Here is a 121,896-nt window from a genome sequence, read left to right as displayed (position 1 = left end):
ATTATTTTTGGCAGAGTCCCTTGATTAAACAAAGAAGCTTGAGGTACGTTCACTAAATGCCAAATATAAATAATAAATAAAAAGTACTCTCAGTTGAAGATACGCAATTTGCAGTTGAAATATTTAAATATCATTTACAGGCCTCATGCAAACAAATGTTGCTGACCTGGAATTGACTGAATTAAAAATATAATAAATTCTATGATTTCATTGATATTCATGATGATTGACATTCTGGCATCATTTACATATCATTAATGCGGCTTTATGGACATTTACAATGGAAACTGAAGATGGACGTGTGCTCATTAAGGAGGAAAATTACACTGACCCTCTAAAACACCTGCTCTTCTGTTGTCGCAAATAACCATAATCGCCTGATCTGCGACACTGATTCTGGCGACTGAACGAACTAAAACAATAAAGACAAAGACGAGCCTGCACAGTTAATCAGCAGCTCTGTGCCACAGAAAATCCACTGAACTAACTATAACATAATAAATACAAAATAAATACATTTACAAAAATATTTGTGTGCCCAAAGTCACGTCAGTTAGCTGTATATCATGTATAACGTCAAAATGAATAATAAATGTTTTTGATAATAAATTGAAAGTTCATGTGAACTACAATGTCCTTTATACCTGATCATGTTCAAGAAATGAGAGATTCCAGTTTCCATAAAGCATGAAATTAACCGTTAAGAGACACTGATTCTTGTCTTTTCAGAGAGTTCTTCACCTTGAGGTTAACACCCGGATAATTAGACTACACTATTTGATCTGAAATGCGTGACACACTGTCCATGTTGTTGACTTGAGTGGACAGAGATTTCCGGCTGTCTGTGCTCGTTCTGGTCCGTATCCTCTGTGTTGGATTTTGGTCTTGGCCATAACAGTGGCAAGAAAACGCTGCTTTGAACTCCCCACGGAACTTCCCTGAGGAAAAGAGAATAACCAAGAGTCAATTATCCATGTATATATGAAAACAGCATTTTAACTTTCATAGGCATTGATTAGAAAGTAAAGTTAAGATTGGATTCATTATAAATATGTAATATCTCATTGATGCTTTACTTTGCCACACGATAACAGTGATAATAGTGCATGCCTGCGGCTCAGGAGGTTGAGTGGGTCGTCAGGTCCACTCCAGGGTTTTTTATGGTCGTTTGATTCTCGGCTCTTTCAAAGTGTCCTTGTGCAGGACACTGAAGCCCAAATTGCCCTCAAGAGCTGTACTGGCAATGTGAGGAGGGCGTGTGAGTGATCGACAATGTGCTACGTGTGAAAAGAGCTGAATGAAGGTCTGAATGTGATCTGTGCTGTAAAACACTTTGAGGGACCATGACGATTATCCGTATTAAAGCCATAAAGATCTAATTGTATCTTTATTAAAATGTGAAATCCATCTACAAAAACATACAATCAGATGAGGAGTTTAAAGCAGTGTCTGTGCACTGGAAGACAGAATGAGCTCATACAACTGGTGTGAGTGATGAGGATGGTTATGAACTTACCGCTGAGGAAATTGTAGATGATGGGATTTGCTGCACTATTAGCATAGATGAGCCAGTGTGAGAGCGTGAACCACGCGTACACCGTCTCTCGGTCATTGGTGGTCTTGAAAGTCCCAAAGACTCTGCAGGTATAAAGATGGGCAGCTTAGTTTCTCCTTTAATATTACAATATGAATTAGTTTATATCAAATTCAGCCATGCAAAAATGAAGGATTCAGCACTTTCAATATACATGACTCTAAGGGGGGCTCTAATGAAAACAGAAGACATCTAGCGCTGGTCTCTCCAAACCCCCATCGCTTCTGATCCCTGAAGCAGCAGTGCCTGGGAGATTATTACCTTTTCATGACATTGAGCACGCTGATGGGCAGGTAGCACAGGGCGAAAACAAACAGCACCACCATCAGCATCCGAGCTGTCTTGCGTCGAGCTCTGACCTGTTTAATCTCCGCGCACACCGTGCTGGTTCTGACCCTGACAGGCTCTCCAGGGCCCGGCACCGGGGCCGAGCACTGGATGGACCGCCACTTCCTCTGCATCACTGATGTGCTCCCGGGAATCTGTTGGTAAAACATGCGCATACATTAAGCAACTGTAAACACCCCAGAGGAACTTCAGTTCAGGGTGAGGATTAGGTTTAAAACTATGGTTTAAACACGTCTGATGCATGACATAAATCGGTGGAAAAACACACCTGTTGACACCACAGCTTGTGACATATCTGGATATACGCCAGGACCATGAGACATAATGGTGCAAAGTAGGTGACAATGAAGAAACAGGTGTGATACACCTTCGGGTAGATCTCAGCTGTTGGGAAATAAGGAAATCAGTGTTATAATCAGTTTGAAAAGAAATCTGCACGATCTCTCATGAAGATACTGCTACGCCTGTTCCCCACACATATACATTTACATTTAGTGGCAGGGTGAATATTTTAGGCTTGTGGCACTGGGGTAAGAAAACAACTATGTCTTTGTTGTTGTAGTTTGGAATTTGAGGATGAGGAATAACCAAGGAGTCTGGTAAATATGATATTATCTGGCTAATGTAATGCTAGTTTCAATATGATGTCCAGCCCCCTGCCTGTATGGACCTCAGCATGAACCTAAACTGTTGCCACTGACAATTTGCATAAATTGAATAAATCATAAGAATTGATGCATGCCAATCAAAAGCATGTGAAAAGACTCTTCTTAACTGTTTGAGACCGGGCTATGAATAAGTTGTGAGACTCTGTGTTTATGGACTTTGAACCTTGACCTTTTGAATCCGCAACACTAATATTAGAGAAAAGCCAGGACATTTTTTGACTTGACTCAATGTCGGGATGATATTAATTGCATTAGGAAAAGCAACAAGTAAGCAGAGCCCTCTTTTAGTTTAGATGGTAAATTAATTGTCTAAATTGAAAAACAAACTTAAATTAAGGTTTTAAATGGGAAAACGATTCAAAGCGTTTTTAACCGTATTGTGCTGTAAAACCATTCAAACCATTAAAAATTGTACATTATTAGTAAGAAAACACTTATTACTTATAACAGAGACAATTTCATTATTTTGTTTGTATGGGTTTTCCTTTTCTCTAATCCACACTCCACTCCAGTAGGGGCCGTAATGCACCTGTAAACTAGTTTTTCTAACCACCATTAAACCCACAAGAAGAAGTCCACTAGCCTCAGATCTGTACTTGGAAACAAACACTAGTCGTCCCTCAGGTGTTCACTTCTCAGGTATGTCACTGCTACAGTTCTCATGTCGTCTGCAAACAGGCTCAGGGTGTTGGGAGAGTGTTTGTGCGTTGACTTTTGTTGAATGTGGTGGTGTTAGTCTACAGCACAAGTGTGTGTCGGCCATGTTGTTTATTCTTCACATTTATACACATGATATAGTTTGACATCTTTATTGGATATTTAGCGATAGCAGTGAGTCGTGTGATAATTTTCCGAGTCACAGGTACAATTCACTTTCTAGCAATGATATTGAATGATATCTGAAATGTAGCATATTTTAGCATCAGCTTTGTTGCTCTTTGAGTTTGGTAAAAAATTGCAGGAAAGCTCTTGATAAATAACATCTTCCATCACTGCCATGATTATCTCACCTCTATTGTCTGTGGAGAAACTCAGATATATTTTAAACTGGGCAGTTGCAATTTTATGGTATTTTGTTCACTGACCTTTGCCGCCATTGTGTTTCTAAACAAATCTATTTTTCAGAGGTATTCACTGGAAATCCTGCCTCGAATACTAAAACTAAAAGAAAGCAAGAGGTTGAAAAGCTTTTTCTCTTTGCAAGGTTCTCCTTCTCTGAGGTATTTTATCCCACTGGCACTCTCTCTCTTTCTTATCAGAATGTCATTTATTCTCCTCTATTAGGCCTTATCAGCCCAATGAAAAGGTCCCGCTGCCATCATTTTAATATCAGCCGCCAGCTAAATGGCATCAGATGTGTACAAGCATTTCAGCGCAAAGAATGACTAATGGTCTCCTGAGGGTTGTATCTCTGAAGGAGGCAGAGAAGTATGGTCTAAGTTTAATTTGTAGCAGGATTTGTGAATACTTACCTCTCCAATGTTCATCACACACCGTGAACAGGCTGGTCTTGTTTGTGAGTTCAGGCAGCAAGCTGCTGCACTCCATCACAATAGCCTGCGGGATCATGATGATGCATGACACAACCCAGATAATCACGATACTCTTGCGAGCCCTCTTGGCGGTGCTCTTGAACATCAGTGGGTGGCAGATAGCGTACCAACGGTCCTGTGCTATGCAACTCAGCGTTAGGACTGACACAGAAACAGAGATGGTCTGGAAAAAAGGAAATAATTGCCAATTATACAGTCCAACTATTTGGGGGGGCGGGGGGGGAATCACAATGAAGCCATGCACAGTTCCACAATGCATTATTCAAGGGAGCTTATCCTGTAGACTTATCTGCCCTTGACCATTGACATTTATTTTTAACTTACAAGGCCAATCAGAATGATTCATATTCACCAAAACACATTGGTTGCACTGGTTTTCACAGTATGTGACTAAACCGCTTAGGAGGTCAGGCACAGCGTTTGTCCAGTGCTACAGAATAATAATGACCAAATAGCAATCACTGAAATCCACCAGGCCCTGTAGAGTCCCAGATAAGTGTGAGTCTGAGTGCATTTGATCACGGTTCAGCTGGAATGACGGTGTGCGCTCAGCAACCAGCCTCTCTGCTCTCTTCCCTGTTACCTTGATGGACAGCCGGTCTGCTGTCACCTCTGTAATTGCCTTGCTCAAATGGAGACTTTGCAGAAGATTTCAATCGTGAATCTGTGAATGGAGCACCTTGATTCCTTAGACTCTTCCTGTGTCGAAGATGCTCTTATCCAGCTCCAGCATGTTGCACATGCTTATCTCCAGGAATTTCACTGCATTTTAGATTGTGTGTGTGTGTGTGGGGGGGGGAGATTCTTGTAGGGTCCCTTCCTTTGGGTAATAACATCTCAGCTATATCACTTTGAAATGCTTGGCTTAAGGATGCCTGTGGTGTACTAAATCACGTTTGCTGAGTATTCCCCTTTATTTAAAAGGCCTAAATGAGGGGGTGAAATTGCCCTGTAGGTGGAAAAAGGTCAAGTCCTCAGATGAATGTTCTCTGCCTGACAGAAAATCATTAGCCCATTGACAGATATTTTGAACGTGATGTGGTGGAGAAAAATCTGGTAAGACACTTAAAACCATGCAACCATAGAAGATTGACCTATTCTGCAGGTTCATACACACATCACCATTTAAGATATAACAAAAGAGACACTTCACTTCAGTTAGTCTGAAGTCATACTGTGATCTTTTATTATGGTGGCAGGAATAAAAGCACAATTCTTTTCACAGGCAACAAATGGCATGAAAAGACTAAAACTAACAATGAACCAATCCAAGTAGCTGTTTGATAAGCTGGATTCCCCTGTGCCACAAAAAAACCATCAGTGAGATTCCCTATTGCACTGTGTGTCATGTCACATTATCAATACGGGGGGCCCTGAGTTCATTTTAACACACAACCACACACACACAAACACACACACACAATCCTGCCGAGAACTGCAGCACATTGCTTTTTGACATAACTTATTCATTTGTTGACTTGTTTCATCCCTTCACTACATCAGCACCAATGCATGTGGGCTTAGTGACATAGAAAAGGTAATGAAGTTAGAAAATGCATTGTTTGTTTTGTGTCATTAAATGGAATGGAGAGACAGTTGGATAAAACCTGCAATTTCAAGAATTTGAGATCTAAAGAGGGGAACTTTTCCTTGGGAACAGAGGGCTCAATTTCTTTAGTGAATGCCAGTCTTTGCTCTATTATTCAGTTTGTGACTTTCTTTTTCTGCTCAGTTGCCACGCAAAGAGCTGTAGAGGAGGGTGCATAATAGTGAAGAGCGCCAAGCTGGCTCATGACAAAGACACCTGAAGATCCTAAATGTCAACCAACAGAAAAGGTTTATGCATGTTCTTAACCATATCTTCCCTAAACAACTATATTGGATTATAAAATATATAGATAAAAGGTAATGGACACATACATTAGCATACACATACTGAATTTAGTGTTGACTATGAAATATTTGTGCAATACTGCACCAATTACTAATCTTTTTCTGAAATAAAATTGGCAAATCAAGTTCATAAGAAAGTCACAAATAAAACAGATTAAAAATCTACTTAACTAGTTGAAAATGTCTTCACCTTAAGGCTCAGGTTTTAAAGTCAGACTACAGTCACAAAGGCTCCTGAATGGACTCTTTATGTTCAACTTTGAGAAGTCCTTAATATAAGTCGAACAGTTGTACAGTCAAACGTAGAAACTTCACCACTAGATGTCCCTAAGTCCTACCCACTGAACCTTTAACTAGAAACAGTACTAGAAAAAGCAGTTTTTTAAGATAATTGGAACCATCTGTTATGTGAATTTAAATGTTTAGCCACTGAATGTTTTGCTATTATGAGACAGTCCATCTTGTTTACTCACTCACTTTGGACCCTGGACTAAATTTGTGCTTTACTAACAAATCTCCTCTGATTATTTATTTTTTCTTTTAGGAATCCTATTGCCATTGGCTTTACAATCTAATACTGTACTGGAGATAACTGACGGCTAAGTTCTTGAGGTTGACGAGGCAATACAGCACTGGGGCATGGAAATACAACCAAAATGTCACATAAAATGTTGCTCGAACTGTCTCTGGCTTCATAAAGCAGCGAATATTGATTAGTTACAGAGCTGCAGCAAAGCACAGAGCAGATAATGGGGTGAACGTGACCATGAAGATAAAGTTCAAATTGATTTATAATCCTGTGCCCTAAGTTGTGATAAGAGAGGTGAGCCAGCAGCCGGCAGAGCATAAGAATTCAAACATTGATTTGTTTGGAATAAATTCAGTTCATGTAATCTAGTTGGATTTATAGCCCTTCAGAATAGCCTGTGTACATCAGATGTTTTCAGAACCAAGGTTGATGTCAAATTCACTTTGACATATATTGTGTCTGTGTATAGAATATAGTAGGAATTGTTGGTCTATAGGCTTTGTTTGGGATGGTGTAGGATTTCCATTCACTCAGTGAGGAGGTATAAACCAATGTGGTCAACAGTGTCATATGAATAGGTGGATTTTCTCTCAGCAGCTGTAGGAGGGGAGGTTGTAGGAAGAATATATATTTTAAAAAATTGTGGCGGTGAAAGTCTTGCCCAAGGTGTTAAATAATCGAGGGATACCATCAAAGGTTTTACTCTGTGCACAGCTCACGGGATATGAAAAAAGTGTTTCTTTCACCCTCTGAAAAATGTAAATTATAGAAAGGTTCACAAGTGCAGTGGTTTATATGTGCTGGAGATTTTCAAATATCCCTGGTGGAAAAGATGCCGGGGGTTGATATCTTACCTGCAGATAAGGCACAACTTTGCAGAGAGTGTTTCCAAAGAACCACGTCTCTGTGATGTCCACCACGAGACTGGCAGGCAGGCAGATGATGGTGACCAAGACATCGGCGAAGGAGAGATTCACAATGAAATAGTTGGTCACGGTGCGCATGTGCCGGTTCTTCCACACTGCAAAACAAACTGAAAATGGTGCACAATCAAAAACAGCAAGACTATATATACAGGGAAATATTTATCGTAAATATCAGTCTCCCAAAATATGCCTGAATTGTGTAATCAAAGCCATGAATTACTGAAACCAATGACATGTTGAAAAATGCCATATCTAACGATGATAAAGAAAGTATTAACCCAGACGACATCCTCCCACCAAAGTTAATCGTAATCCATCCAGTAGTAGTGTTGCGTAATCCTGCTATAAATACAAACTGCAGAGGAAACCGTAACCTCCTTTGTGGAAGTAATAAGTTTGTAATAATCTCTCATTGTGCGTGTGTGCACAACAAGTAAATTGGTCTAAATTGTATGAATGTGTTTATGTTGCTTCCTAGGTGCATACAACAATATCCAGCCGGCTTTTTCTTTGTTCAGTTTACGAAATGAAAATAGAGCTGGGTTGTGTCATTTCATGGAATCCATTACTTTTTTGTTCACTAACTGCACACACAAATGTGTGCATCATCTACAGTCACAGCATGTAACTGGGACACAGTTGTTGCAGTGTGTTACATGGTTTGAAATGCACCAGTAACCCCCACATGGTGTAACCTGGGCTGCAGTGTATGAAAGGACAGAATTAGTACAGTTGGTGAAACAAGTTGTTAATTCTGACACTGAAAAATGTATCTGTCTCCGAAAAAAGAGCTGATATGAATTTTTCCCTTTTAATGATTTATTCGCAGGAGACAATAAAATGCTGACTTCCCTGTGGAAAATAAAAGTTTTCATCCGGAATGATGATGTTCACACTTGCCTCACATTCTTTTAACTGTTTCAACTTCAAATTCAACCAAAAAGTCGTCTGCTGGCAGTAAAACTTTTTGCTTATTCCAATGTTTTGAACACTGGTGAAGATTTCTACGAAGGGGAAATGATGAGTCATTTCTTATGTACCCACCTGAATCCAGATTTATTCTGTAAAAGAGTGAAAGGATGAAATGAATCACCTGCAGGTGGCTGCAGGACTGAGATAGCCAGGGCGGGCATGAATGGAAATCACGTCTACATACTGTATAATGGTTTGAAACGAGGCAGAGTGCGCAGACTGGTTTGGATCCCAGGTGTTTAAGAGCTGGAGAGAAGAAGCCCTCTGCGCTTACTTCAGTTGCTAAGTATCTCTCGACAATTCCAGCACCCACAGGGACCATACACAACCTTTCCCATTTGTATTCAGCTACTTCACCAGTGTGTTCATTAGTCTGAAGTGTAAACAACTCTCTTAGTGGATGTAATTTTTTTCCTTAGAGACGACACCCAGCCAGCTCACATCGACATTAAGCCGGTCTCTGTTTGGAGCCCACTTTCTGGTTTCCATCAAACTTAATTAAGAAACAGACAACGCGTTTCCCATTCCTCCCACTTTTCCAAATTTCCTGGATACAAATGCTAGCATTGTGCACATTTGGAGGTAGAGTCTGTGCAGGAGTGGTGTGGGATGGTGGAGTGGTATCAAAGTCCCCTTGATAAACGTGCTCAACCAATCACAAGTAAGTATCAGCTGTCAATCATGACACTACACCCTGTTTATATAGCATCAAATATCTCATTTTAACCCAACTAGAAAAATCTGCACTTGAACAAAGATCAATGTGATCAGAACTACAAACAAGGACGGAGACCATCTTCAGGAAATGAAAGCATAAAAACAAGTCATTGACTTTTTTTCGAAGTCTGGTCCGTGTCTCGTCCCCTAACATGTGGTGGGGTTTATGATATTTACTTCTCCATCTTTATATATATATATATTAATAGGAAAGAAAAAATAATTGATGGTTAGCATTTGCAGTGTTTTTAATTTATATAAATATTTATCAAACACATTATTATTATTATTTTCGTTTTAACAATATTTTGGAGGTATTTTTGGCAATTATTGATAGATGTGTGGCAATAACCGGGTCGGAACTGAACCCAGGGCCACAGCAGCACCTATGTTACATTATTGTTTTATATTGCACCCACAGTTTCAAAGGAAAGAGCATGAACACTCCGTATGTCCCTAATGAAAGGTCAGTTGCACCACCTCCTCAAAAACTGGATGCAAATTGTTCTTTATCACATCTGACATTTAGACAATAACTGATCAAGCTAAATGGAATTTAACCGCTTATTTTATTTATTACATCAACACTTATCCTACCATGAATTCGCTAAATGCTGGAGAGGCTTGTAATTTGTACACATCACTTACAGTGAAATCTGTCTGAGGTCAAGAACTTGGGTCGATCTTGCAATGGAATCTAATTGGCTCGGCTCGCTCTGCTCGAGTAGGGAACTCATGACTTACGTCATTATTGCATCATCAAATACATACAAATATCAGTCCAGGTGAAAAAGCTGAGCGTCTGACTGCCTCAAAAGCTGGAACGGGAGAGTCGGAGATGTCAATCAGAAACCAACTGTAAATGCAGTCCTGAGATTATTTGTTACCATGCAACAAAAGTAAAAACATCCATTGAACTTGTGTCAGATTTGGGCTTTTTTTATTTTTTGCCGTTCTTTGTTTCAGCTCTTTTGTTTCAGACTTACGTAAATACAGAGTTTTCTTGTGTTTGCTTTTTTTAAGCCCTGAAGTCTTATGGTAACAATACAGAGACTGTGGACCTGCAGTGGGTTTAAGCTTCACGAACAAATTAGACTGGAACTTTAACTATGAGCCACATCTGATTGATCAGCTCTGTGAATATGAATAAGTTACAACAACGACATGTTTTATCAGTGCATCTGCAATTAATCGAATGAGAAACAATATGTAAAAAGGGCGAAGTAGGCAGGGCTGGATGTGTGAGTGCCAATGTCATGGCATTTTCAGGCCATAACAAGGCCGACACAGAATCCGTGGGGCTTTTCTCCTCCACAATCCAGTAGGAAGTAGTGCTGTGAACCATGGTGGTCCCGATCCCCATCAGCGGGGTAACACCTGAAGCCAGAACTTTCAGAGCTAAGGCAATGCAAGTGCAATAGAGGGTGTGGGCAGGGCCGGCCCTGGCAATGTTGGCGCCCTAGGCGGGATTTCATAATGGCGCCCCCCCAACATACACACGTAAATTGTCATGCATCCCCAATAACTTTTGGACTGTATACAGATGCACACACAGGCAGACCAAATTGTAAAATATAAAAAATAAAAAAAATATATAATAAAAATATAAAAAGTCTGAAATCAGCTGTACTGACAGCACATCATGTCATGTCGACAAAAATAAACATAAATGATGTCCACAATCGGGTGATTCTACCTCTATATTGTTCTTTCTTCTCCTCCTCTACTTTGCTGCGCTTTCTGAATCGTGCCCCTGATAATTTAATCCTTTTTTGACTCATCTTCGACTCTTACCACAGTCTAACACCCCCCCCCCCACACACACACACACACACACACACAACTGACAAATGTGTGGATTAAGTACATTATTGAAGATGGGGAAATTTCATGTTTGGCGGCAATAATCAGGGAAATGAAACTCCAGGAGAACAGCGGAGAAATCGACAGTATGGGATGTATATTTAATCATGTATATAATATATCACTTATATCGTTTAAAATATATAAATTTTCAGTGTGTTCCGGCCCGATTTGCTCGCGACGAGCGAAAAAAACATAGAACAGACCCCGAAACCCTCGCTGCAGATCGCGAGCCGGCCTCGGCACTGCCGGTGCAAACAGCCCAATTATTTAACATGGGCGCGGAAAGGAGGCGGACAGCTTTCGCGGCGCTTCTATCTCCGGTGCGTCCCCGGGTTTAGAAGATGATGTTGTGATGTGAATGTATTGGTTTATATTGCATGTGTCACGTCATGATAATTCAGTCTCTTGTGCCGCCCTATCGGCATTTTGGGCCCTAGGCAACCGCCTATTTCGCCTATGCCAGGAGCTAATGTTGGTGAATATTTGAATAAGTTTTAAAGCCATGCAATAACCATGAATAATAATGTCCATTATCCAGGTGTCTGTGTTGTGCTGCAGTCGCATGTCTCACTTAATCTCGATTTTGTCTGCAATAGAATTGGATTCGATCCACATTTATTCCCAGGTCAATTGACTCTGCAGTATACTTAGGTTTATATAGACTCTGATCGGTAGGGATGGAAGCATGACTTCCTCACGAACAAGCTAATTTGACAAGACGGCGAGGTGGGAGAGCTGTCGGTGTTGGGTGACGTTGATCTTCACCCACCAGGGAAAAAAGTACACAAGTGTAAAAGAGGTATAAGAGAGTGTGTGTTGTATGGAAGTGCCAAAGGTAACACTAGACTATTGACGATCTGTGTCCTGGTCTTATACCAGTAAACACCATTTCACAAGTCTGATAATGAACCTGTTGACATTTGGTTAGATGGCGTTATTTTTTATGTAAATTACATGACTTTAAGATGTCCCAAAGGTTTGACTCATCTGTAAGGAGTGGCTTTGCAGGGTCCAAGACGGTTTGAAGCACTGGCTGGTGGAATGAGACGTTTTTTATTTATATATTTATTTTTGTAAATTAATGTGATATTTAAAGCACCATTAATATATTTTATCACAGTACGGTCATACAATTCCATAAACAGCTCAAACATATTTAAGCGTATCACTTTAATGATTTTGCACACAGAAGAATGGGATATGCATGATGTTTTTTCTTCTATTGTTCATCTACAGTAACAGTAGTTTGCTTAAGTCAGACACACATTTACATATGCGACCTACTGTGTGTGTCATTGTCTCCATTATGCCCTGCCCCCCCCCCCCCCCCCCCACGATGCTACAGATACTGTAGGCATGAAAACACAGAAATACATATAGACCAATCCTTATCTCGTAGACGCAGAGCCACACATGAAAGAGTCGTAGATAAACCCTCTTTGGATGACAGGATCTGCATTAATGCAGGCAAAAGCATCACAGCCACCAAAATTCAACTTTCACTCAGACTTAAGAATGAGAAGGATGATGCTGTGGGTGCCACTGCCAGCTGGTGAACTAAAGTATTCACTCAGGAATGCTTTTTTTATATTTGTGTGTATATGTGACGCCTTACTTTGGTCTACAGGCTGGAAAAAAGAGTCACGTTTTCACATATAAATGACTTCTGCATTGACATCTAAATGTGCCTTTACTTAACAGCTCCATCTGCCTGTACTTAGTTGTGATACTTAAGATTAAATTATGTTCTACAAAACATCACTTGACGCTTTATCTCTTGGGTTTATCCTGCAGAAGATTGTATAAAGTCCCAGGTGAACTCGTGCTGAAAGTGTTTGTACAGACGACTACACAAATCCTAATTTTTCACATTCACTTAGGGCGTGACTTATCACTCAGGATACAAAAGAAAAGTATTTTTTGTCTTCCTCTAAAGTATTTTGGGAACAGAAAACAAACTTAGGCCAAATAGATAAATATTTATATATATATTGAAGGTAGTATTGTAGGACAAACTATTTTTGACAGTCATAGAAAATTGTAAATTGATCGGGAAAATATTCTCTGAGATTCTAAAGTCATATGTTTAGAGTCACAGTGTCTGCACAGCTTCTAGGTTTGCTATCCCAAGAGGTCTAACAAGGGGCTGAAATCATTGCTCCCGCAATGAATAATGTATAATGGGTCGTTGGATTGAATGTGCCATTAAAAACAACCTAAAATTCTTCACTTTGAATTCACAGCAGCTATGACTGGCTAGTCAGGAGGGGAATGAGCGGTTGAGCAAACCCGAGGCAGGGGAGTGAATGGAGGTGGAGACTGGTGGAGCTGAGCTGGTAATGAAGAGGTGACCTGTATGCAAGTGCGCCAGGCAGAGAGTTGAGCAGGTATACAGGTATATGCTGCCTCAGTTTTTATGATGGCAATTTGCATATACTCCAGAATGTTATGAAGAGTGATCAGATGAATTGCAATTATTTGCAAAGTCCTTCTTTGCCATGAAAATGAACTTAATCCCCCCAAAAACATTTCCACTGAATTTCAGCCCTGCCACAATAGGACCAGCTGACATCATGTCAGTGATTCTCTTGTTAACGCAGGGGAGAGTGTTGACAAGGACAAGGCTTGAGATCACTCTGTCATGCTGATCAGAAGAGCAGACAAAGCTTTAAAAGGAGGGTGGTGCTTGAAATCATTGTTCTTCCTCTGTTATCCATGGTTACCTGCAAGGAAACACGTGAGTGCACGCACAGTGAGGCAAAGACTTTTGGAGGATGGCCTGGTGTCAAGAAGGGCAGCAAAGAAGCCACTTCTCTCCAAGAAAAGCATCAGGGACAGACTGATATTCTGCAAAAGGTACAGGGATTGGACTGCTGAGGACTGGGGTAAAGTAATTTGCTCTGATGAATCCCCTTACTGATTGTTTAGGGCATCCAGAAAAAAGCTTGTCTGGAGAAGAAAAGGTGAGCGCTATCGTCAGTCCTGTGTCTTGCCAACAGTAAAGCAGTAAGTGGCTCAGGGAACAAAACATTGACATTTTGGGTAATATTGACTCTTTGCATAAACTTAATGTAATTGTCAATAAAAGCCTTTGACACTTAATTATTATTGTCATTATACTTCAGCATACCATAGTAACATCTGACAAGAAGATCTAAAAACACTGAAGCAGCAAACTTTATGAAAACCAATACTTGTGTCATTCTCAAAACTTTACAGGCAAGTATGAGGAGATCCTGAAGCTCAAGGAAATAAAAAGTCACACTAAGAAAAAATACCATTTCAACGACCCCTAGCTGTAAAACAACATCCTTGTATTTGACGCTTTGAAATGTTGTTCCTGATACACAAATCTCCTGTAGCATATTTTTGACTTAATTACTTAGCATCACTCTCACCCCCGGCTCTATAAATCAGTTTTTCTACCTACAATGTCCACAATTTGCTTACTGGACGGAGAGGCTAGGATTAAAAGAGATTTCTTCCTTTATTGCTTCCATATGAGCAGATGATTTAGCCCCGATTTGATCTTCAAAGCCTTGTCTCTGTCTTGCCTATTGTTGATCTCTCAATCTTGAGTCTTATTCAAATCTAATGCCAGCAGGACAAAGCCGAGCAAATTTGATCAGGCAGCCACAAACACAATCCAACCAGAAGTGCATGTTGTTTGTCTCCACTGGATGTTTCAGTTGTCATCTGTTTGTCAATTTATCAAATAGTAGGAGAGAGCTGTTCTCGCATGATTAGTGGGTTGATCTTCAAGCAGATCTCCATTGCTGTGTAAATAATGCTGCTGTCAGATGTATGAAAGAGCCAGCAGCAACTCTGAGGGAACAAAACGACCACCTTTCATACGACACCCTCTAATGGACAACAGTAACATGTATGTGACAAGTGCTTGAGAGCCCAGTGTACTGACATTAATTGCATGACCAGGTGATAGTGGCCAATTTGAATCAAATATATGCTGATGGTAGTCAGTCAAATTTACATTGTTTGTTCTGTCAATGTTCTGACATTTCTAATATGTCCCTACAGCTCTATCACATTCTTGTCACTGAGTCCTACTGAAAATTCTACTCGACTACTCCAATCAACCACCATATAAAATATCTATATATATGTCTCAAAACTGCTCATAATGCTCCTGTGCTCAGTTCCATTGATGCCGGTTTTCACAGTCATTCCAATGTGGGCGAGGCCTCAGTGACATTTAATCACATATATAACATTTTATGATTGCATATAAGGACACGTTGTGAGCAGTTAACTACAATAAGGTAAATGGAAAAAAGTATTCAGAGTTAAAGTTACATGTGCACTGTGGGCACCTATAATTTCCATCAGGAACAGAAGAGAGAGATGTGTTCCGTTAACTGATTGTGGCTGTGCTCTGCCTGTTAGATGGTTTCCTATATAAATGTATTCTCACAATGTTTTCCAACAGAGAAAACAGTAAAAAAGTTTTGGTTTACAGCTAAACTAATTCTTATCAAAATTTTTTTAGGAACATTTGTAATCCAACTTCCTGCGTAGCCTCTTTCTCTGAATATCTCTGTGTGAGTGCAGATCTTAAACTTCATTATACCAGCAAAAAAAGTTCCTTTTAGATTAGTAAGATGAAAGACATTACCATGTAAAACTTCAATTTTCATCAAAGTCGATCACGATCGGTTAAATTCAAAAGATCAAGAGAATTCATCTTAAAACTGTCGGTTTCATTGTAAATGTTGAAAGCTAATGAGTTCATGTTCACTATCAAACCAGAGGAGGGAAGGTTTTTCAATACACATCCACCAGAGGTTCACGTTAGAGAGAAAATGATTGACAGCAGAGTTAACTACACACTCATGTTAATAATGACCCTCAAATCAATTTGCATAATAAGGTGCCATAGTACTCCACACTGCTGTCCATTCGATCTGTTAGAAAAAGTCGATGTCTCATATAAAATACTTCATTACAAGCTTAATTAATTCCTTGTACACAGTCAACCCTGGGTGTCCTGTTGAAGTGGAAATCCTGTTGAGCAAAACCATTAACTGCATCAGTGCCTCATGTCGTGTGCTTGTATCAAATTATTGAAAATCGGAAGTAATCAATGTTATGTACAAGATCGAGACCATGTTCTCAGGCTCTATCAAATTGTTGCATCTCTCTTTTTAGTTGAAGCGGCTGCAAACAGCTGGAGTGCAAATAAAGAGGAGGTGAGATGCAAGCCCGAATGTTCCTTTTTGCACCCTTTCATGTGAGGTGACAACTTCAATGAGAAGCTGTCAGCTGTGTCTCTGAGTATTAGAGCCAAGCGTAAGAGAAGAAATGAGAAGAGACTTTGCATTTTGAGAACAAAAGAAAAGAGATATGTGGAAGTGTTAGGAATAAAGTTGAAGTGAGTCAGAGGGTGAAACATTCTTTTGTACCTTTGTATGTCGAGAAGAACATTGAACTGCGAGAATATACTTTAAATGCCCTTTCATCCTCATCTCTTTAAAAACCAGCTGTCTATAGGAGTGTGTGTGTGTCTGCTCATCTGTCTCTCAACTGATAACTACATGTATTTATTTATCAATCAATGTTGGATGTTGGATCAGGTCTCCAGATCGTTCCGGTCACTTTAAACCTGATGTCCTGACTGCGCTTCACGTTACGTCTCCTGTTGTGTAGCAGTTTCAAACGTGTGTCTCTCAAACTCGAGAGAATTAAACTAACACCAATTTTTCTTAACTTGTGCCAGGGTCTGAACCCCATGAGACATTTGCTAATTCAGTAATTGCAGCCCAGGCTTCATTCTTTTTAAACAGCTTCACTCCTGAGGACACACTACAGAAAAGTGTGTCTTTTGTGGCTTCCTCCTCCACCACAATTATTTCAGTTTCTGCTGGTGTGAAATTCATCTCTTTTTTGCCTTTTGGGGCTGTCTCTCAGTAACTTTTAACTCCTCTGTTCAGCACTCCGCTCAATTCATGATACACCTAAAGGATGTCCTTATATGGAGAAATGAAGGCGTGTCGGTATACTAATTGAAAAAGGCAGACAAATGCCTATCAACTTAGAATGATTCTGATTCACAAACATATGCAAGGAGGTGAGAACAAAATTAGTCCACACGTGTCCTGAATCCGCCGGCGAATTTGCGGACGCAGTTATGAGTACAAAATTTCTGTGCACATGTTAGTGAATGAGGCCAATTGTTCTGGAGACTGCATCTGCTCAGAGGAGAGCCTAAAACAGATGTTAATGGACTAATGCAGGGAAATTGATGGTTACATCGAACACTCTCACAGCTGTTAGTCTCGACTGGATTTGATGGACCAGACTAGGACCTGACCTATTCATTCTCAAAATGCTAAATCTCACATTAAAAACAACCTTTCTTTTTTCAATGCCTGACCTTAATACTTTAGCGAAGATAGACAAATGCCTGCGTGATGAAATAAAGTGCCAGCACTCAACCTCTATCCCCTGGCTTTGTCAGACAAATATATGCAAATTTCACTGGCAACAAAAGTCAATTCCGTCTGCTGCACATCTGTGCCAGGAATATTTATTGAACCTGCGCTTTGTACTATGTGAACATAGCAGAGCAACTAGATTAGTTGAATGCATTGTTAAGCATATATTGGCATTTGGACATATTCTGTCAATGAGAGAGTGAGAAGACTATTGCCCTGTCCCAAATCTCCCCCTACGTTTTGCTCGTGGCCGTGAAGGGATAGCGTTGTCTCATTTCTCTATAGCTGCTTTAAGACATGTACTGAACTCCACAGATCATCCATACTTTCTCCAGAGGCTCTCTGCAGTTTCTACAGACTTTATCTGCCTAGCCTCCTGGAATAATGTACATAGAAATCCAGGAGAAGTCGATGTGAGAACACAACAGGGAATCCCTGCTGGATTCACCTTGAGAAAGTGGGGGGGTTGATGACGCTTCTAACATGGGACAGATGTTAAAATGAAAAAAAATTTAAGAAATCAAATATATCCTGGTGCTCAGACATCGGGCCTAGACATCTGAGGAGCAGGAGAGAAAAGGGGACGTCTCTGAATGGTGGACAATGTGATGGTTTCAGGATTTTGTTTCAGCATAGATTTGAAAAAGCGTGCAGCTTTCCAGATTCCAAGCAGTGGCCAGTGGTGACCATCGTTGATTAGAGGGTGTTCAATTTTTCAAATATGAGACGTCTGACGGTGGGCGACTCTATGCAAGCCTTGGCCCTGCATGGTTTAAGACAGTTTGAACCATTAGGTGGTGGTATGAGCCATGTTCAACCCATAAAGGTAGATTTTTTTTTATAAAGAATCGTAATAAATGTGATTTTAAAAACAGGATTTATTAGCAGTCATATCATTTCATTTCGAAAAACACAATTAATTGAGAAGTATCCCTTTAATGTTACTGGGTCTACAGGGATGAAAAGCTGAAGCACTAACATCCACACATAAAGCCTTGAGAGCTGAGGTCCAGATGGATCCAATTGCAAATGGGAAATGAGCAGGGTGTTGAGGTGGTGCTTCCATTTCCAGGGTAGACATTTTACCCTGTTAAACATTTTCCTGAAAGTCTGCTGAAGTGATTTTCTTTAATATTGCTGATTCAGAAAACTATGAACATAAAATACAATTGAGGGGGGAAATGACATGGATGGAACTAAGGAAAAAGATCCTCAGTCCTTTCCGTCAATCTGTGAATGGACCCTCACCCCCACGAGCAGTCGCTGGTACATTGTGATACAGTTTCAGTCTGCGCTCTGGGACTTCTCCTCATGGAGCTCTCTGTATCAGCAGATGCACCGCTGCGATAAAACTCATCATCAAAGAAAAATCCAATGTTTTAGATAAATGTAGAATTTAATTGAATTTGACCCTGCAGCACTCCGCCCTTTCATGAGAAAATAAAAGTTAATCAAAGTGCGCTTCTGTCTTTTTACGCAGGAGCGATTGCGCACGGATGGAGAGAGAAACGCACCAAGGAGAGAACTTACCAAGCGAGTTTCCAATGAGCGAAACGAAGAACACGATAATGTAAGCCACGATGAGAACCCACTCGTACTGCTTGGGGTGCAGGTACTCGCTCCAGATGTATCTGAGAAGTTCGTCGTCCTCCTCCGCGGTGGACGGGCGCAGGTGCAGCTCCGTGCTGTTATCGGCCACATGTGCAGGAGATAAACAATCCTCGCAGTCCACGTTCCCAGCGAAGCCAGACATCTTCCCGAGGTGTTGGTGCGACTCCCGTGATGCACCCCCACACCCCCCGCTGTGATTCCGTGCAGGCTGCGGATAACGGGGACGTGCCACTGTGGATGATTACGCGCTCCACAGGCTCCACAGGCTCCACAGGCTCCACGGAGCTCGTCAGAGTGACGCAGATTCTCCCCCTGAGTCTCCACCACCGCCTGGCCAAACACCAACTGATTGTGGCGACTGGCAAGCAAGGAGCTGTGAGCTACACTTCAACAGCCCACCCTCCCTCAAAGGGGAAAATAAATGTGGGATAACAATGGCATGGAGGGAAAAGCCAGAGTGAGGCAGGGGAGTGCATGGAGACAATCTCAATTTCTTGGTTTTGTGTGCCTCAGTCTGCTCGAAGGTATCTTCTGATATGAACATTATAAGGATGGTTCACCCAAAACTGAAAATGCACTTATTATGTGCCCACCCCTATGTTGATGGAAAGGTGGGTAATGTGTTTGAGTCCACAAAAAAACTTCAGGGGTAAAAAGTGTGGCAGCCAAATCAATGGAAGTAAATGGGGACCACTTTCGTCAAATGTAAAAAAAAAAGGAATAAAACATAAGATGTCCCTATGCTGCTCCTGCGATGTCATCCAAGTGTCTGTAAGCCCCTGCATTCAAATTCAACCTGAAACAGCATAATTTAAACCATGTTTTTAGCCTAAATGTTCTGTGATCCACATCTCCAGAAAAGGGAATAACAGCGAACAGGTAGGATAAAAACCCAATATAAATGACGCTGTTTCGAGTCGAATTAGGCCGTCACATTTACTTCAATGCTTTGGATTTGCCTGCAACGCTGTTCACCCCTGAAACTCCCAAAGGGTTTTGTGGACTCAAAAACCTCACCCACCTTCACATAACGGGTGAATTTACATTTTTGGTTGAACTATCCCTTTAACGTATTCCCAAATACCTTCAAATCTCATATATATCTCTGCAAAAGTTCTCTCTAGAGTTTTATTATTATTAATGGATTCAAGGAGTTTTTTTTGTTTTTATGGTTGAAATACTTCCGATACGTTTTGTATGTTGGCAGTCCCTGTATTTTCAATTAATGAGTCAAGTTGATATAGAGCTGCAGCAGCTTCATCCGTTTGAAATTCAGTGCAGAAGTCCACGAGGAGCCTTGACACAAGCAATGCTTGCAGAAACAGGCTCCTCCAAGGACAACCAGGTGGCCGTTTCGTACACTCAATTAACCTGCATGGTCAAATTGCATGATCTGAACACAGCAGTGCACTTCATTAAAATAATGGGCTGATGTTATTTAAAATGCTGAGATAGTTTCAGGATTATGTCTAATCATTTAAACTAATTTAAGGTTTAAACGTTATCTTAATATTCAAATCATGATACCCTTTTCTTTTGTGCATTCACTGACACAAGCTGCACACTAATGCTGCAGTACCAGGTATCATGAGTCTGCACAACACCTACCGTCTGGTCGTGTAAATGCAGCAGTGTAGAGTGAAATATGATGTTATAGAGTGAGTAAAGTGGCCTCTGGTGACTAAAGTGCTGGAAACCTACCGAAAGACAAATTGGAGAAAACTAACGTCAAAAAAGATCAATTCACAAAAGGGGTAAAAGAGTTTTTGTTCATCCGTGCACGGGTCTGTATGCTGCAGTGAGGATTTATCTTCTGTCTGACTTACCTTCACAGCCAGTCAGATGCAACAGTCAATCATGTTCTTAATATAATGTTTAAAAATTAATTTTAAATATGTGTATTAATATTAATTATATACAGTTGATCTTTTACCATTTTAAGGTATTTTATGACAGTTTTTTTGTAATTATCCTGATTTAGTAAGAAGGTGTTAATATATAAAAGTCACATATCTTAGAGCAACTTGAAATATAGTTGTTCCTTGTTATTCTCATTGTTAGTTAAATGCTCTATGTGTTAAAACTCCCTCAGTGCATTGGTAGAAGACAACAGGCGTTCTTTTTGCAGATGTCCTTTACTCCTTTGTATAAGTGGGACGTGTCTAATTTACCCATCAGACGCTTCCTAATATTTATGCAAAAGGAGTCTCCTGTCTCAGAGAAGCTTATTAAAATGGCATTCATGCTCACTCAGAGACTTGTCGCAGCATAACATGTGATGCAGACATTGTCAATGTCAAGTCTTTGTCTTTTTTATTCAATAGGTTTCTTCCACAAAAGCTGAACCCGTCAAATAATTTTTTTGATCTACCTACCAATTCCACAAATGTCTGTCTGTCTGTCGGTATTTGGAACACAAATCTTACAAATGTTGATCTAATCAGCTTCACTTTTCGCATTGGTATTGGAAATTGATCTCCATCATGGCGACAACATTCTTAGAATCACCTCCTCTTTAGCAATGCCACAATGAATTATGTTATGCCTTTTTATTCTGAAAAGTTGTGAACTAATTGGGTCTAAAGAATGTGTTGATCGCTTAACCGACCATTTAATTAGCCACATTTATCATATAATTTTATTAAAAACACTGACTTTAAATTAGTCCGGTTGCTCTTGGTTCATTGCAAACAAACCAGGTTAGATGTTTTAATAGCATCCAAAAAAGTAATTACCTAATTAAAACTTGAACAAACTTAAAAATGAACATTTGAGCAAACATCAGGGGGATGAGGACTACCTACAATGACAGAAACCAACTATCATGTACTTTGTGTTTTTAGTTTACTCCAAGTCCCATCCGCTAACATGGAGGAGGCAGGATTTATTACCAGTACTGCAGGCAGCCACCAGGGCGTGATGAAGACACTTTGGCTTCACTTTTGGGGAGCAGGCATATTGTCCATCTTTATATATATCGTCTTTGTTTGTAAAGATCCAAAGGGATATGTCAACACCTTGCTTTCTTGCTGAAGGTTAAACTCCTCTCCGTTTGGGCACTAAATCTGACTTCATGAAACTAAATAATAAATGTGTGAGCTGCAGAGTCGCTCGAGGACAGTGGAACTTTTAGCTTTTTGTCACTGGATTTTCTCAGTTTTCCTATCAAATAACTGCTTATTTATGTGAGTCATAGTCAGAGGAGTGGGCTCATATAACTGATCCTGCAGATCTGTGCTGCTATATTGAAGTATCTACGCAGAATGCAAATAGCTCAAAATGCATTCATTATAAAACAAACAAAACAAAGCTGTGACACCCAAATGCGGCGTGTTCGCGAGTTGTTCGGCAGCAAAATATCTGAAGATCGTTTTCAACCCTGCTGTGAAATTATCATTCTACTTTATTATTATTGTGTCGTGAAAAATGAAGGGGCCGCTCTCAGAGATGACATGTCAATTTAAAGCCTTCTCAGCGTATGAAAAGTAGTCTACACAGTTGCCATGACACCACACTCAAGTTTGTGTATGTGACAAGATCCAATCCAATCTTTTCTCTTTGTTTGTATTGATTTTCCCTTTTCATCTTCATTTGAACAGAGGAGATTGACAGGATTGAGCCGCTTTCATAAATTTTACTGTCGACAATCAGAGCTATTTTTTTCTGTAAAGGTTTTCAGACACAAGCTTTAGTTGTATTGATTGTTGATGGTACATGACATATTCATGGCAAACAATGCAGCTTTACCAAGAGAGTTTAAATAAGGTTGGAGAAAGTGACGCTTCATGATGCAGCATGCTTCAGTTCCACACAGAAAAAACTGACAAGCTGTCAGAAATCAGCACTTTATGATAAACCTCTTTTCAAATGACTGACTTCCAATGAATCTAAACCAATAATCCCTGTCTAATACTTCCTCGTGTCAAGATGCTGTCCAGCTTATTAATTTAGCTTTTGATTGCACTTGAAATAATGAGAACCTGTGAGCAAACTGAAAAACTGCTTTTTGAGAGACGGCTAAAAAGTTCTCAGCTGCGAATATTCAGCCTCTGGGAATTGTCTTTGTTAATCACATGAAGTCCAGCATTAAAGGATAATCACAAATAAGTAGCAATTAATGTTCCGTCTTCAGTGATGGTTAATGTCTTCAGACCTGAATCCTAATTCAGATCATTTGAGTACACGACACTCTGGAAAACACACTCTATAAACAGCAAAATAATCCATCAAACCCTCAAATATTAGCATTTTTTTAATCAATTTTTTTTTTCTCCTATTGACTGACTTTTAAAACATAATCATTTATGCAGTCAGACAGATTTCAGCAGATCCACTCAATGTATCAGAGGTTATCTACAGGAAATAGCCCTTGTGGCCCCAATGAAACCTGGAGATGAAACCATACAACACGCTTGTAAGTAACTTTCTGAAAAACTTAAATTTGCCTGACATTTATAAATTCATTCAATTCAGACCTAATCTACAAAGACAAAGAATAATATATTATCTGCACTCTATCTTCACGGTTGGAAAAAGTCATTAAACCTGAGACAGAGTGGAAATAGTAAAGATTTATTTACTCTTATTTTCTCAGGTTGCCTCAAACTCTGAAGTATTGATTTAAGTGCAAATGAAAAAAAAAGTTTATGAAAAATGTGAGATGTGAAATTAGATCATTATCACAGCCTAACAGTAGTTTGCTTTCTTGATTGGATTCATTCTCATCAGACCTCCAAAGTTTCCTTCGTTGGCACAAATTCACTGCAATGATGAGTGTATCTTTTTTCATCTGGCCTCTGTCAGCGAGGAGACAAAGCCTCCCACACATGGAATACAAGAGATTATAATTAAAATGTACCGTTGACACAAAACTGCATGTAACCTACCGATCTTTGACTCAAAGTTTGACCTATTTGTGCCTGCTCAATTTTTCTAATAACATATAATCATACACAAACTTCTCAGTGAGGTGGGACAAAGTCAGTCTTTCATACTTCATGGTACAGTATTACATCATGATTATATTGATGCACAAAGGTAGTTGGGGAGGTAGACATATCTTGATATAGACAGTAGTTACAAAGTCACATGCAGACATTCATCAGTCTTATCAACAATGGAACTCAGTCTATTGTAATCCGACATAAATATTCTGTTGATAATAACAAAAACAATAACAACGTAGCAACAAAACATTTCAGGACTAATCTAAATAAGACGAGGTAATAAAATTATACAGAAATAATACTTTAAATTGAATAATGAAACCGAAAACACACGTAGGCAAAAAAAATGATGTACTTGGGTTAATAAAAGGCAAGAAAAAATAAGACATTGATTTAAGAGATATCATTGATTCTGCTAGCCTCAGAGAGCCAGAGAGTTTCCGAGCTGAGGAGCCGAGACTGCAAACAATCGCTCACTGTTCGTCTTTAGCAGGGACGTAGGAGCAGCCAACAGAGCCCTGCTGTACGATCTGAGAATCCGCTCTGTCTCATAGAGAAGCAGTTATTGAGCAATGTTGCTGATTTACTTCCACATTTTTGACATTTGGTTATGATTTCTATCATTTTCTGAACTGCAATTATTCATTTCTATAATATATCTTGGTTTATTACCAGCAGGTGGAGCTATGGAGCAGAGACCCTAGAGATCTGTCACAGTCTAAACTTCAACTCAAACTTTTATTATGTCAGTTTAGTTTGTAGAAGAATTGTCACGCCTGGGGAAATGTTTATCTTTTGCTGATATGTTGGTTTATTTTTGTATCTTTTAGCTTCTTTCTTGTGCAGCTGTCAAACATTTTTATTTAGTATCTAAGCTGTGTGGAAGTCTGTAACTGTAATATCTTCTAAGACTTCTTCCGAATATACTGTCTGCAGAATGTCAAATATTAGATCAAATGGCTGGGAGAAACTGCAAATGTCAGGAGAACCATCAGAGAGATAGCAAATCTTTGCAACCTGTTCATATTTGATGGGGAGAACAGAGGATATTATTTTAGAAGAACGCTCTGTATTTATTAGTCAACAACAGAAACTGCTTGTTATAATATGCCTGAACACAATTATTTTTTTTAATCAGAAAGGTTGGAACCATATTCTCCAATATTGTATTTTTGTGAATTTCTAATTGGATTCAGGGGACATCATTAAAATGTCCAATCAAATGAGATACATACACACACAGCAGCCTGCTACATTTCCCCAAAATATACAGTGACCAGGAGACAGTGGAGCTGAGGAGCGACTGTGAAATTGGAAGTTGTTTTTTTTCTTTCTTTCTCTTCCCTTATGGTGGGGAGAGCAGCAACGGGATCAGGCAACATCCATTCACCCCTAGAGTGGAATTCAATTGCTGGAAGTGCACTGCATTTCAATGAGGCTCACTGGAAATGCTCACAGCGATGTAAAAATCAGCATCAGCCGACCACATGAAAGATGTGCTTCAGGTGTATCGAAAATTCCGCTGTCACAAATTTTAACTGAGTTCCAGATCTGTAGCTGTCAAAAGAGGGGGGGAGTTGGGACTGGATTGCATCACATAATGTTGAGACTGCTACAATTATTCTTGCTCTGCGAATACAGAAGGGATCGTTCATCTTGCAGGAGTTCTCCGCACCTGGAAATTAGGTGCCACAACAATCACTTGTGCACAATGTTCCCAGCTGTAATTCTGACAATCATTCACTAATGGCACCTGCTCATTGGCTGCCTTGGTCATTGTACAACAAACTTGGAAGTAGAAAGATTATACATAAAAGTGTTTGGATGTGAAATTCTATTTTAAATAATGATTCACGATCAAATATTTTCCCATAGAGCTGCTGATTTAGGGATTAGTTTATGTGAGGGTCAACTGGCCAAACTTGGGTCCGGGGAAAAGGCTCAACGCTTACACAGAGGAGATGAATTATTTTATTTACCCCCAATAAAAGATAAATATATGACTGTTATGTAGATTACCAACATCTGTGTCTTTGACAAAGCATAATGGATAAGATGGGTCAGATAGGATAGGAAAGTTTTGGGTGAAATAAAACTATCCTATGGAAAACAGATAAAGCGATGACAGAGAGACAGAGAGCGAGAGAGGAACAGAGACACAGATCGTATTGGTGCCATAATAATATATGAAAGATTTTTTTTTTTTTTTAAATGAATGTGCTCTGCTCTAAATTATAGTTAATCTCTCAGATTTTTTGCAGGAATTCAAGTGGATGCATCACCGTCCTCATCAGATGAAAGTACACAAGAGATTTTCTTTCTCAGAAAATAAGCAAAAAGGGTCTAATAATAATATTTTCAGCTGATTCATGTCGGAAATATTGTGAAAATGATTTTCATCACACAGCTTCCTTTGACTCTCTACGTCATTTCCATGGTGTCAAAATAGTCAAATCAATTATATGACCTATAGTAACAGAACAATGTATGTTTTTTGACTTATTACTCATGTAGTAAAGGAAGAGGTTTGCTTCTGTAGATGCTGTCTTTAATCTGTGCTAATTAGAAAATAATATTTGCAAGGAAACTAATGCAATGTAAGCCTGCAATTTTCATATAAGTCAAAGATTCCCACCAACTGTGACTAGATACATCTAGCAGAGTATACATAGAGTTTCCAAGCTGAGGAGCCGTGACAGCAAAAAGATCGGTCACTGCTTTATAACATTTACTTAGACCATAGACCCTTAAGAGTTAACTTTTACACTAAAGTTTTCAAACTTAAAGATGAAATGTTTCTCATAAGCATGATAATGTTTTTGAGTGTGTGTTTTTAACAGTTTATTATGAGCTCTATGCTGGAGTGTGTGTTTTGCCTGTGATCATGATTTGGTCTTTTTCAGCTTCCTCTCACTGTTGTTTTATAACAAACTGATTAAAACGTTGCTAATAAAAGCTCAAGGGAGCTGTGACTTCTTACAACAGGTCATCTTCTTTTTCTTAACTGTGGTGAAATCACCACAGAAAGCGAAACAGTGAGACAGTGGGGAATTGATTTGGTAAAGCATGTAATCTTCATTATTCCCGGACATCCTGCCGTGATTTAGCAGACGGGCAGAAACTCTGAACATCCCCTGTAATTTTCATCAACATTTCATCAGCATCACACATCAGCCGTGTTGGAACACAATTTACCGCGGCCGCAGGAGAACTCGCCCTTCAGTGCATGAGGCTCCATCAGTTGAACTATTAAGTACATTTTTAAGTGTTTGGCCTGTTGGGGGCGCACCACGTTCTACTCTCCCTCACCAAAGTTCTCTCTCATCTCAAACTAACGGGACTGTGGTGTCTCACCTACTGTGACGTCATTTTCCTGTCGACTGCTGTCTTTACGAGCTGGTAGACCTGATTTATCCTCGCAGACCTTCTTTAGCGTGAATGCCTCAGTTGGTGTGCGGTCATTTCAGGAAAAAAAAGTTATGTTAAAATGCCAGCTCACGTGTATTTTCTTTATTCGTAATGAATTTGTATTTAATTGAAATTTTCTCTGCAGATTCTCTGCAGCTGAATACTTTGCCTCATTCCAAAACAAAAATGTAATTGTTTCAGTTTTTAATGAGGGGAATTGTTTGAATTATTTCTAGCCTATGTTGAGCTGTGAGTGATGTTTTTTGTCCAAGAACATACTATTATTAATGCACACCAATTTCACTGTTTGAATTATTTAGTCTTTTCTGTTTTCGATGGGATGTAACATTAGCTGCAATAGCTTTTGAAACTAACCCCCAGATGCTCAAGGTCATCTCTAATTTCCTGTATTTTTTATTAAGATAACAGTCAAAGCTGGCCTTTCTATGACACACACTTTTCATAACATAAAACAAAACCATTGATGGAAGATTTCTCTTGAAGAGGAAAGCTTCAGTCATTGGATTACATTTTCTTCCAGGCGGGCCCTGACTACACTGTATGTTTTCAAGTCCAGTCATTAAAAGATTTAATAAAGAATGTGAAAAAATAAACAGTACAAAAATCTATTGAGAACATTGTAAAATTATTGCAACCCCCATAGCATTCATAAAGCCTCTGTCAGGCACATAAATATCAAGGATATGATTAAGTACAGATATGTTTTCCATCATAAGGAGCAGTGTTATATTTTATGTTGAAGGTATTTGCAACAGCTTTACCTTAACATACCTAAAAGACAAGGTCAGAATCCTCTGATGAAACACAACAGCACACCAGTATGCGTACACATCTACATTGCAGTAACAAATTGCACACACCTTGGATATTTTCACACAGCTATGATTCAGAGCATCCAAAACATCTTTTGACAGCTTTCGAATTCATTACCTTGATTGAAGCGAGTGAAAAGCAAACTCAAAGCAGCATGAGAGCGAAGTTTTGAGATGATGTTGTATAAAAAGGCCCCAGCATGTATTCATTCCTCACCTCTTGCTGGTATTAATCAGTGCACAAGTTAAAGAAGCAGGCAACGACGTGTAAACAGTGTTTTGTAAAGTAAACACACAAATAAAGTCCATACATACGAATCATAGACTATAAATAACGATGGACGATGCATCTTCGCTTCCTCCTGTTGTGCAAAAATGAAGCTACAATATATCCCAGATCATGCGCTTCCGACATAATTTGGAGCCAGAGTTTGTGCAGTAGTTATCGTTGTATGGAGCTCGCTTGATAGTGTCAAGGTCCTGCTGATACACAAGCTCGACCAATCACAGGTCAGTCATGTTTTCATCTAATAACGAATTAAATCAAACTTGTGTAATGAGACTGACTTAAATGAGAGAAAACAACTTTGAGAAAAATGCACTTATTGTGTTTAAAGACTTTTTATAACCTACAATGCAGATGATTTGGCGTCATTGTTAGGGAGCTGTCATGTCGTCCATCTTTATATCCAGTCATTGATTCAAATATTAATATTACCCGTGTGCCCGTTCGTCTTTATTGACGAGACCCAAACAGACCAAGTGTTCTACAAATGCAGCAGTCAGTATTTGTTCTTTTGTAGGAGATGCCCCACTCTATGAAAAAATTTCCCCAGCTTATTTTCATGGTGTCCTCGTGTACCCCGGCTGAGGTCGGCATCTGCCTCAGCTTTAGGAGGGCTTTTGGGTTTCTCCTGGGAACGTGTGCTTCCAAGGCCGTGCAGAGGGTGTTTCTTTTCTAATGAGCGGGACGGCTCATACCTGCTATACAGGCGACCTTCTGCTCCTCTGTTTTTTGTCAAGCTGCCTGTGTCAAGGCTGGGCTTCACACTTTTGTCCAGAACAGTGGATTTCTGCTCTCTGGTTGTATCGGGGCGAGAGACCTGCGTGGAATGTTTGTGCTCCTCAGTCGTCAGCTGAGGTTTCGTAAAGTGAGGATGTCCGTCCTTTGACCACTTCCTTTGCTGCTCTGAGGAAGACCTGATTGGGCTCGATTTGTTTCTGTATAGTTTCCCAAATCCATCGGATGTTTTCACCTCATCCTCGGCTGTTAAAGTGTTTGTACTTGCACCTGAGGTGATACTCAACGTTTCAATGTTCCTGACTGAATCTTCTTTTTTCTCTGGTATGTTCAGCATAGATTGCACGTTCTTGGAGCCCTTCTGGAGAAAAGGTTGAGAGCCCTTGCTGTTTGCTTTAGCCATCAAATCCCTGCTTTTCATATCCAGTGCTGCTGCAGACACAGTCCTACATGGTGATTCCTGCCAGTTGGGGGTACTGGGGCCCTTTGTACCTTTGATACTCTTGACATCATAATGAGAGACAGATCTTTGATCTTCATTCATATTTGACACATATGCACCATTCTGAGCATTGATCCCTGCTGTGCTCCTATTAATGGGCATCCTTCCAAAAGCTCCGTACATGTGACCTGATGACTCATGTCCGTACTCTGTGTCTGATCTCGGATCTGCCAGGCTATGCCTTTTTTGCCAACTGTCTGACAGGATGTCAGGGTTTGTCATCATATGTCCACCTTTAGCTCGGCCTAAACTGGTATAAGGAAATTGGTAAGAGTTCCTTCCTGGACCATAGCTTGCAATATTGCGATTGTCATCCAAAATCTGTGAACTTTGACTCTTCATTATGAATTGGTCCTTATTTATTCTATTCTCACAGGCGGCTGTTGGATTCCACTGCATCGATGTGTAGTGCAGAGGAGTGTGTGGTGCTGCTCTATTTGGGTCCATGTGCTCTGGTATAGGTGGCCTTAAAGCAAAGGAAGACCTAGTTCGTCCCTGCAGGAAAGAACCAGCTCTGTCCATTGGTTCAAACTGGTCTAAATAGTCAAAAGAGTCTCCAAATGGGGCGTCAGGGTTGTTGAGGTAAGACTCGATCCGCATTGTGCGCATGAATGACTTTGATGTATTCTCCAGTGTTGGCATATTCTGCTGGATGGACAGAATGTTTTTGTCACTGTCATTATAAATGTTTTGACCTTGGTATATCTGTGGCACATAATTGTCCGTGGGATAGTTTATTCTGTTTCCTGTTTCCCTGGAGATATTCCAGTGGCTTCCCCTGGGTTGGATGTTCTGTGGCGTATATACATCTTGTCTCTCCCCTGCATAGCTGTGCCTTTTCAAATGGTTCATCGCCTCTGCAGGCTGCAAATGGGACATCTGGTTCTGACCACCGAGCCCATTCTCAAACAATGGCCCATGGTGGTTTGGTTCCTCTTCTAAGAGCCTCTCCTCATAGTCTCTCAGTCCCAGTTTCCTCTCACAGGTCTTCCGATAGACCGTGTCCAGTGTGTGCCTTAGCACGTCCCTCCGTTCAATTTTCTGGGCTGAATGAGATGCTGGTAAAATCTGTTGTCCATTTGGCCCGTTGTGTTGGATGGAGCACTCCGGAAGGCCCAGGTTAGCTGGCACAGTCGACCGGGCATAGAGGGTTCGGAACTCCTCATCGTACATCTTCACCAGATGGCCTGTGATGACCTGTACCATGCTCAGATTAATCTTCTCAAATGACCAAGTGAAGCTGTAAACAAACATAAAAACAAGAACATATTGAATTTAAAAAAACATAATTATCGTTTAAAAACATTGAATTTAATTTAATCTCTTAGTCATTTGGGACAAAAATACAAAAAAATATTTAAAAGATAACACTGGTTCAGGGAGATATTTTTTTTGCAAAGTCTATATTTACATTTATACTGAAAGAACAAACAAAAGCTGCTTCCATATTTTAAAGAGGCATTTTTTCTTGTGACGCAGCTTGTGACTAGAGCTGTGCTCACAAACTGGTCCTTACAGCTCTTCTGATGTGAAGCCATGCTTATTTACCTGTATGAGCCATAAATCGCTGTGTGGCAGTCGACTAAAAGAAACTTCTGCTCCATTGCGCCATGAAATTTTGCTCCTGATCGACAGCGGTAATCCTGACCTTTCACAGTGCGCACCCTCATGTTCTGTCACCAGAGGAGTGAAAGGAAAATGTCAGAGTTTTATTTACCACTGTTGAAGTTTACAGAATAAGGTCACAAATATGTCACTCAAAAAGTTGAACAGCTGAGAAATGGCGTTGCTTTGTTAAACACCATTCAGAAGATTTGTACTGCTGCATTTGTTGCTTTGTGCTGCAGCTGTGCTAAATAATTATGACTCCTCCCAATAAACCGGAGAAACCAGATTTTGAAATGAGACTTTGTTTCCACAACAGTAAAAGATGAATAAACATTGGCTTGTATGTATTTTGTATGTAAATAAGTCACTTGCAAAATATACATGTACAAAAACTGAGGGTTCATCCTTTTGTCAACACCTCGAAGCAACAACCACCTCGAAAAACAAATAATTTTCAATGTAATGTACGTTAAAATCAAGAAAATGGTCACATGGATGTTTTAAGTCATGTGCAGTACTCACCCTGAGTTGTTGGATTTTAACATCGTGATTTTCTGCCATTGTGAGGAAACATTTCAAATGTGATTCATCCAAAAGCACATAAACTGCAACTCCTCGCACAGTGGCATCAACAATCTCTTTGAATATGTCAACATCAGTGAACACGTCCATCACAATGGCAACGACCTGCAAGACATGGTAAATAATTCATGATGTGTTAAGACCAGAGGAGTTTTAATACATTTGACCACTTCACACCTGGAGAACCTGTGACTTTATCGATAAAAGATAAAGTCACAGTTCATGAAGAAGAGTAGAAAACATCAGTCTGACAGGCTCACACAAAAATGCTAGAGTTGTGGTTAATGGAAAAATGTGCAGTAAAAGGAGCCAATATATATATATATTTTTTTAAGGTATATACAAGTGAAGGACAAGTGGTGGATAAAAGTTTTAGTATTGTTGGGACATGGTTTTTGTGCAAAAAGGCAGGCCTCTCTTTCAGGCCTGTATTGGAAGTCAAAACCTGAGAGCACATGGCCTTTGTCTTGAGAAAGCCACAAGCCGCATGGGCTGGAGAATACTCAATCTCCCAGAGTGCAATGTGTTCTCTTTGTACTGAGAAGGTCAAATAACTCCGTCTCCCAGGAGGCAACATGTCCCCTTTGTTTCAGCATCTTCGCACATAGGTGCGAATATCTACCAGGGTCAACTCCAATTGGTCAGTCTGGTCCCATGACCAAGGGGCAACCGGGTCTATAAAAGATCAAGGCTCCCCCAGAGTCACTCTCTTTCTCCAACCCCTCGGAGGGCCGAAGGCTGCTCCAGCAGCGCTCTTCTCCACCGACCACCACTGAGGACAGCAGGCCGCTGGCCTTTCCTCCTGCATCGGCGAGTGGAGGAACCGGATTCCTCCAGCTCAAATATTCTCTTTCCAACAACTGGAGGTCAAAGGTCGAGCTTCCAGCTCATCTTCTCAAGAAAACCTCCACGCATCTCAAGCTTCTTCTAAACTCCTTGCAGCGACTCGGTGTCCTGCAGGTAAGAACTACGGCTTCAATAAGCAACTGAACTGCACAGCTCAACAGAACCGCGGAAGCAGAGACCACACGAACCAGAGACTTCAAAAGCCAGAACTGCTAACCGAACTGCACAGCAACTTTCTCCCTGTCCTTGGACTGGTAACATAATCTGGGCTTAATAATTTTACTAGGCTAAGCAAGACTGTTTATTTGATTCTGTGTGGTGTTTATAAGTTTGATATATGTGGTGATATTGTGTTACAAGTTAAATCAAGGTTAATGTAAGTCGGGCTCAACACAGACCCTGCCATTTTCTGATTAGCATTCTCACAGACCCCGCATATCTCTTCACCTACTTAGCTACGTCCCCCGACCAGAAGGAGGGGGGGGGCCTGCTAGCTTAGAGATCTTAAAAGATCACAGGAAGGTTTGACTCTCTTTGTTAGCCACCAGAGAGACCCTCACACACACACACACACACACACACACCCCCACACACACACATCTTTATTAGTCAGTATATTGTTTAGTAATTGGTGTTTTATACTTATTATGTTTATAATAAATGCTTTCTTTTAACCTTGTCCTGTCATTAATGTTGCATAAGTGAAGTTTGCCAACCTCTACACTGTCAAGAACTCTATAAACCTTAACTGTTCATTATATAGTCTTTAATAGTAAATATTAAGATTTCTAATTGAACTAGATCTAAATGAGACTGATCTTAATCAATAAATTGGCTATCTTTTCCCTTCTATGAAGGGTGGTGCCCCGCGAGAACTTAGTCAAACTAAAGTTATGATTTAATATTAATATGTTAAATATTAATGTTTTATTTTCTATTTTTGATAACCAAATTTATTGAACGCCTAAAGGCACACTAGCTTATGGTATCACTCCTAACCATTATTGCACAACAGTATGTATAAGAAGCACAATATTTATTGATCCCAAATCATTTTCTATCATTCCTGGAAGAGTATCTGACATGATAAAGTACAAGTTTTTGTATCTACAATTTAAAATATTTCTGTCATCCTGGGAAGAATATTTTTGGTTAATCAAGGACATGGGAAAAAATTTTCTCTGTAATCTGTAATTTCCCTTAAGGCTTAATGAGACTTCAGTAAAAGTCTATCATGATAATGTGCACTTTGAAAATACTGAATGTTATGAAGCAGGAACATAATACTTTGTCCTAGTGGCAGTAATGAGCTGTTTAATGAACTGATGTCCAACTAATTCCTTTCCCCCTTTAATTTCCTGTGTGGTGCGTTTGTCTAAAAAGATTTCTATCACTCAGATGAACCATCAGAAGGGTCACTCTCAACCATCTGTGCAATGTCCAACCAATGCATACATTTAAATGAATATTCCCTCCAAAGTTTCTGTTTGTCAGATTCAAGAGATTTCAATTGCTGTGTCTCATGACTTACTTAACTTTTTTTAAAGGGAATTATTTTATACTGCACTGGTTGTAACAACAAAGAGGGTTTCATTGGCTCTTTGTGAGTTGAAGAGAGAAACTTTCTTTTTCTGCCCAGAACATGTTACACTTTTGTGTAGGTTGGTTTAATTGAGTCCAAACAACACAACATGTAATAACTCAGCAGAAGACTAACTGACACAATTTTCACCTATAAAACTAGTTTATGAATCATAATGACGCAGTCTGAGAAATAACTGAGGCGGTTTAAGGGATTACTCAAACTGGTTCTCACACTTTCCTCTCAAGATGGTAGGTGGCAGAACCAGAATTTGACCTCATCCACCCCAGCAGGCACTCCTCTACTCTGGAGAACAACAGAAATCCATGGAGCTGCCTCGGGGGGTAAAGTGCATGTCACATACCATAGACAAGCCTCTTTCTCCAGTTATACTCAGTAGAGAAGCATGAAGTATGTCTGAGGTAGTTTGTCTGCTCAGACAGAAGTGTGAGCAAGTCACAACAAATTGTGTGTACTTGCACTTACAACTTTGTGAGGACCTTTTGGACCCGTCTTCACTTTTTCCTAGGCCTGTTTGAGGGTCAAGACTTGTTTTAGGGTTTGGCTGAGGCTTAGGTTTAGGTTAGGTCTATGGCAAGGGTTAGGGTTAGACATTTAGTTGTGATTGTTAAGGTAAGGGTATGGGTTTGTGTATCAGGACCAATTATTCTCATGGGGACCCAACCCCATGCAGTCCTAATAAGGCAAAACCTATTTTCTTAGGTCCAGGTTAAGTTGTGAATTGTGGTTAGGCTAAGCTAAGCGTTAGCATTAGTTGGTCATGGTCAAGAATAGGGATACGATTTTGGTTTGGCTGCCTACAATGTATGAAAGTAACTGCAAGGTTAGCTGCACAAACTTGTGTAGGCTTATACTTGTCTTTCCTGTTCAAACCGTTGTTTGTTTATTGTTAAGACTTGGTTTTAGGGTTAGAATCAGGGTTGGGACTAGGCAACTGGTTGTGATGGTTTTGATGTTAGGGTAAGGGGCTATCTGGAGTGCATTATGTCAGACAGGTCTGTTAGCACAGACACATTATTGGCCCTAATCTTCCTTATGGGGACAAAAAGCATGTCCGCATAATGTAAATCATTTAATTTTAAGGTTAAGACGTTTTTTAAATGGGTGACGGTGGTGATAGTGAGCACAGGAGCCTCACAGCAAGGATGTTCCTGCTTCAGAACCCGGTTCTTTACATCCCCGCTAAAGATCATGGATGAAAATATTTTAAGATAAGGTTAGGGTTCGACAATAAGTAACTAAGGTAAGAGGAGGTCTCTAGGAAATCAATGTAAGACAATGTCCGAAGTCATAGAGACACATGTTTGTGTGTGTCTGCACGTCAGCACACTGTTGATTACCTGTCTTGCTTCCTGAATACGCTTACGGATCATGTCTTTGATACTGGGGCTGTTTTGTCTTGGTGGATGAAAGAGCAGATCAATATTTGTCTGTAGTTTTTCATGAATGACGTCTGGCCACCCTAAATCCAAATCCGGCGTGTCCACATCGGAGTGGATTGGCCAGTAGGTCCCAGATGATGATTTGCTGTCCGATGGCTCATCTTTTTCCTCCGTGTTTTTTTGAGGTGGGAGCTGTTCTGCATTTGACGTGATAAAAAGAAGCTCATCCTCCGACAGGAAGCTCCCGATCCGCTCTCCCTTGAGAAACTCCTGGTAACTGTCTCTGCCGTCACTCACCAGGCGATCAATTGCCAGGCGATATGTCTCTTTGTAGTGGGGCTGTATATAATCCTCTGATTTAATCTCCCCCCTCAAGGATGACAGCATGGAAAATTCTGGAGACTCCATTGCTCCAGACTGTTTCAGCAAACCTGTCATGGATAATAGAAACCAGTGACATGATTTAAAAACATCAAACACATATCAAGGTGGAGAAGGCCCAAAGATTGGATTTTTTTAAATCTAAACTAATCAAAGTAAACAGTAACGTCACACACGAAAATGTCATGATTACAAAAAACTGAATGTAAAGGTAATATTGTTAAACCATAATGTAGCAGGTATAATGCCATATAGTGTAAAAAAAAACAGTAAATTAATCTTTAAGCTTAAATATAGTACATGGAAAAGTCATGAAGGGTAACGTATCTTTCAAGTCTTCTGGTTTACATGGTAATGTGTTCTAGTCTTTGCATAGTTATTGCCTAAGGTATTCTCAAGACTTGCAAAGATTTGAAAGTATCTGAAATTTGTTGCAGAAATCCCTGCCTTTCTGTTTGTAGAATGCACTGGCTTGACACTTCATGTGAATTGTAAAGGGCCCTGGGAAGTGCAGTGTAAAATATGGTCTGGTATAAACACACAAACAGGCGCCCAGTGCTCTGAGGAAGTCAGTGGCTTGGACTTATCAATGTAAGGGACTTTGTTGAAAAGGACCGCAGCACGTTCACGACAACGCGGTTCTGCATACTGGGTCGAGCTTCACAGAACTTTGGACAAACAGGTGAACAGCTCCTTGTGCTGCTGCTGCTGTGGCTTCAGGGTTCAGGGTCCAGCAGCCAGTCTTTACTTTCCACAGCTGATTTAGTGCAGATCACTTTTTCAGTTTCAGATAGAAAGCTGCGACCGGCATCACCACAGGCCGAGCAAACAGCCCCTTCCAACACACATGGCACTGAGCAATGTTCAAATGACCAGACAACCTGTGATCCTTATCTAAACAAAACAAACCAATATCACTTTCTAAATAACTGAAAGGTATTTGAAGACCAATAATACCAAATGATAACCAAATGATAAACCAAGAGGCTAATTACAGTATCTGCTGTGAAACAGACATTTTAGAGGGTAAAGATAAGTTAATAAAAGGCTGACATTGATGAACCAGTGTCTCATGTCTCCGTATCTGTGAGTCTCCATATTGACAATGCTTTTCATGTATTGATTGGGATTAACTCTTAACTCTGATTAATTATCCGGGAACTGCTTCCCAATTAGAACCTGATTCACTGGTTCGTATCTTTTTAGTTAATCGACAGTTTCTACAGGACTACACAGCTTGTATTATAGTAATTGCATTACTATGGAATAAAGTTGGAGTTTAGTTAAACTTTAAAAATTACTGCAAACAAGCCCTGACTCCAAAAAAGGTAAACGTAGCCAGAACGCCCCTAAATTAATCTCTTACTGAATACGTATAAAGTCTAATGACAGTTAAAAACCTCATAGTGGGAAAGAACTTGTTTCAATATTTGATTTCACTTCATCCTAACTTCACCTCATCCAAAGTATTTTCAAATCACAAGGTGTGCAGCAAAGAATATGTGCAGTTATATGACACCTCTTAATACCTGCTGAATAAGGGTGATCGTCCGCGGCAGTTAGACAGAAACCGGTGTTCAAACAAGGGAGCTGGGATTTTTGAGACTTTGATGGTGACAATAAACCTGCTTGAGAGAGGGTGTGAATCTTTCACTTTCGAGAATTCTTTTGTGCTACTATGCAGAAAATGTGTATTTCACTGTAAAGAGCATTGCACTTAACATACAATCATCTCTGAGGTGTCAAACATACTTTGAGTTCAGGATGTACTTGTACAAGAAACACTGAATAGCTATTAGAAAAGTAAGCTATATTCATACTTATTATTAAAACAGGTAAGTGTTCTTTAATGTTTCGCTTCGTCTGTGTAATCGTTACCAGAACCACAAATCATAACCTTGTTCAAACAGCATATTTATTTACACATCACGTCACAAGCTTCCTGCTGTTCAGAGAATTCATTTCAAACCGCTTTTTTAGATGCGTCTCTCTGAGGCATTAAATACACAGTGAGCAACTAACAACGCCATTAAGTTTCACTGAACAAAAGCAACTTACATGTAGACTCCGAACTTTGTGAAAATCCTCTTGTTTTTTTCCTTCGAATTTCCCTCTTAGACTTTGTGTATGTTCACCCGGTGCTCAGTATTCAGAGAAGCTTTTGTGTTCCAGCTGGAAGAGACTTAAACAAGGAGTAGTCTCGGCATGATAAGCACTCTGCAGGTGGAGGGTGTGGATTCCAGTTTTGACATGCAAATGAAACTTGCTCACAGGCAGCCATAAACCTGTTTGAGACTTTCAGCCACACCCCTTCCCTGTTCAGGGACGAAGTTCACACCGACGAAAAATCAAGATAATGACAGACGTAAAGAGGCTCTGATTAACACTGCAAGGCAAATGGCACCGGGCCTTATCCAAATGCTCTGTTCAGTGCTGTGTTAACACCAACCGAGACAATAATGCACATGCCTATTTTTTTCTCAACAAATTGTATCTTAGGTGTATCTGGCCATTTTAATCAAAGCACTTGTATTGTTAAGCAGAAGCTCCACAAAGACAGCAAGTCCACTAATCCAAAAAAACTAAATAAACTTAAACCAATAAGACAAGGATCATTAGTCTCCATTTTATCTCACATATCCCTGAAATATCAGAGTCGAACAATTTAAATAACTGCTGCAGGGATGGAGCTGCACTAGTATGTCAAACTTTTCTCACAGAAATGTCTGAATGAAACATGTGCAGTCATGAGCTCCTGTTGGCGACATCTGGCATTCTTCCACCTGTCGGCTCTTCTGATTAAGCCCTTTGAGTAACTGGCTTGTTATATAACATCTGTTTCTCAGGAGGAAATGCTGAGTTAATTCAAGTCAATTTACTGGAACTAAACCATCTATTAATACAAACAGGATCATTTGTTGCATCAACATCATCAGTTTGGGTTTTTCAATGGATTTGACATCATTAAACACAAATCATATTTTATTTTCCGACTAATAAACTCAATTTATTTCTCTCCATCCTTAGATCATCCGATCGCCTTGAGACTTTGCGGAAAAGGGCAAAAACACTAATTTACATAATGAATCCACAAAACATGTTTATTATACACCAATATTTATTATGTGCAAAACATGTCCTGATCATAGACTATACATAATAATGTATAGTCCCGAAAAGTGAAGCCAAATCATTTAGTTTGCCTCCTGATGGATGGCTGCAGTTTAACTAATAACTAACTAATTAACCCCGGCCTTGGATCAAACTAGAAAGTCAGAGTACACGTTAAAAACATTTTTCTACAAGAAGTTTTCTGACATTTTTGGTAGTTCTCGTGTTTCCTCTTGTGTTTATTTTTCCATGACCTTGTGTTTTAATTAGTTATTAGGGGTGAAACGTCATGATTGATAGGTGAGACTGACCTGCGATTGGTTGACCATATCGGCTGGATCCTCCATACCACATTACCGTGCAGACTCTGTCTCCAAATCACGTCAAAAGCTAAAGATGGAGCAACCCATTCACAGGATGTTTTAGCCAAATTGTTGTACAACCGAAGGAAGAGGAGATATTCTCCCATCTTTTTCTATGGTCTTGATTCTATGGTCCTATGGTCCTAATTGGCAGCTTCCTGTGAAGGCACAAATCAATTTAACCAGAAACACCCAGGACTGATTGAAGTGTGTTTCTTAAGGTGTCACAGTGTTTTCAGTACATGCTGAATGGTATTTTCAAGGGTTAGTGCATATATGTATTATTCTTTAGATGGATTCTGTTCAAAAGCATCTATTATTTTGGCAAACATTTGCACTGCTGACGCTCAGACTGTATAACCTCATTTCTAAAGGCTGCTATTCTTTCTGCGGTGAGAAAAATCCAGTCTTATCAATGGACCTTGGCTTTTCAGTGGTTTTTATTCTGAATAGGAAAGACATATGTATCTTTTATGTTCCTGTGAAAGTAAGAACCACGCTGTATTTTCACCAGATTGATACTGAAAGCAGAGCCTTCAAATGCATAGACATGAACATCCTGAAGAAATCATGGTTTTTATTTTAAATATATTAGAGTTGTGTTCTTTTCAGAATCAAATGTTCCTGCTTCAGAAGTGTTATTCAGACACCAACACTACCTGTGAGGCAGCATCGTGACAGAGGGAATGCTTTAACCCCCCAGTGGTGGAGAAACTTTGGAATTTTGGAAGTCGTCCATCTTCAGTTAATCTCCATAATCAGCCCCAAAGCATTTTTTCAGACCAGGTCAGAATTGCATGTCAAGTATCCAGAGGCTCTAAGTAACATTTGGCGAAATGAGGTGAACCTGTCCTGCCACTGGTTGTAGCACAAACACAAAACTTTACACCTGGAAATGTTTAAACAGTTTTCTATAGTCCTAAGCTGCTGTTTTGAGAAAGCAGTAAGTTTCAAAGCGACTCTTTACAGCATCTTTACCCTAAAGTAGCAGTTTGAAAATTATTTTTTTGGTACACTGACTTGGAATCGGGAGAATGGTTCCCCTTCATTCCCAATTCTGACCGTGATTGCGATAGAGTGAGGCAATGAATCACCATTGCCATAACTGATTAATTGGAAACTGTTGATGCAGTCATGATACTATTTTGTCCATGCTGTGACACCTGTGGTAGTTCCCCGGTTCTTCCTCAGAAAAAAGGCTTGAAGAACAAGATATCTTCACCATTGTTCAGTTGCGTCTTGAATCTGGGTGTGTGAAGATTAAGTAACGTGTGCACCAAGTGACAGGGATTTTCTTTACCTGAAGCAGCCTCTCGTTGAGTCACCCTTTGTGACACCCAATCCCTCCTCTGCGCTGTCGTCATGGTCTGCTCCTCTGTCTGTTCTCAGCCCTGCGGACAAGTCTGAGCGAGTCCCATGTTGTTGTGGCCTCGACGTGAAGCGCCTCTACTCGGCTAAAAGCAGCAGTGACATTAACATGAAACATGTCATTGAGAAACACAAAGGGGATCAATCAGTCTCAGAGGAATTTAATAAAGTTCTATGTGTTTGGCTGTAGAAAAACAAATATTAGTCTTTTTCCCGAAATGAGCAAGGGACTGAGTAGACACAACATTATGATTTGATTTAGTTTATTCATCATAACTCACACTTTCATGACACATTTAAATTAACACTGGATGATGATGATGATGATATTTTTAATGTGTTTCGGTGACATAATAGCTAGTGTACATAACATGTGTCATCAACAGGATTTGGGGAATTCCATGTTTAACTGTGACAGCTGAATTCTCCACTGAGACATTAAAACACAAGGACAGTTGTCAAAGGGTTTATTCTAGATGGTTAATGACACCTTACATGTTGAGGGTTGAGTGGTTGGTCCGTAAAAACAAGGAAGTTGTAAATGTTGGGAGCCCAAGACGATTTATATTATCACAGGGAAAGTACAGCTACAATCTGTGCAAACAACGATCAGAGAAGTACACATGATCTGTGTCATCTCTTCTGTACATAAACATTCTTTCAGGTTCCCAGAGCTCTCAGATATACAGGTGATTCATGTTTACAATTTGGTTGCATAATTAGCTCTAATTTAATACAGTTCTCATTTAGAACAATACTTGTCTTCCCATCTTAGATTTAGTCTTTGCTTGAAAAAAAATATTTTTTTGTAGAAGAAGTTATTTAGGTAATTGTATGTGTTATAATTAATTATATGGATGAGAGTCAGAGTACAGCTAGAGCTCAAACAAAACCTAAAGAATCACAGAGACGGATGACCAAGTACAATACTAATGACTAACTCGATATAAAGTGACTTCTATATGAGGTTATGAGATTTTGATCATACATGTTTATATTCCTTACTGTATTAATTTGGTCTTATAGACATATAAAGAAAACAGGACATATCCACTTCTTATAATATTATCTCTCATATTTTCCTCCTTTTCATTTAAAATCAATGTTATACTTACTAAATGGTAATGACAGTGAAAGAGAAGGTGAAAGGTGAAACCCTTATGACAATAATGTACAGAAACACATAGAGTTGAACAAGGTGCAATATCCTCTGCCCGTAACCCTCCACTAGAGTGAATGAAACAATGTGTTGAATCACATGGTTGCTTTAAAGACATAAAAGATATGTACACAAATTGATGTTATCGGATGTAAGTGACCACCAGCAGATGTTAGGGACATGTCTTCAGTTGTGTACCTTGGCGCCATCAGGTGTTAGGCCTTTTAATCACAAGACACCCTCTTCTCAGGCAGGCCCTCCACAGCTTGATCAGAACTGCAGGGTGCATGTCCCTTCCATCTTGGGGCCCAGTTGGGATCTTTCCTCCAGATCAAGAGCCTTTGGCTGCAGTGTTCTGCACAGTGTGATGATTCTTTTATGGTCTGGTGCAGGGCTTGTCCATGGATCCCAAGATCTTTGAGCAACCTGATGGTTAATGTTGCACGGAAACCCCCTGCAGCCAACCTCCACAGGGCAGACTACTGCTTTCCAGCCACGCTGCTTTGCCTCAAATTCCATGTCTGCAAACCGCAGCCTTTTTTCTCTCAATCGCTTCATCGACACTATCCTCCCAGGGTGCTGTCAATTCTACGAAGTAGACGACGCGCAGGGTGTTGGACCAGAGTTTCAGGTCAGGTCTTAGGGTGGTAGTGACAATATGTGATGGAAGTGTAAGCGGACGACTCACGTCCACCAACATCTCCCAGTCTCTTGCTTACTCCAACCGACCACTCTGGTCAGTGGACGAGGCCCTCTCTGTCCCTGTCCCCCCACGGACAAATGTTGTCCCTTCTTTCCTTTCCCTTGTTTTTGATGGCAAGGCATTGGTAGCAGTTGTCTTTGTTATTGATGCTGCAAGGCATTTGAGTACCTGGTTGTGTCACCACGTATACCCACCTTGGGAGGTGGCACACTGGTCCTTCCAGCTGATCTTTCTTTTCTCTATGCTCTCCCATTTCATCCACTGTCCCTGTCTGGCTTGAGTTAACAAAAAACGAATGTAGAGCTTGACAACACGTGAAAGAAAGAAAGAAAGAAAGATAATTAAAGAGCAGGTCAGTGATACAGGGTGTTCTCAGTAATATTGTTAGGAGTTTCTGTCTCCATGCGTTAACATCAAAGCAGGTCACTAATCATTTCATCCAATTAGAGAGGAGACGTAAAGGCTGCATATCTGTCAACATGTTGTATGAAGGTCTCTATCATCTTTGAAGGTTTCTCAATGAACACAGTCTCATTAGTCAATGTTTTCAGTCAATGCTTTTTGAAACTGCGTTGGCATGGCATTTGTTGGTGTTGTTGCCAATTAAACAGAATTAATTACATGCAAATGTAAAAGCTACTGCAACGTCTAACCAACAGAGTGCAGCCTGCTACTCTTCCTAATGTAAAGCTTGTGAAACGGTTGTGGTCTTAAAGACGGAGGCTTCACATAACACTCTTGATGTTAGTGAGACTGAAACCATCTAAATTTGTTTCTCGGTTGATTTTTCCCACAGATTTGTTGTCTGACCTTTCATTCATCATATTTAGATTCATCAAGAGAAAGTTATTGTCAGTGAAGACGTGAAATAATTGGACAGAGTTTACACTGAACATGACATTAACTGTATCTGAGACTTAAACTGTGCTACGTAGTTTAAATACTGCATGATATAAGTATCGGGGGCATTTTTATGGAATTAGCTTTTCTTTTACATTAGCTTTGACTTATTTCACAATATGGAAACGTCCAGTATACACGTATACTGCTTTCTGCTGCATCTCCTCCTTATGAAGATCTGTGCAGCAACGCTTATCATATTAATATCTGGTTCCTTGTCTCGATCCATGTGTAATTATGAAGAACATTACAATTCAATCATCCATTGTTCGTTTTCATTTCCTTGCTTTAAAATGGATCATGTAGTGGGGTTTTAATTAATGGTAACAAAACTGTTCCAGTATCCACTATTTGATTGCTAATCAAGGCAGCTAGGTCAGTTAATTTATTTGAATGAAAGGACGCATTGTGCCTACAGTCCTGAAACCCGCTGCCACATTGTTAGACTCATATTCAAAGAAAAATTGCACCAATAGATATTAGCACAAATTAGGGATTACTAAATGTTCTGGGGATAATGAATTGTCAATGTTCTTTTGCAAAATCTTTGTATCTCTTCTTTAAATGTCAAAACTAACTAATTTATATCTCTTCCTCTGTTGTCCTATTTCCTTCTTTATCTGCTTTTAAATTTCAAATTCAACAAAAAAAAGTAAATCAAGTAAGAAATTTATTTTTTCAGAGTTTTATGAACATTATGATATCGTTCCCTTCTATTGTAATTGCTTACGCTTTTTTCATGGACTCGACAAATGAGACACAAAAGGTCTTTTCTATTTGTCTTTCTATTATCACTTTCATTTTGGAAAGATGGTTAGGATTTATGATGCAAACTAATTTGATCCAATATAAGGACCAGAAAAAGTTCCACAATCGGGTCTGGACATTTTCCAGGAGCTGCCTTCCACATATTTAAAATGCATCAGGAGATTCTCTGGGTCAAACGCATTCACAACATCAGGAACATGTCTGTAGCACAGGGTCATGTCTAGAGGATCCCCACAATATAACATGCATTTGATTTTGAACAAGGGAACATAAGATTCTAAATTTGTGGTTGTTATTTATTTATTTTTATTATACTGATAGTATTGCATCTGTTGCCATGAATTTATATGTGTTATTGGCCAGTAAAAGCCTGGGATTGAGTGCTGGGTTGGTGAAGGTATTGAGTTAGTGACACAAAACTCAGTTCTGATCACATCCTTCTTTTTTCACCGTATCTGACACTATCTAATTAAGTTTTTAAAGCTGCTGCAAAATCAATCTGTTGCTATACACACCTAAATCTCACACAGTGCTTGTTCGAAAATAGCTTAGCAAATGTGACTTTAACATGATTTGGATACTAGGTGGAATTTGTCCCTTAATAATCACAGAACATAAATTACACTATTCATATTGATTTCATTCTAACTATATTTCACCTTTCAATGACCAACTTAGATTCCAGCATGAGACAAAGAGAGCTTGATGAGAGCTGCCACGTATTGTTTCTTTTTTCACATGGACGCAGGAGATAAAATGTTCTCAATAGGGGGCATGAGTGGGTGGAGATCAAACGTAATTGCAGCGTACAATACATAGATAATGGCAGTAGTGTTCGAGGAATCGCATTCACTGCCCTTCATCTAGTGCAGTGCAAATTCAGTACAATTACACAATTTAATGCTGGAGTTTTTGGCCTCCTTATATTCATAGCTGAAAGCATCAAGCTCTCCCCCGTTGTACTTTAAGATCCTTATACAATACTCAATGTATAAAAAGTAATTTGTATAACACTGAGCACATCCACTTAAAGCTGATTTCAGACCACGCACTGTATTCAGAGAACCTCTGGACATTCTCCGGATGAAGAATGCAAATGTCCGAGCGAGAGTCTATAGCTTAAAAGTACTGTGTAGCATGCAAACACATTTCTGTAGTTTAAATCCGTGTTTTGCCTTTCACATACGAAGAACTTATTATTATTTTTATTTTTTTCAGATCTGTGTCCATCATGTGTTAGAAACATCATCAACACGCCAAGTCACACTTGATGAATCTTCCTTATAATCTCCTGCTGTGTTCACATGAGCTCACTCACACGTGGAGCGACGCCTGCGAGCTCGTTCAGGCTGCCAACTCGAGCTGCGCTGCTCCAATCATGTGACATGCATCATGTGACATACCTCACTCTCCACAACCATCTATAATACACGCCCACCATGTCAGGTGCCCTACTACAGCAGAGAGAAATTTCCCATCATCCCCTTTGCTCGCACTGCTGCTGCAGTATTGCTACCAGTCTCTTCAGCCCCTCCCCCACCCCAGCATCCACCTGTCGGCTCCGATGTGAGGCTACAAGTATTTTCATATTACTCCTATCAGTCCTGTGTAACGTTATGGGAGAGTGACTAAGTTGGAACCTTGACGCCAGACACTAAACCTGTTTTACTGCTGCAATAAACGTTTGAACGTGAGTTGTCTGACTGAGATGATCTAGTGTTTGTATTAGGGGCTGGTAGTAGAAACTCCAGAGAATGTTTCGCAACTTGCTTGGACAACAACTTCATGAATAATTTATCAATAATTATTCGGAGACTATATGCATGTATGTTGGGGGCACCACATATATGTACACAATTGAGCAGAGGATGTTGTTATATGGCTCTTTTGTCAGAATAAACAGACATTGCCTCAAAATATATTCATGGTCAGGGTCTTATCATCAAATCACAATACACACAACACTGGTTACACCACTTTAATACATAAGGTTACATAATATAAATACATTCATTAATTGTCGAACCATAAACTGTTTTTCAAAGTCGGCGGAACACAACTACCACAAGGTCGTACGAGTGGTGGTTCAGCTGCTCTTGAAGTACTGCAGCATCTTGAAGAGTTGATTAATTCAGAGCTGGTGTATAGTCATGTTGGTAGAAGATGCAGGAGACTGGCCGCACACAGCCAGAAACACCCATAATCAGGACAATCAGAAACACTCAAGCAGGCGAATATTCAAAAGAGGAACCGGGCAGGAACGTCCATGATGCAAAAAGAACATCTCAAATGCAGATATTGCACCGAATTGCACAACTCACCCAATGTGTACAGCTGTTCTCTGAAGCCTGCAGCCTGGGTGAGTGGTACCTTTTGGTGTCTTTGAGTCCTGCTTAACAAGAAATGTTGAAGATTCATATGAGTGTCATTTTTTCTAGTCTTTGATTATAAAAAAGTGTGAATCTAAATTGACCTGGGTTGCATTTAATTTGTCAGAATACTTCAGAAGATAATCAATCAATCAATCAATCAAATTTTATTTGTATAGGCCATATTCACAATCACAATTTGTCTCATAGGGCTTAAACAAGGTGTGACACCCTCTGCCCTTAACCCTCAACAAGAGTAAGGAAAAATTACAAAAAAAACAACTCTTTTAAGAGGGTTAAAAGAACGCAGAAACCTCTGAGAGAGCCACAGGACGGACAGAAGTGAAACACATGTCACGTGTAAAGGGGAACATCAGCAAGATAAGGGTACTCACAGCATTGACTGGAATAAACACTTTATAGCTTAGTGGAAGGTCAATGAATCATGGTGAACAGGACCCTGTCTATACTGCCCACATACCAGTGAAAGCCTGTGTTGTTAAATGTGAATGTTTTGCATATGAATGTGGATGTTGTTCTCCTCAACCTTATGTGTGCTATTATTTTAGAGTCAGTCATGAGCTCGGCCAAGGTTGTTCGCCTTTTTCTCCAAATGATAAACAGATGGATAAACCTTCAGTCAAAAAACAATTTACCTCAAGGCTCCTTTAAGGAGCTGCTTGTTTGAGGGGACACTTCTTATACTAAATGCATAGCAGTAAAAGCTAACAACAAATATATAATCAAGAAGTTCCCTTTAATATTAAAATAATGTAACAAACATCGTAAAATGTTTTATACTCATTTGTGTTGGGTGCTATATTATACGCTATATTTCCTTTTTGTTTTTATTAAAGGTTCAGCATTCTAAGTAATGTATTTTATAGATTATGGTAATTAGGGTTCAATTATTTCCTTACATAACTATTTGAACATTTGGTTAATCAAAGATAAATATTTAGTGAAGATATATTTCACATTTGACAACTATAGATGTGGTGTGTATTCTCACAAATGTATCTGTTAATACTGATCATGTTTTCTTCCCACTCCACACTATGACAGATTCCGCCATGCTACAGTAAGCGACATCTGAATGCATTGATATTGTGCCCACACCCGATTCCTAGTGATGGATGGCGCTCCCTTGGCTCCCAGCAGGTTGTGTGGTGTAGAGCCAACACATTAGCTGGGTGTGACAGCAACACACACACGTGCCATTTATTCTCTTTGCTGATTGGATTTGATGCCAAATTCTTCTCTGCGTGCTCTCGGAGCATGTTGTGTCTGTGTTCACACGGCTCCCCAGTAACAGGGGGTAGTTCAAATACACGTTTTGATTATAATGGTCAAAGGCCATTCTGTAACTAGTCTGATTTGACAAAAACATATAAAATATATTGCATAATCTTTTACACTGTCCACGGAACATTTAAATGGTCTTGTACAAAGAGACAAAGATATTTCTTCAATCGGTCTTGAACATTTTTCACTACATTATTCATGATTGCTAGCGGGTCACTAATATCGTTCTGTCTGGATTAGACTCAGCCACAGCTTGTCTTTCGCCTCTTCACACACACGCCGTCACCTGGACTCTAGGGGAGGTGATGTTTTTAAGTAAAGATATACACATATTTGATCCTTCTTTCCTCCTCAAACCTCTAACTTTCAATATTTATTTTTAAAGAAACACTACTGGTGCTACAGTGAACCTTGGATTTTTTGCTATGAAATTTGTTAGAGATATTTTAATAATTTTTATAACTAATTTAACTTCTGTTCCACTGTGTATATCCCTTTATTCACATTGTTTTGAAATTGCACTACACAGATTTAAAGTATATATCAAAGTATAACAAGAATATGAGTCTTGTGACATGATCAGAAAATATGGTCTTATCTTAACTAGTTCTAAACCTGCGTGTTTGGCCTGTGGTGATGCTGGTCCCAGACTGTAAATATGACCTGCAGTATAAATGAGCAGCAGCAGGACTCAGTCCACAGAACCTTGAAGCTGCGGCACAGCTGCTGAAAGAAGAGCTGTTCTCCTGTTTATTGAAAGTCTGGTGACTCTGAACCCGGATCTGGAGAATCAGTTGCCGTTGTCTTGATCGCCCCAGTTGTCGTGTCGGACAATGTAACTTGCGTTGATGAATCACAGCAGCCACTGCTACAGAGCCTCGGTCGCTGTTTGTCAAAGTTAATTAAAAGTATCATGTGTCCAAATCGATGCTGCACTTTCGTAGGCCCTTAACAATTCACATCCCAAGTATGAAGCCGATAAGATGTCAGACAGATATTGTGTGACTGGGATAGAGTGGCTCATCCACTATCAATCCCAGTTTCCCCTGTTTTGTGTCCGTGGGCAAGATACTAAATCCCAATTTGCCCTTGACTGTACCGGCATTGTGTGAGTGATGGGTCATAATTGCATTGTATGAATGTGTGTGTGAATTGGTGAAGGGTAAAGCTGTACGGTGAAGAGCTTTGAGCGCTCATAAAGTTTAGAAGGGTCTTAATAAACACAGCCCATTTACCATTTTACTGACATTTCTGGAATTAGTAGATACAGCGGATGACTCCTCGGACTGTTTCAGCTGGAAACATCCTGATCATGAGTTCATCAAAAAATAAACTTCACAAAAGCCTAAACGTGTTGTGCCAGTGCCTCACTCAGCACCCAACAACTTGTAAGAGTATACACCAAAAACACTTTCAACTCAAAACCATTCTCCTGCCCACATGCAGGTCAATACATAAATATAGAACAAGGTTTGACTTTAATGGCATGTGGGATGTAAGGTGCTGCAGAAACTCTCTCTCACACACACACACACACAAACACACACACAAACACACACACACACACATACACACACACACAGTAGAGATTACTGTAACTGTTAGAGAACAATTTCAAGGACAATTCTTGTAACACTCCACACACACATTCATTTAAAAACTAACATTCATCCTCTTCTGAGGAGCTTAAGGCGCAAGGCCTTTCTTTTCCACTTCTACTGATTTCCCCTCAAATTGAAAGAGCGTGTTGCCGACTGCTGCAACATCTCGTGTGTGGGAGGAGACGCTGTTGGTTTCACATGTGCACCCTTCACTTCAGACCACCTTATCTCAATTTCAAAAGCTGCATTCACAACACGGAACTGCGGCCACATGGAGGCTCATTCATCTTATTCAGATGTTCCCAAATCAGTAAAGAGTTTAAGTTTTTTTCGGGAATGAGAGAGAATTGAAACGTTTGAAAGCGTAACTAATGTGGCGGATAAACAAGTGAAGGCAGTGTCAAGAGCGCTGCAGGTGGGACAATAACATTCAGAATAAATCAGTCTTACCCTGCAAAGCATTTTCAATTGTTCTAAATCTCAAATATAATGAGTTCCAGATCAAAACTGCTGCTTTGACAAACTGCAGCTCTGGTCAGGATCTCAGGAGACAGTATTCATACGACTGGGATCATTTACATAAAATAATACAGTCCCTTGTAAGTGGAAGGATCAGCCTCCTCTCTGCTTTTCCCACCAATTATGTCTCATGATTCATGGAGTGGCTCATTAAAAGGAATTCATTATGATGCTGTAATACCTTGTGTGTGTGTGTGTGTGGGTGGGTGGTATCTATAGTTATGAGAGCCATTGTGGGGACATTTTGGCTGGTCATCGCAATTTCAATGGTTTGTTTGAGGGCAAAGGCTTGGTTTTAGGGTTTAGGTTAGAATTAGGTTGGGTTTTGTTCAGGCATCTAGTTGTGGTGGTTACGTTTAGGGTAAGGTGCTAGGGAATGCATTATGTCAATGAGAGTCCTCACGTGCATTTGTGTGTGTGTGTGTGTGTGTGTGTGTGTGTGTGTGTGTGTGTGTGTGTGTGTGTGTGTGTGTTAAACACACCATCTGCAGGGCATTTTGATCTCATTAGATTTATTGAATACTATATACAATCACGGACTTCGATTAATATCATAATATCAACAAAATCGTTTTCGTTATTTGAGTACAAAAAACACATAATATTGCAGGATTAAAGAAAAACATAATATTTACTCAAACTCATCAAGCAGGAATACTACAAGTTCTACATCAAAAACTTAATTTCTTGCAAAACCTAAAACTCCAACGTCAGCTCTTATTTTGCTTTTATTTCTGTCATTTCTTTGTCTTTTATGAAAGTAACACGTTAACCACATAGCTCCTGGCAAGTGCATCTTTAAACTGAAGTATTTCAAAACAATTTTGACTTTTCAAAACCAAAGTAAGTTTTCTGTTTTTGCTTGATTGTTAACGTGCCCTACTGAGGTTTGTATTGACAGAAAGTCTTTTTAGTACTGTGTATGTGCCATATATCTGTTTATGTTCAATAATATTTGAATTATTGTATGTTAAAGAGAGACAGAGTTGCTAAATATCTGTGGTTCTGTTAAGACTACTTGTTACCAGGGACACTAACCTCCCAATATTACTTTTCAGGAAGGTCAGAATTGTGCCAAAAGTTTGATTTGTTTGCGTTGATCACATTATTTTAGATCATTTGAAACAGCAACACGACATCAGCTCTCTAAAATGTCGAGTTCAAGGTCAAGATATTTTCATGCCTCAGCCTCAGTGATTTGATTATGGGTAGTGGAGCAATCACTTGCAGCATTTCAACTCCTGTGTCTCCGAGAGCCAATCTGAGGTCGAGTAGGTTTTTCTTCAAGGATTTCTAATCAGCAGTGCAGACATCCTAAAGATCCAATCACATGCTTTTCCTGTAGCACTCCAGTTCTCGCATCTTCTCTCTGAAGACCATGCCTGCATAACCATTCTTTCCACATTATTTATATATTTTATCAGGACCTAAGTCCTATGTGTCATTTGCCTGTAATTTATATACTGACATGGACATTTTTGTACAGGAAAAGAAGTGTATATATAGAGTAAAACTCAGACTATATGGCAACATGAGGGTTAGGGTTAGGGTTAGGGTTAGGGTTAGTCCTTTATTACATATCATACTTTTTTCCTGAAATAATTTTTCATTATTAAAATAGTATTTTGTTTGAGTGATGAGTTACATAGTTGCATAACTGTTATATAAGCATATATATTACTCTTACCATATTGAATATTTGTGAATTCAGCATATAAAAGGCACACAGTAAGTTTTTACAATTCTTTAAAATAACAGAGCTCTCTTGACCAAGAAAAAATAAGGGCCATTTTATAGTTCAGGTCTCTCATCACTATTGGATCTTCTGATTGCTCAAAGTGACAGAGAAGATGTTTTTTTTATATATATATATATTTTTTTTTTTACACAGAATCACATGTGAAGGCTTTGTTTGAAAATTGTTTGGTGAAGCACTTCAGAACACATTCAGCAGGATGAATCATCTGTCTATCACTGCACATCATTGTTGTTGGAGCCAGTTGGGAGAAGAGCCTAAACATCTTTTCATCAAGAAAAGCTTTCAGTGCCATTCTTTGGTTTCCTTTCAGTGAAGACATGGATGTCAGGTCTTGTATACCTGTTACAGGAAAACTCTTAAGGAGCCTTTGTAACAAAACTCAGTCGATTCTCTCCTAATTAGATCCTCTTGTTTTATCTGAAATAGGTCAACATTCACATAATTAGTCTGATTAAAAATATTAACACCTTAACGTTTAGTTTCTGTTCTGCTTTACCAAGTATGTGCGAAAAGCAACAGTCTCATCCTATATTTTTCTTTGTAGTAATTAGCTTAAACAAAATTCAGTGAGAACTACATGTCAGGCACGGCTTACACACACATACACACAGCTTTTGAAAGAGACTGGGTCTGACAGTGTCTGTGACCAAAACCATCTAAAGACCAGGTTGCAGTCAGATTACATTAGCTGCAAAACCTGTCATCCTGTCAGTGCACAAATATGGATGAAATTAACAGAGTATTGGCAGAAGGCTCCAGATTGTTACCATTTACATATCTAGCGTTGAGCATAAATTAGCCTTCAGTGTATTGAGAATTAGCAAACAGTGAATGGCATGTTGTTTCATCCTCTTTCTAAGGCATATAGAATCCTGCTTTGAGCAGCTGTAAACAGCCGTACATATGGTGATGCACTCATTCAATTATTTCCATAAAGTCCAATAAACATTTTTTAATTGTCAAAATCCTTTAGTCGTGAAATGGTTTCAAATATTGAATTTGTCTTGGCAGATTACTGTTCACCGAAAGAAGCAGGATGTACTGTGTTTTAAATATGAGTCTCAAAAGCTTTCATCCGCCCCTGAGTTTGACTGGAAGGTGATGAGGCATCTTTGGCACACTGAGTGTTTTGGTCTTCAGGCTCTGTAATCTGCAGGTCAAACACTGAGAATGGACTTTTTCTTTCAGTCGTCCTCCCCTCTCTCATCGCTATGCCTTTTTCAAAATGTGTCCCTGCCTCACCAGGACTCACATTTACCACCTGAAATAGAAAAGCACAAAGGTTTCCATGTTATAGCTTTTATAATACGAAAGAAACGGACAGAGGAAAATGAACAGCAGCAGCAATGTGGATAGAATGTGTAATTTTCATCAGTTTCTAGTTGGTTTCCATTTAGACTAATTCCAGCCCGGAGTGAAATTAGTTCTCCCTGAGGCCGTTTGGCACTGGCGTGAATATTCAGTGTGTAATTGATTATAAATGTTGTTTACTGGATTGGTTGTTTACTCTGATCCTCTGCTCTTTATTTTCATTAAGTCAAAAAATTTGAAATGACAAGTTATCTGTTCATGCAGGGTCTAAAATTAGCACCATGCCCTTGCCTAATCACAGTTAAAACAGGCGTTTGAGAATAATAGAAATGAGGTTAGTCCCCATTGGCGTGTTGCTGAAATTGGCTTACAGCACTACACATTTTCATCACTACAAAATAGTCAATATCTACCTAGAAAATAATCCTATGATACAAGTAAAAAATCCTAATATTACAAGAATTAAGTCACAATTTTACGAGCACCACATTGTCACACAAGTATTAGGAATTTAAAAAGATTGTGTATGAAACTGACATCTTTGGGGGAAAGAATGATATTAAGGACTTGAAGGATAGAGCATCTTGTGGAGGAGGAAACGTTTAGTTGTGGGTGACTGATAATCATTGGTTTCAAGGTCTTTCAAAGTTTCACAACAAGATTGGTTCATGATGTTGGATCCAGTGGTACGGAAACTTTATTCCTTTCTCGTAAAAACCATAACTTTAATCACATAATATTAAAAGTTTCTTGTTAATACGACTTTATTCTCATAATGTTACAACTTTATTCTCTAATTCTGTAATATTTTTTTTAACAATGCCCTGACTCTTTTGTGAATACCTTTATTGTCAAAGTCTTGCAATTATCCACCCACCCCCCCCCCCCTCTTCATTGTCGCTATTGTGAGACACAAGAGATGTGATGATGGTGTTTGTGTAAAATTTGAAGCTGCTTACTCTCTTTATAAATGTCAGAACAGTATTTCTATTCTCCTGTTGCTCTTTGAGCAGACACAGCACTTTAAAAGTAAAATAAATCTCTGCTTTTTACAAATACTGCTTTGTTTTATGAAAAATACTCTGTCTTAGAGTAGGTGGATCGAAAGACCAGCATCCGTTTCATTAATCTGCCTTCAGCTTCCAGGAGGTTTCGACGAGGTAACACCACTGCTGGAGGATGGATGAATTTTGAACACTAAAGCTGTGTGGGTTTTCTTCCACAGTCCAAAAACATGAAGATTTTGGTTGTTTAATTGTTTGTAAGTGTGAATGAGGGTTGTTTGTCTCTATATGTTGTTGAGCTTTTCAGAGTGTACCCCAGCCGGCATTTGCTTCAGTTTTAAACATGAAAAAGAAACAACAAGACAAAGTGGTTAACAAGCTGCTGGACGAATACCTATTCACAGTGAAATTGTTGGCTTTGCCTTATGTTGTTACAAAAACAGGAATTTACAAAAACAACGTTTATTGATATAATGCAGCGGCTGCTCGAGGCGGGAACATTCCCACCCTGCTTTTACGATCTTGTGCTAAATTAGGATGAACATATTCTGGACTAAATTGTTTTTCTAGTGTAAAGGCGAAGATGAATTTGGTTTCTATTCTCCTTTCTCTACCTGAAATATCAAATATTGCTTCCGGCACATGTGCACAAAATTATAAATTTTTAAGAAAATAAGTCTATATAACAAATATACTAAATCAATAGTTCTTTGGTGAATTCAAAAGTCACATATGGGCATTGGCCTGTTGCCCTGAGTATAGTTAAGTCACTGAAATCACTTGATTATGGTTAAGGATGATTGTGGCATATAGCTAAAGTTACTATGTGAAGGTTTTCAGAAATAGACTCACCTAATACACTGGACATACAGCAATTTCCACATTTTCCTTTTTGTTCACACTGCCCTGAACTGTTTTCGTTGTTATATGATTTCCCCCGTGTGCTCAGTGTGTGTCCATGTTTATTGCTTCTTCTGTCAGATGGTGACTACCACCAGGGAGGTTCATACCTGTGTGTCTCATGTTACACCCATGAGACTCACACACTGGGATGTGTCATCTGGCAGCCTTGAGATAGCTCATCAGACAGAAATCACACAAGGATAAAAAGTCAAACTGTGACCAAAAATGCTACAAAGAATCATTTCTGGATACAGAGGCTTTTCGGTGGAGGTGCAGTACATGGCTGCCATCACAGAAAATATTCGACCTGTCTGGTAAAAGCTTAAAACACACAAATGTCAGTGGGATCCCTCCACATGGACGACTTAAAAGCCGGAAAGAGCATTTATACTAACATGGAGGGGGCATATACCGAGAAAAGTATGAGTGTTCAGGCAGCAGTTTCCTCTTTGTTGATTATGATTGCATCAGAGGATGCTGATGCTGTTGTTAAGGCAACAGCAGTATAAAGCTGGATGAGGACACTTGTGTCTGATACATTCACTTTGATCAAACATGGTGCAATGTTTCTCTCCTCCTATTTTTGTTCTGGCAGGTAGAGCCAGCAGCATAAACTCATCTGTGGTCAAACTCCCACACCTCTGGGGCCTGTGAACTGGAACAACACTGTTTTCAGCCTGAATCAATTATTACAAACAAGGGCTAATTCTTAACTTCACATATGACTTTTTATAAATATGGACAATGTGTCTCTGTTTTTAATCACACATGCCAGACCATCCTGGATTCTGCAGCCCCCCGGCGGTGAAAAAAAAAAGAGATTGAACCCCATCCCTGGCTTAATGAAACCACGTAGGCATTAAAAATAGACTTTACATGATTTACATGTATCGTATGACATCTGGAGGGCTGCAAACCTACCAAACGGCAGTCAAAGACATAAAAGCATGCTTCTTTCTAACTTGACTTTAATCAATTACTCTCAATTTTATTGGATGCAATAGATTCTATCATCGGCCCTCCCCCTCTGATTTTACAGATGCCTCACAGGAGATGCTTGAGATATTTTTAAATGCTTTTGCAGGCAGAGTGAATGATATTAAGAAACAAATCATTCCTCCTGCCGCATTTTAAATGCCAAGAGGAACATTCATGATTATTTTTGCAAATTCTGACCCATGTCCCTGTCAATTCTACCTGAAATCATAACAAACCAATTACAAGCAGCCTTGATATCATGCCCACCAAATTTCTTAAAGAGGTTGTTGACACAGTTGGGCCCAGTATTTTAATGCTTCTTCATAGTTCCCTAAAAAAGAGAATCTTTGCTTCCAGTTTAAAACCTTGATCCCTCTGTTTAAACCAAAATTTATTTTTTAAGTGTTTAGACACACAGTACAGAAACTGCCCTGACAAACAGAGACCCTGAAAGCCTTGCCTACATGTGATTTTGTGTTATTACTGTTTCTTATCTTTTCAACTTTTATTTTTCTTTTTTAAATTTATATTGTCATATCACTACTCATTTGTGTTTTATTTACTTTTCTTGCTTTTTGTCAAAGCACTTTATAAACGCTGTCTTTGAAGGTGCTATATAATTAAAGTTTATTATTATTATTATTGCTTTCTGATATTCTTATCCCATCTGCTAACATGGAAGAGGCAGGGTTTTTGACCGATACTGAATCAAATATCAATAGGGGACAATTTAGACACTTTGACTTCACTTTAGGGAGCTGTCATGTCGTTCACCTTGATATACAGTCTATGTATTGGTCATTAAAAAAGGAGGAGACAATCCAGGTCGTTTAGGGCGGTGCCAGATCCACAAACATAGCCACAATAAATGGCTTCAACTATACTAAGTTAGTGGGATAAAATGAAAAAAATAAAGTAAAATATGTGAACTGTTGTTTAATTATACACAGATTCAAAAAATGTTTACCCATCACCCAAATCCATTTATAACATATTAAAATGCTTTACATCAATCTAGAAGCAGAAAAGTTTGTTGGCATGGCACAGACCCGTGAATGGTTGTGTTGCATTTGATGTGTAAATAGCCTCAGCAGCATTCAAATTAAAATTGCAACACCTTAACTCAATTACCATAAACTCATTAAGCAATGATAACATCTCTGCATAACGTTGACTGCAATTGCACAAAGATAAATGATGTTGAATAAACGTCATGGGGCTAACCCAGATACAGATGATTGTCCCAAGGTAAGCTACAGGTTTACACGCTGAAAATAAATCTTACAGCTTCTCCTGGTTCATATTACTCTACTGCATAATGTTGTTCCCCAATCATGTCCAGACACACTACAAAGCTGTTGGGTTCAATGCAAATGATGAAGTGGATCAATATTCTGGCTTCAGATCACCAGTGGCGTACGTACGTTTTAGGCCCCGCTTTGTGCGTACGCAATGGTTATAAATGCTTTCAACAACCTGCCTCACTAGCTCCTTCTGTATCTGAAGTTCTTTTTACATTACATTACATTTCATTTAGCTGACGCTTTTATCCAAAGCGACTTACAATAAGTGCATTCAACCCTGAGGGTACAAGCCAAGAACAACAAGAATCAAGACAGTACAATTTCTTCGAAATAAAGCAAAACTACAAAGTGCTATAAATAAGTGCCATTTTAGTGCTACCAAAGTGTTAGTTTCAAAAGTGGTTAGTTTTTTTTTTTGTTTTTTTTTATTCAAGGTACAGTCGGAAGAGGTGTGTTTTTAGTTTTCGGCGGAAGATGTGTAAACTTTCAGATGTCCGGATGTCGAGTGGGAGCTCATTCCACCATTTAGGAGCTAGGACAGCAAACAGTCGTGATTTTGATGAGTGTTTAGCTCGCAGTGAAGGAGCAATGAGTCGTTTAGCTGAAGCAGAGCGGAGTGAACGTGCTGGTGTGTAGTGTTTGACCATGTCCTGGATGTAAACTGGACCTGATCTGTTTACAGCATGCTATGCGAGTACTAGTGTTTTGAATCGGATGTGGGCAGCCACTGGTAGCCAGTGTAGGGAGCGGAGGAGCGGAGTAGTGCGAGTGAATTTAGGTTGGTTAAAAACCAGTCGAACTGCTGCATTCTGGATGAGCTGCAAAGGTCGGATGGCAGTAGCCGGTAGACCTGCCAGGAGTTCTTCTCTGTTCCCTGACAATTGTCATGTTGACCTTGACATTTAGCCAGACTACCATTTTACAAATAGCTCATGGAGCTTAACCGTGTGGATTCAATTTGGTATAGGCCAATTGCGAGTCCTATCACAACAACAGTAGTATGCATGATGTGAGATAAGGAAAACAAATCTGTGTAAACTCAGTCAATAACTAAGCTTTTATCGCCGTTTTTTCTTTACTTACCGATTACATAGGGATAATTAATGGATCTTGTAGAAAAAAATACATTTTGGATACTGATATGTGTGTAATTTTGTGTGAGTTATGTTCTCTACTGAGATCCATAATGAATAAAGACACTTAAATGTGCTTTTTTGACCTGTAAACCAAATTATATGACTATTCCCTGGATGAAATGCATTAATGCTTGTTTTAAAATCCATTATTACAAGTTTATTAAAAAAATCATCATTTATGGGTTGAACATGGCTCATAACACCACTAGTATCTCCAACTGTATCGGCTCTAAAAGATCGTGGTCTTGGTGGTGAGGAAACAGGAAGCCCTCTTCTTCATCTGACATTTCTATGGCAAAAGTGTGTGTGCTGCTACTGGAGATATCGCTCACAGCCCCGCCTCCTAACACTGTTTTGTCATTTGTTGAATTTCAAGGGAGAGGCTCTTCAGCCAAACTCTCGCATTACTTCAGCTCACCTCGGCTTATGACTCAAGTATTTCTTATGAGCTGACACACCCACATACACACAGACACACAAATACAAACAGACACACACACACACACTCATCTACTCTCCTGATACTGTAGCTCTCCAAACCAGTTCCCCCTCATTAGTAAGAAGAGTGGAACTGTTACTCTCTGGAGAAGGATAAACATCAAGAGTGCTCAGTTTGTCTTATGTTGATTAAGTGCTATGTTTTCACATTTGAATCGAAAAATACTTACCAAATTTGCATTATTATTTAAACTCAGAGCTGCTTGTTTGATAAGCATCTGTTGATTGCAATGCAGAAAAGATCAAAGGAAATCTTCAAGTGGAGCTCAGCGGTTTAACATAAAGATGTGTGGACCAGAATTATCCTCTCTGAGGTTTTGGAGAGGCTGGCTGACGACAGACGCTGTGTGGTAGAGAAAGTATAAAACAAATGGCTGCAAGCAAGTGTCCGAATTGTCAAATTATGTCACAGCTGCATTGGATAGCTGTAGGTCATGATTTAGAAGCGATCCAATTTCTTTTAGATGTAACAAAAATGAGTCTGTTATCCGTAATGGGCACTAAATATTTAGTTAATTTTGTCCCAATAGAGTTTCCGGCGGTTAAACAAACAGATTGAGGCTGTCTGCGAGAAAAAGCAGCTTCTTTTCTTCCACGGTTTTATTTTTTGCATGTTGTTTACACAAATATGGAGCGACGCCTGCGAGCTAGTTGAGGCAGCCAACTCGAGCTGCGCTGCTCCAATCATGTGACATACATCATGTGACATACCTCACTCTTCACAACCATCTATAATACACACCCACCTTATCAGGTGGTCTATTTAAGCAGAGAGAAATTTCCCATCATCCCCTTTGCTCGCACTGCTGCTGCAGTATTGCAACCAGTCTCTTCAGCCCCTCCACCACCCCAGCATCCACCCGAAGGCTCCGATGGGAGGTTACAAGTATTTGCTCATCACTCCCATCATTCCTGTGTAATCATATGGGAGAGTGATTAAGTCTAAGCCTTTAGACGCCAAACACTAAACCTGTTCTTCTGCAGCAATAAACGTTTGAACGTTAAGTTTTTGAAGTTTTGGAACCTATCTTATTTTTTGAACTCATCATAGTTGGAGTCATTGTAACTGTCTTCAAATTTCTGAGACCCTTCTCCTTTCACAGTCACAAAATTCAGATTGTAGTGTTTTGGAATCAGATTGGCACTCAGAGAGCAGATACCTCCACGAATGCTGAATAACTACTTTATCACCATATAGCATATTCATGTATTTAGATCAGAAACATATACAATACTATAAACAGAAATTCTCCCTTAACAGCTCACATTGGGTGTATGCAAAATTCCCATTCTCTGATATCATTAAAAGGAATATTTGTTTCATAAAATAAAAATCACAACTCTGAAAAAGTCATTATGATAAACAAAATCTGAATAATTTCCTGGATCTGCACTAAATCTCACCTTGTCATAAATATTAACATTCTGCACAAGCCTGGTTTCTCTCACAAAGATCTCAGACATGCATGATTTTTTTTGAGAAATTGACAAAAATATAGAAAGGGAAGCAAACCCTGGATGGGCCCTGTTAATTGAATACTCCCCATAGGGTAATGGGTTCTTCCTTCACCTATATCCCACCCGTCTACAAAGTTTCAATAAAATCAGTTTGGTAGAAACCTGCAAACAGTCAGACATACAGCAATGTAAACATTTCCTCCCTTGACAGGTTATAAAACTAAAGCTATTGCACATCACTTAGATTTGGAAACATTCAAAGATACAGATATCTTCTCTATAAGATGAACAAATGTCACAGGCTTACCTTTTGGTTGTCAGTTAAGGTGTGTTTAACAACAGGCTGCCTGAAGGGGTTTGGACGAAATTCTTCCACATCCTGCACAGTCAGTCTAGGAATGGCCGTCATCGGGCGAATAACCCCGGGCTTCGTCTGCACACAGGTAGTCAGAGTTTGACAGCAGAGAGGAATTTATCCTTTACTTCCAAGAGCTTTACACTATCGGGGTACTAATAAGAGAGTTTGTATCAGGTGCCTTAACGTGATCAAATGAGAATTAAATGTGAACCTTTCTAGGATCCGTCAGCTTTCTGGCCACGCTGCCAGACTGGTACAAGCTGCTTAAAGATGCCTGAATAAACAACATGGAAGAAAAACATGGCCCTAGTTATTAGTGTCAGTCACAGAAACACGGATAAAATAAACCACTTGAAGCACTGCAGGGTTTCCATAAAAGCAAACAAAAGCAGGCTCCTCAGTTGTGGAAATGTGGGAAATGTGGCAAATTAGGCGTGATATTTCATAATCCCGATAGATTTGCCATCTGTTCCAAGGGAGCCTCATTAATTGACTTATGGTTTTGAAGTGGGTTAAAAGATCATAACAATTCTGTCAGGCTCCAGTGGAACCATTTATTGCTAATTAGCTAGATGATGTACAGTTGAAGTAAATAAAGACAAATTATCCCGTGCTTCATGACACAAGGCAACAATTTGTTTACCTTTACCTCTAATTACACTTTTGGAAAGTACACAATTCACATTCTGCTGTATAAGTGCAAATAATGTATTTTTTAACTATGGATGTAAACTAGCAAGCTGTGAGCTGTTTCCAGTGTTAATGCTAAGCTAACCATATGAGAGCACTATCAAACTTCTCAACTCACACATAAAGAAAAGCTTAAGTACCTTTCAGAGGTTTAACTGTTTCTTTAAAGGGATAGTTCGCAGAAAAAATGTAAATACACTCATTAAAACAGCGTTGCAGCCAAATCCAATACGATTGAAGTAACTGGGACAGATTCCTCAAACCTGAAAAACAACAGAAAAAACAGAAATGCCTCCATACTGCTCGTGTTGTGTCATACAAGTGTCTGTAAGCCCCGGCATTCAAATTCGAATTGAAACGGTGTCAGTTACACCATGTTTCTAGCCTTAATGTCTTCTCCTATCCTTATCCTGATCTGCTTTCATGTTCACAGGATGCGGTAGCATCGCTAGTTCTATGCATTGCTGCATAACTGCACTTACAGCTGACTGTAGCTGACATCGTCATGTGCCCCTTGAGCGCGAGCAGGAACAGTGTGTGCGCCCAAACTTGATCGGGCGCCAGGCAGAAGGCTATCACAGGACATTTAGGCTAAACACTTGCTTTTGGACTCTTGGGATACCACAGAAGCAGAATGGAGGCAATTTCAGGTTTTCTTGTTGGAAGAATCGGTCACCATTTACTTCAACCGTATTGGATTTGGCTGCAACACTGTTTACCCCTGAAACTCCAAAAGTGTTTTGTGGACACTTCACCCACCCCTCCATCAGCATAGTGGTGAATAGATAACGAGTGAATTTAAATTTTTCGGTAAACTATCCCTTTAACAAAGAGCTTTGTAAGTTCTGTTTTCAGCTACATTTATCCTCCAAGGACAAAATCTCCGTCATTCCTGCCTGAATCTCTGTTTAGATCTTTAAAATGTTCTTTTCCATGAGGGGCCTCTGCAACTCACAATAAAAGTGTTTAATGTCATGCAGCTCATTCCTGTGAAAAAAGAAAAAAAAACAGTTTGTCTCTAGCTGGGTTTTTTCTTATCTTGGTCCTGTGGGGGTAAAGTCCAGAGGAAAATGTGTGTTTTTTATTCTGACTCACATATTTGGTTTCCCGTCCCAAGGATTTTGGAAGTGTTGAGTTGTTCTGCAGAAATTAAAGGGAAAGTGAAATTAAACAACCGAGTGACACAAAAGTCATGTGGTGGTAAAAATCTTAAAATTTCTCATCACAAAATTGCTGAAAGGCACACGTTGAAAAGAAAACTCATTGGTGAGCTCATGGAATAAATCTGAACATACCAGTGTTTTGTTATTTGTTTTCTCTCAAACTACAGTTTTTTCTGTAACAGAGCTACTCTCTCTATTGTCCTTGTATGTGGCTGATAATTACACAATTTCATCAAGCTGCTCCTCAATGTCATGGATGACAACGAACCAACACACTCACACACAAACACACTTACACACACACACACAAACACACACATACGTTTCTCTAGAAACCACAGAGGCCTTTCTCCTTTGATGAATAATGAACAGACGTTTTTCGCTTTCTTGTGCTGATGATTATACGGTCAGAATTCACTTTCATCCGACTTCAAGTTTGTGTTCCAGTAGAACATGGTACAGATTGTGTCCTTTCCTCGGTTTTACACTTACTATTTCTTGTTATATCATCGTAGCTGCAAGCTTATGTCTTTATTCTTTATTTTAGTCATATTTAACTTTTTAGTTTGTCTTTAGAATTTCAACACAATAAAAGACTCTCATAGAACCAGATGAACATACTGGTTAATGCATTACAAACCACAGGGAACATCTCCAATCCTGTATTTGTTTGTTTGTTTGTTTGTTTTTCCATGTGAGAAAGCATTTTAGTGGAGATACATTTCATTACACTTACCATTACAGCTGACATTATGAATTTGCCACCTACCATCATCTACTAAAGCTAGGGTTGGTAATCCTGGAAAAGCTAGCACAAGCAGGCTACATTTTGAAAATATGCCACCGACACATCTCCCTCCCTCCCACCTGCCCTCTCGGCAAAGCTATGGCGCCAAAACACCTTCGCCCACACTGTCCAACAACTGCTACAGGACAACTTTTCCGTCAACGGCTCGCTAACTTCTAACTAACGTCTCTGTTTCAGCGGTGTATGCTTCTATGATGTGCACTGGCATCATGGGCAGGATGCTCACAGGCAGGAGGGATAAAAAGTGTTTCAGAAACCTTTAACTGATTTAATTTATTTAGGTCCTGGACCCTTCCTGCAGTGACTTTGGTGTTTTCTTGTTAAAAGATTTGTTCCCTAGTTTCATGCAGACGTGAAAGAGGTGGCAATCTTCCCATCTAACACCAACTGAATAATTGTTTTTACCAAAATGTCAAACCAGAATTTTAAGAGGGTAATTCAAAGGTTGCTGGCTACACTTGTTTCATGTAGATGAAGAAACAAACTTTACCTGTAGACCAAAATTGGGAGTGGATGACCTGGAGGACTGCAGTTGCCGGGGAGAAAAAGTTGTATAAATAAATCTGTCGATTAACATTTAAACCAATGCATTTTCAAAGTGCATCATTGAAGGAACTCACTGCTGGAGTGGAGTTTGCCAAAACCTCATCAATAACTGCATATAGTTCCTCTGACTGCTGGCGGAGCTGAGCTGGCGAGCACATCTGTAGAGTAGCACAAAGTCACGGATGTTAGCTGTGTGAATGGTGACTTTTGTTGTGAGCACCAGCAGTGACATGTGTGTATGTATATCTGTATGTAGATGTATGTGTGCATGTACCTCAGCGTGAGTGTCTGCAGCACCTCGATCCAGTGAGTCCCAGGGACTCTCCTCTCTCTCCACCTGCTCGTCGATCGCCTGTGAATACAAAGTACAATGAGCGGTTTGATCTCCCCTCCACTACGCTGCTTCTTTCTTTTGATTATATGCTGCTCCTGGAGAACATTGCATCCATCCCCTTTTGTATTCTTCGCGGACGGTGCTCCTCTCTCCCCGGCTCTCAATGAAACATCCTGCTGTGTGAATAACACAACATTTGGCTCTGGTTGCCATAATTTTATGTCACTTTGAGCTCATTTTACTTTTAATCAGGTTTTAAAAAATGATACTATTATCTACATTCTGCAAATCCGTGTGAAATTGGTTTCCTGTCATTTTTTAAATTTTGCCTGACACATTTTTGCATTTACAGATAAAAACGTAATTCTCTGTAAAGCCCTGTGAGTGGAAACCTAAGAATATTTTTTTTTTCATGTATTCATATTTTACACTGGCCACACGTACCTGCATCAAACCAGTTCATCCTGGCTATATAGCCGGATATTTCACAAGAGGAATTACAGTGGGATTAGAGTCTAATAAGTGAACTCACCTGCTGATCCAGCAGAAGAGTGTTTGTGGGAATTGCAGCGAGGGATTTGTAGCTTAACTTCATCTTGTTTATCTAGAGTTGATAGAGGGAGCAGAGCAGATGATGAATAGAAATTCACCGTACTTATTCTACATTTCCTCAGTGTTAAGTGTTTTTGTTTCAACACAAACTGCTGTGAGTCAGACGTCTCCTCTCAAAGCATCACTTTGTTCGACTGACTTTAAATGTAACTAAAAACTTCACTTACATTCAACTTTTCCCACAGGCAAGAATACTAGACAACTCTGTCTGAAATCGACGTACATTTCCCTGCTTGTATTAAATTAATTGAATTCCTAATCACTGATTCTTAGAAATGTTGGGCTTCCAGCTGTGTGTGTCTCTCTCGCTTCTGCATATAACGTCTCTGATGTGTCAGTAGATGAAAGACTCGTATCATATGTTTGATATCTCTGAAACGCAAAGATCTATAACATCTTTAGATTATAGTGCAAATAAGGACTCAATAAGAGAGGACAGCTTTTAATATCCATCTATCAAATCTGTTTTGAACCACACAGTGTGGGAGTTATGTCACCTAGAACATATTAGATGATATCCTATAAACAAGTCATGCATGTGGCGAAAGAGCGACTACCTTTCTTTTTTTACCCTCCCTGTCACTGCAGTCTGATATTCTGCTACCCGGCCTCGACGACGGCGTCGCGGAGCGCGGGGAGAGGGAAGGGGACGGGGTGAGGTCTCTGATTGGTGGAGCAGGTGAAGGTGTTGGCGTAGGGGAGCCGGCAGGTGAAGGCCATCCAAGAAAACTGATGGGTGTGTAGCGGGAAGGGGACAGGCAATCAGCTTTGTGGAAAGCCTGCGATGGTGCTGTGGAAGCTTTGGAAGCAGGCCATCTCCTCTCGGACTCACACCTTCCTCTGGTGTTTTGTAAACGAGGGAGAGGCGACACTGAAGTTGTGAGAGTGGGTGAGCGTGACGGAGGAGGCTGAAGCTGAGGAGGGCAGACAGGCGAAGAACTCAGGTTTTGAGAAAGCAAATGAAGCCTTGAGCTAGATGAATTTGACGGGTGATTCCATTTCTGGGGCGCGGAGTTCTCCTGCTCATTAAGAAGTTTTGGGGACAGGGAGATGAGATTTTTAAGGTTATTATCTTCATGGCCCTTGAGGTGCATGTGAGTGTTGCGGGCGTTCAACTCAGACGACTGAGAGACAGAGATTTGCTTATATTGCAGTTTTTGGGAAGTTGCACAGTCGAATGTTTCGTCGAGCTCTGCTGGAGACACAGATTTGACGTTTGAGCAAAACAGAGGCAGTGGAGCTCGGGATAGCTTTTTCACCGGTGGAGGTGAAATAACCTGCTCCCATCTAGGCACACTGCCTGAGCGAATTTGCTCTGAGCATTTTTGGACTTGAGTTTGAGGGCTTGTTCTGTTGTTGAGCTCGTTTGATTGCACAGGCAGAGGAGAGGCAACACATCTTTTAGGCTCCTGAAGGAGGCTCTGACTATCTATAGACACGGATGAGGAGTAGGGAGAGGAAAACTCCAGGGGAATGGAGGCCACATTGGAGGCTGCTGAGCAGGCATTACAGAAGGAGAGGGTCACAGGGTTAACAGGCCAGCAGGGGGTGTAAGGCCTCTGCAGAGCAGCGGACAGAACAGGAAGACGGCCTTTTCTCAGGATGGCCGTGAGGAGGGAGAGTCTGGTGAGAGGAGGCCGGTGCCGAGGAGGAGGGGACTGGGGACAGATGGAGGAGAACAGGCTCTCACAGGAGGAAAAACAGGTTTGAGGGTTCTGAGCCAGACTTGAGCCGGAAGCGAGAAAGTGCCTCTTGATCTGGGTGACAGTGGGGGTGAACATGCCGGAGCGGACAGACGAGCAGGGGGACACAGTGCGGCTGAAAGAGACAGGAGAGGTTACAGAGGAGGGCTGCGTGAAAGACCAGCATCGGTCTTTGTCCGAAATGTCTGAGAGAAGGGACTCTCGGGACCAAGCCAGGGTGGGGAACAGGTCTGCGGAGCACGTGGGGCTCGTCCTCTCCTCTAACCCGCTATTTGCAAAGCAACCCGAGCTAACCTCAGTACGTCCAGAAGTATCGTGACACTGCCGCTGGGAAACGGCCCTGTGTTTATCAACAGCTGTTTCCATAGACGCTGTCACGGCGGCGGTGTGGTTGGGTGTATTTTCAGGCTGGGCGCTGACGGAGGGAGAGGCTTTGGTGTGAGACAAGCTCATGTGATCCTCTGACGACTTCAACTGGGGGAAAAAAGAGAAAATGATTTGATACATTGTGTAAAATGTGTAAATTTGTGAGCATCTTTGTGCCTCAGCTGGCAAATTACAACTCAAGTTACAATTACCCAAAGGGACTTTCACTTCAAATTCCTAAAGGTCAGAGTGACACTGTTTTGTCAGTTGTGTCTGATTTATGCAGAGAGGAAGAAAGTGCTCAATCTGCCACTCCTGCATAAATAGATGAAAATCAAGCCCATCGTAAAGAAGAGCTCACGAAACATGTGAGGTTATTTACATTTTGATTAATTATTAGATTCTAATTAGAATTTCCGATTTGAAAGATGACGTGTCCAACGATATCATTTTCTAATTATCTCCTGACAGTGTTTAGTTATATTTTAGATTAAAGTCCCAGATCTACAGTTGTCTACACACACATATACACATCTTTATTATAACATGTCAGTGACAAAGCTTTCTGTTCTTGTGTCGCTGAGAGTGCTCTGATTGTACTCACTCTAAGTTCTGTCTCCGCTGGGATTGGGCTTCCTGCTCCTCCCGCCACGGCGTCCTTGATAAAGACAATCTCCCCTTTGAAAGTATTCCTCTCCGACATGGTCTCTCCGCTCGTCCTCTCTTGGGACTCGGCAGCGATCTGACGGGAGAAAAAGAAGCCACTGTTTTGGAGGAACTGAGCAAGTGAAACCTGAGAAAACCCGAGGTGAACCTCAGCAGTGAGCCTCCCTGATCTCAGCGGGGGCGCTCAGTGTCAGCACGCCACATGTCCCCACACATATGATTCACATGGACACGCACATGTTTTGCTAACATTGGTGTAGAGCATGTCTCATGTGCTGGAGGACTGAGGCGGGGTCTGTGTTTGAGGCTTGTAAATAAGCAAGATGATATCTCAAGCCTCTTTAGCAGTTCAGTCCAAACTGGCAGCCACCGGCCGTGCTGCATTTATCTATTTGTGGGGGGTTTTGTTTATGTATTTATATCACTGTTTGCGAGCGTGTCTTTTTTAAATGCTGCCAGAGGAAGCTGCCAATATATTTAAATCCTTCGTACACGAGTCATGTTTTGCCCGACTATTCACAGCATCCAACTTAAGTTAAATTTAGACATAAATTGCTTGGGGTAAAGTTTGGATAAGTCAGTGATCCTTGGTGTCCTGTATAAAAGGTTTCTATTCACTCCTAAGAGCCTTTAACAACATCAATGCTGCCAACTTTGCCTCTGAACACAGCAGTCGTTCTTTGCATGGCCGCAAGAGTTCAAGTGTCAGGAAAATCGTCATTTTAGAACTTTCTAGAAGAAACAATCTTTATTATAATTTTCAGGTGAGAGCAGAATCTATATTATATCACATATACTGCTATAGGTAATTGTCTTCTCCCTGCAGGGGCTCTCCCAGCTCAGCTGAGCAATATACTTTGCAGATAGACATTTAAGCCAATAGCGTCTCCCGGTCCCATATCTATTAAATGAATCAAACACAATTTGAAGTATTTTCTGCATGAAACCAAAGGAATTAAAGTTTAAAGCATAACTCACTGCACAATAAGAGGTTCTGCAACCAAGAGAACATCCACAGACATACTTTTATACTGCATAATGTTATGTCACTGTTGGGTGTTAACAAATGGAAATGCTCTCTTCTGAACAGCTTTGTTTTTCACACAGTATGAATATAAAGTAACCTCCAATGAACTTAATCACCATTGTGTACCACAGCTGTACTTGAGATTCAACCCACTTTGTGTATATTGCCCAGCAGTAATAAGGATGCAGATAAATGTTCCACAGAAAAGATGAAACTAAAATGATTACCTTCACTAAGGAGGTTTCGCCCCTGCTTGAACATTCACTTAATGGATGTCCATGAAATTTGGTGTCGGATTGGATACGAGCAAAAACAAAAGCCATTCCATTTGATCAAAATGGAAAATCACACTATTGTTCCCGTATATGAACATTAAATGCTATATGACATTATCCAAATGATTGTGCTTTATTATATATGCATGGGCTGAAATTAAAGGACTATTGTGATCGGGGATAACATGTGTGATATCTATGTGGAGCTAAAAAGGGTAAGCGCTAATGACATACATCATATCTATTATGAACCCCCACATGTATTCTAATTATGAGACTATAAATACATATGAGAGCATCTTCTAATGACAGTTTTTACTAATCAAAATCTGTTATATGATATAGTCACTGAATGAACTCATGAAAAACAGGCAGATTGACGTTTTAATCCAGAAAGTTTATGTCAATAATATCATCATGTACCATTTGGCATAAGCTGTTGTGATTTGAACCTAAATCATAAACACTAGCACAACAACAGTGTTTAAGCTGCACAAAGTGTATGATGGTAACAATAAAGCTGAAGACGATGTCTTTGGGATTTGCTGCTATTGAAAAAAATGAACTTGTTTTACAGCATTTATAATGAATATCGATCGCACTGTCAAGGAGGTCGTCCTGGACAACATCAGCTGGTATAACCAAGGTTTTGATGGTTTAGGTTCTATTATGTTCTCCTTCATTTAGGATGTATTGTCCTAATGTAAGGCCGTTTTGCCTAGGCTGACATGATTCGCAGTTGAAGATAAAAAAATAAAATAATGCAGGGTCTCCAATTATTTATTGGTAATGCAGAGTTCCTGTTTCTGTCGTTCATGCATTGTCCATAAGGCTTAAAGTTGAGTTAGTAGGCCAAAAAGCAGCTTGAGGAAAGTATTGAATATCTCTGCAAGAATGAACTCCAACGGTCTTCTGGACAGACAGAGAAGACACAGCAGTGGTTTGTCAATGTGAGCCAAGGTTTAGATGTATTTGTCCAATACAGAAACTCCACATATTTAATGGGATGTCGATGTGGCCTCGCTTACTTTGTCAGTTTATAATGCAGGTTTTTGCAAGGACAGCTGAGATATGGTGATGGCAAACATGTTAACTTCTGCCTTACTCATCTGCACAGTCTGCCTGCGTACATCTAGTTTTTACAGTAAATACTTTACCACCGATATGCAGAAACTTAAATTCTTCACCCTGTATATCATTTCCTCCTGAGCTATTTAATTTTCATGTCACGCACACCCAGAACACCAAAAGGTACAGTTGCAGAGTTCCATTACAAAATAAATTATACTGTGCCTTATGAAAAACATTTGGCCTTTCTCCCAAACTTGGCAAATAAAGTCAGCTATTACCTTCCTGAGACACAACTTAAGTTCCTCATGGAGCCAGAAGAAATGTACAAGAATAAAGGACATTTTACTGAAAGATTGCAGCCCTCATTTCCTGATGGACAGAACAATGGACAATGAAATTAATCTCATTCTGAATTTCACTGAGATCACACAGCATAAAGGTTCCTGAACATAGCTGTGCACATATATTTCCTTAATGTAAATTATACTCCACACTGGTTTCTGGACTGCAGCTGATAAGATATCATCTTTGTCACATTTGTTTATATACAAAATACACGTGTGCATTGACTTGCTGATTTTTTGATTGTGATTTTTCAACCACGTCACTGTTTAATTGTTACTGTAACAATTAATAAATATATTTTCAATATTTACTTTTTATACCGTTGTGGTCTTTTTTCCTTGAGCTCATACTAATGTCTCCCAGAGTGCCAATTACAGACGTTTTCCACAAATACAATATTTTTGTATTTAATTTGATCATACCAGCTGTGATTCTGACTTCAGGCAAAGTTAGTCACAAATCAAGATTAAAAGCATGAGCTTAATGTATTCTGCTTATAATTGAATTTTGAAGTACATAAGCCTCCTCCTGGTGGAGGGATTAATAAAATGTCTGAGGGTAGCTGCAGTTGTAGGAATACAGCTGCTCAGCGTCTCTCACCTTCATTGCTCTTGTCTGTTTAAAGACAATCTGCTGCATACAAAGAGCCAAGTAGGAATACAACTCTCTAATTTGATGCAAGATAATTAAGCTGGAGCCTGGAGGAGTAATGCGCCATGGGACATCGCAGTTCAAGTACGTGCCGGTCTGACATCTGTAGGTTAAGTTACTGATATACTGCAAAAAGACACATGTACAAGAGACATTTAGAGAAGTGTAGGTTGCTCCCAGGATTAATGAGCAGTTGACTGTCTCCAGGTTATACTCCATATAACACCTGTAATATAGACGCGCCCCCTGCAGAGAATTAGGACTAATCTGTCATGTGCAAACACAACAAGATGTAATTTATTCTAAGGCGCTAACAGCTGTTCACTATATTGTGAATAGCAGTGAAATACTTTTTTTGCTCTCCTGATAACTATTTAACATAATCCTGTCGATGTGTTTAATAAGAATAACACCCTGTCCACACTAAACCCCAGTTCATGACTTCCAAAGTTTACTCCGCAGTTTACATATCATGACTTTCTGACTCGTGAACGGGAGCCTTGCAGTCGTTGTGAGTTTATTCTATAGGAGTTTATTCTATAGGACTGACTCACAACATGATCTGACACACTATATGATCCTCCACCAGGAGAAACCCCCTGCTGCTCCGTGAACTGAGTTTATTCCAGGACAGGAGACACTGTGAGACAAGTGATCCTCCGGCTCACAGTATGATCCATCAAGCTGGACGAGGTGAAACGCTTCCCTGGACGTCTGCTGTTAACAACAGACTTTGGCGCGGGTCACATATTTCTGTCTGAACCCGACCCCAGTCCATTAGATAACGAACTGAGCCTGACCCAGTCCGACAGGCTATCTGTTTTTTGTGTCTGAACCCGACCCCAATGCAGTTAATAGAAGCTGCACTGACACACATGGTTATTGCTTGAGAGTTGTTGCTGACTCCAACTCGTTTTCCGACAGGTTGGAAAGCAGATAGTTGTCTGCGACTCCTCTTGCAGGTGTCAGCAAGCCTCTTTGATCACGTTTTTAAACAGTGCATTTTTTTCAAAAACTCTGCTTTTTGTGCATCTGTGTGTACTTGTAAAGCGACGAGTTTGAGGTTTGCTGAACCTGAATGCAACTTTCACAAATGTGATAAGGCGGAATTTTTTTTCCCGTTTTTTGAGAACAAAACACCTGCCAGAACAACAATGAGACAAATGATTGCATAGAGAAATGAGGACAAAGCCAATCGAATTCAAACCCACAAGACACAAAAATCCAGCAATGTGAATAGAGCGACAGGTTCATACCCGCTGTGTATGCTGACGCACGGGGGTGTTCATCTGTGCGGTTATATGTTGTTTATAACATGAAGGGTGGCTACTCTTTTAGATTAAAGCAGTAGGGGGTGGGGGGCGGGGGTTAACCTAATGGTGCCACCCCCCAGAGAGAGGACCTTTGAAGTCTCATGTAGGAAGCCAGTGTGCTGACTTCAGGCAGCAGTCGGCTGCCCCACGGTACCCAGAGCTGCGTCACTTCTGTGATCTTGATGCTGGATGAAAATAGCACATTAATGCCCTCAGCAGCTGAAACCTCTGTGGGTCCATATCAGCCTTCGGGATGGTTGTTTGCTTTCAAACCATCGGCTGAATATTTGTGCTCATAAAGTGTTTCCTACATAAAAGTTTGGCTTGAGGTCAAAAAGACAGAAACTTAAAGAATCCGTCAGAAAATAAAAATACGGTAAAGAAATGTCATTGCTGTGTGTGTTCAATGATGAGCTGGGTCAGATTCCACCCCTGAGTTAGTTCAGAATTATGTTTGATGCTGATATCTACATCTTAAACGTGATGTCCTGATGTGTGGTGAGAGAATCCGAGACAGGTTACATAGTGACTAAGCTGTATAAGAGGAAATAAATAGACTGTATATTGTGCTTTTCTATTTTTATCAAAGTTCTTTACAGTCCACGCCACATTCACCTACTAAACATGGCACTTGTTCTATTAGCCACCATTCACACACTGTGGGCAACCCATTCAATTTTGGTGAAGATCCAGGAATTTTTTTCATCTTATTCTCTAAAATCAAAGAAAAGGAAGAGGACTTACTGGACATGACGCAGTGAAAATTAGGAAATGAGGGACTCTGACATCTCTGACGGAAGTAATTTGTTGCTGCAGGTTAGAAGTGAGATTGATTCTTCCTCTGTAGCTTAGGTCTGGCCTTTAATCTTCAAGCCACTGACTAATTAACTGGAGAGTCCTCCAGAGAGAAAAGGCCTAAAAGTGGCAGAATTTGAAATTCTGGCTCAAGGACTTCTAAAAGTAGACTACAGTTTCATTTTGTCCTCAAAGAAAGTTGACATTTTTAGGATTCTGATAAATGAAATTGTTCATAGACTTCGTTTTACGGTTTTGTGCAGAACTCACAAGCTAGTTATTTTGTGGAGTCAGACAGGCAGAGCGGGCTCATTCCCGATGCTGGTGAGTGAGTCAATAATCCTCCAAAGTATAAAGTGTGACAAAGTTCTTTCCAAAAGAGAGCGATGCCAATTATCACAAAGAACACACACACACACACACACACACACACATATTACGAGATGACAATACAATGAAAATGGACCTTGCAGTGATATCACGTTTCAGTATTCAGGTTGTGTGCTGCTGCTGTACCTTATTTGTTTTTCCTGTTCGTGCTCCAGATCCCTCCTCCTCAGTAATGAGGCTTTCAAATTGCAATTTCTGCACCACTGGCACAAATGTGAAAAAAGACGGCCCAGATGGCACTCCTATTGAAACCTATAAAACAGAGAGCACAGGGAAAAAATCGAACAAGTGTTACAAACTAATAATAATCTCCCTGTCGAACACAAACACTAGGTGCTGGGAGCTACTTACAGGAATTGTAGAGAGATAATGTCGAGTTCTTTGTAAAATCCCAGTGTCAGTCTCTGTCAACATGACTTTCTCATTTGAATATCACAGATTTTATGATTCAGAACATCTTATTTCATTCTGCTGCAGGCCTGTTTAACTCTCGTCACACACAGACTTAGAGATTAGACAGTTTAGCACCCTGCAGCTCAAAGCCTTGACAAACCCAGACTCAATGAGTTGTAATGAGGTGCAACTAAATCAGCTCATGTTCTCTTCTGCATTTTTTTCCCCGTCTGCTCCATCGTTTTAAATGAAGACTGTGGTGACTAAAACTTGTGACGGCTTGGAAATCCATGTGTCTATTCCACTGCAGATACTTAACCCGTAACTGGATGTGCAGCCATTGTCACAGGTTCTGCTCTTATAACTTACACCTCAAACTTGGTGGAAATATAGAGCAAGAAAGAGTCCATTACATTTTGGCACAGATCTGGAAAAAGGGGGCAGATCACTTCCTTTAACATTTTGCGATGGATTGTCACAAATTTCTCTGAGAAATGATTCAAGGATCTTGACGAAAAAGTCGGGCATGTTCAGGGAACTGATACCATGAAGCTACATTTCAAAACCTGAAGAACCAAAACAAAGCAAGGTGGATACCAGTGAAAAACGCTTTTGGAAATAAATCAGCCATGGTTTCAGCAAAGAACTCTGCTGGAAAAAACCCACATTTCTCTTTTGGACATAATAGATACCTTGCTAAAATCTGATGGATGCCCTTGGAAAGAAAGTGAACATACATTTTTCCCGAATGTCAAACTATTTCCTTTGAGCATCTTTGTACACATAATTGTAGATTTCTTTCTGGTTTATCTACCCAAATTGATGCCTGGCCTTTAGCACTGTTCATATATATGTTTATTGCATGATAAGTAGTAGATGTCGAGAAAAAAATGCTGTTAAACATGTGTTACAGATTATTATTAATGCTTTGTTAACAACCCCTGGTACAAGCAGCTTCACACTATGAAACCTTTTGCTCAGCTCTCTGCTTTTCCCAAACCAGCCAATCACAGCATTCACTCTACGATGATCAGTGATGATGGTTTGATTATCGAGCTCGGCCACCCAGGCTGAACAAGTATGACAAGCTCTACAGTGTTGTCGGGTCATCTGCAAACTGCAAACTGGAGGGGAAAGGATCTGAAGATTCCCTCACTTATCTGCGAGGGTAATTGCAGCAGAGACTCTGCTCTTTTAAAAGGATCGCACAATCTCTGCCCATTGATGTGGATGTGTCAGATAATTCGCATATTATGTTGTGTTGCATGTGACAGGATACATATGGGAAGAAGATTAAAGTGTAAATCTGTATTAATTGTGATCCCTGCTTAAGCTATTCCAAGGACAGGGGTGGATCTTGGGGTGGGGCGGGGGGGACACTGGTTCCAGGTGAGATCTTGCTGGCCTCTGAAGTGCCCCTGTCCAGTCAATACTCTTATTTTTTATAAACTAGTCACTAATTAACACTATTAACCATAAATATGACAATTACACATTTTTATTTTATAGTAAACAATGTGCTTGGACAAAGAACAAATGTATAAATATATTTGTGGCTTTGCTAAATATGTAGAGCTAACACTAAACAAGGAGATGCACTTACTGAATCAGGAAATGTGCTGGGATGTTGGACATGTGATTGGCCCCTTTGGGTAAATTGTGGCCCCTTTATAGCCCCTTATTTAGAAAAGTCCTAGATCCGCCACTGCCCACAGATGAGCTGAGCAGATTTGTTCTGTACTTTGAGCATCATGTATTGTAGCATTTCATTTTAGAGAGGCCTCTTTAAGGCCACATACCCAGATGTTGTGAATGTAGCAGCTACAGAACTGACAGAAAATTCTGACATTATGTTTAGGTCTTATTGACTGAACAGGAGAGGTAAAGAAAAAAAGCACAACTATTCAAGTGACGCACTGACACTGAGGATGACACCAAAGAAAGAGACATCCATTACTCGAATGCAGCCTCTATTTTAAATTCTATAGATCGAGGTTTCTTTGCTTCTTAGGATAAAAGCCAGGCTTCATCCAACTGACTTCTATACAAAAAAAATTATATTTCTCGTCAGCACAGAGGACAATCAGAACGAGTCAATAGAGGAGATAGTGTTAAATGTATCCCTTTCTACAGCGTCACTTACTTAACAGTAAGATGAGCCCTTAGCTTGACTATGTTATCTAAAAGAAGATAATGTGCTGTTAATGCTCCTGATAACCATCTCATCAAATTACTTAAAAAGGCCAAGAGACAGATTTTCATTACAGGGGGGGGGTGTCCCTAAAAGTTTGAACTTGATTTGATGTGTTCTTATTTTTGTCTTGGTTTGTTTGTTTGTTTGTTTGTTTGTTTGTTTGTTTGTTGCAAGATTGCACAAAAACTACAAAACCAATTTCCATAAAATTGTGTGGAGAGTTAAGGCATGACCAAAGAACAAAGACAATTTCGGAAGCAGCTCAGAATAGATGCGCCAATGCTGGATTTTTTTCAATTTCTTCCCAGTGTTTCTCATAGGATTCATTCAATCTATGGTGGTAGCGGGGGTGCACCTGCACACGCATGAATGTTGCTCTCATGTGCTACAGATTTTGAGAGAGAGAGCTATATTTGCATGTCAATTGCAGGTATGCACACAACTACAGCCGAAACTGTGGTACGACTGTTTGCATGGACAGTAACAACTTTAAGGATAATAGCGCGGGAGAGAGCAAACAGCAATTAGTGTTGCAAATAGCGCTGTACACACATAGCGCTGTACACAAGTTACAAACCTCATGTAGTGTCCTGCTAGTTTAACTTACATTTTTCATTTATGGCCTTTTATTATGATGGAGGCCTAATTGGAAGGTAAAGCCTCTTCACATTGAAGTGACTTTTCTTCCACCACTTTTCCTACAACCATGTAATTTGTGACACCTGCTGTCTGAGCTGTGAAAAGGTTCACTTTTACTTTAAAGGGCAAAGATATACCCACATTAAAGATACCAGGGAACCAGCTATAAATAAAGAACCATAACAAATAACTTGGCTAAAAATAATCACGTGCCGTTTTACAATTTTTTTTATATTCATGCTCTCATGTTACCACCTTGTTTGCGTGTCCTCTGTAGTCACAGCAGAATAAGTTTATACTGCGAAAGGTTAAAGAAGAGCATTTCCTACTTGACCACTGGAGCCCTGTTGAATGTTAAACTGCGGTGAGTGTTGCCGAGGTCATGCCGTCCTCACAGATCATATTTCCGGCCACCACACGGCTCCCTGTGCTGCAAGTCTCCTCGACGGTGTGCGTGCTCTCACTCGGTCATTTCTTGTGGCATGTCGTAACTGTCCCCAACACGGAATACATGCAGCACTAAATCATTTCCTGAAGCAGACCACCCCCAGTGGGGTCTGTAAAGGGATACTCGTAAACAGGGTCCGACCGGGAAGACAAATATTCTTTACGGAAACATACAAGTGAATGAATGCAGGGGATGTTATTTCTTCTCATAAAGGTTCTCAAACCCCCATATTATGCAATTTTTGTAATTCCTTATTAATACTGCAGCTACAAAAACATCAATCCAGCAACGCTGTATATTTCTTAATGTTTTATCGGTTATTCACACATTTTTACACATCTGTTTTCTGTAGAGGATCCTCAGTTTAGTGATATATATACATATATATATATATATATAAAGCCTATAAACCACAATATTCAACAGATGTGAAACTCTATATTTCTCAGGAGAAGCACAAACAGTTGGGCGTGCCACTTAAGTAAAGAGTTTAATTACAGACAAACACACGGCCCCTCCCTCCACAGTAGATAGCGCAGGGAAAATATAGCTCAGTGCCAGCTGCACATGAGAACACTGGGTTATCTCACCACATTATAAACAAGCGTCATGATTTTGATTCTCAAACACAAAGATGGAAATAAAGAACAAAAAAACACAAAGGCAACAAGTGCTCTAATGGATCCTAAAATTGTACATGTGACGTACGTGCAATTGCATACAATGAACATTATTAAGATGCATTTACTATCATTCTCATAACTTCTTTCTTTTATGCATCCAAACAGTTTAAGTAACCATTATTCATGTGGGTGTGACAGGAAATAACAGGCTGCGTATCAAGTTGCTCCATGCACTGTGTCTGTGTTTATGTGTGAAAGCCTGGGAGGTGGCAGTGAGTTGTAGAGGGCACCACTGGGAATGTGAGGTGAGGTTTAGATTCGGGGGGGTGGGATTATTGAGTGTTGATAAATTAAAACCAAATTCTTTAAATGGTTTTCATTCTTTCAGGTCAAATCTTTTTATCCAGAGTTAAAAGTCAGAGACACTTTAACGGCCAAGGTCAGTGGGAGATAAAGGCATGTCAGTGATATTTCTCCAGCAAATACATCCAGCAGCAAGAGGTGTCTCCGCCTGTGCATTATTCAAGAAGAAAAACCTTTGTTCCAAACCAGCCTTACCTTCCCCAGACTCAAACTGTCCATTTCTGCTTAAAACGCTTCTCCATCCACATGAGCTGTACAGGTCCAGGCTTCAACTTTCCCCAAGACTTCCACCGGTGGTCCAGGCAGACTCGGAGAGCAAGGTGCGCACTTTTCAGCCCGACTTCTGAAGTTCAAAGTGCATCCCTGTCGGTGTGTGTGTCTGTGTGTGTGTATCGCTCTGCAGATTTCCTTTTATAGACACATAATAGCCACAAATAGCTCACAGACAGCAGTCAGCCTGCGGGGCACCAGTAACAATGTTCCCACTGGGAACCCCATGCAGCACAGCCCTGTGTTCCCAGGGAGGCCCAATAATTGAACAATTTCAGCATATTTTTACATTTATACTTTCACATCTTTTGTCCCCCAAGAATAATGTGAAATTTGTGTTACTCCCAACGTGAGCAGCCTCAACATGACAAAAATGCAGAAAACTGTTTTCTTGGAGCTGAGATAAAAAAAAAAAACAGAACTGTAGATAATTGGGGGGGGGGGGGGGGGACTTGGCGAGAAAATAAAGAACTCACTTCGATGGGAGTCGAGCATTTGTGTTTAATTTCTTCACCATCTAGGGACGTGACAATCACCTCATCATGATTCACGTAATTAAAATTCACAATCGTTTTCACGACGTGTGGTGAAGCCGTAATGACAGAGAAAGGAAGGGAGGCGTAAATAAGACACCTCTGCCTGACGGGGACATGAGAAAACTGAATGGATGATGGCTGATGTGTTTTCTGTGAGAGGAGGATCAGGAAAATCTGATTTTGAACGATTTTAAGTTTCACCGATGCAGCACAAACAATGCAGAGCACTTCTGAAAATAGCTAGAAAAACATAATCCAGATAACTTGAACCTGTAATCCTGATATGGCACCTCACTGTGTTTACTGTAGTGTCTTATCAGGCAGTCTGAAAAAAATGTATTTACTGGCTGGTTTGCCGCTATACATCGACCCCTCTGTTCCCTTATCACTGAGGGAAAGCAGACCTCTGGACTGGATGCTAATCCTTTAAGTACACTACTTTCTTCATTCCTGTCACAGCTGCTCTTGTCTATTTCCAGCCTGCATGTCTCCCAACCCCCCCACCCCTCCCACCCTATCCACCCACACACAGACAGACACACATACACAAGCACACACACACAATCATAATAAGACAACCGCCCGCTCCACCAGACTCTCAGGAATGTTGCGGTTTTGTTTTCATTCAGGGACACTAATGATAAAAAACACCTGACATGTAAATATTATATGTATACGTTAAAGCTTTTGGGCAACAAATTCTGAGCAGTTTCCATGGCGACGAGCCTTAAAGCACTAAATGACTGATTGTCATGTAATCCAGTCTCCACTGACAGTGGTTAATATCAGTTTCGAAAGAGGTGTTCGCTGGTCACTTTGATCCTTGAGGAAAAAACCTCTGATGCTGAAATCCTCTGATGATTTAGTCATGTGTCAGCCCATTAGGGAGATAAGTCTCTCTACTGATTCAGCCTTGATTATAAGGTGTCTGGTTTAAGATGCCAAAGTTGTCCTATTGTGCATCAGCTATTTATCATTGTGTATTCAGATATTTCTCTCTCCCTCTGGAAAATGTTCAGGAAACGGGTTTTTCTTTCAAATCTAAAGAACACAGCTAGAGATTGTCAAGGTGGCATCCAGAGCATGCAGAAGGCAGGACATTATGTATAATGTGATGGTTATTTTGCCTCCATCCCATGTTAGAAATCTTCAATTACCGGGAAATGTTCCTACTGTATTCAACTTGAATTGGACATTTTACAGAAATGTCTCATGCCAGCCCCCTCGTAAAAGGTCTAGGAAATATCTGGATCAGCTGACTCAGACATTTGCGTGCTCACATACAGCTCCTCCAGATAATTTCAGGAAAATGCCCCGACATTTCAACATGTGACGGCATCAAACTGAACTATTGATTTGAGTCAGTCATCTTAGTGACATTGACATTTTCTATCCCCGTTATTCTTCAGCTGGTTCAGTCTGTGCATGGTCACTGTGAACGCAGCTGAGAATGAAGTAAGAACTGATCATACAAACACGTTTAGTCGCCTCTTGTCATGACTCATGTCAGAGGTTGATTCAGCTCTCCAAACTGAGGAGCGACCCAGCTCAGATGAAGAGGACGGATATGGAGAATGAAGCCTCTCAGATCCTCATTAGAAGAGAGGTGCGTCCCGAACTGACCTTAATGAGGTCATTAACATTTAAAGACTCACTGCCAGTGGAAGAACAATTCTTTCATTTCACCAATCATGCTTCTCGCTTCCCACAAGGCTCAGAACCATTAAATCTCAAAAGTTTTTTCTTCACTTGTGATTGAGACATTCATATTCAACACACTTCCTGTATTTCACAATCAGACCTGCGCAAAATAAATCAATTTCAATATAAGGGGTGTTGTTTCCTTTACAATCTGAATCACACTATAAACTATTAATCTTCATCGGGGATGTGGTCTTTAATACTAATTATTCATCATTGCTCTCTGTTGATGGAGGCCCATTGAATTTCTCAAACGTTTCAGACAGAATCCGCCACTGTTCTGAGAGCAGCCAGTAAAAAGCGCAGATATTTTATTCTAGCAAGCTGTGGCAGTGGCCTGAGGTGGATTCTCTCGTCCCTATCACACAAGATGTTCTTGATTGCCCTATAAGTGGAAAGTTTGATTTTAATCATGAATTAATCTTAATGCAGACTAAAACCAAATGAATATTCATCACTACAACCAAAACTGACTGTTACAATCTCATCATCTCCTCCATGAATAGTACAAACATCTAAAGAGTCACAGAGAACAAGTACGAGTTTGCATTGATGAGGAGATGATTTTAAATATCACGTTAAATGTGAAACCAATTATTCTATGTTTCCTTTTGCATTGCAGGGATTACGATGCATGCTGAGGCAACGTTCCTCTCTGTTTTAGATTTTAAACATTCATGCTGAAACTGAAACACTGAAACTGTTGGGCAAGATTCTTAACTGCAATACTAATCTTTGCGTGTTACAACATATGTGGCGACGCCAGCGAGCTAGTTCTGGCAGGCAACTCGAGCTGCGCTGCGCCAATCATGTGACATACATCATGTGACATACCTCACTCTCCACAACCATCTATAATACACACCCACCTTATCAGGTGGTCTATTTAACCAGAGAGACATTTCCCATCAACCCCTCTTGCTCGCACTGCTGCTGCAGTATTGCCACCAGTTGCTTCAGCCTCTCCACCACCCCAGCATCACCTTTAGGCTCCAACGGGGGGTTACAAGTATTTGCTCATCACTCCCATCATTCCTGTGTAATCATATGGGGGACTGATTTAGTTGGAGCCTGGACCCCAAACACTAAATCTGTTGCAATGCTGCAATACATGTTCGAACGTGAGTTGTCTGACTGAACTTTGGACAGCCTTCTCTCTCACTCTGGTTTTTTTTTATCTATAAGAGTCTTATTGGTGTTTTACCCCGTGACATCACCTCACTGCTGTATTTTAATGTCCCATCAAACACTCTCAAATGACTGGATTACACTGCAGGGGCCAGCTGGTTTTACCGTTTTTCCCATCATGCACCTGCAACATGGTACAACAAAATGCAAAACAACTTAAAGCTCAACTCGTTTTTATCCTTAGGGCAATTTAAGTATTTAATTTGAACCCATATGTTACATCCAGCTGTTCTGGTTTTCATTTGTTTTAATTGATTAATTTAGCTTTAAGTTAAATTATGTGTACTGAATTTGTCCCGAAGGCTTTTACTTTTTATATCTTGTTAATTTTACTGTTTCCTTTAATTTCTGAGATAAAATAAGGTTTGAGTGAATGAATGAATAAATGAATACTCCATGCTTGCTTTTTCTACTGCATTTTCAGAGGTTGTGTCACGATTGCAGCAGGTGGTGAAAAGACTCCTAAACCCAGCAAGTTTCCAGCTCCTGGTGAGGGATCCAGACGCATTCCCAGGTCAGATGAAATATATAATGTTGATACCAAAGTATTCTGGCTCATACCTCAGGGACACCCATGAAAGTGTTGACATTACCCACTGACAGAAGAAAAGAGCAATTCTGTAAAAGTTCAGACATTCTTACGTCACGTTATTTAAGCCTGTTTTCTCCGGCTGGGAATAAAACATGTTTTGGTCATTATTTAAATTATCAAAACTGAAAAAATTTGTAAATATGTATGTATAATTGAAGAGGTGGCATAGAGCATGCTTGCAGAGAGGGGGGATAGGGGGGACACATCACATATAACATGCTGCAAACCTGCACCAACACAAATTACAACCTCAAAATATACTTTAAACCAACACCTCCCTGTCCACAAGTTGATAGACAGTTTATTGCAGCATTGTCAGTACTCCCAGAAAAAACATCAATACAGATTTGTCCTGCTGCTGAAAGAAAAATTGAAAAGCCTCAGTAAACAATATATTTTCACTTTATTGAAAACACTGAACAGTCAACTCTTCTTCCTGTGAAAAAGCTGTGAACTAACACAGGGCAGGTATCGACGTCTACAGTTTGTACACTTTAGGCTTTGGATGCGAGAGAATAAATTCTTCCAATGTTTGTCTTTCACAAACATTTGTGCAGAGCGTCTAGTCTCATTAGTGTGAAGTGGTGCAAACAGCAGATGTGGAGCGGAGTTCACTCGGACTCTGGACTCTGGACTCCCCGCTGTGCTTTCTGTGCAGCCATTAGACATTTGATGTCAGCGGAGACAATTAAAAAAAGTTTCTGGGCTTCACATTGTCACGGGCATTTGACATCACGTTCACAACTTACAGCACGACAGCCAGCAGCATTCATCGTTTAATTGAGTGTGTGTAACATGATGTCATGTATCTTATTTCTGCATTAGAGAGCAGTCTGGTCGTGCTCTGCTGTTCTCTGTACCAGGCAAAACTCTGTTGGTTCTAGCCATAAAAATAAATTCAGAAATCTGCCCATTCTTTAATAACATCAAGTACTAGTAGCAGCAGTTGAGTGTTACAGACATAAAGTGTTGCGGAGGCAGTAAAACAAACAAAAAAAACATTCCAACAGTTTGTCCTCACGCTGAACCCTTCATCACCACGTCTCTGAAAATGCTGCAGCTATTAAAAAACAAAAGATCCTGGTAATAATAGTTTGTGTCCTTCATGTCCACACCTGGGCGCTGAGGTCAGGGTGGGAAGAAAGCGCTGTCGAAACAGTCGGGGTGTACGTGTCTGTCAGGAAGGTCAAAGTCATGCAGCGGCTCTCTGCCGGGTATCTGTGTCAAGAGCTCTGCATCTTCATCTGATATAGAGGGATGAGTGAGGATGATCCGCGGGATCTGTCAGATGATTGCCACAGAAGGAAAACAGGAGGGGAGAGGGAAAAAATGTGTCAATCATCACATGATATGATGGTTGGAGGTTGAAAATCTGAGAAAATTCATGGCGTAAAATACTAAGCTGTTTGTGTGGGGAGGATTTATTGGATTTCTATAAGGCTACAATAAGTCTTTTGACTTATATGACTTCAGCCATCCTGGTTAATTAAATGAAGCTGCACCATATTTCACACACTTATAAATACCAGGTCTCGTAAATGTGTTTTTTCATCAAGAACTCAACAGAAATGTCCAATAAACACCCGATCTCACAACTTTAATGAAAGTGAAAAATAGAAAATCCTGGTGCACCCCCTGATCAAGATAAGCTCCAACATGTAATTGGTTCTCTTCTGAATCGTACTGCATCCTCCCATCAAGTTTTGTGTGAACTGTTGGGGGGTGGCTGGGGGGAGGTCCCCTGAAACGCTCCTGCTGATAAGTGTTTAGATATGTGCTTACTGTCATCATGTGCTTTCCAGCTTGAGCACCGTGTTTTCTTGTTAACGCCTCTGCCTCCAGCTCAGACTGAAATATAAAGACAAAGAGACCGAAGCATATTCAGAATCATACATTCAGATTACATGTTGAGCTCTGTTTTATTAGTTATCTTTGTTTGCTGATATTTAGAGATATTGAAGATTAATTTTTAAAGGAAAAATTATTTGCATTTGTCTTTTTTGTTAATTCAGGTTCTATATTAAGCCATTGATTACATTTCTCTGTCATCAGGGTTTGATTAAGAAATATTACGAATCGTTGCCAACTTTTTTTTTACGATATACCCCGATTACATCAGTATTAGAAATCGTTTACTCCCTAAGAAATACAAATTAGTCTGGTTCAAGTTTTTTTTAGTTTTTTTTTAAGGTTAATCCACAAAGAGTCTGAGGCACTTAGTAAAACAAAGGTGAAATGTAAGTGTGTGTTTGCTCTGTGTTTTGAGTTGACACCCACAATGCCATTGCCGTTGCAGACAGCCGCCTCAATCTTCTTGGACAAACACTCGTCCGCGCTCCTCATCTTCCGCTGCTTGCTCCTCAGGCCTCCGGCCTCCTGACTGCAGAGCTGTCGTCCCGTCACGTCCTGAGGCTCCGGAGGCTCGTCCGGGTCACGCACCCCTCGGGGTGGAGGCCTCTCTCTGAGCACTTTCATATTGATGCAGCTCCCAGCATTCCTGAGGGCGCTGACCGCCTCGTGGTGGGTCGCCTGCTGCATGTTGAGGCCGTCGACCTGGAACGACCGTGGTCACATTAAACTTTCAGAGGTCGGTGAGTTGGAGCACCAGTGAGAGGTGGGGAATTGAATCACCCCGCACACACACAAACAGACAAACACACACACACACACACGCACAGAGACACACCTTTGTTCAAACACTTATTTACATAATGCATTCCGTAGCCCCTAACACCCCAAACCTTACCTAACCTGAACCGAAACCTAATCTTAAAACATGTATTCCCCTTCAAGTTGTTGAGACTTTATTCTTGTCTCCATAAGGGAGACAAGTCCCCACTCTGACTGTGGACAGCGTTAGGACCCCACAACAAACGTAATACTTGGAACACACACACACACGAACACACACGAACACACACACACACACACACACACACACACACACACACACACACACACACACACACACACACACACACACACACACACACACACACACACACACACACACACACACACACACACACACACACACACACACACACAGCATTGGGTCCATCTGTTCCCATGACAGGCTCCGATAAGAGTTCCTAATAAAATGTGACGTTTGAATCTTAAGGCAGATTTTGAATCTGCTTTTTCATATTCATCAGCCTTTGATTTACTTTAACCACTAAAGTCTTAGCTGAGTGCTCTCTGCTGGTCTCATGATGCCCTCTATTGGTCACAAAAGGAACAACATCACGAAGTAGAAGGGTTTTACAGTGATATCCTGTGTATGAAATGTCCATTCAGTCAACAACTCTTCTCATGCTGACTAATACATGTATCATGAAAACTAAGGAGAGAAATACGCACCTCCAGCAGTCTGTCTCCAACATGGATCCCTGCCTTCTCTGATGGACCCCCTTGTGTTACTCTGGAGATGAAAATGCCCTGAAAGGTATTAAATAAATCAGCCTGAATAAAAATGGTAATAAAAACATAGTCGATTGTGCTTTTTGGAGTTTGAGAACTTCAGACCTTGAGGCTGCTGCTTCTCATTAACCTCTCCCAGACCAAACAAGCTGATATTTACCAGTGGCTGCTCTCCTCTCTCTTACCTCATCACAGTCATTGTAAGGCAGCGAGCCTTTCCCACCAGCGATGCTGATCCCGAGACCCCCCCTCTGGCCGGACACTTTAATCTGCAACTAAGATGGAAATTGTTTCATTACAAATTTTTAAATAGCCAGAATTTCTATGCAGCACAGGCCTGGGGGCAGCAGAAACAAAAATTAAATTAGTAATAATTTTCCACCATCAGACTTTCCTGCAGTGCCTAGTGATGCAGCCCTGCAGGAATAATTCAACATTAAGGGGGGAAAATAAAGTGTGCAGTTACTCTTAATGGCACTTGGGAGATGAGCGATTCCTGAGGCAGGGTCTTTTCTGTCACCGGAGCAGATTTCAGACGCCCAGGGATGGAGAAGATGTTGTGGACGGCGTCTCCATGGAGACCGGATGCAGCATTAAGAGCTTGGTGATGCTGAGATTTCCTGCCCTCTCGTGTTTCACCTCTCTTGTGGCGAAGGCGTCGTGGCGGGTTGGTCTCGGACAGCTGGGCCGCACCGTCCTGGTGATTAGAAACAAGTGGAGGCTTTTACTGTCTGCAGGATGAAAGGGGGGAGACTAATGCAGCACTTTGAATTCATTTGCAATATGAGAGATTTCTGGGGGAGGAAACACTCAGTTAAACCTTCTCTCGGCACATATTGTACTATGACAAATCTGGAATAAGCAGAAACCTGCAAAAGGACTTGATGATAAAGTAAAGATGTTTTTCCGCCACAACATTAACTGACTAAATTTGAAACCTGACCTCTTCTGGTTGCTTGGTTTCCTCTGCATCCTCCTCTGTGCCGAAGCAGGGACCACACACTCTGTCGCTGGACGGGAGTGTTTGAGGTTCCCCCTGCAGACTCTCTTTGCTTGCCAAGCGGCTGCAGCCCGGGTTGACCCGGGTTAGGCTGCTGGTCCTGGGGGGTGGGTTAATGTGAGGGTTTCTACTCTCCCGGAGGTAGTCAGAGGACACCACCTGTTGCTGGAAATTTGATTTCAAAGTAATGGCTTTGAGGGAAATTAACAGTGGTGATGATCAGTGGTAAATAAGCCTCATGGAAGCATCCCATTATCTTCAATGTAAACTGGTCATTGGTAAGGTGGAATGTAGAGAAGGGAGCCACATGTTTTCTTAAAGCTCATCCTGGGTGGAATCTTATTGAGAGCAGCTTCAAATCAAACACTCAAATGAAATCCAGCCTGACTATTCATAATGCAAACAGGTTCTGCACCAGGAGCCATAATTATTGTCTTTTCTTGTTGGAATAACTGCTTTGAAAACAAGAACAGAAGCTGGATTCCCAAAAGCAATTTCTCTCTCTGTTTCCCTCTCTGCCTTTTGCAGAGTTCTGTCAGGATGACATGTTTGAAATGTGTTTTCATCTCAGTGAAAAAGGTTTCACAGTGAAGGCCAAAAGAAGTTCCAATTCATCCATTATACCAACCGGTTAGTACTTGAAACTGTACACCAGTATCAGCTCTTCAATAAAAATAACAAAGTCTTACTGGTATTAGCATTAAAATATTATTTTTAAATAGCTAATACTTTCGGGGGAATTATAGTTAAACAACAGTTTGCTGATCTTCAAATGGCTAATAACAAATTAATGATCACTGTAATTATATCGTTGGATTTGTAGTTTCACTGTATTTGGGATGTGATGAGCACAAATAGATAACAAATGTATAAGTAACCACATAAACATTAATATACACATATGGCAGCATCAGTACATTCAGTACGTGCAGGGCAGACAAGTCATATGTGGCACATGCTGATAAACATTACAGAAACATCATGCACTTCTGGACACACAAACAAGCAATGGAGGGATCAGGTTATGGACCATCCATCTTATCAATATATTATTTTATTGATCATTATTTTGTGGATAGTGAGAAAGATCACACCAAACGTATTGACATTTAAAAGTTAGGTAAATTAAACTCAACTGAGATGAAAGTCTTTAGCTGACTAATCAAATTGAAGGAATAACAACATGTAGTTTGGTGTTGCACTCTTTTTATTGATCAGTGGTTAAAAACTCATCCAGATCTCAGGGCCCAGCACCCGTGTTAAGATCCGTCTTGTGCAGTTTGATCAGAAAATAATTAAAAACATAAAAACCAACACTTGAACCAATTTATCCGGTCCACTTTTTTGCAATCAGTTTAAAACAAAAATAAAACAACTTATCATGTACCATATAAAATAAGAATAAGATCTGAGAAACACTGAGAAGTGCATTAAAGTGGAACTTCTAAAAACTGCTTTTTTTAGAGGATGTTATCCTTGTGGTACAAACCTCACTTTCACCAAATGTCCGAAAAAGGAAAACCTTTTCAAAATAAAATACAGCTGGTTTTGGCATCTATTTGAGAAAATATGGCAAAGCAGTGAAGCACAGCACATATAAATAATATAGCATTTGTTATTTCTGCTTAATTGCATTGCAGGTGAGTTTTTTAAGTTGATGCGCAGCACTTAAATCCAAACCTAGTTAATTCAATCAAATATTCATTATCCAAAAATAAAAGTCTAGATATATTACATAAACAAAAAGAGGATTCAAGGCCATTCACTGGCACGATGACAGTTTGAATAAGACATTGGTGACTGTGTTTTGTTCATTGCTTTGATTTAAAAAGAAAAAGAAAAGAAAAAAGTACCAAGTTTGAAACAGAGAAGAAAACGTTTGAAAATCTGAAACTGATTAAGAAAATGACTATACATTTTATTTACATCCGAGCTGCCGAAAAGTATAAAAGTATCAATATTCACAAAAGACTATACAATAATCCTTAATCAGTAGGTCCAAAAAATCCTGCGCGTTTGCTCAAAATGTAAAAAGAAGTATTTACCCAGTGTTTTAAAAATAGATATAGAACAAATATATATAATACATTTAAGAAGGTTTGACCATATTATAAAGACTTATAATAGTGCAACTACCTAATGTATATTTTTTAAAAGAGGCATTTAAAAAAGTATTAAATCATTAAAATATCTTTTAAAAGGAGCATCTCTGTGCAGAATTATTGCTGTGGACGTTCATTAAAAAGAGGAAGGCACAGCAGCCCTGGTCGACTAGAGTCTAGGACGTTTTACACAGGACTCGAGATGGAGTAAGGTTACAGGCGTCCCAGGGTTTTATCAGGAGAGGGAGGCCACACCGGGGGGTTGTAGGTAAAAGAATAAAAGAGGAGAGGAGGGGGCTGTGCAGGACGACACGGTGACACACAGGAGGTAAAAAACATATCTGAGGTAAAAAAAAAAAAAAAAACTGTCACACAGACGTGGTCACTCTGTCTGCAGCGTTATTGACCTCGTTTTTGTTGGAGTCCAGGGCTTTGGCAGCGTTCAGGTCGTTGCGGAGGTTCTCGGCCGCTTTCTTCATCGTCTTCAGCTCGCCGGGGTGAGGCGTGGCCCGCCGCAGGAGAGTTCCCTGTGTGAAGGACAGATTGACATTATTGGTACAATTGCTGTATCTGCAGCCACTTTCGCAAAGGAGGTTACGTTCTCACCCCTGCCCGTTTGTTGGTTGTGTTTTCATTTGTTTGTAGGCAATGTTACGCACAATCTACTGGACAGATTACAATGAAACTCGGTGGAAGGATGCGATATTGATCAGGAAAGAATCCCTTAAATTCTGGCACAGATCCACATCAGGGGGTGAGGGCAGTTAGACAGTGCCATGTAAACAGCATTTTTCCCCATTACCTTAACTTGATTAAGGTCAAACTCTGAATAAGCAACAATCAAATCAATACACGTGGAGTATTCTAATCTTATGTAGACACGTATAATCGCATTTTAACGTCCTAAACGAGTTTCCATGACATTTTTTCTTTTCTATCACTTTTTTGCCCAATTGTGCCCAGGAGCTCGCCGCTCTCACCTTGTTGTCATCCTCCTCGTCATCATCATCATCCAGGAAGTGAATGGCACTGGTCCTGTTCACGGCTTTGTTGTCCCACGTGTCGTCTGCCATGTCATTCACCAGGCTCTCCACGGCTCCGAAGCGGGCAAGATTGTCAGAACCTGAAATTGTTTTTTTTTCAAGAGACAACACAGATTCTTATTGCCTGAATTCATGCATAACCTATTAGTTTGGTGAGGTGAATATTTTATGGAGATTAAAATCAATATGATGTTGTGATTGCAATCTGCCAACTCAAGAAATGAAAGCTGTCACATAACCCAGCACTTATAAGAGAGAGCCTGAAACTGCCAGATCACAGTTTCAAATCCCAGCTTAGTCACAGGCTTACAGCAACGCAATCTTCCCTGCCCCCAACTTCAGTTTCAGCCTCACACGTCTGACCTCCACCCATCTTACAGCTGCATCTCTCCCACAAGAGAGAGACTGCATGTCACAGAAATGAAATTAATAAATGCACTGGGATATTTATTGGTGAGGAAACAAACTTCTTCTGTTTCTCCAACAGCAAAATCTTTTTAAATGCAAACTACAGTGATGTGAAGCATTTCGCAGTGAATCGCCAATACTCGTGGAGATGACCGCAAAGAAAAAAGCCATTACAATAAACGGTTGTATCAGGGAGAGATAGAGCTGGTCCTCAGCCACATCTATACACCCAGTGGGCGAGCTTTTAATGGCAGCCGGCCAGCCGCTGCTAAGCCTCTTTAGCTGTCCAATCCACCGCATTTCTGAAAAACATAACCAAGGAGGGCCTCAAGGGACAGGAGGGGGCCTGATCTGTTAGAGGAGCTGTGATCCCTTACAGGACCTCATAATCGACAGATACTGCAGGGAAGGAACAGAGGACGCCGAACACACTGTGCTTCTCCGAGCAGATCATGTGATAATGTCACCAAAACTACAGGGCACTAGATAAGCGGAGATGATGCAAGAAGTGATGAGGAATATCACTCAAATGTCGCAGCGCTGGCAACAAGTCCTTTCAATCTAGAAGAGGCCTGACACATTAGGCGCATGGAGACACTGATCTTGCATAATATACATTACATATAGTTACATGTGCAAAGAAGCACTGGTTATCAACACACCAGTTAAACTTCAACCAGTCCAGTAAGAGCGTTTATATAAACTGCTCCTGAACTCATGATTTGGTTATTCAAACCTTGCGAGGCATATCTGAGGCTTCCTCTTGTTACAGACATTACCTTTAAGGTCTAACTCACACGGCTGCTGAGGCAGCAGCACGCAGGTGAGCACCTTCTCGCCCGTGTCTGGGTCCTCGTCAGTCTGGAAGGTGAGGAGAGGCTGCGACTGGTTCTCTGACAACCACAAGGCCTTCAGCCGTAGCGTGGTCAGTGACATGGGTAAGTGGATGAGCCTGAAACCAAAAAGGAAGTATATGTCACTAACCAGCTCAAATACTGTAATACATAAATAAACCACCAGATACCTGCGGGTTAAAGGTGTGCAATTTGAAATCGTGTGGTATTTGGATGAGGAACTTGACAGTTGTTTTGACAGTGTGCAGGAAACAATCCCCAGACTCCGAGGTGAACATGTCAGTGTGTGTGAGCCTGCGTGTGACTCAAGCCGCAAGAATTGCTGAAGATAATCAAAGCAGGAAGCGACAGAGAATCAGAGACGGAACAACCTCTGACTGACAGTGAGTGAGTAATGTATTGTCAAATGCTCCGAAGTTACAAAGTATTATATCACACTTTTGACGAGTATGTATATTTTCTGTAATAAAAAAACACATTGGTTTATTTTTGCTGTTTTATATATCTTTTTTTTTTTTAAAGAATCAGTCTTTACTCTCTACTCGAGCAGAGTGTGCTTCTGCTGAGAAGTTGGTATAAACTACCCTCTCAACCTTGTTGTACATTTAGTACCTATTTCCAGAGACGTCGAACACGTGCAGTTCTGTGGCCTGTGACAGCTCTGAGGGTATCCTTGTCAGTCTGTTCTCTCGTACGCAGAAGACATTCAGACCGCTGCAGCCACCAATCTATGAAACAGAGGAGACATCATAATCATTAAGCTGCAGAGTCTGTCACAGTAAAAGCTGCTCTCAGACATGTCCTGACATTTCCAGGGGGGGCTATGTTCAGAATCACAAATGTCCAAGTCAGTTGTCTCTGACATTTTAGGGAACCTTTCCAGCAGCTCTCCCTGGCTAAATGTCTGGAAATTAATAAAATGAAAATGTCCCAGTGAGCCCATATGAGAAAAATGTGTGTAGTCTAAAAACATGTGTATATAAATCTTCACATTTTGATGTAAGGACAAAAGAATCCAGAGTAACTGTGTTGTCACTCTTTGTGCATGTTGTCCCAGTATTGGTGATCTCCATGGCCGACTAAATGTCAATGGACTGTGGCAGCGGGACCTAAAATTAGGAACAATTAGTCCTGGTAGGCAGACAAGGCAGAGACTTGATGGTGCAGCTGAACAGCAGTTGTAATCTATTAATCTGCTCAGGAGCAGGATACCAGCAGATTCATCATGTTAAAAGGAGCAGGTTAAGCTCATCATCTACACGAGTAAATATGATTACGTGCTCAATGTGTTCACAGGACTGAGAAGACTCAATGGTACATTAAGTAGAGGGAATATACAAAAGGTTTTGCATAATTTATAATATATAGCAAGATGATTTCATCTGAGTGTAAACAAGGAAGAAAGTGCCAGGAGCAGTTAATTAATAATCATTGAAATCCATATAACTGAGCTTATGGTCAAGTAGCTCAGCAGAGCACAGATCTAAACATGGGCCGTGGCTACACTACGATTGTTAAGAGACGTCATGCAAAGCTGCTTTGAGAAAACAGTGACACCATCGATTCACTATCCGAACCAAGTGTGTTGGACTGTTATTATTCTCGAAACACTGCAGTCTTTGCATCATTAAGACACAGGCTCATTGTACGACGTCTAAAGAAGCCTTTCAGATGAAGCTTTCAACCAGGCGTGCTCTCACTGAAGCAGACAAGAGGCTAGAGAAGCACGTCATATAGAAAAACAACAGAGACACTCAGACAGAGCTGAGAAAACCGAGAGGACTGAGCAGCAGAGGGAAGAGCATTGTTGATCCGCCACGTGAGGGAACTTTATACAGACGATTAATCTCACGATCCCTCTTAACTGTTGCAATTAAATATTATTTTTATATATATCATCGTTTGTAATAATTCTGAAGATGAGAAGTGCAGTTCCTGTCTAACCTGCAATAACAAAGGTCACAGCAGCTGTAGCTTTGACCTGAAGATGAACAATGTGTCGATGAGCAAGTGTACAGGAACAGAAAGTGATCGTATCTGAAAAATGTTGACACTTGCACCACCTCCAGACGACAAGTGTTACAGCTCCTGTTTTTGTGGATTTGTAGTTTTTGGACCTTAAATTCCAACTTTTATTTAAACATGCAAAATGTAAGATGTTGGTTAAATGATTCGGTTGATCACTAGGAGGATTTTTCTGAGCGCCATCATGTCTCATTTTGGTTTCTTTGGTGAGGTACGGACAGGTACCAGTCTGGGTTGAATCATTTCCTTGCTCAGCACTAAATATTTCAACTACAAACGTGCTTCATATTAAGTCGCAGATGAGTTATCTCTGGATTGAAAGACACACCGTTTTGGTACCTACATATTTACATTGCAAGTGTTTTGGTCGTACCTCTCAACTCACACTGCTTTTCATTGAAAAGGAGTTGGTTGGTATTTGGTAAGCTCACCTCGTTGGGTAACGACAGTAGCTGGTTTCTGTCACAGTTGAAGTTGGAAAGTAGCTTTAGTTTCCCGACACTCCTTGGCAAACCCTGTAACAATAAATTCAAATTAAATATTAAAAACGAGACTTTAAAAAGAATTTCTTTCTCAGGTTTTAAAAAACCACAAAAGAGTATTTCTTTATTTCTCTTGTCTCTCTACATTAGTAGTGTTAAGAGGAGCTTTATCCCATTGGTCAATTTATTGACGGAACTCGAACTGATAAAATGGTTTATTTAAAAAAAACTCTATTAATTCCTACATTTAAAAACATGGGTGATTTTGGTTGGTAAGTTTTTATTACTTGATTGTAAAATACATCAATTGATTAGTTCAACTGAATGCGTTTTGTTTACCTTCCAGATATTGAACACGTCAGGATACCAAACCTGTGGCAGTACTAATACCACAGGACTCCCATTGAATTTTGAAGACTGTGCATTAGCAGACAAACCTGTAGATGGTTCTCTGTGAGCACAAGTTCAGTGAGACTTTCACAGTTGCCAATGCTCTCTGGAAGATAAGTTAGTTTGTTCTGATCCGCTTTCAGGATCGAAAGTTTCCGTAGTTTTCCTGCAAGGAAAGAAAATATTTTAAACCTTGATTAGTCATTAATGAGCAGGCTGACAAGGCAGTTACTGTGACGTTGTGGGAAATGTGTGTTGCTGCTTCTTAAAATTGGTATTTACTTTTAGCCATTTACTTTCAATCCATTATTTTGGCACTGACAATAAGTGCATTAAACCACAGAGAAGCAAAATGTAGTAATCATCCAATATATGACTGCAAGTTATGCAACAGTCCCATTCCTGAGGGATTTGGTCCTTGTCACATTGATGCAGACAACAGAATATATTGTTTCACAACATACAGTTCATGAAGCATCTGATAATTCATGAGTTTCACATATAAAAATGCTGATAAGCCATTTAAATGGAAATTTAACAGTTAAATCTATATTATCCCAAACGTGAGAATTACCCAGTGATACCAAATAACCTATTGAACAAGCCTATACAAATATTCTTTGGGAGAAAGCACATGCTTACCAATGCTTTCAGGTAGAGCATCAATGACATTTTGAGAAACCAGCAGGTCAGTCAGTGACAGCAGACCGCCCAGCTCCTCAGGGAGGTGCACCAGTTTGTTTTCGGACACATCTAGACACAGCAGGCTCTTCATACTGCCCATCTCCTGAGGTTCAGAACACACACTTGTTTGTTACAACTATACAGAAGCAGATATAATCTAGAGAAGCAGCAGAGATAGCATTTGACTCATTTAATTTCAGGACACAAGAGTTATCTGTCCTCTCTGATAACCTTAATATGCCTTTAGATTTATAAATTAATCACTGCACTGAATTTATAGTCAGACACGACACTTAATTTGTTTCATTGTTGAAAGTCACTACATGGAAGTGTGATACTTATATTATTAAGAGAAATATATTTTGCATGCATTGCTTACTGCAGGTATTTCCACCAACTGGTTTCCATCCAGCCATAAGTCCTTTAAACTGACGAGACAGCCTATCGACTCGGGCTGTGTGCGAGGAAGAGATGTAGAGAGATAGCCAGGACAATAGAAAAGACAGAGACAAAAAAACAAAGCAGACATTTATTATTGACAATATGCTACAATTTTTTCTTCTCTAAATCAAATTCATGTTTCACACACAGCAAAGTGGAGACCACTGGAGACATAAACACAAAATAATAGCTAAAGTGAAATAGATCGTCAAGTCTACAACATACTTTAAACCGATACTTTTTCATATATATGATATGGGTTAGGGTTAGGGTTAGGGTTAGGGTTAGGGATATATAGCTTCTTCAAGAGGGTATTACGCCTTTTGGCCCGCTTTAAGGCATATTGGCTGCCTTTACATTGATTGCATGTAGCAGCTGCCTCAAAAGTATGGAAACATTTTCAATTTTGGGGATGTTCCAAATGTTAATTATAACAACCGTGAGTACAAAAAACAACTAAAGGTGTAAATACTTGATGTAGTTTGATGTAGAAAAAACCTGAGGAATAAAGTGTCACGCAGATATAAAAGCCATTTCAGCGCTGTAGTCTGACTTTGCATGATCTGTGAGTAAATCATTCACCATCGGAGTTAGACGGCTCACATAAGATTACAACTTAAAACCGGAGCTCAAAGCAGATGGTCCTCCTCCCATCTGCGTGATAAGAGGTGAAAGCTGTTCTCGAGGGATGCTAATCTACTTGGACATGGCAAGAACAAGGAAATGGGGGGAAAGGGTTTTGTTCTGCTCGGTTTGGCCACGTGTTATTCCTCTGACTGAACAAATACAACACTTACCAGATTGTACAGTTCATTATTTCCTAGGTCGAGTTCTTCAAGTCTATGGAGCAGAGATAGTGACCTGTGGATGACAGATGCAAGAGAGGATAACATGAAATAAAAGTCACAATATAAATGCAGCAAGTTCAAAGGTCTCGTTGGTCCTTGAAATGTAGGTTTAAAGCTTCTCACTTATACTACGGCACACAGACTAAACTTTGGAGATATATGATACAACAACTCATACATATTAAGAGATATCTACAGTGCAGTTGGCTGAATACTTACTCTGGTAGGAATGTGAGCAGATTTTCTCTGAGTTCTAGTGACACCAAATTGGAAAGGCTGTAGAGATAAAAAAAAAAAAAAAGATTATTATACCCTTCTGAAATCTGTCATGAAAACAAAAGCAGCGGTTTCTCCACAAACTTCTCCTCATATCTCCTCTAAACACAGATAGACATTACACTAGATGCTCCTGAATGTCTCTAAAACAATAGCAGCTAAATCACACTGGGTTACATCACATCACAATCAGATATCAGAGAGCAGGAAGTAGTTTAGAGGTGTGTCACTCTTATCAGGCTCCTAAAATTCCAGCAGCATAAACAACTGCTGCAAGTTTAAGTGAAGAGCAAATATGTGTTAAATAGCTGTCTCTGTACCAAGGTACAGTACAGTGCTGTGAACGTAGGCCTCAGTGTTGTGCAAGTAACCAATTACTGGAGTTTTTATAACACCAGTCAAGTAGCACAGCACAAAGTCCATTGTGTTGATGTGTCTTCTTGTTTTTCCATCAGCATTTTACTGATCTTAAATCAAGACAAACATTATGAGTTAAAAATTTGCGAAGTACTTCGACATAAAAACCAAAGGCCTAGTTTGACGAAGCAGCGTGGGATCATGGGAGCTCATCTTCACCACCGTGACGTGACTCAGACGCAAATCATTTTCACGAAGTATATTTTAAGTTAGCACAACAGAATTGAACAAATGGGATCCTTTATGATTGACCAACAGTAGAAGAAAAAAACAGCCGACTGTCATATGTTGTTTGCCCTGGAAGTTATAGCCAAGATGGGCAAAGCCACTGGTAAAGAGGGTATGATGCAATTAAAATGAAACTTCCTTTTACAATGAATAATATTGTGTATTTCTCAGGGTTTGAACACTGTGGGAAACATTTTGGATTTGGATTGTTTTTAGACATTTTAATGAAGAATTGTTAAATATTATATCTATACTAGTGGCACTGTCTATCCATACCTAGTAGGTGTTTTTAAACCAGTTTTACTACTACTCTTTCATATTTCTTTAGGTCAGTGTTTTTCCATTCACCACAGCAGATCACCCAGCCAGAGACTAAAAGACAGTCGTGTAGCATGGTCTGTCTGAAATCTAATCTTAGTGATCGACTAAAAGATGTAAACAACCACCTAACTGCATCAGACGTCTCCGATTTCTGTGAACACCATATATTGTTTTGAGTTGGAAAACACTCCCATCCCTGGAGACGATTGATGTATTTCAACAACTTTAACATTTATCTTATCCACGTCTAAAAGCCCACAGCGTTTTTCTCCAACTGTGTTATGGTTTTCATTGCGTTATTCTCTTGACAAAGAGCAGGCCTTAAGTCACCGCATTATGTAAGATAGATAAAGGACGTATGTGGGGCACATGCTGTGCTATGAGGAAATGGGTGAGAGGAGATCTTCTTGAACTTTAGGTGACTTGGTCGGGAGGAAATTGAATGTGTCTTTCAAAATAATGTAAACCAGTTCAGTTCGTAGCCGTTGCCATGGCAGACATTATGAACAATATGAGAAATGGCTTTGTTAACTAAATAGTGTGGAAAAACATCCATTCGTGAAAGGAAGGCATATTTTTCTAAATATCTTTTTTTTGGGAGGACAAAGAATTAAATTCTGTAAAGAAAGGCTTCTGCTAGGAAGATCATTAGATTATAAGAACATTACAGAGGTATTATTAATGGCATTCCCTAAGCAATATTCAGCAATATCCAGAGCAACTAATAACTTGAAATCTTTATTGTGTTTGGTTTTAAAAGTGTGATTGAAGTTTGTTTGCAACCAATAATCCTCTTCAAAGAAATCTATGTGTTGTGTCTTTCATTATCAAATTTAGTTCATAATCTAATTCATGTCTATCATTACCTTGTAAAACATCACTTTAACCCCCCCCCCCCTACCCGGCATTGTGTTAAATTTGAAGTCTACAGTCATGACAACTGTACAAATATCACACAGTGAGGCTGTCATCATCCACTTTTCTTCCACTATCTCTGCAAGGTTAAGCAATAATCCTTAATTTATGGCACCATGGCAAGCTGAGACAAATCTCTGTTAAATTGCTCCAGCAGTTTCCGCAGTTATCTAATGGTTAAAGTATGCTGTACGGACTCAGCCAAAAAACAAACCGCCGGTCACTAATCAACGTCAAAAAGTGCCTTCAAACACCTCTGTTGAGAATTTGTTTTTAGCAGTTTAAAAAAAAAAAAAAATTCTAATCTTAAGTGCTCATCTGGGGTAACTTCATCCCTTTAAATCCGTCTCTTTAAAAGTTCAATTTCAGTTTCCCTTGACTTTTGAACTTTCACTAAAAACAACCCTCGTGGCAATTTGACCTAAAAGCACATACTTCAGTTATTAAATCCAATTATAACTGAACTCGACAATACAGGAGACCTCATAGGAATAAGAATGTGGGCAGACAGGAGTTTTTACTGCTAGAGATTATGTGCCATCTCACAACAAGACTTTTGCCTTTTATGAACAAAGAACAGTGACTGATGTGGCTGTGAAGAGTAATGTAGTTGGTATGTTTTCTCCTACTGCAGAGAGAAATTATTTCAATCAGGGGAAAATGACATGAGCTTATTTCCATACTGTAAGAGTATTTATTACAGAAGGGAGGAAGATGTAGGAATGATCTGGAAACATGACAGAAAAGGATTTTCTGCGGGTTTCAACAAGTTACAATAAAGACTTTTTAGGACCATAATGAATAAAAAGAACTAAGTCAAGTACGACAGATATGAAGGAATCAGAGTCCCAGAATAACTCACACTTTCACATAAATAAATATAAGGTGAAGGGGCCGAGTGGAGAATAACCCTTGATATAACATGTTATCTCTCTACTCAATAGAGCCAGAGACAGTGGGTATCCATGTACTTTCCCACAGGCAGGTATTGTAGTAGTGTAGTGAGATCAACTCTGACCGTGGTGTGAGTAGTTATCAGATCCATGTTGGTCATATTTGTAGTTTTATTACAGTGTGCTGATAACTGTATCACTGACCAAGAACTGCAACACATGGAGACAGTACAAACTACGCAAGCTGCTAAAAACAGTATCTGAGAAAAACAAAATTTTACAGGGCGACAGAAGTAGCAATAAATTAACATTATCACACTGAAGACCTTCCTAATTGTCTTTTAACCTCAACGTAATATTTCAATATATTAAAGACTTTTTAAGGCCGAAAATTCTGATTATTTAATTTACCACTTGTATTTTAGATTTCAGGCCACAAGTGGTTGTTTTAGTGGCAAAGGGATGAAATGGTACATGCACTTACTTTCCAATGTTTTCTGGAAGAACTTGCAATGAAATATCATTGATGGAAAGGCATGTTAGATTCCGCAGCTCTGGAAAGCTTTCAGGTAACCTGTAAAAATAAAAATAAAGCACAGACACACAAAAGTGGCCACCATGAGATAAATTCAAGACGTTTGACATAAACAGCACAGATAAATATTGGTTACTTGAAAAAGAGGACTCTAATGGGATAGCCATGTGTTAATATAGCCGTTTTCAGACATGACCTACGGGTACAATCCGGGGAATTGGCTATGGAGTTTACTTGTCATAGGGAAATATTTGCTATCTTTTAGTAATTTTTAATTTTTGCGTATGCCGTGTGTTAGAAGAGCTATCAACCCCCCACTCGCTGGCGGTAAATCATGATCCCCTGCCCGTTAAATTGACTTTTCCTGGATTTCTACGGGCTTTATACTCGGAGGCCAGGTGGATAAAGTCCGCCGAATCTACGGAGCATCTAACTCGGTCATTTGTGCTGTGTTTATCAGCACTTTAGGCAAGTCAGTACACTCAGGTCTCCTAAAAAACGATTGTATGTAGCTGCTCCCACTCCCATACTTGAAGTTAATCCATCGTGTCCTTGTTCAAAACAAAACTTTATTTTGTTGAGTTTTATTTGCTTACATTATCCTCTTCAGTACTGCAGCGTGGCCAGATGGGACCACATAAGTGCTACTTGTGGTCTCACTTTGATCAGTAACCGCAACAACTAAAGTATGTCTGCATCCTTTGAGCTCTGGTTATCTATATTTTGGTGGAAGCCACTAATGTGCATGTAAATGCCTTTGAGCATCTTACACAAACGTGAGTGGCTTACTACGAGACTTCTGTCTAGAATTTCGCTCCAGAAAAAGTATTTGGAACGAACTTGAGCCACAGATCAGGAAAGCTATCAACAAGTTTTAATAACTTACCAGACATCACCTGCAGCCTGCTGTTGTTTGTTGGACCCAGGCACATTGTCAAGTATAGAGCTTCATATAAACTAAAACTTACTAAAATGAACACAGTGTCCAACCCCTTAGTTTTAAACTGGAGCCTATCATCAATCTTTAAAGATCATTTGATAACACAGATAGCGTTGTTATATTTCATGATGCTGTCAAGGTGTGTTTATAAATACAAGACAGAAAATAATGAGGAACTGAAAACCACACCCAAAAATATTTTCCATCATAATTTCATATGTGAATAGAACTGTTATTCATATAGGTGAAGAATAATATTCCCACTCATTTATATCAGAAGAAATGACATCACATTCCGGGCCAACCCACAGCGATAACCACACCTTAACTATGAAACTGTTAAAACAGGAAGACTGGAAAATTAGATTACTACTGTGGGGGAAACAAGTGTTGTGTGCGTGGGTGTGGGTGTGTAAGTACATGTGCACTTAAAAGTATTGAACACCAGTGCCTTTCAAATACTATTCATTGGTGCCTCCTGAACAAACAAGGTGTTTTTTCACCCCTGCTGGGGTGCAAATTAGACAAAGTCTCACCCCCAACCAGAGGCAAACTATGCACAAATCTGCAATCTGCAAAGAAGAGTGTATGAATGTTCGTAGTGGGAGGAAAAACAGCAGGGGAAGGGGTTTAAAAACATGCACATGAGGACAATGGATATATGAAATCCTCTCCACAAGAAAAGATATCTTTTTTATTTTCAGAGACATACTCCCTGCTTTTCTCATTCCTATCATTTTTAAATCAAAATAGCTCAGTTCCCTCAGAAGGAGCTATAAAAATCAATAAATATGAAATGTTTGGTTTTAGCAGCGTTACAATCCTTGAAATGAGAATATTTTATAAGAGACCACTTTAAAGTGCTACATATGACTGATACGAAAACATTTTTATTAAAAGTGAAACACATGATCTGTGGGAGTACCTTGTTAATGGATTTCCACTGAAATCTGCCACTTGGAGGGCTTTGCAGTATGAAATGCTCTCTGGAATTTCCATAATATCTATTAAACAGAAAATACACGTTACAACAACACACAGGTCTTTAAACATGCTCCAACATTCACACATAACACAATAAGCAATAGTTAAATTATATATATATATCAGAATAATGATTCAAATAAATATTATGCAATAAAGACAGTTGTTGTGACCGAGATAAGCAATAAAAAAGTAACCGAGGTCTCGCTCCTCAATAAAATATACAATGTACGACTCAGTAAAACATTTCCACTTTATCATGATTTAACATAAACTGGACAAAGTGATAAATGTCTGCACCTTCTTTTGGTTTGAATCTTTTTTTTCTCACCAGCCACATCTGTGAACAGGCGGCTGCTCTGTGGTAGGAGAACCCTTACCACTGTATCTGAAGGAGTATGTGCGAGTCTATACAAACAGATAGGGATATTCCCACTAATGCAAACCATGTTTTTCCTTTAGGATTGTTTCTTGCACAAGTTTCACTAATGAGGTGTAAATCTGTCAGTGTCGATCAATTGGTGAATTAAGTGCTGCCTTACTTAGCTGAATAAACACATTCTTGCAAATGAAAAGAATATGACTTGTATTATGACTGTTTTCTCTTCTCACCATTTCGAGAGACATCCAGTTCAACCAGCTGCATGAAGTTTGCTATTTCTGGTGGAAGTCTCTGGATCTCGTTGTCACTCAGGCCGAGTTTTCTTAGTTTTACCAGCTGGAAAAATGGCTACAAGGTAAAAAAGAAAAAGAAAAAAAGATGTATCATCATTGCAAAGCATCAAAAGAAATCAGTCAGACACATTGAAAATAACATGTTTGAATAATACCAGCATCTTGTAAAAATGTTAAATTTGTTTTCTTGTAGCAGAAAATGTTTCACAAACCATAATAATGTCTCAGTTTTTATGTTTAAAGCCAGTACACAGTCCCACAAGCCTTTAAAATTATTCTGGCTCATGAGACGTGTCAGGTTGACGTTGGGATGGAGCTACGATGGAAACTGCATCAGTTCCCCATGTTGTATGAAAAAAAGGTAAATGGTATAAGTTGACAGTGACAGTGAAGAGCATTGTTTTCTTTTTTTATATTCTCAATAGAAACAATCAAATGAGTAATGCATCTGTATTGCAAGCAGGCAAAATGACAGTAGATGAGTGCAGGAATTGACTGCAACACCAAAAAAACTCATGCTTCACTGAGAAGCCATTCCTTAAAGGTACAACTAACAAGAAAAACAACTCATGGAAGGGTTAGGCTACGAGCTGCCGTGCAGACGTCCACATATCCATATTTGCTGTCAGTTTGTGAGAAAGACAGATCCAGTTGGCACAGTTATCCAAGAGGGCAAAAGCAATTATCACAAGCATGTACTTGACGCCCTTAACAAGAGCAGGTAGAGACCTGCTTGTGTGGTGGTGGAGCAGGTAGCTCACAATGCTGTTTCAGGTTTCCCACAAGTTTTGGCATAAACAGAACAGAAAAACTTCCCCTTTGGCCTTTATGCTGTATTTGCTGATGCCTGTTTCAAGTCAGCAAATCTCACCATGATTGTTCATCCAAGAATGCAGTTGCTAAAACCAAACATTTACTTATTATTCAATCAATCATTCGATATCTGACATGAAAGTTAGAAGACTTTTGATCTGCAGGTCTCTGCAACACTTCTATAACGATATATATTTGATGTAGTAAAAACATGTCACCATTGAAATCCATTATAACTAACATGATTAATAACAGGTGTTTGCATTTTAAAAACTCTTTGAGACACAGCTAATTTTCTGTGGACCATGTCCACAAACAGATCCCATTTTAATAATGTGTGCACAATAAATAAAGCTAGAGTCCAAAAGTCGAACTCCACCCTGTTACCAAATGCACGTGTCATTCCAAGGTCTTAAGAAAGTTCAAACAGTCGCTAATCCATCATTTCATCAAGCAAACAAACCTGTAGATCCACAAGTAATAACTGTCTGAGCTTTCACAGCTTAACCGTCATGATTTCCCTTTCACATTTCACTTACTAATAAAAAACACTGTTTAGGGATGGGAATTGGTAATATATTACTGACTTAGTCTGATTCTTTAACTATTCTTGATTGATTTCCTGTGTGGGGAACAAAAGTAGGGCGAGGCACGTTTTCAGAGTCAACTAAAAATGTTTTATTATGTGTGAGCCTGAACACAGTAGAGTAGAAAAGAGGTATAGCTGTAGCAATAGTCTGTCATCATCTCAAATGAAGGAGATCATTTTTGTGCAGCATTCATTCTGATTTAAGTTTTCTTGGTCCAAGAAAATATCTACTACTTCTGCCTGCATGGCTCTAAAGTAATTATAATCTAGGATATTTACCCTCTGTAATGAACATGCTGCTTGGTTAGGAAGCAGTGTCAAATACATGACAGAATTTAAACACATATTGTCTAGTAAGATGTCTCAGTATATTACAAGTGTGTTATCCTTTCTTAAAATGCATTTTCCAGAAAATGTAACTGTCGCTGGTTCCATCTATTTTACATGAAATGAAGAACCGCTTTGGAAAATGTCTTACTTCTCCGCCATGACTCCTGCTTCTTGCAAATTTCCATTAGTGTAGACACTGATAAAAATAATTGATGAACTTTATATATTCAGATGGTTCAGATAATTTGGAACTAGTTTTTAACTTGAACCTTTATTCCATCTGTAATTGTCACTGCAGTCTCTATCTGCTTCGTCGTTCTCCCAGTCACAAGTCAACAGCTCCAAAGATTTGCATCTGTCTCGATGATATCATCAAGGGAGTCTTGACTAGAACAGACTCGTTCGTTTCCTGAAAGCCAAACCTACGTGTGACGGATCAGAAAAATATTGCAAATTCCCTTTTAGGGTTGAGAATATCAGCATCAAACTTTCAACGGAAGCTACTGAAACTTTTCATCTGAAGCTATGCCTCTCCTTTATGAGGCAGCCATCACAGACAGAAGCAAACACAGCTTTCTTCAAAACCTTCACTACCAAGGACTCAAAAGGCAGAAGTATTGAGATACATCAGCATGCTTTTTTTATAATAATATAATAATAATAATAATAGGTTGAATTTATATAGCGCCTTTCAAGAGCGCTAAGGCCGCTTTACATATGTCCTCTTGATAAATATAAAGAGAGGTAACAAAGAGTTACATATAAGTTAACCCATTCTTCAGTCCCTGACTTGTTGCAGCCTTTGTGATTCCTGCATTTACAAACTGACAGAGAAAACTTGTTAGTCCTGTTAGTGTCATTGAACAACACGCCCCCAACACTCAACCATGTGAGACACACCAAAACAGGCTGAGTCAAGAATACATTACCCATTCTCCCAACTCCGAGTCAATATTTGAACCTTCAGTTTCACCCTTAGCAGTGTGTGCACTGCAGGTTGTCACCAAAAGCCATTAACGTATTAATGTAGTACAAGATGCACGTTTGTAGTTAAGTATTAAATATTCTTACAAAACCAATTTAATTTTAATTGAACTGATGGGTTGATTTTATTGATAATGTAATTTATTATTGTAGAGTTTGCCATTTACCAGGATGAAGCTACATTTTTATATTTAAATAATAGCTACAATGGCACTCAGTAGAGTGCATGCCTCCACCAAGTCTCAAAAGCCCCTTTAAATTCAATCAAGTGGAACAAAATGGCATATGTTCTAAACTAAACATGCCAGATTTCTTTATAATTGACAACCATGTCCTAGTAAATTGGGGGAAATGTTCAATTTTGATCCAAGCCAACATTTTATGAGTTCTCTCTTTCATGTCCCATCTGTAATCATACTGACAATCAAAAAACAAACAAACAAAAAGAGAAGAGAGAAAACTTAACCTCCTAGGTAAAAATAAGAAGATCAATTAAACCTCAAGTTGATGGTTTTTTTCCAGGCCACAACCCGACAGAAATACATGCTTAAGTATAAGAAATTAGTATTCGATGGTTAGTTGAGTCTAATTCAAGCTTCACTTTAAGTTTGTGTGTAGGTTACATTTGCAGATGCAAGTGAATAACAGTGTAGGCAAGACATAAAACTGTCTCAACCACAACCACAGTCAAAAACTCAACAACTGCACTGACCCTTGACCACAGTTCTTTCTTGCAGTAACTTCTTGTTGATCAAATTAGTTTCTCAGTTAAACAGCTTCCTGCATTGGGGTTCATAGAGCCACTATCTTCATCAATTTGAACATTTCATGAAGCCTGCAGCGTCCAGTCTCAGAGTGGATTGCTTCTGCTCATCATTACTGTGTGCATCAGTTTGTCCCCTCCACTAGTATTGCAACTAATGACACAAAATATCCCTCAACTTGAGGTGTATTCACTCCAAACCTCAAACGGACAAAGAAAGGTGGATCCTACAAAAGCCATATGCAGACATCGTGCAGCTGCAATCGGATATGTTGCTAGTATTACATCGAACATGTCTACATGTTTTAGTCAGCATCACCGGACTGATGTCGCACTAACAAAGTTGCCGTTTTGCAGAAGTTTATTAGTAAAACACCTCAACGCAAATGGTCATTTAAATCTTTGACTAAGAAACCAATGCCTCTCTGCCTTACAGTTTCAATGGAGCTGTAGAGAACATTCATTTTAAAACTGGTTGGACAGGTAAACACACTTAAACAGCCATGTAGTCTCGCATTCCACATCGTTGGTGCTGCTGAGTTTGACTCCTGTTTAAAAAACAAATGACAACCAGTCTGATTCAGCGTAAGGGAAACTGAATTAAAAAGAGAAGAGGTACTGTTTGCTAATTCAGTCCACTACCTCTGAACAAATAATACTTAAATAAAAAAGGAAATAGTTCAGAGCCATTAAACATACTCATACAAGCCTAAACTTCATGTCTCCAAGACTTGGTCAGCATATTTTTCTTTGTTAAAAACACCGAAGCTATCTGCTCAAGTAAAACTTGCCTCATCTTGTTACCGTAAAAACACACCTTTGCCGTTTCATCTTTGCCTTTGTGCATGTTTTTATCTGCCCTCTGGTTGAAATGATTGACTTTGCAAATGTTAACTGTGTCAAGGCCTTGTTACATCATTGCCAATACAATAGTAAAGTTAAGTGGTCAGCGTTTACTCAGTCAGCCACCTCCGAGGCAAATGCGCCGAGGCCACACGTGCAGCGAGGGCTGGAGAGGACGGATACAAAGGTTCATGCAGTCGGACGTTTCTTGGGTTTGCTCAGCAAGCATTGATGACATTAGTTACATGCCAGAGCACAATACACTGTTTCTCTTGTTGGCATGCACAAAAATACTCCCCTCTAGCCTCTAAACATACTTAGAATAGTTCCACACTGAGTATAGAGAATTGTCTATTGTGTGCGTGCAGACAATGAGTACACCTGCCAATCACATCCGTGCAGACAGATGATGGATGGAGTTTTAACTATGCTGACAGCTAGTTTGTCAAATGTACTGCTTATGCTAGGAATGTGGGTTTATGGTTTTATTGGTCTGTATTTTTCAATTTTGGTCCATGACTCATTCGAAAATACTGGCACATACAACTGCATGAGTGACAACAAAACACATAATGCCGTCTTTGTTTTTCGTCAGAATACCTGTTCCTGTCTTTTCTTCTGCGGACAAAGTAAGCAGTGTGACACGACCACGGGAGGTTGCTAACATTATCTCTGTTTCATCACATTTCTATGGGCATGCCAAGCCTAGAAATATTGTTTTCTGCCGTCCTTTCTTTCCTGTACAGAGCTCAAGCTGCTTCACTGTAAGATCTCTTAGATGAAAAGCAAGAAAGACAGAGAGAAAGAAAGGCACAACACAGTCCCTCAATCCTATCAGCTTTTCATCTAAACCCACCATGGCTTCAGTTATATGAGGTCAGGACAGTTTCTCAAGGCGCTGAGTCTAAATCTGTATTCCGTCCACTTGTCAGGTACAGCTGTAAACCCAATTTATTAGCAGTTGCACTCCTCCCCATTAAAGGTTCCAGTAACAATAACTAACACAATTTACTCTTGCCTTAAAATGCACACTCAAAAGCGGAAATGATACAACCATTCAAAGGGAATATTCTTCCAAACCACAAAGTCAGTAATCCTCTCTTTCACCATAGCACGTGAAGGTTATCGGGTATAAATATCAGAAGACACCTCAGGTCAGACGGTATGATCTTCAGCTTCGCACACCAAAGGATCCGTTAACTAGTGTCGTACTTAATCCAGAGCAATGGGGTCACAAGTGAGGAGGCCCCGACTTCTGTATCTCCACCTCACCAAGCTGGATTGTTTCTATTCAACAAAAATAGATCCACTGTGATGGAGAACTTCAAATCATCCTGTGATTCATTGCGTCTGTGTCTCTAAAGGGTCACTGTCATCCAAGTCCTGGAATATCTATCCCAGAGTCAAGAGACAAATTATATTTTGAATTTTCCTCACAGTCCAGTTGTGACCAATCTCAGTTCCACTCGTATGATGACGAATTCCCCTCTGGGGGCAACGGCCTATATTTTGGGGCTTCAAGTGAAATGTTTCTCCACACATAACACAAACAGCGATACTCTTTGTAGGTGTTTTAGGTCAAGACGACATTTTGGCTAATCTCTATCAACAACGATTTAAAGATGAAGGCAGATAAGTTAGAAAGTGGAAATAGCCTATATGCATTTCAGTCAATGGGTTCCTCCACTGCTGCTCTCCACACGGACTGTTAACCTGCGGCAACCAAAGCTTGAATTAAGATCTTCATTGGTGCTTAATCGATTATTTCAATAAATACTTGATACTCACCCTGTAAATTGACAAATTGTTAGTCCCAGTTATCAAGAAATGTACTGATGTGAGATGTTTCTACTTTACATAGAATTAATTGAACAGGAGCTGGACATTTTTAATATATATATATATATAGAGTATATATTTACATTACAAAATGTCATGTATATTTCTGTAGTTTTAAGTGGCATCCTAACTGTTTCAGTGAGATCCAATCCATGAGATATATAGATTTTAAGCACTGGGATTGAATTGCCATTTTCACCAAAGACGAACTTACTCTTTATCTGATCTCTACAATTATCAATGAAAATAATCGCTGTGGGCACAGGTGTCTTATTTGTAAAGTGAAAACTTCGACCTGCTTGACAACCACACTCAGCTTAGTGATGATATTTCACCTTAACCATAGAATAAATGTTTAAGTGCAACTAATCATAACCTTTGATTAACATGAGTGCACTGAATCATAATGACTCAGTGTTGCCTGAAGAAGATCAGGTGCTCTTCACATTCATTCCTGTATCTCTGACCTCAGCCTGGGATCACCTGCCCAAACAGGTTTGACGTAGCGGACACACGGTCTGGGAGACCCGGGCCTCACGTCAAAAATATGTTTCATGTTCGAACCCTGACTCTAGTAAACTTGTTGAGTCGACCTGCGGTGGGTGGGAGGTGTCGTTCAGGGGGGATTTTCCACCTCCACAGTGCGCCTGCCTTGCTGATCTTGCATAAGTATTGTCCCCGGGTCCCATCGGACTCTCACGGGACGTGCGACCAGCTCAGCTCCGTGTCAGGGCCGCTTCCACACGTTACATGTGACCCACAAATAAGCCGTACCCTGCCCCTGAACCTGCGGGTTCGAACGGAAGCAGGAGGGGGGTGAAACGCCTGATTTTTTCTGTCTGCTTACCTTGGGCAAGTCCCGGAGCTGGTTGGCATCCAGCAGCAGCTCCTCCAAACTCCGGCCGTAGCGATAGATCTCATCGGGCACGAACAGCAGGGAGCAGTGGCGTTTATCGATCACCTCCACATGACGGTTGCACCGCCACAGGGGGATACAGTTAAACATGACGGGGGGAGCTGGGTTTCGAGCCCCGGACCGAACAGCGAGGACGAGGAGGATGCAACAGATTGCCTCGGACCGACCGGGACTAGATCGAGCGACAAGCCCCGAGCGGAGCGATACTCACCCGCGAGTAAACACCGAAACTCCGGCTGTAAATAACACTTGCTAGCGCTCGTCAGCTCGCAGCCACCATGGGGACGTCGCTCGCTCCGTCGTGCCCGCACTTCACTTCACTTTTCCCGGACACCTGTTTGCGGCTCGTCCTCCACCTCCTCCGGCTCGCGGTGCTCTGTCAGCGTCACGGGAAACACGGGCTACATCTCCGTGTCGGAGGCGGGCGGCGTTCGCGTGTTTTTCCGTCTCGTCCCGGAGTTAATTTCCTCTCCCGTCCAGTTTGTGACCCGGAACATTCACTCCCTCATTCCGATCCTACGTCACCGTCCCAGGCTGCTCCTCCCTCCGGTCCCTCCTCTGGATGGTCCCGTCCCGCACAGGGCCGCCACGCTGCCTCACAGGAGCAGGGGCGGCGCGGGAGGAGGGCCCCCCCGGGCTGAGGGAGACACCCCCCCCGAAGACAAACTAGAACACTGTTGTTATTTTCCATATTACAATTAGTTGCTTAATTGTATATGTCTGTTGCGAAATATTTGCTCTACCTTAATTATTAAGCCAATTCAAGACAAACCTTTTTAATGGGGTTTTCAATTAAATTGTGTGTATTGTCTTTCTATTTATATCTCAAGTCTGATTTTAGAAATATCGTTTTATTTTATTTTTCAATTACTCACTTAATTATATTTTCAGAATTGTCTTCACTCTTTTAGTATTTTAATTAATTCACTTTATTTTGTCTTTAAAATTGCACATCTCTTTTAGCATTTTTATCTCTTTTTACCAGCATTTTGGTGTTTTCACACTTTCAAATGTTTGAGATTTACTATAGGGTTTCCTCATTTCCTGTTAATACTGTCTTCCTCTAACGTTTTTACTTTGTAATGCACTGCGTGTTAAGGCTCTTATATACTACTACGTGTCCGTTTCTCGGAGAGTTCTCAGCAGGGGGCAAAGACTCTTTTTGATTTTTAATTCTCCGTCAGTCTACGTCCGGAAAAAATTCACCGCCAAACCCATAGGTGGCGCAACGGAAGACGAGCTCAGAGAAGCCTACCCCATTTGGGAAGAAGAAGTCCACGTGTCTCTGTTGACATGTTAGCTTGCGTCCCACACACTGAACCATGGCAACTAACAGAACTAAATAAAGTGACACCCAGCGGGTCAAAATGCTGATGTAATCGTTTCTTAGCGCAGCGGTTCCCCGGTCTTGTTTCCGAACTGTGTTGCTGATTCCACAGCTTGAATCTGCTTGAGGCTACATGTAGCTAGAAGCTACACGGACCTAGCTCCCCCCAGCTTCCACACACAGTCAGCAGGGACTCCCGACACTAACTACTACTATCCAGTGTTTGCTTCTAACCTGACGGTATTATAGAAACAGTGTCATGATAGAAGTGGAATTAAAGTCGTGACGGCGGGTTCTAACCGCAGTTAGCATGGTGGCTAGCCTAGCCCGCTAGCCTAGACTGCTAGCGCCGTTTTGAAAGCTCGTTATAACCGTCTGTGACTGTGCACACATGCCCTCAGTGCTCGAACGAGCCACCGTCAGCCGGACAACTCCGCTGGCTTAACACACACGTCACATTAATCGTAGAATCATAGTTGTGTTTGGGTTTGATGCTACATGGAAGTCAACAGGAAGTAAACAGGAAGTTTGAGGTCCGGAAATACGGAAATGACGTCATACGGAAATGATGTCGTTCGCGGACCAATCACAGCCAAGAACGGTCCGTCGGGTCTCCAACATAAAGACGGATAGTTAGAAAAATCAGACGTGTACGAAAAGCTGTACGAAGCATTCGGAGAGGGCGTTTCACGACGGATAGGGCGGTCTTATCTGTCCGTAATAGAAGAAACGGAGAGGCATAAATTGGCCATTACACTGTTTTTTATCAAAAGTCATTTTCAAATAAAGTCTGAATGATTGATTGATTGATTATAAACTTAAAGCATATTCCAGATTCCTATTTGAAAAGCTATAAGAAGCTTTTTCTTTGCTTTACTTTGTCACTTTGTTTATATATTTAATGTTTGTCTGTTTAAGGAACCATTGCCTCACATTTGTAGCTTAATGAGTATTTTTTTACTTTTCTTCCTTCAAATATGAATATTTAAATATAATTGTTTTGTTATATTTCGTCAGTAGTTAAGAAAAAATTTGAAAAAAATATTAAGAAATTATTTGTATTGTAAGTGCCTGTACTAAGGTGCTAACCGATTTTCTATGTATTTCTATTGTATTGCTATGCGGGAATATTAAGTGCTCCTAAGTTTGTAGTGTGGTATAATGATTAAAACAATATTTAGGCATCAACACAATATTTAATGGAATAGTGGCATATTGACTCAGGGATCACATTCAATGCTTGAATACATGAAATACGATCAGGTACCAAAGCAAGGCCCACTGAAAAGAATAATCAATTATCATATATTTTGTTATAGCATTTCATTAATGATGTGGCAATTTCTGAAGTTGGAATAAATCAATTAAAAAACAATTAAACAAATGCAGTATTTCACAAAGCAGCAGCTTTCGGGGCCCCTGGGTACTTGCCTCATGATTTGCCTTCAGTTAGGTCAGATTGTAATCCAGCCTTTATGCTTTAATTTTGTAAGTATGTTTAAAATGTCACATCCTGCATGATTGTTGAGCTTTCTAGACACAATATATGACAGATGTAATATTCATTTCAATATCTAAATGAAAAAAAATCCTTTTACTCATGTTTCCCAGCCAGATCATTTCCATGTCAGAGGTCATGGTCAGTTCCAACCCTCTGTCGCAGGGGCCTCTTGTGGTCGGACAGCATTAGATCATTTTACAACCATCCTCCAAGGTTAGTAGGGCTTAGGCTCTGATACAATATCCCTCAACCTTTATTACATATTATCAATTATCAGTCTGTGTTTATATATATATATATATATATATATTTGATGCCTCGATAAACAGTTTCATGAGAAAATATATTTCCCCCCACCCATAACATACAGATCATGTTTACTAACTTACAGGTATTACAAAATAATGTATTAATCCAACAGATCTAAAACAGCAGCTCACCTCAAACCATTGGATTAAACAGATCGATTAATGATGCAGATTTAGCGGTTCACCATGGGTGGCGCTGAAGGCTGCAGCAACGTCTGAACCTTCCCTATTATATTCCCTCAAACAGTTGTTCAACTCTGTCCACAAAAACAGAAATAGACAGGAAGGGTCCTTGAAATGAAGAAAGAAATGGCAGATGGCAGTCCTCCCCTCCACATCATCGATTTTTATTGTTCCGTTGAAAAGAAGCTTTCCTTTCATAGTTTGACAGTTTTCTACTTTTCTACGAAACAGGTTAAGTACATGAAAAAATAAGATTTATTTTACAATTTACTCTATAAAAATGTATCAAACATTTCATGTTGTTTGTTAAAACACTTAGGGTTATTTACGTAGTTCTGGAGGAGGTAAAATTTATGTTATCAAACATACATTAGTTATATCAAAATGCTATTCATAAAGATAATCAAATTTTAAGTTTTTGTATAGCAAAGAGTTTGTAGAAAAAAAACAGAATAGAACACTTATCAATACATCCTCTAGAGGGAGCCCCACCCCATCAAATAACCAACCCCTGACCCTGTTTGTCACAAAAACATCAAGAGACAAGAAATATATAAAATCAGGTGAATTTGCAGATTTTATTGTCCTTTTAATAGTGAAGACAATTCAGAGTTATGGGAAAAAAAACATTGTTATTGCCTATATATTAAGACAAAAAACACAGAATGATCCAAGGTGAACACAAGGCCTTGTAAAGTTAATCAGTGATAAAGTGCACTTCTCCAACGTCCTTCACGTAAGAGTGTTTATCTTCGCCCCAGCTGCTTCTTAAATGCCTTCAAGGACTTTGCCATCATTGGAGCAACTCCTGTAAGAACAATACAACTTTACAGATCTCAGTGAACATGAATTGGGTAAAGAAAAGGTGTCAAATAACTTGCTGTTATAGCTTTCATTTGAAGAACACCACCGGAGAAAAAAAACGTATAAAATATCTGAACAGGTCAATCAGACCAGTTGGGAAAACAACGTTACATCTAAAATAGTCTCTGTTCAGCTCACTTGTTTTTTTGCGGGGGTCTTGAGTAGTGCTTCCCCCAGAACTGGAGCTGCTGGGCCTGATGGGCTCACTACAACTTGGCCGCAATCTGTTGTCTTCAACCTTGACACTGGAAATTTAAGTAATAACAGCATAAGCATAATTTAATCAAGAGAATTATATAAAAAAAAAAACAATGAACAGGTAAAACAAAAAAATTAGTCTCCATCAACCTCCAGATGTCAGCATTACACCAGGGCTAGTGAGCATGACATCCCATGTTGCAACAGTTCACAACAAAGGAGCCCAGGCCGTGTTCAACAATAATAAAACCAGTTTATCCAGCACATTACTCCAATTCCTGCCTTTGGCTTGGATCACTCAAAAAGCATTTCAGCAACAAGTCTGCAACAGGTTACGACTCTGCCGAGCTGCTGCCGTTGACTGATTAATGTGTAGATAAAGGCTTTTATTAAGAAGAGGAGCGGAGCGACCACATGTCTCACCAGTCGTCCAGGCTTTACCAAAAAATTTAGAGCAATGCCCCAGAACAGCGCCTATTATTCTTTAAAATTAGGAAACAACTAAATTGTGTAATTTCATGAACAAATTAACAGAGAACAGAACGAAAAGCTAACCTGAAAACCTGTGTAGATGTGTCTATATTTAGGATGCTGAACCCACCTGCACCTGGGCGGATGAGGCTGCTGACTAGCAGTTCCATGAATCTCCTGCTGAATTCGCACATCTCTCGGTGGCTTGGCAACAGTGTGAATAAATGCCATCTTCACCTGCCGACCTGGAGAAAAAAAAGAGGTACGGGATATATTTAGGATCAAAAATACTTATAAAAATAAAATAGTCACTTTTCAAGGTTCATTTCACAATGGATATATGTTTTTTTGACATTGATCAGAATGAACTAGTCAACTGACGATCAGTCAGGTTTAGTTTCAGTGAGAGCCACATTCTGTATGAAGCACACACCTTTAGGTTTAACAGAATGTGCAGAAACGATGGTTTTTGTCAGTCTCTGCAGTTTCCTCTCCCTCTCCTCCGACAGCCTCACGTGCATCTCCTTCCACGATTCATACTCCTGAAGGCTGGAGTGCTTGAAGTCCCTCTGACAGTGTTTACCCCATAAATGGTCTGTCACTCCAACGTAGATCTGTGGAAACAAACAGGTTACAGGGTTAATGGCAAACAATGTTGACAATCTTTAGCCAAAAGTTCTATGAAGTTGTTTACTCAACTAGACACACACTCAGTGGCCACCATAAATAAACATGCTCAATGACAACCATGTTCTACTTAACATAGTTCAAAACTGTTCATCATTTTTTGCCCTGTCCATGGATCCTAGATTAGTTGTCTATACTTCCTTTAGCATTGAACCCTAACTCTTTATCATGTGATCTTGATGAAAAAGTATCAGGCATATTTAGGGTACTGACGTGTGTGAAGTGTGAAATTTGGTGCAAGTTGATGAATGTAAGGGGACTGTTGGGCCTTGGTAGAGGTATGCGCTCTACTGAGTGTCATTCTAAGCCATGTTTAGATTAAATCTACCTGGAACTTTTAGCCTGAGGAACTTTTTTTGCATTCGGTTATTTGTTTTCCCACCTGACCAGAGGACATTAGTCAAATGAACCTGCTGATTAATAACCTCTGGCAACAACATGCTATTTCCTTTCAGTCAACAAGGCTGTAGTAGTGCAGAAAACGATACAACAGCACTGTATCATATCAATCGAATGGCGACAAACAACAACATAAAGAATAAAATCGTGCCGAATACTAATACAAAAATCACATTCAAAAGACAAAATGGTGGACTAAAAGTAAGGACATTTATTTTATGGGATTTGAAATAAAACACTGGAGGACTCGACCAATCAGGCATCTTCAGCTCTGCAAGCCTCACCCCAAAGGTTCTTCTAGTTTTGTTAAGTACTAACCCTCAAGCGTGGACTTTTTAGGGGGTTCAAATTATTTTCGGGAACATAATTCTGACCCTGCTGCCTGCGGCGGAATAAAAATAATTCCTGCAAAGGTCCCTAGTTCCAGGAGAAAGTTCCTGCAGTGAAAATGTAGCTCTAAAATGGTTTCAGGAAAATGACAGTGACTTCAGTTTACTCTACAATCGCTTGCACAGCCTCCAGCCCTGGGAGGGGTCTCAGCAGGTGTAGCCAATGAAATGCCCCCCCAGAGTGTTTACGTCTGCATTAAATTCATTCTTAAGGCACATTCTTACTGGGTTGCACTCCTCAATGCGTAGCAGCTGCTCCGCGGTGCACCTCTCCAGCACTGGCTCGAGGATTTCAAACGGGACCCCGCCAGTTTCATGAAGCACTGTGAAGAGATCCCTGCACCTAAATATAAATCCAACAGACTTACAAAAAATACGTGCAGAGAGGGTTCTTTGGCCTTTACTCACTGCCAATATTGTTCTGGAGGGTGCGGATACACTGCTGGTACAAGCTCAGCATGGCTGGGAGGAAGACGGTCTTGGCGCCTGAGTACACTTGCATCTTCTTGTTGAGCCGCTGACCAGTGAACATGGCATGCTCCTCAGAGACGTCACAGAAATCCGACTCTTTCTCGACTATGAGACAAACAGACGAAGTGTAAAGACCAAAATGAGAAAGTGTGAGAGTAGAGGTGTATTTGTGCTGCTGACTATACCTTTCATGTCAACGTAATCAACACAGGATGGCTTTTCGCATTCAGGCAGAGACGCCGGTAAAGGGATGCTCATCAACTCCATGACAGAATCCTGAAATCTCTGAAATATGATTGATTACAAATCAAATATTGATCAACACACTCAAAAAAGCAACATGTTTATGATCTTACTCAAATGTACCTGTTTCAGAGGACTACCATTTGCAGATAATTTGAAAGGTTTAACATCAGGATGTTTCGTCCCCTCCTCTTTTACTTTAATCTTGAGTTTTTTGGATGGTTTCTTAGCTCCACATCTTTCTTTCTTCTTAGACACGTTCACGTCATAGTTCAAGAACGATTCGAAAGACTTGGAGGCCTCCTCTCGGTCAACGCCACCTCCCTCATCTTTGGGTTTCATTTTGGACTTTTTGTTTTTTGAACATCCCTTTTTCTCAGACTCTGGTTCGTGGTTGACAGCAAGGTTCCGTTCTTTACTCGTTTTCTTCCTTTTTCTCTTCCGGGACTCTGAGCTCCTTGGTATTCCTGAAGATTCGTCATCTCCAACATTGGTCAGTATTAAAGCTTTTGAGTATTTGTCACTGGATTCAAATGAAAAAGATTCTTTGCTTTTCTTCTTTAATTTCTTCTTTTGCTCCTTTTCTGAGCCAGATCTTCCACTGTCAGAATGGATTCTCAGTTTTTTCCTGGAATCAGACCTGGATCTCAGATGAGCCTCCTCTGGGTTTTGGTTGCCGTCTCTTGATTTTCTGTCTCTATTATAATTTTTCTTGGAAGCAAAAGAATCATCCATTTCATCTGATTCAGTTTTCTTTTCCAAGACATCACTCTGGACAATATGCTCCTTTACTTGTTCAGTTTTTGTTGGATTTTCCTTCTTTTTTCCTTTCTGCTCTTCACACCGTTCTTTCTCTTTCTTACTCCCTGTTTTGACAGCTTCATCTGAAGAATCCTGACTCTTGCTGTGAGATGCTTCGCAGTTGTTGTTGTTTAAATCTGTTGTCAAAGCTCCAGCGTCCGGAGACTTTTGGTCATCCAGTTTGTCTTTAACAGAAAACGTCTCTGACGCATCTTCTGTGAGGCTGCATCAAGGGGAAATGCAAGATTCAATTTATTTATTTATTCAACCAAATACAAAACAATACAAAATAAATGCATAGATATAACTAGAAAGTTAAATACACGTCACCTTGTGCCCTCCTTAGAGAGAAGTTTCTTCCAACCTCTAACTAACGACTTGGCAAGTTCTCCGGCCTTCTCATGTCTGCGCAAGGAGTTAACGATTTTCCCAATTCCAGTTTCCTACATGTAGAAACTTGGTCAGTGCCGTCAATGAAAATTTAATGTGTATAAATGAATTGAAAATTTGCCACATAGACTCACAGAAAGCACCTCTAGTGTGATATTCATATCCTTGAGTTTCTGCAAGATTCTAAGAACCTAGAAAGAGAGTATCAACAGATAAGTAACTAATATTTCAAATTCTGTTTCAAACATTTTAAAACATATTCGGCAAAACTTCATGTTTAATGTAGAAAAAGTTGCGAAAATGTGGAGGAAACCCGACAGGCCAAATATGGCGTTCCTGGTTTAGGAGCCGCACAGTTGCTGATTTTGCAATCAGAGCAGAAGCTATGTATGGGAACCCCACACACCCACTTAGGCTGCTCCTTTTACTGCGAACTATAAATGGACAATGCAAGAACTGGTGGGTTAAGTCTCAAGGTGTGGCTGAACAGGGTGTTGTCAAGCTGTACATTTGGATTTCTGAATTTAACACTGCTTTCCTCTGACCACTGTAAAATATTAGCCGATTTCTAATGAACACCTAGAGTGAAAAGTGAATGAAAGAGGCCTGCCGAGAGTCACAGCCTGCAGGGGAATGATGGACGGTAGCCACAAGTTGAACAACTGGAGGAGCTGCCAATTTTAGCAGCAAGGCCCCTCCCCATTTAAACCCCCACAGTGAAGCAGCAGCACATGTTTGGGACTGAAACAGATCTGTCAGCCTGTGTCCTCACATTATCCTGGAGACCTGAGGAGTCAAATGAAAATGGAAAACACTCAGAAGAGACATGTGTGCAACATGAGACCAGAGGACACTAATGATTTGACCTGAAAACTAGAAGCACATTTTGTCTCAAGGCGGTGATTGGAGTATAGAGTTAATTCAAATGCTCAAATACTCAATCAGGCCCATAGACTGTGATCAGGCCTAATATTCATGATCACGTATTTTCTGTAACTTCTCCAAAGAAACGCCACATTAAACCAACTGTCTCCCGGAGGCTGCAGCTTCCTCCGCTTCCTCCATGTGCATGTGCATGTACATGTGCATGTACCGTTTCAGACTCTGCTGTGTCCGCGAGCTGAAGTTTGAACTTCGTCACTCTCTTCACCACATCAGAGCTGCTGGCCATCACGGTGATTCACGTGCAGGCCGTCCACCCACAAGACCACACGCACACGCGCGCGTACACACACCGGGAAGCGCGCGCCCGTTGATGGCACGATTATTATGGGCGGAACCGGCGACAGAGATGATGGCTTGGAGATGATTCATCCGTTCCCTAATGAACGCGAGGATGGGTGTTTGTATAAAAACACACTAACCACGTGGGCACATGAACAAGATGTTGCCACAGAATTAAAAACATCAAGGACTTAAAAGAACCATGCAAAAATTTACTTAGATTCCTCATTGCAACATATAATAGGTAACTGATAATTATGATAATAATAATAGATGTATCCATAGAAGCCTGCTCAGAGTGTATAGCCTATTTTGTGTTTACATAGTTAGTAAAAGCCATTCTGTAAAGTTTGTTTTATAGTTATAGTAATGGGACATATGAAAAAAACTTGAATCCTTCAAATCAGGCAAACAATCAGTATTAAAAGTGAAAAGAATTATGGATGGCATAGTGATTTTCTCCTAGTGTGACACCACAGACCTTAAAAACAGTGAATGACTTCAGAGATCTGAGATATTCTATTCATAAGTGAAGGCATTCAATTAAGCATTCACTGACATCTAATATGACTTAAATTCATGCTTAAGACGTACATAGAGGATGGGGACACTCTTGTGCTTCATCAACTACAGAATTCACTTTTTTCTTAGTGGTTCTCAAACTGGGACCTATGTCCCCCAGGGGAGGCATGTCGAGCCACTGCCAGGGGGTGAAGTGTGGATAACCAGGGGGAAACTTTTAAAAGTATATATGCTTTATCAATTTGATTTATGTAAGGAAAATAAACAAACAATAGACTGCTGATGCTACAGTGCTTGTGTTTGTTTCACTAGAATTCAGCTTAAAATGTGTTCCCTTTTCTCTCAGGGTGTGGCTTCTGAAGGGAGACATGACTAAGAAACATTTTGAGAATCACTGTCTTAGACTTGTGTGTGTCTTCTGCACAAAAAGCTTCAGGATGACATGATTAACTGTGCTGATAAATAAGTGTCTTAATTTAGATCAAATATAGAGTCATGTCCAATCAAATAATAAATCATATCATGTGGTATTTAATTTAATTTGAGAAGAATACATATAAAAAAAGCTGTCTAATTCTATAAACTTAAACAAGACACTTCACTTTTTATATCAAACAGTAGACAGCCAGATGTCGCCATGTACCATCTTGTAGGAAATAATTATCGAGCCTCCACAGTGTGTTGACATCGTTGGAGGCTATAGTAGGACACTATGTTGGGTGGGGGGTTGCGTGGTCCCTGCCCTCTCTGCCACATGCATTTCACTATTCTTGATTGGCACTGGCCCCCCCAGAGGAGGAGTTAACTGCATGTCTCTTTCAGCTGAGGTGACTGCTGGTCTCTCTCTCCTGCTCCAGTAACTGGAGGCACAAGTTCCTTCTTCCCCAGCCTCAGCTTCAATTCTCAAGTAAGTGGAGATTTGTCCCATGATTGAATTGTTTGTGATAGTAGCATTGAAAAGACAATGTGGTGCGCAGTTTTTGTCAGTCAGCCTAAAATGGAAAAGTGTGGTGTTTTCTTGCTTACTTGGCATGCGAAAGGTGAATAAATAGTTTGAGGCTGTTGACCTATCAGTAAAAAAAATTACTTTTACGCAGCTATGATGTGAGGAGGCTTCATGTCTTTGGGTACATGATTTGAGTGTTTTGGAGCTTTCTTTCTCATATAGATGATTGATTTCAGATAATTATCCAGGATAAGCCTCAAACAAACAATAACACAACAAATGCCGAAAAGAATATTGCTTGTTACTATGTTAATTTACACAGTCAGAGGACATGAGGCCTGCTGCTCATGTCTCAAAGTCTATAAAAGGAACGTCATGGCAGAGTCGTCCAGCGCTGCTATTCCTGGACATGCTGCTGATAAACTGTGACAGATGCAAAGAGTGGCATGTTGACGCACTCACTCTCTCACTCACTCCAGCATCACCTGGTACACATGACAGCTCCTGGTAGTATCTAAAAAAATCCACTAGATGTAACTGTTCCTCTTAGATGCAACAAGTTAAATGTGACAAACAAAACAATACACAGACGAACTGTGGGACCAAAGGAACTCAAGATTATGGAAAATATATTGCTAAAGATGAGATAATTCAATATATCTGAGTAATATAGGCTTTTTTATGTAGTTTTTTTCCTTCTAAATTGCTAATAATTTTACGAAAGACTAAATAAGATCTACTGCATTATTTGCCAGAATAATTCACCTGTATAAACTTAATCTGTCTGATTTATATGACACATGTTTGATTTCTGTGTATCATCCTCAGCTTTTCAGACAATATCTCACACGCTGTGTTTATATTTTCAGAGAGTCTGGGCTGTGTTCTGCTGCTACAGCCATGGCACCCAAAAAGAGCAAGACCACCAAGAAAAGTAAAGGAGACATAAATGAAATGACCATCATGGTTGAGGACAGCCCCATCACCAAGATCAACGGGTTAAATACTCTGTTGGAAGGAGGAAATGGTTTCAACTGCATCTCAACTGAAGTCACTGACTCAGTGTACGCCCCGAATCTCCTGGAGGGTCTGAGCAGCATGAGGCAAGACAGCTTCCTCTGCGATCTGACAGTAACCACCAAGTCCAAGTCGTTCGACGTGCACAAGGTCGTCATGGCCTCCTGCAGCGAGTACATT

At 40.1% G+C, this 121,896-nt stretch overlaps 7 protein-coding genes across 7 annotated transcripts in view; 1 reads left to right on the top strand and 6 right to left on the bottom strand.

The window, feature by feature from the left end:
• Positions 1-768: 768 nt before the first annotated feature.
• hcrtr2 (hypocretin (orexin) receptor 2) lies at positions 769-19,271 on the bottom strand. Its single transcript, XM_061086745.1, has 7 exons — positions 19,049-19,271; positions 7,440-7,618; positions 4,083-4,326; positions 2,211-2,326; positions 1,856-2,076; positions 1,517-1,638; positions 769-938 (listed from the first exon to the last, which is right to left on the bottom strand). Exons 1-7 carry the CDS (start codon positions 19,269-19,271, stop codon positions 769-771), a joined length of 1,275 nt encoding a protein of 424 aa, XP_060942728.1.
• A 9,827-nt stretch (positions 19,272-29,098) lies between these two features.
• fam83b (family with sequence similarity 83 member B) lies at positions 29,099-36,277 on the bottom strand. Its single transcript, XM_061087785.1, has 4 exons — positions 35,819-36,277; positions 31,970-32,134; positions 31,388-31,512; positions 29,099-31,079 (listed from the first exon to the last, which is right to left on the bottom strand). Exons 1-4 carry the CDS (start codon positions 36,266-36,268, stop codon positions 29,099-29,101), a joined length of 2,721 nt encoding a protein of 906 aa, XP_060943768.1. The 5' UTR covers positions 36,269-36,277.
• Positions 36,278-50,943: 14,666 nt separating this feature from the next.
• mlip (muscular LMNA-interacting protein) lies at positions 50,944-78,749 on the bottom strand. Its single transcript, XM_061087784.1, has 13 exons — positions 78,726-78,749; positions 77,426-77,455; positions 73,997-74,122; positions 67,942-68,079; positions 65,826-67,445; positions 65,189-65,260; positions 64,597-64,674; positions 64,397-64,480; positions 64,267-64,302; positions 62,901-62,945; positions 61,327-61,389; positions 61,065-61,190; positions 50,944-53,426 (listed from the first exon to the last, which is right to left on the bottom strand). Exons 1-13 carry the CDS (start codon positions 78,747-78,749, stop codon positions 53,214-53,216), a joined length of 2,655 nt encoding a protein of 884 aa, XP_060943767.1. The 3' UTR covers positions 50,944-53,213.
• Positions 78,750-83,201: 4,452 nt separating this feature from the next.
• LOC133020272 (uncharacterized) lies at positions 83,202-85,359 on the bottom strand. Its single transcript, XM_061086768.1, has 3 exons — positions 85,095-85,359; positions 84,600-84,665; positions 83,202-84,098 (listed from the first exon to the last, which is right to left on the bottom strand). Exons 1-3 carry the CDS (start codon positions 85,353-85,355, stop codon positions 83,946-83,948), a joined length of 480 nt encoding a protein of 159 aa, XP_060942751.1. The 5' UTR covers positions 85,356-85,359; the 3' UTR covers positions 83,202-83,945.
• Positions 85,360-88,426: 3,067 nt separating this feature from the next.
• On the bottom strand, positions 88,427-110,296 carry lrrc1 (leucine rich repeat containing 1). Its single transcript, XM_061086735.1, has 14 exons — positions 109,707-110,296; positions 102,636-102,753; positions 101,965-102,043; positions 100,049-100,138; positions 96,734-96,790; positions 96,464-96,527; positions 95,605-95,679; positions 95,184-95,328; positions 94,589-94,707; positions 94,101-94,184; positions 92,257-92,372; positions 91,570-91,742; positions 90,320-90,462; positions 88,427-89,866 (listed from the first exon to the last, which is right to left on the bottom strand). The coding sequence occupies exons 1-14, from the start codon at positions 109,863-109,865 to the stop codon at positions 89,708-89,710; spliced, it is 1,581 nt and encodes a 526-aa protein (XP_060942718.1). The 5' UTR covers positions 109,866-110,296; the 3' UTR covers positions 88,427-89,707.
• A 3,544-nt stretch (positions 110,297-113,840) lies between these two features.
• eloal (elongin A, like) lies at positions 113,841-119,178 on the bottom strand. Its single transcript, XM_061086734.1, has 12 exons — positions 119,101-119,178; positions 118,142-118,198; positions 117,948-118,060; positions 117,457-117,840; positions 116,940-117,339; positions 116,759-116,858; positions 116,511-116,678; positions 116,328-116,425; positions 115,061-115,241; positions 114,758-114,872; positions 114,097-114,203; positions 113,841-113,902 (listed from the first exon to the last, which is right to left on the bottom strand). The coding sequence occupies exons 1-12, from the start codon at positions 119,176-119,178 to the stop codon at positions 113,841-113,843; spliced, it is 1,863 nt and encodes a 620-aa protein (XP_060942717.1).
• Positions 119,179-120,614: 1,436 nt separating this feature from the next.
• Positions 120,615-121,896, top strand: part of klhl31 (kelch-like family member 31) — a 3,229-nt gene continuing 1,947 nt past the window's right edge. Inside the window, exons 1-2 of the mRNA XM_061086732.1 lie at positions 120,615-120,660; positions 121,569-121,896. The exon at positions 121,569-121,896 is cut by the window's right edge and continues 878 nt beyond it. Coding sequence (XP_060942715.1) covers positions 121,600-121,896 — 297 coding nt within the window. The 5' untranslated portion in view covers positions 120,615-120,660; positions 121,569-121,599. The remainder of the gene's footprint in view (positions 120,661-121,568) is intronic.

Source organism: Limanda limanda, chromosome 15 (assembly GCF_963576545.1).
Source record: "Limanda limanda chromosome 15, fLimLim1.1, whole genome shotgun sequence".
Taxonomy (NCBI): Eukaryota; Metazoa; Chordata; class Actinopteri; order Pleuronectiformes; family Pleuronectidae; genus Limanda; species Limanda limanda.
Note: the sequence above shows the minus strand (reverse complement) of the source record. Positions and strands in the feature narration are given on the sequence as shown.

Coding starts and splice junctions, on each gene's coding strand:
- hcrtr2 (XM_061086745.1), bottom strand. CDS start 19,271: ATGTCTGGCTTCGCTGGGAACGTGGACTGCGAGGATTGTTTATCTCCT. Junction 1,639..1,855: donor GTGCTCAATGTCATGAAAAG/GTAATAATCTCC, acceptor TTATACCTGCAG/AGTCTTTGGGACTTTCAAGA. Junction 939..1,516: donor CATCTACAATTTCCTCAGCG/GTAAGTTCATAA, acceptor TCTTTTCCTCAG/GGAAGTTCCGTGGGGAGTTC.
- fam83b (XM_061087785.1), bottom strand. CDS start 36,268: ATGGAGTCTCCAGAATTTTCCATGCTGTCATCCTTGAGGGGGGAGATT. Junction 32,135..35,818: donor GTATTCAGGAAGCAAGACAG/GTAATCAACAGT, acceptor CATGTCTTGCAG/GTCGTTGCCATTGTGATGGA. Junction 31,080..31,387: donor GCGATTTATGGCTCATACAG/GTAAATAAGCAT, acceptor GTTTGTTTACAG/CTTCACTTGGTCATTTGAGA.
- mlip (XM_061087784.1), bottom strand. CDS start 78,749: ATGGACAGTTTGAGTCTGGGGAAG. Junction 64,481..64,596: donor CTGCAGACACTCACGCTGAG/GTACATGCACAC, acceptor GCTACTCTACAG/ATGTGCTCGCCAGCTCAGCT. Junction 62,946..64,266: donor CTCCCAATTTTGGTCTACAG/GTAAAGTTTGTT, acceptor TAATTTCTGCAG/AACAACTCAACACTTCCAAA.
- LOC133020272 (XM_061086768.1), bottom strand. CDS start 85,355: ATGCAGCAGGCGACCCACCACGAGGCGGTCAGCGCCCTCAGGAATGCT. Junction 84,666..85,094: donor TCTGCAACGGCAATGGCATT/GTGGGTGTCAAC, acceptor TTTATATTTCAG/TCTGAGCTGGAGGCAGAGGC. Junction 84,099..84,599: donor CTGGAAAGCACATGATGACA/GTAAGCACATAT, acceptor ATCATCTGACAG/ATCCCGCGGATCATCCTCAC.
- lrrc1 (XM_061086735.1), bottom strand. CDS start 109,865: ATGTTTAACTGTATCCCCCTGTGGCGGTGCAACCGTCATGTGGAGGTG. Junction 95,680..96,463: donor ATAATGAACTGTACAATCTG/GTAAGTGTTGTA, acceptor CCTCGCACACAG/CCCGAGTCGATAGGCTGTCT. Junction 89,867..90,319: donor ACGAGGAGGATGACAACAAG/GTGAGAGCGGCG, acceptor TCCTTCACACAG/GGAACTCTCCTGCGGCGGGC.
- eloal (XM_061086734.1), bottom strand. CDS start 119,178: ATGGCCAGCAGCTCTGATGTGGTGAAGAGAGTGACGAAGTTCAAACTT. Junction 116,859..116,939: donor ATGGTAGTCCTCTGAAACAG/GTACATTTGAGT, acceptor ATCATATTTCAG/AGATTTCAGGATTCTGTCAT. Junction 113,903..114,096: donor AGACCCCCGCAAAAAAACAA/GTGAGCTGAACA, acceptor TTGTTCTTACAG/GAGTTGCTCCAATGATGGCA.